We start from the raw sequence: 144,179 nt of genomic DNA, 5'->3' as shown, positions 1-144,179 counted from the left end.
TGAAAAATCAATATTAAGAAGGTCCTCATTTGCAAACCAAAGAAATGATGTACTGTCTTTTATAGCCATACTAATTTGTGTGATATTCTGACTCATCATAGGCATCAATATCTTGCAAGACCAAGGAATGACTATAATGCACAGTTGTCTAATAAGATACATAATGCCTAATCAGTGGTGAGATACAGATGGAATCTTCAAAGACCTTGCCTGTTAAAGGGTCTTTCTGTGATGTAGATGCCTCTTGCCCTATTAAGAAAGAGGAAAGGCCGGGCGCGGTGGCTCAAGCCTGTAATCCCAGCACTTTGGGAGGCCGAGGTGGGTGGATCACGAGGTCAAGATATTGAGACCATCCTGGTCAACATGGTGAAACCTCATCTCTACTAAAGATACAAAAAAAAAATTAGCAGGGCATGGTGGCGCGTGCCTGTAATCCCAGCTACTCAGGAGGCTGAGGCAGGAGAATTGCCTGAACCCAGGAGACTGAAATTGCAGTGAGCCAAGATCGCACCATTGCACTCCAGCCTGAGTAACAAGAGCGAAACTCCGTCTCAAAAAAAAAAAAAAAGAAAGAAAGAAAGAAAGAAAGAAAAGCCCCAAGAGTTTGCCCTTGGTTGACCAAACCTCAAAGAAAGGACAAGCAGCTGCTGAAATCTGGCCTTTGCCTTATGTTGTATATACTTCTCTATGTGAAGATAAGCTCAAATGTATCATTCATGCTCTTGATGACAAAATACACCTTGTTTATCACAGCAGGCCAGCTGGTCACTGATCAAGCTCAAATGTCTAGTACTTAATACCCATGTTCTGTTCATCCTATTTCCATGCTGCCTCAAAATGCAGAGGAAGGAACAGCCAAACTCAACTACTCACAGTGTGCAGCATGAAGTCACAGGAAGACCTTGACCCTTCTGAAATGCAGGAGTAAAACATAAGGATCATGTTTATCCCACATCAGTTTCCTGTCTACGCTGTTTATTTTTAAAAGCAGTAAACATACTTAGAGAACAGTGATATATCCTCTAGAAGAATTACTAAGAAAGAAGATACAATTTCTTCTTTGAATCTTTAGAGGAGTATTCATGTAAAATTTCAAAGGCAACGTGGACATAATTTTTTCCTTGTGCCATAGGTTTATAGGCTTGTGTATGAGAAGTTCCAGTGACAGATTTGTGGTCTTGTTCAACATAAGCAGAGCCAAAATAAAAAGACTGCTAATTTTGACTAACCTCACATCTTCAGTTATTTTAAGGAAAGATTTTGTAAAGTCCTTTCTTAGTCATAACCAATCATTTGTGTTTTTAGAATAATTTCGTATTTCTCCCATGAATCTTTTGTGATAGCTCTACTTTCTATTGGATGTTCTTATGTGCCAATGTAAAATGGCACCAACTGGGGCTTTCCCAGAAACTACAAAACAGTCCAGAAGTTTGGCAACCTGCAATTGTTTCTGGCGCCACAAGATTTCTCAATGTATCTCCAGTATACCCAGTTGTGAACTGAGCTTACGCCCAGCCTTTGTCGAAAAGGCCACCGGATTCAAAATGGACTAGGAGCCTTGATCTACATCAGCTACCCTTCGATCTTCACCAAACCTTATGTGACTTTTATTAGGGCTTAGATGGTAAAAACCTTTATTTCTCCATCTGTAAAATAATTTACTCACATAGATGTAAGACAGACATAATGAAAAATTAAATACCGAAGAGCTCTGAAAAAAGCAAGTGAACTATGTACACACAAAAAGGTATGATAATTATTCCAAAGTCACTAATTACCATGACACTGGTCATGCCGCTTCACTTTGCTAAGCCTCGGTCTTCTTACCAGTAAAATCATCATAATGATACCATACATCCCATTGGTACACATAGGATTGACTGAAACTCTGTACACAAAGCTCTTTGTTCAGTGCCTGGCACATCGTAAGCCTCAAAAACTGTTAGCAATCATTATTATAAGCAATAGAATGGATGACTCATATTTATTGACACCTAATATGTGCAAACCACTTGTATACATACAAATGAATATTAGACATAGCTCCTTGCCTTGAGAAACATACAAATATTTAAAGATAATTATGTGTGCATAAACGTCTAATAGTTGAGTGTAGTGTATTCTTGGTGAGGAAGATGACACTACATGAAGAATTTCATAGCCTCCAGGAGGGTGCAAAGGGACTGTAGAGCACCTGAGCCAAGATTGGAGTTGTTGAGTTGGAGAAAGGGACAGGGCCTTCCTGCCTGTATTTCAGTATTGGACATGGGTCATCTGGGAAGGGGGCATGACCTTGAATAAGGCCATTCTCCTCAGTCAGGGCAATTCCTAAAGAATCCTGTCTGCTGTTGGCATTCTTAAGGCAACACTTTCAGCTGATGTGGGTATAAGTGCTTTGTCCATGAAGGTGGATCTAAGAGGCTCAGCACAGCATCTGCACATGAACCCCAGGAATTATTCAAAGTAACTGTGACTGATTCAGGAGTTCCCCTGGCTGGGACATGGCTGGCCTTCAAAGTCTTTCCAAGGCAGCCCAAAATTGGATCAGCAATGATCCGTTTAGAATATCCAGAACATTACACTCAGGGCACCCCAAGGCCTGTTTTCCAGAAATCCCCCACCTACCCTAGGATGGAGATATTTAGAGGTTACATGTCCCCAGATAGGCCAGTGTGTGTCAGCTCTCTGAGGGTGAGAGGATCAGGAAACCTCTGTTCAAATCCCCACATCCTTAAAAAAAAAACAATCCCAAAATGACTCTAAATCACTTCATTGAAATTCATTTCATCACAAGCAAATCCTCTGATTGCCAAGTCACCAAGTGAGAAACTCTGAGTCTACCTGTTTTTATATCTAGTTATAGTTGATAAATTTCCATGCTTTCTTCATATTAGTTTAAAGGATATTCCATTTCTCTGCTCCATCTCTCCACGACTATAGTTGGGGGCTAAAATGCAAAGAGAAGGAGAAGACTAGGGGACCAGCAATGGGGCAGAAAGAAGGCTCCTGAGACATAAGAATTTGTAATATATTCTTGAACATATTTTTGAATATGTAAAATTACTGCAACTGTATTCTTCTTATAGCTCCTCCCAGTTATACAGAAAGTGGGCTTTAATGGACTTTCAGCAAATTGTCCTGCCCTCTTCCCCACAAATCCATGCACTGCCAACGATGAGTCCTGGAATCCTAGGAATTAGGGTTGGGAAGGATGTCAGAATCCTCTCATCCAATGAAGTCACTGCAGCATGAGTCATTGAGTCCCTCCATGGACACCCGTGAGAGCTCTTGAGGCTGCCTCTCCTGTGGTTGAGCAGCAACTCTCTTTAGAAGCACCCTTGGGCCCAGCACCCTCATCCCTGGAACCCTGAAGAATACCTCCCACCACATCTGGATACTGCTCCCTCAAGTAGTGAAAAAGTTTTCATATGCACCTGAGTATCCTCATTCCCCAGTTGAAACATCCCAGGCTCCTCCCAAGAGCCTATTTTGCGTGATTTCCTGTCCCTTTACCTTCCCTAATGTTCACCTCTGAATCCCTTCCAGTGCACTAGCTCCCTCTTAACGGTGTTGCTGCTCTGCTATCTTTTTTTCTTACTATTAAAAGAACAAATGTTAAAAGGTTTATTATAACATATATAAAAATATATACCTTATATATAAAAATATATAAATATTTCTTAAATATTTTTTGTATTTTGGTGGTAGCAAAAAAAATAGAAACCACAGACACAAAAGAAAAGTACTCCTGGTTCATGGTGGTCATCTATATTTTGCCTTTGCAGTTCTCCTCTCCCTATCTTTGGTAACAGCACAGATTTCCGATTAGTCAAAGAGTCCTGCCCTCCCCTTGCCAAGGCTGGTCATCTAAACATGCTAGGTCAATCAGAAGCTCCTCCCCTAGGACTCTGAATCTTTAAGGGAGAGGTGTAAAGATGAGAACACACTTGGAACTGGTGACCCCCTGCACCGAGGGCTCTCCTTTCTCACTACCCACATCTGAGAGATCTCTTTAACACCAACTTTCTGATGTCCAGGTCTCAGGCTTTTCCTCAACTCCGTGCCCTACCCCACAGCTCCCAGGACATTCCATATTTATTTAAGTTACTCGGAATTGTTATGCCTCATGTTTGAGGCATAATCCCAACATCCGGAGATAACCAGCAGTTAACATATTGTGGATAGCACTCAGTTTTTTTTTCTCTCTCTATTTTGATTAAAAGAGAAAGAGAAGCTAGAGTAAAAGGCAGGCAGGAAGCAGATAATACGGAGATATATTTTTTCCAAAAACAGATGGAACAGTATAAACTGCTTGGCGCATTCCTTTCTGATTGAACAAAATGTGGTGATCATCTTGCAATTTTCTCCCTCTCACATTTTTTTCAATCATGGCCTTAGAGTAAAGGCACAACCCAGCACTTCACAGACACAAAGACCAAAACACACTCTCAACTCTCAGGAGCTCGTGGACACAAATAATACTAGGAGAAAGAGGTACAGAGTTTTCCCCCAGAAAATCAAGACTTCAGGCACTCAGAGCTTCCACCATAGACTTCATCACTTGAGAAGGCAGGGACGAGGTGCTTCCTCCACAGGCTGTGCAGGCTTAAGCTAATCAGTCACCTCTCAGCCCCTCCAGCAGCAGCCATGTTGTCGCATCTGGTCCTCCTCTGATCTGTCAGCACCAGGAATCGTGGAACTCGCACATTCTGAAGTTCCCAGTGTAACAGGGAGTGGTGGGAACTGAACTTTGGTCCTTAAGAGTCCCTGACCCAGGAGGCTATCTCTAAAACAAGAAAGATTTCTGGGAGAATCAAGTCGCACCTTGTCCTGACACTCAACTCACAAAGTGCTGGAGTGCTGGCTCATATCCAGTCTGAAGAGAAAACTTCAGTGCCCACAGACATTCGAAAGGGAGGAGGCAGGAAGTGGGACAGTGAGGGCGATGACTGAAACTGTGCAAGAGAAAGATTGGTTCCCACTAGTGGAAGTGGAAGTTAGTACAGCCATTATAAAGAACAGTATGGAGGTTCCTCAAAAAATTAAAAATGGAAGTACCATATGATCGAGCAATCCCACTTCTGGGTATATATCAAAGGAAATTAAATCAGTAGGTCAAAGAGCTATCAGCACTCTTACGTTCACTGCAGCACTGTTCACAATGGCCAAGACATGAAATCAACCCAAGTGTCCCTCAACAGACAAATAAAGAAAATGCAGTCCACATACACAACGGAATACTACCTAGCCTTAAAAAGAATGAAGTCTTACATTTTTAACAACATAGATGAACCTAGAGGACATTATGCTAAATGAAACAAGCCAAGCACAGAAAGACAAGTATTATATGATCTTGTTTGTATGTGGAATCCTAAAAAGCCAAACTCACGAAAGCAGAGTGAAATGGTGGTTGTCAAGGGGCTGGGTGAGGGGGATAGAATTGGGAGATGTCAGTCAAATGGTACAAAGTGTCAGCTATGCAGGATAAATAAGTTCTGGAGACTTACTGTACAGCCTAGTGACTGCAGTAACAATAACGTATTGTATGCTTAAAAACTGCTAAGAGAATAGAGCTTAAATGTTCTCACCACCAAAAATGATAAGTATGTGAGATGATACACATTATCTAATACTTAGCTTGTACATCATATATATATATATTTTTTATTTGCCAAATATCTTACTAAAGTGAGGGCAAGAGAAGAGAGAACAACTGGTTATAGGAGCAGCTCCTGCAGACTTAATTTGGATCCCTCTATAGAACCTCCATGGGGACTCCCAATTCCTCCCTTCCTTTCAGTGCCCCTGTGCCCTCTCTATGTGACCACTCAAAGCACATCTCTACACATAAGGGTATTGGTGGTAGCTGCAGTCATGCTTTCTGAGGCATGAGTTTCCAAGCTTTTTGTTTTTTGTTTTGTTTTGTTCTGAGACAGATTCTTGCTCTATTGCCCAGGTGGGAGTGCAGTGGCACGATTTCAGCTCACTGTAACGATCTCAACTTCTGCCTCCTGAGTCCAAGTGATTCTCCTGCCTCAGCCTCCTGAATAGCTGGGATTAATGGCATCTGCCACCATGCACAGCTAATAGCATATTTTTAGAAGAGACGGATCCACCATGTTAACTAGGCTAGTCTCCAATTCCTGACCTCAAATGATCCACCCGCCTCAGCTTCCCAAAATGTTGGGAATCAAGTTAATTCTTAAATTGGAAAAATGTGGAGACCCTCTGCACTCACCCCTCGCCCCCACTTCAAGATGACATTCAATGAACTCCTTGCTTTTGTCTATTCAAAGGGCCAGAAAACTGAAATTAAAGAGGTTTACAAACTTAAGTCTTCCATGTACCGCTGGACCTGGGATTACACAACCCAATGTCTCACACCAGATCAGAGCAGTCTTCCAGCTTCACACTCTCACTGCAAGGGACCTGCAGGGTGTCAGCAATTCCCAAAGCACTCTGGAGTTTCAGAGCGGCAGCCCAGACAGCGGCCTCTTCACAGCAGTGGTAGCAGTGAGGCAGGGAGGAATACAAAAGAGGCCCCAAATCTAGCTGTATGATCTTGAGAAAACTGCTCAGATTTTCTTATTCTCATCTGCAAAATAGGCGGAATGATAATCTCCACTTCAAGGCTTATTCTGAGATTTCAGCATGCCCAAAATCTTCTCAGTGCATTGCTTGGCCCATAATAAAAGCTCAGAAACTGTCAGCTACCCTTATTATTTTTTTCCATGCTCAGACTAGCAAAAAGTCCCAAATACGAAGCAGGGAGGTCATTATTTCCCTACCTCAGCCTTTCCTAGTGTTAATATCATGAATTAGCTTTGCCCAGTGGAAGAACCTTTTGTGATGACAGAAATGTTCCATGTCTGCCTTATCCAGTGCAGGAGCCACTAGCCACATGTGGCTACTGAGCACTTGACATGTGGTTAGTGTGACTGAGAAGTTTTGTTTCTTACTTTGTTTTTTAAACTTAAGTTTAAATAGCCACATGTGGCTAGTGGCTCCCTTATGGGTTAGTGCAGCCCTCAATGACCAAATAGAGGTGGCAAGGCTTTGAAGGCACAATGATAAGGATTAAATTCCAAAGTTAAGTTGAAAGAGACAACACAATGGCTTAAGCAATTACTGGACTTTTTCAGGGGCAAGGAAGGATCGAGGATAGAACTAGGTGTTTGAAAGATGGTGCAAAAATAGGAAATGACCTGAGGGAGCAGCTGGGGCACCCATCACCACGTCCACTCCACAGAGGGCCAGGTTTACAGACAGCGGCACTGCATGGCTGGTGCAGAAAGGATGGGGTCTCTGTGTTTCCACATGCAGTTAATCTCTTGGGGCCAAGGTGACTGCTCTTGCTATCAGACAGATTAACTGTGTATTTATGGCCTTGCCTGGAGAGTCCAAAATAAGTCATAAACAGTTCCAAACAGCACACTCAGATCCTGTTGAGGGCCTGCTTTTTCTGTATACAAGAGAGCAACTTGTTATAAACTGCTAAAAGGTTGGGAGGGAGAGAGGCGCAGCAGAGGCAGGAGGATGGGGGAAAGAAACAGAAAGGCCTCCCTCTTGGTGGGATGCAGTGCTGAAGAGATAAGGTGAGCAGGTCTCAAGCTTCAGACCAGATGCCCTCTTGGCTCTGCACTTTGGACAAAACGAGACACACGAGATGATACAGAGAAAGGAGTGATAGCCGGCAAGGAGGCAGCTGCCATCAGGAAGGCACTTGGAACTGTTCCTCTTTTATCAAGAGCAGCTGTAAGTGATGGATTCAGCCTCCAATTCACATGTCTGCTTGTCTTACTCTGACTTGGGAACTGAAAAGCAAATCATAAAAAGAAACGAAAACACAAAACCAATAATCTCTGGTTTGACTGAGGACTTTGTTTCTGAACTAATTTCCAACAGCTTTAAGAATGGTATCATTGAGGTACACTCTCATTAAGAAATTGTGTAAGAACCTACTCTAATATTCCTGGTAACAAGACAACACTCTCACCTACACAACTATCAAATGCCACTTTAGGGCTAATTTTGTATAAATTCAAATCCCCCTTTTTCATCTTCCTGGAGATCAAGCTTCTCACCTTCAAGGTTATACCTTTAACCAAGAAGTTCCCCTTTTATGAGTTTATCCTAAGGGAAAAATATCTGAGGTACACACAAACATCGGTGCACGCAGATGTATATTATGGCAATATTAATAACACAAGAAACGATGTAAATATCCAAATAGGGGTTGCTATATTCATACCATGAAACCTTACACAGCCATTAAAAAGTCATTATTTCAGAGGTATTTAGTAACATAGGCAAATGCATACTTTTATAATGTTAAGTGAAAAAAGCAGGACTCTGAATTGCTTTATAGCACGTGATCCCAATTTTCTTAGATATATGGCTTTGGCTGTGGGTATGGCTTATTAAAGGAAACAGAAAATATTCCAAGGTATTTGTAGAGGTAATCTTGGGACACTGAAAGTAGGAATCATTTTCACCTTCCTCTTTTATACTTTTCTGAAGTTTCTGAAATTAGTGTAGTACAACAGAAAATCAAAAGCATCTCACATTCTATGGTCCCCAGTATCCAGGTGAATAAAAAGGCCCTAAGGTCACCTAGATTGATAGGAATAGTCATCTATACTGGAGATTCAGAAAAGGGGAGGGTGGAAGGGGAACGAAGGATAAAGATTCAGCTGTTGGGTATGCTGCATACTACTCCAGCAGTGGAGACATAAAAGGCCCATACTTCACCACTACACAATTTACCCATGTAACCAGAAACCATTTGTACCCCTAAAGCTATTGAAAATTTTTAAAAGATTTAAAAGATTAAAAATTAATGGAGTTGAAAAATACGAGAACTTCATGAAGTATGCACAAGTTTTAACAGCCAAATTGATCAAGCAGAAGAAATGATATTAGAGGTTGAAGACCAACTTAATTAAATAAAATGAGAAGACAAGAATAGAATAAAAAGGATAAAAAGAAATGAGCAAAGTCTCCAAGAAATATGGACTATGTGAAAAGACCTGATCTACGTTTGATAGGTGTACCTGAATGTGACAAAGAGAATGAATCCAAGCTGGAAAATACTCTTCATGATATTATTCAGGAAAACTTTCCCAACCTAGCAAGACAGGACAATACTGAACTCCAGGTAACACAGAGAACACCACAAAGATATTCCTCTAGAAGAGCAACCCCAAGGCACATAATTGTTAGATTCACCAGGGTTGAAATGAAGGAGAAAATACTAAGGGCAGCCAGAGAGAAAGGTCAGGTTACCCACAAAGGAAAGCCTAACAGACTCACAGCAGTTCTCTCTGCAGAAATCCTACAAGCCAGAATAGAGTGGGGGCCAATATTTAATATCCTTAAAGAAAAGAACTTTCAACCCAGAATTTCATATCCAGCCAAACTAAGTTTTACAATCGAAGGAAAAATAAAATCTTTTGTGAATAAGCAAGTACTCAGAGATTTCATTACCACCAGGCCTGCTTTACAAGAGCTTTGAAAGAAGCATTACACATAGAAAGGAACAACCAGTATTAGCCTTTGTAAAAATATACAAAAAAAGTCAAGAGTATCAACATAATGAAGAATTTATATCAACTAATGGGCAAAATAGCCAGCTAACATCAAATGGCAATAATTTTAAATTTAAATTGACTAAGTTCCCCAATCAAAAGATACAGCCAAAACCTATCAGTATGCTGCATTCAGACCCATCTTGTATGCAAGGATACATAAAGAGTCAAAACAAAGGGATGGAGAAAGATTTGTCAACCAAATGGAGAGCAAAAATAAATAAATAAAAAGAAGAGGTTGCAATTCTCACCTCTAATAGAATGGATTTTAAAGCAACAAAGATCAAAAGAGGACATAATGGTAAAAGGATCAATGCAACAAGAAGAGCTGATGATCCTGGATGTGTACACACCCAATACAGGATACATAAGACTTGTAAAGAGACTTGGACTCCCACACAGTAGTAGTGGGAGATTTCAACATCAATATTAGATAGATCAATGAGACAGCAAATTAATAAGGATATCCTGGACTTGAACTCAGATCTGGAACAAGTAAACTTAATAAACATTTAAAGAACTCTCCACTTTAAACACACAAGATATGCACTATTATCAGTACCACATCACACCTACTCACAGGTTTAAATGAAATATTGGTTGGCCATTATTAAGCACAATTGATGGTATAAGGGAGGTTTCCAATATCCATTTTTAGACTGCATTCTAGCCTGGGAAATTAAGCAACACTCCCATACTCTCTCCCTCCTCCTCTTCCTCTTTTTTCCTCTTCTTCATTCCTTTTCTTTCTTTCTTTAAAAAAAAAAACACATTTGATTGAAGTGGAACGAGATGTAGAAAGCTGATTTAAGGCTGGGCGTGGTATCCCAGCACTTTGGGAGGGCTGCTTGAGGCTAGGAGTTTGAGAGGAGTCTAGGCAATATAGCCAGACCTGCCCCTTCCCACTCCTGCCCCCCTCAACATAATCAATTAATAAACTGGGCATGGTGGTGCCTGTCTGTGATTCCTGCTACTGGGGAGGCTGAGGTGGGAGGATCTCTTGAGCCCAGGAGTTCAAGACCAGCTTGGGCAACATGATGAAACTCCCTCTCTACAAAAGTTTAAAATAAGAAATACTCAAATTTATTGTAAATTATGCAAGTTAACTATACAATGTGCAAATGTATATTGTTTAAAATTCACTTTAAGGCATTACATAAAAACAATATACTTGTTAAATAGTGTTAGAATTACTGGTTAATCACAAATTACAACCCTGTGCTGTCTGGAGTGGGAAGCTGCGATTAATCCATAATAAATAATTTGTTTCTTTTTGACTGAGAATTGTAGATTCTTGCTGGGAAATTATTTTCTTGGGTCTTATCCTTATGATGGCTAGAAGTTCCTAAGGCTATGAGCTTCAATTGGCCTATCTGACTTATTCAATACAAGAAATATTGCACAGAATTTACCCACATGTAAAATGTATATACCCTGTCCTGGAAACTATAGAAACTATTGAAATGAACAAACAAAAATAGTCACCTAGCCTCATAAGAACAACTTTCTCATCTGTGTTTTCTCTTTTCTGATCCAATGAACACAGTAATTTCATTTACAGCCTCTTGGTAAAATTTAAAGTCACTCCAGGCTTCCAGAAGAGTTTTTCTGAGCATTCACCAATAGATTTTATTTTCCCCACATGTACAAAAAGAAACAGGCTTCCCCTAATGTGTTTATGTGCTGGTTAAGAGGGAAATATTTCTGCTCATACCATTAGAGTCTTATAGACATTCTTTTTCTACTCCCAATTCTCATTAGTCATAACTGTCACTTTGCCTCATTCTGAGCTACTTTCCAATCCAGAAATATGGACAATGTTAATTCCATAAGACTGGGGACTTTGTGCACTAGATGATGCTATAACTACAGCAGCTGAAATGGTGTCTGGTACATGCAAGACACTAAATAAATACCAAATCAATGGATGAAGGAAGGGATGGATGCATGGATGGTTGGATGGATGGATAAAAACTTCCTTCTTGTCAAAACTAAACAAAATAAGCAAAAGTTTTAGGTAAATCATTGAGTCAAACTCTGCAGCTTGGAACCCTAAAATGAAGTAGGTTTTTCAGACAAAACATATCAGATACCCAATCAATAAATAAGCTAAAGATACACAATTAGATCAGACTAAAAATAAAGAACTAAGCAGCCCTAGTTCCTTTAAGTTAGCAAATTGTCTCATCACTTGGAGTCATACTTTGTCTGGAGACACTGATGCTATATTTAAGTCACAGTTTTTCTTCTTTTCTACTTTGTAACTTTCCTGTTACCTAAAATGGTAGATTTTATTTTCCAGAAGTACCCACAACAATGTTTCCTATTCCATACGCTCTTTTGAAATGAAGTCTTGCCCTTCCCCCACCAAAAGGTAGAGTATTTCTCCATCCCCTTGAACCTGGGTACACACTGTGACTGCATGAGCTAGTACACCTTGGAAGTGATGAATCGCTATGTGTCTATGCGGTCTGTTGGAGAGACCTGAGGACATGCCCCTGAGGCCATGTGGAAACAGAAAGACCCAGCTGAGCCGAGTCTTTCAGACATGCCCACAAAGGCACAGGCACTTGAGCAAAGTAATCTTGGACCCTCCAAGATTACTTCAGCTAGTGGCAAACCCAGCCACTAGCTGAAGATCAGAGTGATTCCAGTCAACACTACATGGAGAGCAAGAGCATTGCTCTGCTGAGCCTGCCCAAATTCCTGACCCACAAAATTATAAGATAGAACAAAACTGATATTATTTTAAGCCACTAAGTTTTTGTGCAGTTTGTGACACTGCAATAGATAACTGAAACATTTACCTTTAATCGTATCACTCCACTAAACCAAGAGATGATTTTAATTCATTTAGTCAGCATGCCAGGAAAATTTACTGGAGACTAACATTTGTATAGGTTTACGAGAGTGAGAGATAAGTGGTATTTTCCCTTCTCAAATCCCTCCATTCCACTCTGAAAACAGAAGCATGATGTGGTGGAGCAAGCCGAGCATTGAGTCCTGATAGTCTGTGATATCCTTTTCCTGCAGATTAAAGAGGGTTTTGTTTACATCAAAATGTGGAGACTATGTCCCCTTCCCTGAACCCAGGTGAGCTTTTGTAATTGCATCAGCCAATAGAACATGGCAAGAGTGATGCTATGTGCCTGTCAAGGCTGGATCATAACAGGTGGTACTGCTTCTGCCTGTTTCTCTCTCTTGAGAAACCTGCTCTTAGAACCCAACTGCTATGCTTAGACAAAGGCTAGATTATGTGAAGAAAGTAAACGTAGGTATTCCAAACAAAAGCCCCAACTAAGGCCTGAGACCACAACAAGCATCACACACCACACCTGTGAGCAACAAAGCCTTTGAGATAATCCCAACTGGAGCCTACTTCCAACTGCAACCTCATGTGATACCCTGAGTGAAAGAGAATTGCCCCACTAAACTTAGTCAAACACCAGAACCATAAAAATCATCACAATTAACTGTTTTATAACACTAGGTTTGGAGTGGTTTGTTACACAGCAATAGATAACCAGAATACAAAGTCTTAGTGTCCCAAGTCAAAATAATCTATTAGACATTGAGCACAGTATGGGGGGCAGGAAGAGGAAGATGACAAGAGAGCAGTGTTCCCCACCCTGACATCCTGTAGAAAAAGAAAGGAGATGGTGACAAAAACATCTGGGGAGCAATGTGTGACTCTAGAACCTTTTTAAGACATCTGTGGGACAGATAACACAATAGCAATTCATCAGAGTGGAAAAGCAACATTTCTCCAAATGTCTCACCCTCCTGACTCTCAAACACTCCAACATTTTAGTCATACTGTACCATGGTTTGGGCTTTACCAGCTATTAGGTTTTCTACAGCTCAGAATCCCAATCACTCTACATAGAAATAGAAATTAGAACAGTCCATTTCTTTGATTATTTGTTATGGACTCCTCAAGAAGTAAACACAAATTTAAAGAAAGATAATTTGAATTTTGAGAACTAGGTTCTATCTATATGATCCAGTCTCCAATTATCTCACTTCAGTGTGTCTACAGAATGTAAAATGTCCAATCAAAAACCAAGGTATCCAGATAAAAGATTGTATATATATCAGAACATCCACAAACACTGCTGCTAAGGCCATAATCCACTCTCATTTTTCCAACAGAGCTATAAATTCCTTTTTTTTTTAAACCAACAGACTCTCTTATTGTCCTCCATGGATCCCACTGCTTGAAATATTTCATTAATGGTCTATATTTCAGGCATTAATTATTAATGTCCTACTTTTTACTAAAGATATAAAATAGCAAATCAAAGATTAACTGAGTTTCTCCAATTCTGATCATAGCAATAGACACACATGTGTATATATGTTGCGTGTATGAAAATAATTGTGTCGTTATTCCTGTTGTCACTAGCAACACGTTTGAACTCCACTCAGATAAAGATGCATTTCCTTTCCATTGTTGTAAAAGTCACTCTTGCCTACCATCTCCTTTACCTGTCCCACCACGCCCCCAGTATCCCCTTGGGGAAGCAGCATTAGATCGTGCTCTGGAAAGGAGTTGACCCTGGACCAAGGCCACCAGTCCACATTACATAATTTATGGTGTTACCTGAAATAAGGAGATTTGCCAGCATCTCCTTCTCATATTTCAACTAGAAATAGAGCAAATTTGCTAGGGAGAGGCAAAGGAGATAAAAAAGACGACAAAGAGAGTGAATGATCATCTTACAGCAAAGCCTCCTGCCTGGACCCTGATGTAGGTTGGTGCAAAAGTAATTGTGTTTTTTGCCATTCTTTTTGATAGCAAAAACTGCAATTACTTTTGCACCAACCTAATAGTTCTGCTCCTTTGCATTCTGGTTTTGCTAGATCCTGCACTGCCCAGATGGGGTTGTACCTGTGCATCTGCCTACTTACAGCAAAGCTCCCACTACTGAAGCCAAGTTGAGTAAAGTCTCTTATTTATTAATCAAAAATCCTAATCAGAACAACCCCACATTAAACCACCATGGTTTTCTGCTGTACACTTAGCTGAACGGCTAAAAGGCCTGAAAAAGAAAAACAGAAAATAACAAGTGTTGAAGATGTGGAGCAACTGGAACTCTCATAATGGCTGGTAAGAGTGTAAATTGGGACAATTAGAAAACTCTTTAGCTATAACTAGTAAAGCTTGTCATACACTTACACAATGATTCAGCAATTCCACTGCTGAGCACATTGGCTCATGCCTATAATCCCATCACTTTGGGAGGCCAAGGCAGGCAAATCACTTGAGCCCAGAAGTTTAAGTCCAGTCCAGACAACATAGTGAGACCACATCTCCTAAAAATACACACACACATATATATATATAGAAATAAAATTTTTTTAAAAAATAAATGAAAATTAAACTTCTGTGCCTTAGGGTAAGTAAAAAGCACATAAAAGCTACCTCTTAACAAAATTTTAACTGTACAGTACAATATTAACTATAACAATACAGTAGACATCTCCCTTAACAAATGTTTAAGTGTACAGCATAGTATAAACATGGTGTTGTAATGCAGATGTCCAGAACATTTTCATCTTGCATGAATGAAACTATCGTCAGTGAACAGCAACTCCTCCTTTCCTCCCTCTCCAAACTGCTAGAAACCAGAATTCTACTGTTTCTATGAGTTGTGCTACGTTAGAGATATCATCTTAAATGGAATCATGTAATATTTGTCCTTCTGTGACTGGCTTATTTCACTTAGCAAAATCTCCTCAAGTTTCAACCATGTTATAGTATATGACAGGACCTCCTACTTCGTATAGCTTATCTTCCATTTAGGTATATGCCACTTTTATTTATCCATCCATCAATTAGCATTTAGCTTGTTTCTCTTGGCTATTGTAATTGATGCTATAAACATAGCATTGCAGGTATCTCTTTGAAATCCTGATTTAATCTATTTTGAAATCATATGGAATTCCATTTTTAATTTTTTGTAGAACCTTTCTCTTTTCCATAGTGGCTGCACCATTTTACATTCCCATCAACAGTGCTCAAGGGTTCTAATTTCTTACCAGCCCTTATTGCTTTCTGTTTTAATAATGCCCGTCCTAAAAGGTGTGAGGTAATGCTTTATTGTGCTTTTGATTTGCATTTGCACACTGAGCACTTTTTCATATACCTCTTGGTAATTGATATGTCTTCTTTGAAGAAATATCTATTCAAATCATTTGCCCATTTATTACTCAGGCTATTTTGGGGTGTTCTTACTATTGAATTGTAAGAGTTTCTTACATATTTTGGATACTACACACTTATCATAAATATTACTTGCAAATATTTTCTTCCATTCCATAAATTGCCTTTTCATTTTGACTGTGTCCTTTGCTGTACAGATGATTTTTAATTTAATGTGTTAGCATCTGTCTATTTTTGCTTTTGTTGCCTGTGGTTTTTATATAAAATCCAATAAATCATTGCCAGGGCCAATGTTATGTTTTCCCAATTTTTTTTCTACAAGTTTTATAGTTTCAGGTCCTACATTTAAGTCTCTAATCCATTTTGAGCTGATTTTTGTGTGTGGTACAAGATTAAGAGTCTAATTTCATTCTTTTGCATGTGGATATTGTTTTCCCAGCACCACTTGTCAAAAAGATCATCCTTTCCCCAATCGTGTAGTCTTGACACCCTCATTGAAGATGATTTGACCATATATATGTGATTATCTCTGGGCTTTCTATTCTGTTCCATTGGTCTATGTACCTGTCTTTACATCCATGTCATACTGTTCTGACTGTTGTAGCTTTGTAATATGTTTTGAAATCAGGAAGTGTGACACCACTAACTTTGCTCTTTCTCAAGACTATTTTGGCTACTTGGGGTCTTTGTGGTTCCATATGAATTTTCAGATTATTTTTTCTACTTTTGTAAAAAGAAAAATGCCATTGGGATTTTTATGGGGATTGCATTAAATTTTTAGAGTGCTTTATGTAGTATGAACATTACAATAATTTTAAATCTTTCAATACATGAATACAGAGTGTCCTTCCATTTATTTATGTCTAATTTCTTTCAAAATTGTTTTCAGTTTTCAGTGTATAAATCTTATACCTCCTTGGTTAAGTTTTTTTCCTAGATGTTTTATTCTTTTTCATGTTACTGTAAGTGGAGTTTTTTTAATTTCCTTTTCAGATTGTCCATTGTTCATTATAAAAATGTAACTAGTTTTTATATGTTGATTTTTGTATTCTGCAATTTGGCTGAATTTGTTTATTAGTTGCAAGAGGTTTTTTTGTGGAATTAATATTTTCTATATATAAGACAGTATCATCTGCAAACAAGTAATTTTACTTTTCCTTTCCAATATAGATGCATTTTTTTTTCTTACCTAACTACTCTCACATAGGACTGCCAATACCATGTTGAATAGAAATGGCAATCATGGGCATGTTTGTCTTGCTCTTGATCTTAGAGGAAAAGCTTCCCATTTTTAATCATTGTGTGTGATGTTAGATTTAGGCTTTTTCTATATTGGCCTCTTTAAGTTATCTGTGATTTCCTTGCATTTTCCCCTTGTGGGCATCTGGAATTATCAAGAGTGTTAGAGTTTGATTTATGCTTAAATTCAGTTATACTCACAGGACTCAATTCCAAGACCTTTTTAGTTTTCCAGTTTGGATCTTTTCTCAGAAAACATTGATATGAAAGAAGAGTTTCAATACCCTTATTCTCTCTTAAAAATTTCTTGAAAAGTACATTTAAGAGGGCCACATTATTTTATGGTCCTATCTTACCACAAACACACAACAGGACACATTAATTGAGATTCCACCTAAATTGACATAAATTTTTCATGGCACTGTTTGCTTCCTGGAAGCTAGTATATTGGTTTTGCAGCTCAAAGGACTGTGCTAACTGTTGACCTAACAATACCACAGCGACAAGCTGAAAAAACACCAGGTCCCCACAGGACACCTTAAAAAATACAAAAGTGCATCACTTGTAGTAGGCAAAGTGACCAAATTCAGCCCCACAGGCAAAATCAAGTATTTGGCCCATTTTTTTCCTTATGGCTGGACTGTCTGCAGGTTTAATGAACAAATGTGATTAATATGGTTCCTGAAAATAGTGACACTACCAAATAAAAAAGGAAACTGGTTGATTAATTCTGTGGCAAAGACCCATCTTTGTCTACACACCCATGACTTGGGATCTGCATTACCTAGAAAAGCACTGTTCAATGCAACATGTGGCTATTAAGCCTTGAAATATGGCTATTATGTCAGTGAAACTGAGCTTTTAGTTTTATTTCATTTTATTTAAATTAAAATTTAAAAACATAACTCAACTGTTGGAAAAAATTTAAGTATATTTAAAACAATCTGGTGTGAAATTTACTTTTAAAGCAAAAATTTTACAAACTCAAACTACAGATTATATACTTCTGACATAAATTTAGGACCCAAATTGAAATGTGCTCTAAGTGGAAAATTCACAATTTCAAAATTTTAATACTATAAAAAATATAAAATATTAATAATTATTAATGTCTATTTTGAAATAATGATTGGGATATAAGTTAAATAAAATATATTGTTCAGATTAATTTTATCTATTTCTTTGGACTTTTTAGTGAGGATTCTAGAAAATTTTAAGTTACACGTATGGCATACATTTTATTTCTACTGAAGAGCCTTGACCTAGAGAATAGCTTTAATTCTCTAGTTCACTTTTGGAATGAGAATCTAGTGAATGAATGAAAGATTCCATGTCCTGTTTTTATTCACTCTACGTTGTCAAAACAGCTATCAATCAATTTTTTACTCTTTTATCCCAACTTTTATCTATGCCTGACATGCTCAAGTGCTGTATGCATTGCTGAGGGTATAGATTAAAAATCCCAGCACCAGCCTTCCAGGATCTTAGAAACTAGCGAAGCAGTGCTCAAGTAAACACAAAAATTAAAACAGTGTGAGTTAGGAAAAGATACGCATAGGGGACACAGAAATGCAAAGAATAATCATTTAATTTGGCCATTAGGAGAGGGAGGGAACATCTGGAAGCAGGGACAGTTGAACAGTGAATGGTTCGTGATGTTTGCTTAACGCTTCCTTTTTGATTGATAGTCTATACGCAGACCTCATGTTGCATACACGTTATAGAGACATCTTCTGTTGATTACTCCTCTCCGAATGGAATCACATCTCCTTGGGCTTATGGTTTTTTCAAATATAGTGAGAGGAGATGGAAGCTTGCATTAGTGCAGCCTAAAGTTGTTTTTTTTTTAATTTCTGTATTGATACATAATCAATGTATATATTTTGGGGGTTGAATTTTATTTCAGGTTTATTGTCTCAAAAACTCAATATGCCCTCCTCCCTTAGGGAAGCACCTCTCCTCAGATTCAGGATCCCCGGCTTTAGGGATAAGCAGATCACCCAAGTGGGAGTTTTGGCAGGACATGGAGTTGAGCCCTGAGTCTTTGATTTGTGGATTAGTGTTTGTTCATCTCCGCTCAGCTGCCTCTGGTCAAAGCTACAAAGCAGTGGCTCTTTCTTCTTCTTCACCCTCTTAGCTCCAGACTGGTTCTCTTGATAAGGAAGTTGGAAAGAATAAAAATGATGTCCCTTAACTCCTCTTTTTTGTTCTCATTAAAGGACACCCCAAAACCCTAACATTTTTTTTTAGAAAAATGTGCACCCTACTCTTGACCTAGAGTGCTATATTGGCCTTATCAGCTATTGACATCCTTTTTCAACTTCATCCAAATTTCATTTTACTTGACTTTGTTAAAAGACAAACCTTAGACCAATTAAATTTAACATTTTAATTGAGCAAAGAACAATTCATAAATCAGCCCCTGAACTAGAATATGTTCAGAGAGACTCCAGCGTAGCCATGTGGTTGAAGATTTATGAACAGAAAATGGAAAGTGACATGCAGAAAACACAAGTGAGGTTCAGAAACAGCTGGATTGGTTAAAACTCAGCATTAGCCTTATTTGAATATTGTTGGCTGCTGTGATTGGCTGAAAGTCAGTGATTGGAACAAGCGTAGGTTAGTCTGTTTACATATCCAGTTAGGTTACAGTTCACTATGTGAAAGTTTACAGAGAAACCTTGAAATTGAAGTTAAAATATATAAGGAGGCAACTTTAGGCTAAACAGCTTAACAATTTATAATCAGAATCCATGGTTGCCTGTTTTGCACCCACACCTCACACCCCAAATGCCTCTTCCCATCCTCACTCTATTTGACTTTGCTTTATTCTTCATTGAGCAATTGCAATGGTGAGAAGAGAACTTCTGCAGACTCCCACTGCAGAGCCACCGAATGGCCACATCATGCTTTGCCCGGTAGTTCTGCTTTTTTATGCTAGAGGTGTTCTTAACAACCTGTAACAGATTAGTACTTTAGCCTTCCCTTTTCTGTGCTACTGTTGTATATTTTAATTCTAAATATATTCTAAGTTGTGATATTGTAAAACATATATTTGGTCTTTGTTCCCATTTCCTGTCATACAAAGCCTAAAATTCTTGGAATCTCCAAAGTGATGTTATTTCATGTGCTAATGAGTTGACTGAAGGCTGGAAACCTCTAAGTAGCTTCAGGATGGGGCCTGGTCACAGGAAAGACCAAGGCAACATAGAGGATTGGGACTTTCAGTTTATGCATCTTCTGGGGAGGGGAGGAGGCTGAAGTTTGAGTTGATCATCAATGGCCTATGATTTAATCAACCATGCCTATGTAATGGAGCTTTCAAAAGAAACCAAAAGGACAGGGTCCTGGGGGCTTCCAAGATAGCTGAATAGATGGAGGTTCCTGGAAGGTGGCTCATATAAGGGGGCAGGGAAGCCCCACATGACCTTACCCTATGCATCTCTTCATCTGTATTTTTTGTAATATCTCCTATAATAACCCAGTAAATGTAAGTAAAGTATTTTCCTGAGTTTTGGGAGCTTCCTGGCAAATTAGTTGAACCCAAGAAGGGAGTCGTGAGAAATCCTCTTTATAGCTGTTGGGTCAGAAGCCCTTGGGGCTTTCATTTGGCATGGAAGTGGGGGCAATCTCATGGGACTGAGACCTTAACATGTGGGATCTGATGCTCTCTCCAGGAAGATGGCATCAGAATTGAATTGGAGGACACCAGCTGCTGTTTACTGTAAAACTGATCACTTGGTTAGTGTGCAGAGAAAACCTCCACATATTTGGTTACAGAAGTCTTCTGTGTTGACCACTGAGTGAGGGAGTAGAAAAATACTTTGGCTTTAATCAGCTAGATCATACAGTGTATTATTGTTGTTGCTTTATGCAGTTAATATTCATTTAGAATTATTTTCATGTTTTTTTCAGCCTTCCTATCTCTCTGCATCTCCAAACTTCCACCTGACACAATCTTCCTACTGTCTGATAAATACCCTTGAGTATTCCCTTTAGTCAAGTCTACCAGTGACAAATTGTGTTTATCAGAAAAGATATGTACCTTTATTGTTGAAAGATAGTTCACTGGATTCTATTTTAGAACTTTGAGGCCAGGCGTGGTAACCCCTGTAATCCTAACACTTTGGGAGGCCAAGGCAGGCAGATCACTTGAAGTCAGGAATTCGAGTCCAGGCTGGCCAACATGGTGAAACCCCGTCTCTACTAAAAATAAAGCCAGGCGTGGTGGTGGGCACCTGTAATCCCAGCTGCTCAGGAGGCTGAGGCAGGAGAATTGCTTGAGCCTGGGAAGCAGGGGTTGCAGTGAGTCATGATTACACCACTGCTCTCTAACCTGGGCAAGCTTCATCTCAAAAAAAGAATAAAACTGTGAAGATATTATTTCAATCCATCTTCTAGCTTCCACTGTTTCTACCTGTTTCTACTGAGATGTCAGGGACAATCTAATTGATTCTCCTTGAAGGTAATCCTTTTTCCTCCAGCTGATTTTACATATTCTTTTTGTGGTTTTTTAAACAACTTTACAATAATGAAACTAAGCATACTCTTCATTTTTTTCCATCTTGCTTATGGTCTGTGGGGTTTCTTCAATTTGTGGCATTGCAATTTTTATAATTTTGACAAACTCAGTATTTCTCCAAATATGCATCCATCCTCTCCTTTGTTCCCCTTTTTAGACCTCAATAACACATACTGCCTTTGTGTCTAACCCTGAATTCTATACTACTTCTTTTCGTGTCCTCATGCTTCTTTCTATTTTCTACTGACTACCTTCCACTTCACTCATTCTCTCTTCAGTTCTGTCTAGTATGCTATTAAATGTATCCATTAAACTTTTATTTATGTTTTTTTGTTCTCAAATTCCCATTTGGTTATTTATATATATTTTTCAGTTCTCTACTCCAAGTTTCAATCCTGACTCTCGGAAACCTGAGCATCATTTAAAAGTCAATCTGACAACTCAGTTATCTGCATTCCCTATATTAAATTATTAATATTGGTATAAACGAAATTTTCTGAAAATTTGTATTAGCACATATAGGATCCTGTTATACACTTTTAACAAACCTTGAAATTATTAGCAAACCTTATCTAAATAGATGTGATTTTTAAAAAGACAGGCTATACTACCTATCAACATTTTGAAACATTCCCACTTTTTTTCAAATAAATAAGCATCTATATTGTGAAGTAATGCGCCAACTAGGAGAAAAACCTTTATTTCATATCAAAGACTGCCAGTGAATTAGAAATTAGATGATCCATTGATGCTTTATCCCTGATCTGTGTCAAAATACTACACAGTAGGTGACCATAAAACTGTCGTAAAACTAATTGAGATACAATTAATACAGTTTTTGTCTAAACTCCAAGTTATAAGGCACTTAGCATTTTAAGTCACCCTTTGTTTAGAAACACATATTGCAATGTGTAATGATTATATTCACCACAGAAGAGATAATGGCATAATCAAGATTATATTTTTCGAGGTATTTAACATTTATTACACCACGGTATTTTGTTGATAATGTTAGATTCCAGAATTTATTTCAGTTGTCGAAATTCAAATCTGTGTTTAAAGTATTCAGTTCACAAATACTAAACCTTAGAATTCCATTTGCAAACACCAAAGAATATGATTTTCAACTATAATAAACGTATTTTGTTTATTAAGTATAATAAGGTATTTATCATAAATTAAAGGACAAAAAAGTGCCTGAATATCTTCTTGACTGAATTTAATATCATATAATTAGTTAAGATGAATTACTAAACTTTGCCCAAAAGAGTGAAAAAAATTAGCACTTTTCCAGCAAGTTTCAAAACTCAGAAAACACAATATTCACAAGTACAGAGAACTGAAGTTTTTTTCTTTGGAGTCATTATAAATTGACTGATGAACCAATGTTAACAGAGATCTTAATAGCAAACAAGTTCAAACCAACATTTTGGCTTCCCTTGAATACATACCACTAAACCCTGGCCAAACTAATACACAAGTGAACGTAATAGACTTACTCATTTTCAGTAGTTTTTAATACATGTGCATTTTGAACATGAAGTTTCAAGCTCTGCACTGGACAAATCTAGTTTGGTATAATAAAATTAAATACTTGCTTCTGAACACATTCTTATATTTTCAATTGACAAAAAAATGTGTACATTTATTTTGTACAACATGCTGTTTTAAATATGTGTACATTGTGGGATGACTAAATCCAGTCTTGCTTTCTGACTGCTAGCACTGTCAACTATTTGTACTCCTGTCTTCAGCCTAGCCTTCATTTTGCTCATGGTAAATCCCATTTAGCAGTGATGATTTACAAAACCTAAGAGATGGTTTATAAAACCTAAGAGCCAAGACAAGAGACAAACAAACATAAACCAACCTGGTTTTCTCATTAGCCCCATTTTACAGATGTGGATCCAAAGGTATCGTTGCCCATCATAACCCAGCTATGAAGTGCTGGGGTAAGGACAAAAGTCCAGGTGTGCTTAATACCAAAAATGCACACTTTCCACTAAGAGCGGTCCTCAGACTATTTGCATCAGAATTACCTGAGATACTAATCTTAAATGCATCCAGAGAGGGAGAGAGAGACAGACATGGGCTTTGAAATGTCTCCAGGTCTTACCAGACAGGTTGAAAGAAGAAACTTACAGTGAAGAAAGTGGAAGGAAGCGTTATCCTGCGTGTGAGAAAAAACCCTCGAAATAAATGAAAGCATGAGGAGGGAAAACACACATACACATGCACACACACATACACACACACACACACACACACACACCTTACCATGGGTATAGCCCCAATGAGGGGATCAAAGAAGTAATAGGGAGAAACTCTGGGGCCCCTGTGGTGACAGAGTCAGCCCAGAAGAGTCTAACAGCTGTGTCGATGGTAGGAAGGTTTAGGAAGTGGGGGCTTGCATTTTCCACTGATTGATTTGTTCATAATTTGAGTGAAACCTAATGGGAAGAGGGTTTGCATTGACGTTGCCCACTTTTATCTACAGCTGCCTTTGTCCTTTAATTTGCCTTTGCCTTTCATAAAGTATCTCTGAAATGAATGGAGAATTGTGCTCTCGTCAAATATTCCGATTAATGTAAAAATCACTGTACAACTGGTTAACCTATTATAAGAAATAGACTGTGATTAAATATATATGTAATACACATATATGTGCATATATACTATTACCCATGGTTAAACTGGCCATAATTTAATCATTGGTGTTCACTTTGTAGGCATTTTGTGAGTGAGCCTTTAACATGTGCTTACTGATTATATGGGGAAAAAACCTCACAGTTGCCTATCTAAATGGAGAATTTCATAGGGGAAGCAATTAATCACACTGTGATCCTAGGCAGAAAATCAGATAATAACAGAATTAGAAAACAGAATGGTGATTGTCAGGGGCTGGGGTGCCAGGGAAATGGGGAGATATTGGTCAGAGTTCACCCATAAGATAAATAACTCTTAGGAATCTAATGTACAGCATGATAACTATAGTTAATGATAACTCAAATTGCTAAGAGTTCTCATCACACAAAAACAGGTAGCTGCATCAGGTTAATTAGCTTGATTACGGGATTCATTATACAAGGTATATATACAACAAAACACCATCTTGTTTACCTTAAATTTATGTAATTTTTACTGTTAATCATACTTCAGTAAAGCTGGAAAATAAACAATAAAAAATATTTAAAAGAAAATTTTATTTGGTATGTAACATATACAGCTCGCCAGTATAAAAACACTTCCAAACGGAGAAATTAGAAAAAAAAAAAAAAAAAAAAAAGAAGGAAAAAAATAATTTTGGATGAGTTTTAACAGAGCAATTAAGCCTGGTAATTACTGGGGCTACCAAATATCAAACTACCTGTATGAGGGGTATTTAAGCAAAAGAGTACAAGGTTTTAAAAAAAAAAAACTGAAACAGGAATTAAAGACACAGACTCTGCCAAGGTTGGCTGATAATCGGCCAACTCCCCAGTGGGGAGGAACCATGGGTCTCTCTAAACAGTCAACAGCAAGGATGGGGGTGGAATGCATATATATATATATACACACACACACACACACACACACACATCATTTATGTATGTATGTATGTATGTATGTATGTATGTATGTATGTATATATAAATAAAATGTTAGTGTCTCACTCTGTTACCCAGACTGAAATGCAAAAGCAATCACAGGTCACTGTAACCTCAACCTCCCCGGGCTCAGGTGATTCTCCCACCTCAGCCTCCAGAGTAGCTGGGACTACAGACACATGCCACCACACCCAACTAATTTTTGTAATTTGAGTAGAGTTGGGGTTCTGCCATGTTACCCAGGCTGGTCTCAAACTCCTGGGCTCAAAAGCCTCTGCATCCCAAAGTGCTGGGATTACAAGTATGAGCCACCCTGCCTGGGTGATTTCATCTTTTTCTTATTTTTGTGGCAGAAACATGTTACATAAAATTTACCACATTAGCCATTTCTAACAATACAATTCAGTAGTGTTAGTCACATCACTGTGCAACCCATAACCAGAACTTTTTCATCTTGCAAAACTGAAACTCTATACTTATTAAACAACTCCCTATTGTCCCTGGCAACCACCTCCCTCCAGCCCCTGGCAACCACCATTCTTTGTTTCTATCAGTTTGACTGCTCTTGGTACCTCATATAAGTGGAATGATACAGTACGTGTCTTTTTGTGACTGGCCTATCTCACTGAGCATAGTATCCCCAAGGTTCCTCTACGTTGTAGCATGTGTCAGAATGTTCTTCCTTTTTAAGGCTGAATTATTTCATTGTATGTATATGTCACTGCATCTTGTTATCTGCATCCATTGATGGACACTTGGGTTGCTTCCACTTTTTCTTCCTCATAATTTTTTTCTTGACTGCTTTGGTTGTGGTTACTTCACACTGGCCCAACTGGTCATGAAGGTTATAGCTGAATGCAGCCCGGAGTCTGGAAATATGATGTTTATACAAGAGATAAGAGGACTCCAACCTCTCTCTCATAGAGTTTTATCTTCCCATCTATTTTCAAATACGGGTGGGCTGTATGTCACATAAGCAGAAAGAAGCTAAAATAGTTGATGCACTACCTTGATTTAGAATCACACACTTCAGTTGTCAGACCCTCTTAACCTGAAGTGGCAACAGTAGTGGCATTTATCAATCAGCTATTACTACCTAAAACTAACCAAAAACTCTCATTGGATTGTTGTAAAGTAAAAGTTGGTAGTCATGATAATAGTGTTAGAAAAGGCCAGCTATGACTGCCTAGACAAACAGAAAATTTCAGAGGCATGCAACCGTAATCACTTAATTCTTGTTCATGCATCTTCAGGTTGGTTTGGGTTTCACAGTACTTAGGTTCGGTTTAGCTGGGCTTTGCTTCAGGCTGAAGTTAGTTTCAGGTCTACTTCATGTTTCTCATCTTCCTGGGACCAACAGACTATGGGGTGGTGGCTATAGGGTGTTCTTCCCACAGCTTTGGTAGAATTCAAAAAGGCGGCCAACAGCCCAAGCACATCTTAGGCTTCAAACGAGCTAACATCCGATTAAACTCAACAAGTCAAACGGCCAAGTCCAAAGTCAAGACACCCAGTCATCTACTCTGCCCACCATGACACCATGGCAGGGATGGGATGGAAAGTATTACTACAATGGAGTGAAGAATTGGGACGCAGAGCCTTTGTGATGACCTAAATAATTATGACTAACAGAGGCAGGAGGAAGAGACAAACATCAGATAATTATTTATTCTACCTTCATCTTCAGAAGCTATTTTCTAACATGAGGTCGCTCATCTTATTTTACCCTGTAAGTTTCCTCAAAATGTTCAGTCTGTATCTCACAAATACATTACTAACAGGTCTACTATTACACTTGGCACTGTCTTTTTTAAAAGCCACATCCCAAATCTGAAAGAATGCAAGGATGTAAATGCCAGGAGAGTAAACACATTCACCACCTTGTGCACTTCCACAGTCTGCCCACGGCCCAGGAGAGGCGAAAACTCACTGTGTACATATTGTTGTTCTTATTGAAATACACAAAGGAGACTAGAAGAGTATGTAGATTTCAACTGTCCTCTGGCTGGTTGTCCAAGTTAAAGGTCTGGGCTACATCAGGATATGCCAACACAGGGCCTCAAGAGATTAGAGGAGGGGCACTGTGGTTTACACCTGTAATTCCAACACTGTGGGAGGCCAAGGCAGGAGAATCACTTGAGCTCAGGAGTTTGAGACCAGTCTGGGCTACACAGTGAGACCTCATGTCTACAAAAAATAAAAAATAAATTAGCTGGGCATGGTGGTTTGCATCTGCAGTCCCAGCTACTTGGGAGGCTGAGGCAGGAAGATCTCTTAAGTCCAGAAGATCAAAGCTGAAGTGACCCTTCACTTCACTCTAGTCTGGGTGACAGAACAAGACTATCTCTAAAAAACAAAAAAGTAGAGAAAGACTCGGGACAAAAGAAGAACATATACCTCACAGTGAAATCTGAATGAATCTTTGACGTTTCTAGAGAACTCTGTGGTTTACTTCTGTTCTCCCTTTCCTCCATCAGGGAGGAAAACTTTCCTAGCAAATACACTCACAGACAGAGACATACACCCTTCAGGCTAACACCAGGAAAACTGCAAAGACAAGACTTTGTTGACACCAGAGGCTGTGATGTAGTGAGCCAAAATCACTGCCTGCTCGGCCCAGACAACAAGGCAGTGTTAAGGGGCTGTATTTAGACAAGCACTTGAGCCCACCAAGGGCAAAAAAACCTACCACTGTCAACCAACCCAGTGGATGCACCCGACTTCCCAAACAACAGTATCCCCCAACACAGCCCAAAAGAAATGTTGATTTAAATTTCGTGCTAATGTGAGTGCGGAATAAGGCAATGTGATTCTTGGCTTGTTGACAGCAAGCTATGAATGATGTGGTAATGGTATATATATATCCCAGCCTGGATGCCCGAGAAGAAAGGCAGAACTGTGAAATCACGGCAGGATCCTGCCATTCGCTGCCCTGCTGAGTGCGACAGACACACGCAGGGCTGTGTCCAGGTCTGTCAGAAGAGGTAGCCAGGCAAGCCCCAGAAGTCCAAAAAAGTTCACAAGTTCCTTGCAAAAGATTGTGTGGAGAATACCAAGCAGGAAAAAAAAAATCAACTCTTCATATTTTAATGCCAAGTGATTAAAAAAAAAACCACTAGATACATCAATCAAATTATTTTTGTCAGGGCCCAGGGAAAAGTTTAAGAAATGGCCACAATACGTGGGTTCCTGACATTGCCATTGACTTCTTGTGTGACCTGGCTTCAGAGTTCCCATCTTTACAATAGAATGGGTGATTCTGAGAAACAAAATAACTTACTTTCTTATTTCCAAAAAGGAAATAAATTGTACTTTGAGTTTTATAAAAAGATAATGACTCAAAAATTATGATCCTTAATCTCAAAATGGTTATGAGCGCACTTGGAAAAAATACATAGTTTGGAAACTACAGTACAACTGCCTCCTTCAAACGGCTGTAATTTCTATCATGACATCTGTAGTTTACCACAGATAAGGAAATTCATTTATGATGGAAGACACTATCTTTAAAATCACATCTACTTGGCATATGACAGCATAAATGACATTTTTCTCTTTTTTTTCCATCACGTGGTCCTTTGGCCATAGATCCTCCCTTCAGTGTTACCAAATTATAACATTTGAAGCAATGGGATTAAGCAACCAAAGGCTTGATTTCTATTTAAGAAACATCGTCTGATACTAAACCTACTCATAGTCACAACATGAAATTTTAAGCAGCTCAAAATAACACAAGGAGATGTGTCACTCCATCCCAATGCACGCTATGAGAACATCTTGGTAAGACATCCGCTGCTACATCCCAGACCCCTCCCACTGAGCCAGCACAAGGATGGAAGGCATCTGATGAACACTGAGATAAATCAATGTTACTCATTCCACTGGTAGCATTAGACATTTTCCATGTGGTTCTGCTGGGAATCCCATATGCAGCCTTATGTTTTGGAGGCAGCCCCCTGGCCTTCCTATTCCTGGACTTGGTCTGGTGAGGCAAGGAAAAGGGCCTTGTCACACAACACAGGAATAACTCAAATTCTGTTTTTGACACCCAATCCTCAGCACTTTTTCACTAAGTATGCTTCTTTCCATTTCTTCTGCAACCTCACAGCTGGTCTCAACCCCAACAGTAATTCAGTAGGTGCAAGACCTGCTAAAGAAATGATCCCTTAAACTTGACTTCTAGAGAAGGGGGAAAAAACATCATTCTGGTTTGCAGAGATTTCTTAAACTCTTTAAATGCCGTGAAAACCCTCCCTTCCGTTTCCCACACCAAGGGTCCCAGAAAGTCTATACAAGAAATGTGGCAAAAGCACAAGCTATAACCCTGGTGTTTTCTTAAAGTATACACTTAGTCTGGGCATTAGTCGGGGAAAAAGACTGGATGAAACTGAATCAGATTTTATAGCAAGGTGGTAAAGACCAAATCCCTTGGGACTGAATTAACTCTGGCAAATTACAGAAGAAGAAAAAAATCAGGTGAGTCATTTTAAATTTATACCCGAGCAAACAAATTAATTTTGCTGTGATTCCAGACCACTTTTTGCCCTCATCTGAGGGGAAGAAGTAGCTCATTTTGACAGCCTGGGATGTAACAACTGCTGGTCTTTATGCTCTCGATAACTCCTTGAGGTTGCTTTGCTTTTGTTTTTGTTTTTGTTTTTTTTAACTCTAAAAATGTTTGAAATGGAACTACACCCTCATTAGCTGGAAACCTTAAATTGGTAGCAAGACCCAACTTCTCTCCTAGAAACTTTTTTTTAATTCGAGCATCTGACCTGGACTCCTCCCCACTGCCAGCCTCATTGGATCCCATAAAGACAGACATCCACAGCTGAATTTGAGTCCAGACACCATATTTTGGGGAATGACTAAAAATACCAGCCCACCTATTTTTAGCATGGAGAATAAACATTATCTGTGTGTTTCTTTGGCTCCCAGGAGATTGCTTTTAGTCACAGAATTGAATACCCCTCCTTCCCGCCATGGATTATTTTTAAAATGTGGGCTCAGAAATAGCCCACATACAGAACAGTGAAGGCCTGACTGCTCTCCGAACTAGAAATGTGCACTGTCCAGAATCAAAGCTGATGCATTAAATATGCCATCAACAGAAGTTAGAGGCCGAGAGAATCAATACATTTGTATTGAGGACTTGCCACCCTCCAACATTGTGCTGAGATCAACACTTTTGGCTGTAAGAAGCAGTCACTCATAAGCTATCAAATGAACTGGGTGAGAAGCTGCGATGGGAATTAGGGGTGAAGAGAGAATGAATTGATAGGATGGACTAGACTGGAAAGACTATTCAGAGGGTGGGGAAGATCCTTAATTAATTTAGCCAAATGGGGAAATTCAGAAGAAGTTGAAGTTAATTTCCATTTCATTTCTGTTGCTATTGCTGTTTAAACTATGGAGTCACCCACGTCAAAGACTGCAGTGATACTGATGATAAAGAATTTATTCCCAGCATAGTCCTTAGAGGGGTCCCTGTCACAGGCCTCAAGTTTTATAGAGCTTCATTCTGGACTTCATCCAGCCACAACCTCCTCTAAGAATTGGATGTTCATGAGACCAAGAGAATGGGCCCTCGGGGAGTCCATGCTTACTTATCATCTGCTATCAGTTGATCTGTGTCTTCCAAATTTATACATTGAAGTCCTACCCTCCATACCTCACAATATGATTCTTTATAGAAACAGGGTCTTGGCAGATGTAATCAAGTTAAGATACAGTCATTATAGTGGACCTTAGCCCCATACGACCAGTGCCCTTATAAGAAGGAAAAATGATGCCACAGACTCACACACGGGGAGAATGCCATGTGAAAATGAAGTCGGAGATCAGAGTCCCATGTCTATAAGAAAAAAAAAAGAATCAAAGATCACCAGCAAATCACCAGAAGCCAGAGGAAAAGCCCAGGAAGGGTTCTTCCTCACAACTGTCAGAAGTAATCAACGCTACTCACACCTCGATACTGGACTTTTAGCCTACAGAACTGTGAGACAGTAAATTTCTGTTGCTTAAGCCACCCAGTTTATGGTACTGTCATAACAGACTTAGCAAACTCATATAGCCTTCTTCTAGAACACACCTCACTCCTTACGGCCATCCAATACCTTGGGTCCCTTCTAGGGCCTGCTGAAGGCAGAAAGTATCTCTAGTTTACGCCCCTGTAAGCCCAAGGGGTGACCAAGGGACAGCTGTTCATGTGGTTTCGACATACCAGCTTGCACACGAGAAAGGCCTCTGCTGGTACAGGAGGGAGGTGGAGGGAGAAAGAAAGGAGCTGCAGGCCTGGGCTGAGGTCAGTTCCTCCTCCAGTAGAGAATCCAAGGATTGTAAGAACTCCAAATCTGAACCCTGCCTTTTAGATAAAGACGATGGTCTGTTTATCAAGATAGGAGGCTAAATCATGTTGTTTCTCATGATTTGTTAGCTTATCTTTTAACTTTTACATAGTCCGATCTGGGATACGAGGACTCCTTCTGTTCTCTAGCCTCAGTCTCATGAAGGTTTGGGGAGGGTGGGCCTGTTTTTTTAAACCAAGATGCCACAGCCCATGCCCACGATGTGAAATAAATCTCCACCAGCATCATCTTTACATTTGGAAATGCAGCCATCACACATCCAAGGCTAAACTCTCTGTTCTCCTGCATAATGAAATTTTATTTACTTTGTGGAAAAAAAGACATGTTAAAGACAAAAACCTAAAAATATACATTCTTTAGCCAAAGTTTCCCACCAGAGCTGATTATTTTTTAAGAACTTGTATGTTCTAAAGGAAAAAAATAATAAAAGGCTTTGAGAAGGCCCAATTTTAGACAGCAAAGCCACCTGGGTCCACTTAGTTTCACTGAAGCTCAGTGTTTTAGAATTGCATGAGTATCAGTCGAAGAACACTTACCCTTCATTTCAGTGGCCCACCCTCAGCCACACTTAGAGATCTGCCCAGACAAAACAACTGGAAAACTATGTTAGAGGATATTGTATAAATGTGTATTCACTGATACTGTGGCTTAATATCCTGAAGTTCAGAGAAGAGTGAATACAAATCTACACACTTAATGGTGCCAATTGATTCATAATTTCAGATGACTGGAACCTCATTTCAGGAGATTTATGACTAAAACAATCTTTTCCAAAAGGAAATTCTTTTGTTTTTTTAATGGTACTTTGGACTCTGGGGTACATGTGCACATCCTGCATCCTGCAGGACTGCTGCATAAGTACATACATGCCACATCCCCCACCTCCCCGTTGCCTACATCAGGCATTCTCCCAGTGTTATCCCTCCCCATCTGCCCTGCACCCTGCTGTCCCTCCCTTCCCCTCCCCTCCACCTCCCCACCTAGCCCAGTGAGTGTTATTTCCTTCCCTGTGCCCAAGTGTTCTCAGTGTTCATCACCTGCCTATGAGTGAAAACATGCGGTGTTTGGTTTTCTGTTCTTGTGTCAGTTTGCTGAGAATGATGGTTTCAAGAAAAATGTGGGTATAAGGACGGTTAAGCCAAAGCCTAAATCAGGTCATAGAGTGACCCCCAAGGATATGCATTAAAGGAAAATTACACAACAGCATTAACGTGATGGCCACAGTAATGGTCTTTTTGTAGGTCACATGTTTAGACAACATTTCAAGAGTAGTAATTGAGAATGTTCTGGATACAAAACAGGGAAAAAGTGGCTTTATAGACCTGTTTGGGGACTTTCCTGTGAGACCCCAATTAGTGTTTCAACAAGAGGCCAGGCTCCATTGGCATGCCCATAAAATAATCCAAGTTCAAGACAAAATTATGTAAAAATAGTTGCTAAAATTATGTTAAAATAGATGCTATTAATTTGCTTCTTCTAAATTTTTAATTATAAAAAAGAAAACTTGTTTTCTGACTTCTTATTTGACCTACAAAGGGTCTGTCCAATTGCCGTGGAAGGCAGGAAATAGTTAATAATGAAAAAGAAAAAAGCAAGCAGGCCAGTTCATAAAAGTGAGCAACAGACTCCAACACCTCATATTCTCACTGCTTTCCCTTATAAAATAATAGAAAAAGCATCATAAAATCAATATTAACTTGTTTAAGTAGCTGTAAAAGAGCTCTCTGGTCATTTGCTCCAACTATAAAATTATCTCATCATCTCAGTAAACTGCCAGTCCTTTGAGAACTATCTACTACAGCTGTCTTAACGATAAATAGTTTTATAACTACTGGCATATCTTTCTTAAGGTTGGAGAGGAGTTTTTAAAAGCAAACATATCAGGTGGTGCAGTGGAAATATTTCAAAGTTACCAAAAGTACTCTATACATTTCATGCAAACACACAGTGAAACAGTAATAAAACTTTCATACCTCTTTCCCAAACAAAACACCACAAAGTGTTGCATAGCCAATGCAATCTCTAGAAACGAACCTTTTCTTGTACTTTTCATGATTCACTAGAAATATTAAATCATAGGACCCCTGACGTGCATTGTTTAGGTCAAAGAATAACGCATGTACATTATTTCCCAGCTTTTCTCTTTCATTTTTCTTTGGAGAAATAACTCTCAGAGCCTCTTAACTGGCTTATACGACCTAAGATCTTGTTTCCTACTATGTGAAGTCCCTAGATTGCTCTTCACTAATTTTGCAGACACAAGTTAGAAATTTCCATCAGACCTCATATCCGAGAATGGCTCTGCTTTTCTTCAGAAATAGTCTGTTTCTTATGTTATGAACATGGTAATTCTTAATGACTAATGATGTTTCTCTTTGCCTTGGCCACCAGGCCACATGTTAGTTCCTCTTTTCCCTGCCAGATAATTTTTCTACCTTCATTTTTTTCTCTTATTTTAATTATTTTGCATCAATCATTTTATCTCCTAGTTGCACAATTTTTTGCCTTAATTTTTTCTTTTTTGTTATTCTTTAAGTTCTGGGGTGCAGGTGCAGAGTGTGCAGGTTTGTTACATAGGTATACACATGCCATGGTGGTTTGCTGCATCCATCCCCTATCCCCCCGACCTCCCATCATCTATAGTAGGTATTTCTCCAATGTAAACCCTCCCCAATGCCCCCACCTATCTTAATATTTTTATATAAAAATATAGTCACTTTTTTCATCTTCTCTTATCTTAAAACTGTCATAAGGAATAGCATTAAGAAAAATGCCTAATGTAGATGATGAGGTGATGGATGTAGCCAACCACCATAGCACGTGTATAGCTATGTAACAAACCTGCATGTTCTGCACATGTACCCCAGAACAAAGTACAATTAAAAAAAGAAAGCCAAAAAAGGTATTTTAAGTTCCATCCCTTCCCATCAACTTAGAGCAGATGTTTCTAGGAAGCCCTTCTAAGTAACATGACTCAAGTGTTTCTAAGAATATACCCACCTTTACCTTAACTTCTTCACACCCTCATGTTAAATCAGTACTTATAAGCACATATCCCCACGTGTAGCTAGATCTCCAGATTGTTAGGAATGGTTGCATGCAGTTTATCTCCTTCTTCCACCATGTAGCTGTAGTGTTTACCTTTTCTGGGGCAAGTAAAGCTACTTGAGATTGAAGAATATTCCCACACAACCATCGCTTGCTGGTTAGTGACTTCGCAATTCATGGACAGCTCACATTGCCTAGCAGGCTATTAATACACCATAGCTTTTGCTATTAATAGTCAGGACAAGATGGGTTATGCAGCAGTAACAAAAGAGCAAATATCAGTCGTTTCACACAACAAAGTTTGTCACTCATAAAAATACACTGCAAGTTCAAGCAACTTCCCAGGGCAACCATTCTCCATATAGTGCCTCAGTAATCCATACTACTTTGGTTTATGAGACAAAGTCATCACAACACAAAGGTATATTTATGATCAGAAAGACAGAGGGAGAAACAGGAGATTTGCAGAGGCACTGGAAGCAATATACTTCTCTTATGCTTTTATTAGCCACAACAATTCACATGACCCTCTAATTGCAATAGGACTAGGAAACAGACTCCTCTATGCCCCGGGAGAACAGGAGAGAGAGATGTTAGCAAGCCCCACTCACATCTGGCTCTCCTGTCAGATCTGGCTCTGCTGTGGTTTTAACTACTTGAAAAAAAGAAAAAAAAAATTCAATTTGCTAGCTTATCACAAAGAACTAGTAATACATTCAAGTTGTCACCAGATGAAATTATTTGAAATTACTTAACCCGGTAATAAGAATATATTTACACTCTGGTAAATTTAACCCTCTTCTCCAAAACCACTCCAGCTTCCCGCTGGTTCGAGAGTCTATCTCTCACCTATGCAAGCAAGGCCTTCAGGCTCAGCTTCTCTTTCCAGTTTCATCTCCAAGAACTTACTCAACGAGCATTTTGCTCTAACCATATGCAACAACTCATGGCTTGTACTAAATTGTACATTTTCCCAAAATATACTTTGAGTTTCCTATTTTAATACTCTAAAAGTTTATTTAAAGCTTTGACAAAAAAGCTTGCTCCCCATTTCAATCACAAATCTTATTAACTTGTAGAAAACAACCAACTTCACTTTTTCTTTAACTTACTACCTCTAATATTTTAAATAATTGCTCAGAACTATTTCCTCTTCAACATGAGGAGTTAAGATGGTAAGTGCTCTCCTCTAGAATGAAAAATTTGAAAAACAAATTTAAAACAAGCCTGAATTGAACAATCTAAACTTTACTTTTGAATGTTCTAATCTAATTTTTAGGATTATAAAAATAACATATACTTGTTTCAAAAATTTAAACCACTGCAGAAATATTTAAAATGAATAGCTGATATTCCTGTTAGTCAGGTAATGTGCTAAGTGCTTTATGTGAATGTCATTAAATCCTTACAACAATCTTATAAGAATTATTATTTGCATTTTATAGATGAAGAAACTGAGGCATAAGGGAGTTAAGTATCTTTTTATCACAAAGATAAAAAGTAGTAAAGCTTGTATTTGATGAAGCACAATGCCAGGAATGAAAAGTCTCTTAAAATATCACCCTCCCTAAGATCCTACTCCCAGTTAGAAATTTCAACTTGGGCTTATAAAGAGGGTAAATAAAATATAGCGAACTTTTCCAGTGATAACACAGACCTCTAACAGACAGAACTTGCATAGCCCCTGATTCATTCAACTCTCTACAGAAGCAGAGGTTTTGAGAAGCATTTCTTTCCTTTTTAAGAAAAGCAGTGGAATCAGCTCATGGTTCTGCAAGGTGGTGCCAGCATCTGTTTCTGGTGAGGGCCTTAGGACACTTCCAATGATAGCGAAAGGTGAAAGGAGAGCACATGGTGTCATATGGTGAGATGGTGAGAGTGACAGCAAGAGAGCTAGGAAGGGCAGTCCCAGACATGTAAACAACAGATCTCTCATAAAATAGCTGAATGAGAGGTCACATGTCACCAAGGGGATGGTGCTAAATCATTCCTGAGGGATCCATTCTTACATATAGATCCAATCACCCCCCACCATGTCCCACCTACAACATTGAGGATCACAAAATGAGATTTGGAGGGGACAGACATCCAAACCACAGAAAGGGAAAGAGCTGAGGAAGAGTAAGGTCTCAGCCTGATCCTTGGAAAGGAACAACCCTGTATGCCAGAGGCTCAACTTCACTTTCTGATGACCCCAAGACCCCTGTTTCAATTCCACCTCCCCTCAGCTTCACCAGCTTTACTGAGTGCTGGTTGTGGACAGCTCCCTGTCTTCAGGGGCTCTCAATGGCCGTCCATGCATTCAGGTAGCATCTATGCTAGAGTGCATGGCTCCATCACTGGGCTACTTCTGTACCTTGCACTGGGAAGTAAGTTAGTTCATGTCACTTAGTCTCTACTCCAGCATAGCAGCTTACAAATACATTTCAAACCTAGTTTTCTAAAGGTGCTGAAATGACATTCCCCCAAAATTTTTATTTTGGACTAAAATGATGGCTTGTTATTTCTAAAAACAAAGAGGCAAACTTTTTCCTTTTAGAAAAATAAATTTAAGTTCAAGGTACACGTGCAGGTTTGTTATATAGGTAAACTCATGTCATGGGGTTTGTTGTACAGATTATTTCATCACCCAAGTAGTCAGCCTAGTGCCCATTATTTATTTTTCCTGATCCCCTCCATATTCTGGTAGGCCCCAGTATCAGTTGTTTTCCTTTTTGTGTCCATGAGTTGAGAAGCACTTCTAGTACTATCTGCCCAATATCTTCTCTCTCACGTTGACTCTCCCACCTGGTGTCCTTTCGGTTTAAGGTGCCAATCTACCTCTCAGGTGAGAGTACTTTCCAATGTCATTTGTTTATATTATTAATAAAAAGAAGCTTGCTGTCTAGAATGGATAACACAAATAACCACTAAAACACCATGCAGACTGTCAACTGCAGAGCAGCAGAATGGGACCCAGAGATGCATCTTTAGTTGAGAAGAAAGGAAAATCTCACTGAAATCAGAGCGTTCTCAGAGAAGGCACAAGGGGAAGAGCATTACTATGAGCCTCCAACAGACCACCCGTGGCTAGAGTGAGAGGAAGTCATGAAAAGAAATTTCAGGAGGACCAAATGAACACAGCCTGCTGGTCACACCCAGCCAGCTTCTAAATGACTTTCCAAATAGTTTAAAGAATATTCTTTCTGATGCAAGATGGAAAGAGTGCCTTCGCCACCCCTTTTACACTTGAGGGAATCCTGAAAGTAAGAAGTTCTTTATCTGGGGAAAGGTTACTCTGAGAATCTGTTGAAAGCAATCGATCCTAACCCCAGGAAAACAGAACCTATGAACAACATTTCCCAAGTAATTTCAGGAGGCTGCCAAACACCAAGTGAAAAGCTGGTATAGGAGAAAAAAAAAAAAGACAGTGCCCTATATGGTATGCTCCTCATGACTTCACATTGCTGAGGGGAGGGAAAATCCATAAAGTCACTTTCTATTATCCTAAGTGTTTCTGTGGATTTGGAAAGAAACAGGGAAGTTGATGAGGAGATGTGCCACCACATCTAGCTGATAGGCCTGCTTTACACAGTGCAGAGGAAGCATGTCCTTCAGACTCTTTTCTACCCCACACGGATAAATTATCACTGTGATTATCAGTGGCACATCTGCAATGAGAATGATGCTATTATGAAGTTGTCAGGAAAAAGAGAATGATGCCCTCTGCGGTTGTCTCAAGGACCATATGTACAACCTATGTGACGTCTGAAAGATCATTAAACAATCAGAAGATGACCCAGAACAATAGGCTAATCAAGGAAACGTGACATATTCATCTAAGAGAGAAGTATGTCAAAGCATCGCTTTTTTTTTTTTTTCTTTTTTGAGATGGAGTTTTCACTCTCATTGCCCAGGCTGGAATGCAATGCTGCAATCTCCACTCACTGCAACTTCCACCCCGCAGGTTCAAGCAGTTCTTCAGCCTCAGCCTCAGCCTCAGCCTCAGCCTCACGAGTAGCTGGGACTACAGGCATGCGCCTCCACACCTGGCTAATCTCGTATTTTTAGTGGAGACTGTCAAGCATCTCTTATACAAAGGGCAACAACCAGAAGTTCTTCCAGTGAACCAAGAACAAGGTGAAAGGAAGAAGGTTGCAGGTACAGCATGAAACATTCCGGCTACAGAGAAGGGAGAACTGAGTAACAGGAGTGTTTGAAATACTCCGGCTGGGATTCCTTAAGATGGCCTAGCATTTCCTTTCTTGAGATTCAGGCACAAACATTCATTCGCAACATACCTACCAGCCTTTGCTTAGCCATTCACAATTCTCTCTCAGATTTGAAATGAAATACCAGATCTTTTTTTTTTCTCATATTACTTATAAGCTAGTAGACAGTTGTGGGATAAAGATTATAGATGAGTCAAATCAACAGCAACAAAATGTCCTCCCAGCTTCAATTCTTACTTATGAGTGGAAGGTTTAGCCAAGTCCATTAGGTCCATTTACATCTCAGATTAAATGTTACCACCCATAGCAGCCTCCCTTATGGCACACCAAAAGTGGGTTTCCCACCACATCCCAAGTAAACTCTATCTCAGCCCACTTACCGATTTTCTTCCTATCACTTGACAGAACCTGTACTTTTTAACTTGTTTATTTACCTATTTTGTTTTCTGTCATCTGCATTAGTATGTTAGAGCCATAAGAGAAAGGAATGTGTGTGTTCTTATCACACTTCTGTGTATTCCCAGCACCCAGAGCTGTGGCCAGGGTATGGCAACTACTTAGTGTTTGAAGAATCCATGAACCTTTCTGAGCTTTCCTCTCGCCTGTAAATAAGAGGTTGGTTGTGAGGACTGAATGTGAAGGGAAGGGCTTCTATAGCAGCCAGGTCTATCCCAGCCAGCTCTGCTTTCAGGAGGCATCTTGGCTGCTGTTCTGCCAACTAGAAGTCATCATAAACAGGAGTGTCTAGATGAGCCAAAGGCAGAGAAATCTGATGTCTGCAGCATTTATCCATCAAATCCTAGCAATGGCTCCCTTTTTGTCTCTTTGTTGGTTTTATGTCAGAATTTGCTGTCCCCAGGAGAGGTTGGGGCAAACAAGTGGGAGAGAGAGGCTTAGTAACAGGGTAGGGGGTGGTTGACCTCTTCCACTGCAGCCATGTGTGTCCCTCAAGGTATTCTTCAGCACTTCTCTGAGCTTCTCTGAGCCCAGATCATAGCAATGAGACCTGTGGTAGTTAATTTTAGATGTCAACTTGATCAGCCTATGGTGCCCAGTTGTTTGGTCAAACACAAGTCTAGATATTGTTGTGAAGGCATTTTGTAGATGTGATTACGATTTACACTCAGTAACACAGGATGGCCCTTCATCATGTGGGTGGGTCACATCCAATCTGTTCAAGGTCTCAACAGTAAGGATAGAAGCTTCCCAGGAAGAACAAATTCTGCCCCAAGACTGTAATATAAAAATTCTGCCTGAGTTGCCAGCCAGCCACCTTTCCCATGGATTTCAGAATTGCCAGCCCCCACAATTATATGAGCCAATTTCTAAAACAAATCTCTTTCTTCCCTACCTCCCAACTTCTGCTCTCTCTATATATGATCCAGATATATATATATATATATATATGGATCTCTCTCTCTCTCTCTCTCTCTCTATATATATATATATATATATATATATGCACTCTCACTCACTCTCTCTACATATATATGGGCTAGGATATATACACATATATCATTTATTTGAGGGGCCTTTTTTGAGACCAGATCATAGCAGTGAGACCCGTGATGGTTAATTTTACATGTCAGCTTGGCTTGGCGAGGAATGGTCCTCAGGAGTGGTCTGTTGTAAGCGCCTTCTGGCCTCCTCAGAATCACTCAACCTAGGCTACCCCTCTGTGATTCAGAGAAAATCGAAACCACAGTTTAGAGCCTCGAAAAAGTTCATCGAGTGGGGAAATGAAGAGCTCCTCAGAGTTCTGACGCAAATGGAAAAGATTTTTTTCCACCCCTGGTTACCCCTCTGGGCCCTTTCACCACCTGGGGGAAAAAAAAAAAGTGGTACATGATTGAGCAGTGTAAATGTCTCTCCCTCCCTCTTGAATTCCATTTTTTAAAAATCTCTTTTCTAAAAATACAGGGAAGTCTATGAATCTTTTTCTCCTTCTGAAATATTTTCTAGTACTTGCAAAGAATCTAGTACTTGCAAAGCGGTGATTATGAATGACTAAACAGTCTTGCATATATTTCTGGAATACTTGGAAATGCCTCTGTTATTTTTGGAATGTGTGCTTGTTCAGGTTATTCCGGCAATGGGCAGCTACTGAAAACATTCTTCCGTGATAAAAAGCCTGTAGCTCCACCTACTGCTTCCTCAAAGATGACAACAAGGATTCCTGCACTAAAAAATGAAAACTAAGATCCTGTTAAACAGCTTCATTTTCAAATTAAAGCTCATAGTTAGTTGCTTTCAGTAGAAGTAATTTGTCTCTAACACCGGCAAAACAAACATACATAGCCCATACATTATGCATCACTAGCAAAAAGGGGGAAAAAACAGGCAAGGAATGAATTGAGTATTTTGAAACATCTATCAATGTCTTTGCCAATATCTGCTGAAAAGCAAGAGGGATCAGAGAAATCTTTGGAGAATACACAACTTCAGAGAAAGAATTGAATTTAAAACATAAGCAAAATAATTATAAACAGGAGGCCTGATGGTATCAGTGAATCTTATTTTGCCTGGATTTGAAGAAAATGGTGAAATGGGAACCGTAGGCAAGAAAGAAGCAAACGAATCCAAGTCTTTAAATGTTCTTTTTAAAATGGTCCAGTTCTCCACTTCCTTGTCTTTTCTCATGGCTCACTCACACAGGATCTGGTCCAAGAAACAATTTTTACTGAAATTAATTCTTTTGTTTTTACTATTTCCATTGCTACCAAACCTCCAAATCAATGCCCCTCCATTACAGCAAACTTTCCTGTCTAGTTTCTAGAACCTCAACCACAAGAGATCATGCTTCTCTCAATGTAAGATCAAGAAATGCCAGAGAAACTTTTTTTTCCATCCTTTTATTCTTCCTGTGAGTCTAAAATGCTTTTCAGATAAAATCTAGTTTCTTTCTACCACAGCTAATAAAATAGAGCAATACCTTTCTCCTATTCTCAATTTTAAACTGTGAGGCATAGCTGACCTACAATAGGAAACGGGAGAGAACACTGACAGCTACAGTGTCAGTGTCGTCCGGGGGTACAGCCTGTTTGCTGCTAAGTCTAAAGGGCATTGTTTCTGTTTTCACTAATCGGACTTAACTGTTTAAAAGTATATACAGCTTTCATTTCATGGTACAGCAACAACACGTTGTAGTTATATCACATCAAAATTTTTATTTTTCCAACTTTAAATATTGGAATCGGTTTTTTTTGTACAACTTTTTAATGTGAGTTAATGTTAACCCTCCAGAGAAGTTGCCAGAATAAGACCAACACCTCCAAGCTACTTTTTATCCAGGTCCGAAGTGGGGCAAACAAAATTCTGTCCCAATCGTTTTCTCCTTTTTCTCTAAAAGTAATTTTTTGTAACCCATTTGAGAATAAGTGGTAGACATCATGCTCCTTTACTCCTAAGTATGTCAGTGTATATTTCTTACAAGATGTTTTCCTACATAACCATAACACAATTATTAAAATATAGATTTACTGTTGATGTGATTCTACTCTCTAACCCACAGTCCATATTCAAAGTTCACCTATTATCCCAACAACATCCTCCACAGACATATTTTTTTTATCCTACTCCAGGATTCAATCCATACTCACATTTTCCATTTCATTACCATGTATCTTTGGTCTCCTTTATTTTGGAGTTCTTCAGCCTTTGTTTTCCATGACCATGACATTTTTTTTAGAGATTCTTTCATAGACTCTCCCCCATATGGGGTTATACATCCTTTGGTATAATTGTCACAGAAATGATGTGTTCTTCTCAGCAAATTACATCAAGAGAGATAAGATGCTGGCAACAATTACTTGGATCACTTGGCATGAGGTGGTGCCTGTCCATTTTTTCTATTATAAAACTATTATTTTTTCCTTGGCAATTAATAGTTTGTGAGAGGATACCTTAAGACTATGAATAAATCCAGTTCCTCATTCAGCTTTTTCTACTAGTTTTTGCATGCACTCACAATTTTCTTCCTGAACTACTGATGATGGTCTCAAAATAGTAATATTCTAACTCTATCGTCCCTTCTACATCTACTAGTCAGCAAACTGTCTTTAGCCTACTTTATTTTAATATCATCCTCCAGCTAGTAATCGCAAATCAGAAACATATTTACAGAGATCTAAGGTCCTTCTTGATTTGAAACAGAATTCGGAAAAGATTTTGAGTATGAAATCCTAAGGAAAAATACACCAGGGCGAGCATTTTCGAGAAGTGATGAAGCGAATCCAGAGCCTGCTGGACATCCAGGAGAAGAAGTTCGAGAAGTTTAAATTTGCAATTGTAATGATGGGCTGACACCAGTACATAAATGAAGACGAGTATGAAGTAAATTTGAAAGACTGAGCCACAGCCGGGTAACATGTCTCATCCTTGGCATTGGCTAGGGCTCAACCACTTCAACAAAGCCCCAAAGAGGAGTCGCTACACACCTTGAAAAGGCCATTAAAATCCATAACTGATTTCCAAGCTGGTGTGTTCAAGGTGAGGATGGTGCGTTGTGTGGCCCCTTAACAGCCTAGAACTTTGGTGCACGTGCCCTCTAGCGGAAGTCTTCAGCAAGAGGATCGTTCCTGCTGTTAATTTTATTTTATTGAGGCTGTTCAGTTTGGCTTCTCTGTATCTATTGACTGCCCTTTTGGGGCAAAATGAAGGTGTTTTTATAAAGCTTGGATGCCAATGAGAGTTGTTTTATGGTAACCACAGTGCAAGGCAACTGTCAGCGCAATGGGGGAGAAGAGGTTAGTGGATTGCGGGTCCCTGGCTCAAGGTCTCTGGGCTGTCCATGGTAGGCAGGAGTGGCCCGGCTGCCTTCCTGGGGTCCCATGCACCAGCCCCGCAGCTACAAAGTCTTGTGTTTAGGCTCGTCTGACCTACTTCCTTCAGTTATACTTCCAATGACCTTTTGTGCATCTGTAAAGGCAAAACAGAGAAACTCACAACCTAATAAATAGCGCTCGTCCCTTCATTGTGTGCATTGTCGGCCCTGCCTTGGGTTCTCCTCCTCCAGCTGCCTGGGGGCTTTTTAATAAACTCCTCTCACTTTGTCAGCCACTACTGTCTGCAGCCCCTTTGCAAAGTGGATGTACTGAATACAGTCCGGACAGACATTGTGGGGTCTTTTTATTAAATCGAGAACATTGTTAAATATAATTAAGGTTTACTATGCTGCCTCGGCAGACTTAATGATCTCAACAGTTCATATGAACAGGTGAAAGAATTATAAATAGAATTTCGTTAAAGTGGAACCGACAACAAAGCCTTTTAGCAAGAGGGCATGCTCACTAGTGGTTAGTAAGCTGTTGACTTTGTACAAAAGTTAAAAATGAAAAAAAGGAAAAATAAAATTGTATATTTAATGAATGAACATGTACAATTTGCCACTGGGAGGAGGTTCCTTTTCGTTGGGTGAGTCTGCAAGTGGATTTCACTGATGTTGATACTCATTGTGTGTAGTTTTATTTCAGTCCCAGCCCCCTTTCCTTTTATTTTGGAGCTAATGCCAGCTGCGTGTCTAGTTTTGAGTGCAGTAAAACAGAATCAGCAAATCACTCTTATTTTTCATCCTTTTCCGGTATTTTTTGGGTTGTTTCTTTGGGAGCAGTGTACACCAACTCTTCCTGTATATTGCCTTTTTGCTGGAAAATGTTGTATGTTGAATAAAATTTTCTATAAAAATTAAAAAAAAAAAGAGAGCGAGAGAAAGCCCTCCAAAGCTTTAAGCAAATTCTTCCAAAAACTTGAAATTATCAAACCAAAAAAGAAAAAGAAAAAGAACCTCAAGCCTGAACGTGGTGGCTCAAGCCTGTAATCCCAGCACTTTGGGAGGCCAAGGCGGGTGGATCACGAGGTCAAGAGATCGAGACCATCCTGGTCAACATGATGAAACCCCATCTCTACTAAAAATACAAAAAATTAGCTGGGCATGATGATGCCTGCCTGTTATCCCAGCTACTCAGGAGGCTGAGGCAGGAGAATTGCCTGAACCCAGGAGGCAGAGGTTGCGGTGAGCCGACATCACGCCATTGCACTCCAGCCTGGGTAACAAGAGCGAAACTCTGTCTTGGAAAAAAAAAAAAAAAAGAAACCTCAAGTATCCTGAGAGATCATCTGATGAAGGCCAGGAGAAGATATCCCTCTGTAGTCTGAGAATCAGGGGAAGTATTCATCATGAGCAGTTGTTACCTTAGGCCACTGTTCAATCTCTATAGTTCTGTGACTTGAAGAAAACTGGAACAATCTTTGAATTTACTTCCAACCTCAATCTCAGGCCACCTGATTCTTGGTTCAATACCCCATGCTGTCTTCTCTTGGTATATTTTCCAACAAGATATTAGTCATATTCCCCTACTGATCCATGAATGAAGTAACCCATCTTTTTTGTGCTTGTCCAAATAATGAGGAGAGAGCAATAAAGCTGTGTCCCTCCTAGGGATGCTAAGATACGGAATTTCAGATCTGAGTGGGCTCTTAGAGGTTTATTCCAACTCTTCATTTCACTCAAGAGAAAGAAAAAAAAAGACAGGAAAATAAAGAGGCTTATCCTGAGCTACATAATCGGTTACCACGTGTGCCAGGTCTCGAGTCAATGCTAATTCCACTGATCACATTGCCTTGTCATTAGAGGCAAAAATCCAGATTAACATGCTTTGCCACTGCAAATAAATGTGATTGGTTCCTTAACGGCTGCCATTGGACTGAGTAGAAGGACAGCCCAAAGTACAGGTGTCATCTAAGCACTGGATTGCTCAGATGCAGGGTGGAGAGGCCCACATATCTCCTCCCTGCTTCACACACACTTTCTCTGCTTATAAAAATATATCTGAGCCAGGTGCGGTGGCTCACGCCTATAATCCCAGTACTTTGGGAGGCCGAGGCGGGTGGATCACGAGGTCAAGAGATCGAGATCATCCTGGTTAATATGGTGAAACCCTGTCTCTACTAAAAATACAAATAATTAGCTGGGCATGGTGGCGTGTGCCTGTAATCCCAGCTACTCAGGAGGCTGAGGCAGGAGAATTGCCTGAACCCAGGAGGCGGAGGTTGCGGTGAGCCGAGATCGCGCCATTGCATTCCAGCCTGGGTAACAAGAGTGAAACTCCATCTCAAAAAAAAAAAAAAAAAAAAAAAAAGTACATCTGAAACTTGGTGACATACAGTTTCTCCATACTTAAAAACTGTCCGTAAGGGAAAAGTTCATATTAACAAAAGCTGAAAGGGGATTCCGTAATTACCTCCAAATATGCAATGGGTGTTATTCAGAAACTAACTTAACTATTGCCTCTTTTCCAGAAGCTGTGAAGTAGAAGGAGTACATTGTTCCAACTCCAGCCTGCAGGATCCAAGGTAGACACCAAGGAGAAGAGACGAATCAGACACAGAGTGGGAGGCTGGAAACTTATTTCCGGTAATATGAACTCTTCAGAAAATATTAAGTTAAAATTGCATAAGCCAACAAAGGGTTAAGCAAACAAAGGAATATTTCAAGTGGCCTAATCGGCAACTTTGGAAACACCTTAAAAGAAAAGTATATGTGTTCATCTCTGGAATTTATTCCCACAAAAAATTTGGGATTAAAGTTGCTGATAAATCTGGGAAGAATTTAACAGGGGCCAGTGCTCTGGGTCAGATGATGCCTCCTTCCTCCTAGTCCCTACTTGCAGGGATGTATCGTGTGAAATAGAATAAAGACAACTGAGCCAAGGACCCAAATATTCGGTTGAAACGCATCCTCCCTCTGCATCTTTGTGCCTGTATCTGAAATACGGCAATCAGGAAAAAGCAAAGGCTTTGATTACAGTACAAACCAATTCAAATACCAACTCAATCACTTCCCAGCAATGCCATTTAACATGTCTTAAGTTCACTTTCCTCTTCTCTGAAATGAAAAATATATCCTCTACCTAATGAGGATTTTCTAAGAATTCACATTACTTTTAAAAGCCTCAGCAGTCTCCATTGTACTCAATTTAAATTGAAGGAAGATAGATTCCCATGTTTTCCTACACAGTTTCTCAGAGTAAATCCCACAATATACATGTCTGACACGTAATCATCACATAATAAATGTTAGTTTTCTTTTCCTTCCCTTCCCACACCACCATCACAATAATAGGGTTTTGTAATAACTAATCCCGAAATTCCTTCTAATTCCATAATTCTACTAATAAAGTCTCTGCTTTACCACTTTGATTTATTGGTATATCCTTGGAACCACTACAATAGCAAGTTAGCACAATTATATGCCTTAATTAGTATTTGTAGCATTAAATTACATTTCCCCAATATAAATAAGGTTTGAGAAAAGGTGTATGCTCTCGGCATTTCTAATACTATACACTAAAAAAAAATGACTCTGCCTACTAGCTTATATGAGACTACAGGAGATAAGTCATAGTCTTGCAGAATACAGCATTGACAGGACACACTGCCATGGAAAAGAAGCCACGTCACATTCACACCCAAGCTTCACATGTACAAGTGTCTTTGGAAATCAGATTGCTGCCTTCTAGAATTCAGCAGCAATCTCTGGCCATTAGTTGCTTTTCAAAGGTATCATATCAGTATACTATTTTTAAACAGCACCCACAGCTGAAAGGGAATCATCAGGAATCTCCTTTTGAATCCATATTTGATCGCTGGGCAAATTTTCCATACCCTGTTCTAGGCAGCTTCAAAGACATCTGTTTTGATTAAAGAATGATCAAGAAAACACTCTCACATTATAGAGGAAATGCGCTTGGTTTAATATGAATTGCTGGCGCTATAAAACCTTGCTTCGAAGTTGAGGAGTGATCATCAGCATCTGGGCCAGCTCCAGTGAGACAGGCAAGGCCAGGATGACTGGGTGCCATAGTGACTCCATTTCTATAAAGATTTCCCTACATGTGGTACTGATGACACCACAGGAGGAAAATCTCTGTTACTCAAGTGTGACATATATCACTCCAACTAGATATGAGAGAAGAAAACGAAAGTCATGGAGAAGCCATGCTGGGGCCCTCTTGATTAGAACTGATTGACATTAAGACAATTCTCAGATCTATTTCTCATGATTTCTCTTCTTCCTCTGCCTCTTCTGCAGATAGTAAACACTGAATTTGAGTCACTTCAAAAAAATTATTTACTATCTTCCTTCCTGTCCAATTTCCAACATTATTATGCATCATCCCGTATCATCTTGATTGTCTGACATGTTCACATTTATGTTAACAGCACGAAGAGCATTTACTTTGTACCTATGGTATACACAGCAACCAAGAGGCTCAATGTGTGATCTTGATGTTAGAGAGCCGGCAGGTCTAGAGAGGAACTATGACAGATACAGGAATAACTACCACACAAGGAGGCAAAAGTAAGTGTCCTCAGAGGGGTAGCCACAAAGTGCTACCAGAACTCAGAGAAGAAAAAAGTTATTTCCAACTGGGCCAGTCAGTAAAGGAATGGCCCATGAACAGGTCTTTGAGGGATTTAAATGACGGATGACTGTCAGGGAAAGTAATTTTGCAGATTACAAGAACGGGGTAAGAAGTGTTCTAGAAACCAAAAACAAAACATAAACCCAACCATCAAAAAAATTCCAATCTAACCCTTTCTGTAGTGAGTTGGAATACAAATAAATACATAAAACTAGTTGAAAAAGCAACGTTTCTATGTTTCACAGATTCCTTTGTGTTGAATGTCAATGTGTATGATGAATTGGCATGGGGATGCCTGGCAGTGGTGGGTGATGAGCAGGACACAAAAGAAGGGGAAAAGATTGGTGCAGACAGCAAAGATTAGATTTGAGTTAAGTAAAACAATCAGTGTAAGATGCTACCCCAATGAGCACCTTCCTCCATTTTCCTATTCACATGCATACATGTTCATTCATCAACAGTTATTGAGCACCTACTGTGTGCCAGGTATTAGAGATACAGAAGTGCTTTTACAGTATTGTGGAGGAGATGATACTAAGTAACTACAGAAATACTTACAATTTAGTTGCAGTTGTGGATAAATACAGTGAAGAAAACGTACAGGGTGTTTTAACAGTCTGTAATTGTAATACAGAACTTGCCTGTCTCTTAAGAGGTTGCATTTCAACAGTTCAAAAAGGGGTCACCACATCCCACTGTCCCCAAAGCAAGTCCCTCATCCATGCCGCTTTCTTCAGAAGGCTATGGCTCTGTGGTTCTCCTATGTAGGTTTCATAGTCCTCTTGCCTTGGAATCATCAGACATGGCGTTACCAATTTACTTTCAATACCTGCTACACCAGTGGTGTGACTGCCTACAGAAAGTATTGGTGCTTCCATGCAGACACCCTTTGCTAGCTAGTGCCCCACCAGCTGTTGGTGTTGACTGCGAACAGCTCCCAGCTGCTACTTTCTCAGGAAAAGTGCCCTTAGCTTACAGAATCTGCCCCTACAAGGAATGCCTAGAGGTCACCAGCACGAGCATCCTCTCATGTACATGCACACACAGGTAGAGTCCCACCAGTGACTGATGGACACAGGGGTACTTAAAACCAACCCTCTTGCCTTCAGGTGAAACAACTGTGTTGCAATTCACTCTCTAGAGGTCCCTGTGGCATCAGGCTGAGAGGCTGGACTCCTCCCAAGCCTACCTCTTTGCCTAGCTTCTTCCTGGGCTCTGTCCTTCCTCTTTCCTTCCCTCCCAGGTTCATCTGAGGGCCCTCCATCTGTACCTCACTTGCTCAAGAATCCCCATCCTAGCTCTGTTTCTAGAAAACCCACTTTCGACATTGTCCTTTTCTGAATATTATAACCCTTTGGATTTCTCCTCCAATGTTCTGCTTAAGGTGCCAATAAGCAGTGAGATTAGCCGACCAGGAGCCAAACAAGGAAGTAAATGGAACCAAAAGTCCTTAGATAATCAGCCCTGGAAATAAATCCTAGTTAACAATACAGCAAGACACCCTATATGGAGTTATTAAAGTCTTTTCATTTGATAAAATATTTTCAAATGGTCTTTTTCATCTCCCTCATAACTATTTTTACTTTTTTAATTTTTTACATATTTAGGTGGCAGAAGTATAGACTTCTTACCTGCCTATACTGTGTCGTGATGAAGTCTGGGCTTTTAGTGTACCCATCACCCAAAGAGTGAATACAGTGCCTGAAAGGTAATTTATCAACCTCATCCCCCTCCCACCCTTCCATGTGTTGTAGCCTCCAATGTCTATTACTCCACTCCGTATGCTCATGTGTACTCGTTGTTAGGCTCTCATTTATAGGTGAGAACATGTGGTATTTGAGTTATTTCACTTAGAATAGTGGTTTCCAGTTAAGTCCATATCGCTGTAGAAGACATGGTTTCATTATGTTTATGGCTGAGTAGTAGTCTCTGGTATACATATACCACATTTTCTCTATCCAGTATTCCCTTGATGGATACTTAAGTTGATTCCATATCTTTACTGTTGTGAATAGTTATGATAAACATATGAGTGCAGGTATCTTTTTGATATAATGATTTATTTTCCTTTGGGTATGTGCCCAACAGTAGGACTGCTGGATCAAACAGTAACTCTTTCAGTTCTGAGAATTCTCCATACTGTTTTCCATATAGGTTGTACTAATTTACATTCCCACCAACAGTGACAACAGACAGATAACCTTCAAAATGGGAAAAAATATTTGCAAACCACACATCAGACAAAAGGCTAATATCCAGAAGCTACAATAAACTCAAACAGCTCAGAAAGAAAAACAAAGTTGGCAAAGAACATGAACAGACATTTTTCTGTTTTTTTTCTTAGACAATGATTGTTAAATGAAGCATTCACAAGCAAAATGGAGTGGGGCAGATGTCAAAAGTAAATTGAAAACAGTTTTTGTCAAATACTATTCTGGATTTCCTCAGGTATGAAACAGGAAAAGTGTCAAATGAAATGGAACTACCTCAGATTAAGTTTTCATACACACACACAAACACACACACAAAATTGAACTTTAGGTTCTGGGATACATGTGCAGAACATGTAGGATTGTTGCATAGGTACATACATGGCAATGTGGTTTGCTCCCTCCATCCCCCATCACCTATATCTGGCATTTCTCCCCATGTTATCCCTCCCCAACCTCCCTACTCCCTGCTGTCCCTGCCCTATTTCCCCCCAACAGACCCCAGTGTGTGATGCTCCCCTCCCTGTGTCCATGTGTTCTCATTGTTCAACACCTGCCTATGAGTAAGAACATGCGGTGTTTGATTTTCTGTTCTTCAGTTTTCTGAGAATGATGGTTTCCAGATTCATCCATGTCCCTACAAAGAACATGAACTCATCATTTTTTATGGCTGCATAATATTCCATGGTGTATATGTGCCACATTTTCCTTGTCTGGCCTATCATCAGTAGGCATTTGGGTTGGTTCCAGGTCTTTACTATTGTTAACAGTGCTGCAATGAACATACATGTGTATGTGTCTTTAAATTAGAACGATTTATAATCCTTTGTAAATAAAAATTTACAAAGTAATCGGATTGCTGGATCAATGGAATTTTTATTTCTAGGTCCTTAAGGAATTGCCACACTGTCTTCCACAATGGTTGAACTAATTTACACTCCCACCAACAGTGTAAAAGTGTTCCTATTTCTCCACATCCTCTCCAGCATCTGCTGTCTCTAGATTTTTTTAATGATTGCAATTCTCACTAGCGTGAGATGGCATCTCAATGTGGTTTTGATTTGCATTTTTCTAATGACCAGTGATAATGAGCATTTTTTCATAAGTTTGTTGGCCTCACAAATGTCTTCTTTTGAAAAGTGTCTGTTCATATTTTTCACCACTTTTGAATGGGCTTGTTTTTTTTCTTATAAATCTGTTAAGTTCTTTGTAGATTATGGATATTAGCCCTTTATCAGATGGGTAGATTGCAAAAATTTTTACCCATTCTGTTGGTTGCCAGTTCACTCTAATGATTGTTTCTTTTGCTGGACAGAAGCTCTGGGGTTTAATTAGATCCCATTTATCTATTTTGGCTTTTGTTGCCAATGCTTTCGGTGTTTTAGTTACAAAGTCCTTGCCTATGCCTATGTCCTCAATGGTTTTGCCTAGGTTTTCTTCTAGGGTTTTTATGGTGTTAGGTCTTATGTTTAAGTCTTTAATCCATCCGGAGTTAATTTTAGTGTAAGGTGTCAGGAAGGGGTCCAGTTTCTGTTTCTGCACATGGCTAGCCAGTTTTCCCAACACTACTTATTAAACAGGGAATCCTTTCCTTCCCCATTGCTTGTTTTTGTCAGGTTTGTCAAAGATCAGATGTTTGCAGATGTGTGGCGTTGCCTCTGAGGCCTCTGTTCTGTTCCATTGGTCTGTATCTCTGTTTTGGTACCAGTACCATGCTGTTTTGATTACTATAGCCTTGTACTATAGTTTGAAGTCAGGTAGCGTGATTCCTCCAGCTTTGTTCTTTTTGCTTAGAATTGTCTCTGCTATGCAGGCTCTCTTTTGGTATCATATGAAGTTTAAGGTGTTTTTTTCCAGTTCTGTGAAGAGGGTCATAGGCACCTTGATGGGGATAGCATTGAATCTATAAATTACTTTGGGTGGTATGGCCATTTACACAATATTGATTCTTCCTAACCATGAGCATGGAATGTTTTTCCATCTGTTCATGTCCTCTCTTATTACCTTGAGCAGGGGTTTGTAGTTCTCTTTGAAGAGGTCCCTCATATCCTTTGTTAGTTTTATTCCTAGGTATTTTATTCTCTTTGTAGCAATTGTGAATGGGAGTTCACTCATGATTTGGCTCTCTGTTATTAGTGTATAGGTTGTTTTGCCTGTTAGTTGACACAGTTTCTTCATTGTGTTGATGCTCTTTACCATTTGGTACGTTTTTGGAGTGGCTGGTACTGGTTGTTCCTTTCTATGTTTAGTGCTTCTTTCAGAAGCTCATGTAAGGCAGGCCTGGTGGTGACTAAATCTCTCAGCAATTGCTTGTTCATAAAGGATTTTATTTCTCCTTTGCTTACAAAGCTTAGTTGGGCTGGATATGAAATTCTAGGTTGAAAGCTCTTTTCTTTACAGATGTTGAATATTGGCCCCCACTCTATTCTGGCTTGTAGGGTTTCTGCTGAGAGATCTGCTGTGAGTCTGATGGGCTTCCCTTTGTGGGTAAACCTAGCCTTTCCTCTCTAGCTGCCCTTAGCATTTTTTCCTTCATTTCAACCCTGGAGAATCTGAGGATTATGTGCCTTGGGGTTGCTCTTCTTGAGGAATATCTTTGTGGTGTTCTCTGTATTTCCTGGACTTGAATATTGGCCTGCCTTGCTAGGTTGGGGAAGTTCTCCTGGATAATACCCTGAAGAGTGTTTTCCGGCTTGGATTCACTCTCTCCATCACATTCAGGTACACCTATCAAACGTAGATTGGTCTTTTCACATAATCCCGTATTTCTTGGAGGCTTTGTTCATTTCTTTTCACTCTTTTTTCTCTAATCTTACCTTCTCATTTTACTTCATTGAGTTGATCTTCAATCTCTGATATCCTTCCTTTCACTTGGTCAATTCAGCTATTGAAACATGCGTATGCTTCGCCAAGTTCTCGTGTTGTGTTTTTCAGCTCCATCAGGTCATTTATATTCTTCTCTAAGCTGTTTATTCTTGGTAGCATTTCATCAAACCTTTTTTCAAGGTTCTTAGTTTCTTTGCATTGGGTTAGAACATTTTTTTTTTAAGTTCAGAGTAGTTTGTTATTACCCACCTTCTGAAGCCTGTTTCTGTCAATTCATCAGCCTTATTCTCCATCTAGCTTTGTTCCCTTACTGGTGATGGGTTGTGATCCCTTGGAGGAAGAGAAGCGTTCTGGTTTTGGGTGTTTTCACCCTTTTTGCACTCATTTCTTCCCATCTTTGTGAATTTATGTACCTGTGGTCTTTGTAGTTGGTGACTTTCAGATGGGTTCTCTCAGTGGATGTCCTTTTTGTTGATGATGAAGTTATTTCTTTCTTTTAGTTTTCCTTCTAACAGGCCTCTCTGCTGCAGGACTGCTGGAGGTCCACTCCAGGCCCTGCTTGCCTGGGGATCATCTGTGGCAGCTGATAAACAGTAAGGTTTGCTGCCAGTTTCTTCTTCTATTATCTTCATCCTACAAGGATACCCAGCAGACGTCAGCCTGAGCTCTCCTTTATGAGGTGTCTCTTTGGAAATACAGGGGTCAGGGAGCTGCTTGAGGAGACAGTCTGGCCCTTATAGGAGCTCAAGTGCTGAGCTGTGAGCTCCATTGTTCCATTCAGAGCTGCTGGGCCAGTATGTTTAAGTCTGCTGCAGTGGAACTCATAACCACCTTTTCTTCAAGGTGCTCTGTCCTGGGAAGGTAGGGCTTTATTTATAAGTTCCTGACATACTGCTGCCTTTTTTCAGAGATTCCTTGCCCAGCTAGGAGGTAGCCTAATCACAGTCTGTCAGCAGAGGGGCTGCTGAGCTGCCATGGGCTCTGCCCAGCTGCTGTGTCAACTTCCTTGTGGTTTTTGTTTATAGAGGTATCATTAGAACTGCCTCGGTCATGGCGGACTGCCTGTCATGGCGGACTGCCTGTCATAGCGGAATGCCTCTGTCATGGTGGACGCCCTTCCCCCCCCGCCAGAGCTGCACTGTCCTGGTTCCAGCTGTACTTGCTGTAAAACTCTCAATCCAGAGCATTTCAGATTGCTGGTTTTTGTGGGGGTGGGATCCGCCAAGCCAGATCACCTGGTTCCCTATTTCAGCCTCCTTTTTTTCAGTTGAATGGGTGGCTCTGTCTCCCAAGTGTTCCAGGCACCAGTTGAAACAGCCACCCAGATTTGTGTTCATTTTTATGCATAGACCCACTGTGCCGGCTGAAACAGCCATGCTGAAAACTCTCGTGGTGCTTTTCAGCCTGAGAATCTCCTGGTCTGTGGGCAGTAATAACTTGTTTGGAAATGCAGTGATCACTCACCCTCTGTTGTTCTTGCTGGGAACTGCACCCCAGAGCTGTTCCTATTCTGCCATCTTGGATCCACCAACCAAACTAAGTCTTTCTTAGAGGTTGAAGAGACATTTTTCAAAAGACATACAAGTAGCCAGTGAAAACATGAAAAAATGCACAGCATTGCTAATCATTAGGGAAATACAAATTAAAACCACAATGAGATACCATCTCATACTAGTCAGATGCTATTTTTAATGGATCATTTTATTGATTCATCATAAATTTACATATTTCAGGGTACATGGGATATTTTGATACATGCATGCAATGTGCAACAATCAAATCAAGGTATTTAAGATACCCATCACTTCAAGTGTTTATTATTTCTTGTGTTGGGGACATTTCACATTTTTTCATCTAACTATTTTGAAATAGACAATAAATTATGTTTAACCATGCTTTTCTTTCTAGTCAGTGCAATATAGAATTATTTGATACTTTACTTATTTCTTCATGCTTACAAGTTTAAATTCACTTAAAATGTTATGACCTAGAAAGTTCTACACAGCTTCATTTTGACAGAATAGCACATCATCATTAAGTCTTTTTTTTCTGGTGGCTTCTCCCTGTCTCCTCATTTTTAGTAATTGAACCCACTTTGCTCTTGATTATTGTAAGCATTAAGTAACATAAGTCTTTCAGCTTCTGCATGAATAATTTATGATATCATAAACAAATATAAAATAAACAACTCATTTTTCTTTTAATGTCATTTTGAAATCTGTTTTTCATCACAGATTCTTTTGCCAATTTAGAAATGCAAGTACAGATAGAAATTGAGTCAGTCTTAATGACTCTCACTCAATTCTTCAAACTGAAAAATTGCTAGATACGTGATTCACTAAGGAACTGTCTTTACCATTAGAAATGCTCTTCAGCTGTACTCAGTAAAATTCTTTTTATAAAACAGTTAATATTTGCCTGGCATGATGCTCATCGAGAAAGAGCGCTTCACCTTAAGACTGTTCATAATTGGTTATAGGTTTTACATAGATTTCCCAAGATTTAAACACTGAGATTTGACCTCTGAAAAGAAGAGTTACATACATTTGGCTCCACAAAAGTGCTTGATTATTTTTGCCCTAGCTGTAGGTAGGTCTCTAAGAAGACCAAAGGTAAGAATAAATGTAATGTACTTTGGAAGGATCAGCCCTGAGAAAAATCGAGCATGAAGTGAAGTTTATCTTTAACCACCTTCTTCCCCTTTCTGTATCTTTTAGCCTCTGAGATCCCTGCTATCTGTCAAAAGCTTGTTCAGTGTTTCATTCCAAACCAGTCACCCCCTCACTAAAGCTTTACACCATAATGGGTCTGTGTTGAGAGCTTGGTGCCAAGGGATCTTGAAAACTGAGAGGCCTTTGAACTCAAAGCTAATATTCCCTAACGGGGAGATTGCAGGCATTGCTGCAAGTTAAAAATTTTAGGGTAGAAAAGCATTTATTCTCTATGATTCGCCAAGCATTTTTATAGCTGGAGGCAAAAGAGACCTATGATCACTTCTGTATGAAACTTTGACACAAAGGACTTAAAATTGTCCTGTTATATCTTAGTAGCTGATAGTGATTATCTGGTGGTTTTCTCATTTTCCTATACCATACAGCTTTTTGAGGATTGCATGAGTTTTACAGTGTGTCTTTAAGAATATCCTCTTATTCAGAATATAATCTTGGCAAGAAGCTCCATTCCTATTTCCCTTGACTTGCTCAGACCAAACACAAGAGGTCAAAATAAATTTAAAACATAGAAATGAGGATTCATCTGAGGTATTTATTTTATTTGGTTGAGGAGGGCTTTTTTTCTTTCGACTTTTATTTTAGATTCAGTGAGTGCATGTACAGTTTTGCTACCTGGTTATATTGCATAATGCTGAGGTTTAGGGTATAAATTATTCTGTCACCCAGGTACTGAGCATCATACATAACAGCTAGGCTTTCAACTCTTGCCCCCATCCTGCTCTTCCCTCTCTAGAAGCCCCCAGTTTCCATTGTGCCCCAGAATGGCTATTATTAAAAAGTCAAAAAACAACAGATGTTGGTGAGGATACAGAAAAAGGAGAGCAGCTTTTCCCGTCAGAAATGTTTTTGGCATGCTAACAGTACTGCATTGAGGTATGACTTACATACAGTAACATACACAAACCTTTAGACTATAGTTCGATGAATGTAACCGTTTAACTCATGCAAACATCATCCACATTAAGGCACAGCACTTTTCCTTCACCTTTCCTCTAAATCATCCCCTGAAGAGCCAACTTCTGTTCTGATTTCTGTCACTGTAACCAACTTTCATATAAATGGGTTCCCACAGTACATATTATTTTCTGTCTGGCTCTTTTGGTTCAACAATAAGCTTTTTAATTTCCATCCATGTTGTTGCGTATATTGGTTTGTTCCTTTCTATTGCTGAGTAGCATCTTACTGGATGGATACAGCACAATTGTTTTATCCATTCTCCTGTTGATGGCTATTTGGATTGTCTCTAGGGTTTGGTAATTATGAATAAGGCTTATAAGAAACTTCTTGCATATCCCATTAGAAATGTTTATAATTCGTTGTAGAAATTCTGCTTATTGAATCCTCCTTTCCCATTGCCCAATTAAAAAGCAATAAACCCATTCCACTGTGGGAAAAAGTCAGGGATAGTAAGTCTGCACACCCAGGTTATGGTAAGGAGACTAGGCCTAAGTCAATGGACAGCTTGAAGACACCCAGGCATCAGGAGAGAAGATCCAGGAAGGCAACATAGAGTGGGTATCCATCACAATGCTCCCTCACGCTCAGGCACCCTAGTCCATGAAATATTGCTCTCAGGTACTCAGCCTCAGTATGGGATTGACAGCTATCTGCATTAACCCACTTACATTGAATAGACTATCAAAATTTGAGGCTTCCTCTAGAACAGCAAGGGGACAGGAGACTCAGTGAACAGCAGAATCAGGGATTCACATGCATACTCCATGAACTACATCCAACATGAAATGCTGATATGCTTCTCTAGGGAGCAGGGGAAAGCATCCTCTTAGGGATATTTTGTTTTGTTTTCTTCAGGGGGAAAGTTCTCAAAATCCCCTATGAGTTTTTATGTAGCCTGTACTAAAGTCACTCCTTGTTTTACAGTTCCTTTAAAGCAAGTTTTAACTATCACATATTCATCTCGACTTATTGACTCTACAAAGATTCGGTTATTTAACCTTCATAGCTACCCTAGGAGATAGGTCCCATTTTTTTCCGATTTTATAATTAAGGAAACAGGCACAGAAAGATTAAGTAACTTGCCCAAGTTAGTCAGCAATCAGAATCATGCGGCTATGCTCATTGGCTTGTTTTGTGTCATTTTTTGCACTGAGCCATGTGAAAATAGGTGCACCATAAAAGAATGACTGTATTTATCCAGAAGCTACAGCCTCAAAAATATAGTATACATTTAAGACAAAGGAAAAAAGAAACAATGCAAGAGCTTTCCAGGATCCTTAAAACCTAGAGGTGGACATATTATTCTAAGACGCTGGAGATCCCACAGATGGGGATGTGGTCTCGTTGTTGCTAAGGTTGGCTCAAGAATAAGAAAGGCCTTGAATATCCCGAGCTTTTCTACTTGGGGCACAGTTTGTTTGCAGCAAGTTTTCCCTGAGCAACAATGCAGGCCGTACAACTGGGTGCTGAAAACAAAGCACTTGGCCCACGGCAGGTTTTAAGCTTGGTATGGAGACAGGCAACAGTAACTTAGGGTAGCTGCAAAGCTACACTACATGAACTCCTGCACCGACTGGCCCCTTGACTTCTAATGAGATTCCATGTCCTCAGATAAAATTTACCTTACAGTGGTAAGGGGTGATCACTTTTTTAAAAAAAACTAATATTCTACCAGAAATGCCATAATGAGCACTAACAGAGGAGCAAACACCTGAGGCCAAGTTAGAGCCTATTTACTCTTAGTTTATATCTATTTTAAGTCTAGCAAATTTAAAAGAGAAAGAAGAAAACAGGCCAGATGCAAACCCATGCAGAGCAAGAGAAAGGATCCCTGACAGCCTGAGAAGCAGAGAGCAGAACTCAAAGATCATAGAAATTTCAGCTAACAGAAACAGGGTCTTACCTAACTTCATGAAGACTTCATATGTATTAATCATGCCTTTTTATTTTCCATATTTCTGATTAGACATCTGAGGTCTTGCTAACCCTGGAAAAACTGCTTCTCCCGGGGCTAACCAGTTCCTAGAGATAGCAAATAATTTGCCTAGGAGCACGTTTCATATGCAAACCAAACAATCCAGAGCCCCCACTCCAACCACCTCTTAATGGGGCTCTCACAGGTGAGCCACTACTTCCCTGCCCTAATCACCCTGGGGCCAGGGACCAGATAACCAGGGACAATCCATATGCCCCAGAGCTCATTGAAAGTATTCAAACTAGCCAATCTGAAACCTGCCTACCTATCTTGCCTGTTCCTTCCCACAGAAACCGCAATAAACGCTCTTGCCCACGATTTCCTCTTGCTGCTTCCTTTGCTCCCTCATCAGCCCTGGTGCTTCCCATGTGGCCTTGGCATGGCATGCTGTGCCTCCTGTTTCTAGGGATCTGTGACTATAAAAACCTCTTATTTTACAACAGTCATTTCATGGCTGGGTGTCTTACCATGTCTGATTAAAACAGATACCAAGAAAATGACTAAATCCTGCTCAGCGGAATCTAAATAACAAAGGCCAAAGATCTATGTGTTCATCTCTTCTTGCACTGCTACAAGGAAATACCCGAGATAGGGTAATTTATAAAGAAAAGAGCTTGCATTGGCTTACCGTTCTATAGGCTGTATGGGAAGCATAGCAGCTTCTGCTTCTGGGGAGGCCTCAGGAAGCTTCCAGTCATGGTGGAAGGCAAAGGACAAAGAAGGCATTGTCATAATGGGGGCAGGAGCAAGACCGGGGAATGCTACACACTTTTAAACAATTAGGTCTTGCAAGAACTCACTCTTGTGAGGACAGTACCAAAGGGATGGCACTAAACCATTCATGAAAACCACCTCCATGACCCAATCGCCTCCCACTAGGCCCTACCTCCAACACTGGGAATTACAATTTGACACGAGCTTTGGGCAGTGACGCAGATCCAAACCATAGCAGTATATAATTCCATAAATTAATGTCAGATACTAAATCCAAGATCCAGCCAGCTCAGAACACCAAGCGAGATAAATATCCAATACACAAATAAATACATAAACAATAAAAACTACATCCAGGCATATTAAATTCAAAGTAGAGAAAATTGAAGATTTTTAAAAGATATCCTGAAGGAAGCCAGTGGGAAAATAAACCTTAGCTACAGAGGAGCAAGTAAGAATTATATCCAGCTTCTCCTCAGAAATCATGCAAGGAAGAAGACAGTGAAGCTAAATATTTAGAGAGTGTAGAAAGGCCGGGCGCGGTGGCTCAAGGGAGGCCGAGGCAGGTGGATCACGAGGTCAAGAGATTGAGACCATCCTGGTCAACATGGTGAAACCCAATCTCTACTAAAAATACAAAAAATTAGCTGGGCACAGTGGCACGTGCCTGTAATCTCAGCTACTCAGGAGGCTGAGGCAGGAGAATTGCCTGAACCCAGGAGGCAGAGGTTGCAGTGAGCCGAGATTGCGCCATTGCACTCCAGCCTGCGTAACAAGAGCGAAACTCCATCTCAAAAAAAAAAAAAACAGTTGAGAGAAAAAAATTCCAACTTAAAATTCTGCACCCTGTAAAGGTATGCTTCAAAAGCAAAGGAGAAATAAATTTTTTGCTAGTCGACCTGCCCTGCAGGAAATATTAAAAGAAGTTCTCTGGAAAGAAGGAAAACAATATAGGCCAAAAATGTAGAATTACATAAAGAGGAGCATTGGAGAAGGAATAAGTAAAAGAAAAATTTTTCTTAATTTTAATGATCTGACAGATAATACTTTGTAAAGATAATAGCAATATACAGTATTTGATATATGTATATGGGTATATGTGTATAAATACACACACAGTTGACCCTTAAACAATTTGGGGATTAGGGGTGCTCACTCCCCATGCAGTGGGAAATCCATGTATAACTTTGTTTTTTTTTTTTTGGAGATGAAGGCTTTCTCTATCACCCTGGCTAGAGTGCAGTGGCGTAATCTCAGCTCACTGCAAATCAGTTTCGCAGATTCAAGTGATTCTCCAGCCTCAGCCTCCCAAGTAGCTGAGATTACAGGCACCTGCCACCACACCAAGCTAAATTTTTGTTTTTAGTACAAACAGGGTTTCACTATATTGATCAGACTGGTCTAGAACTCCTGACCTCAAGTGATCTGCCTGCCTCCGCCTCCCAAAGTACTGGGATGACAGGTTTGAGCCACTGCACCCAGCCTCCATTTATAACTTTTGATTTTTGAAATGCTTAACTACTAATAGCCTACTATTGACTAAAAGCCACACCAATAGTATAAACAGTCAATTAATGTGTATTTTGTATGTTATATGTATTATGTACTATATTCTTAAAGCCAGAGAGAAGAAAATCATAAGAGAAAATATATTTACAATTCATTAAGTAGAAGTGGATCATCAGAAAGGTCTTCACCCTCATCATCTTCACTTTGAGTAGGCTGAAAAAGAGGAGGAGGAAGAAGGGTTGGCCCTGCTGTCCCAGGGGTTGCAGAGGCAGAGGAAAATCTGTCTAAGTAGACCTCCACAGTTCAAACCTCTTTGCTCAAGGGTCAACTCTGTCTATTTATGTATGCTTAGGTGTAAGTGAAATGAATGACGGCAGTGATACAAGGGACTGGAGGGAGGGATTAAGGATATTTTGTTCTTATAAGGCACTCACACTACCCGTCAAGTGGTATGGTGTCATTTGAAAGTGGCCTTGGATTAGCTGTGTGTATTGCAAACTCTAGGACAACCACTAAAAAAGGTTTGTTTTTTTTTTAAAAAAAAGGCAGTTTAAGTGATCTGCTAAGAAACGAGAGAGACCAACTCAGGATTGCAGCTCCCAATGAAAGCGCAGAGGTTGAGTGGATGCCACATTTCCAGATGGATCTTTATTGCCCACAGACCAGGAGATTCCCAGGTGTAGGAGCCCCATGGGCCACCAGCGCGGCAGTTTGGGCCGGCACTGCAGTGCAGCAGCACTCCATACAAAATACACTGGTTTGGGTGCCCTGTTAAACTGGCAGTTGGAGATTCTGGAAGGCAGATTAGCACATACATCTGATTAAATGGGACTTAAACAGAAAGCCAGTCCAGGAGATTCCCGGGCAGCAACGTTGTTTCAGCCGGCGCAGTGGGTCACTGCACGGGAAATCACACAGATCCTGGCACCCTTTCAGCAGGCGACTGGAACACCTGGGAGAGAGTCAACCGTTCAACTTAAAAAAAAAAAAAAAAAAAGAAAGAAAAGAAAAAATGCTCTGAGGCAGGGAGCCAGGTGATCAGGCTCAGCAGGTCCCACCCCCACAAAAAAAAACAAAACAGCAATTAGAAATGCTCAGGGTTGAGAGTTTCACGGCAAGCACAGCTGAACCCAGGACAGTGCAGCTCAGTGGGGGAGGGGCGTCCGCCATTACCGAGGCACTCGACCCCTACAGAGGTACTCTACCATTGCTGATGCAGCCTGCCGTTGCCGAGGCAACCTGCCATAACAGAGAGTCTGCCATTACAGAGGCGTGCCACCATCGCCACGGCAGTTCTAACCACACCCATATAAACAGGACTACAGGGAAATACACACAGCAGGAGGGCAGAGCCCACAGCAGCAGGGCGGAGCCCATGGCAGCTCAGCATAACCACTACAGGCAGGCAGTGACTAAACTGCTTCCTCGCTGGGCAGGGCAGTGCAACAGATACTCATAAATAAAGCCCTAACTCCCCGGGACAGAGCACCTGAGGAAAAAAAGGGGGCTTTATGAGTTCTGCTGCAGCAGACTTAAGTGTACCTGCCTAGCAGCCCTGAATGAACAACGGAGCTCACAGCTAAGCACTTGAGCTCCTATAAAGAACAGCCTGTCTCCTCAAGCAACTCCCTAACCCCCATATATCCAGAGTCACCTAACAAACGACTGACCAGACTGACATTTGGCAGGCATCATTCAGGGACAAAGATAGCAGAAGAAGAATCTGGTAGCAACCTTCATGGTTCCGCAGCTGCTACAGGAGTTCCCCAGGCAAGCAGGGCCTGGAGTGGACCTCAGCAGTCCCACAGCAGAGGGGCCAGACTGTTAGAAGGAAAACTAAGAAACAGAAATACTTCATCATCAACAATCTGGATATCCACTCAGAGACCCAAACAGAAAATCAGCAACTACTCAGATGACAGGTGGATAAATCCAAAAAGATGGGAAGAAACCAGCACAAAAAGGAGGAAAATACCCGAAACCAGAACACCTCGCCTCCTACAAGGGAACACAACTCCTCACCAGCAAGAGAACAAAGCTGGACAGAGAATGAGTGTGATGAAATGACAGAATCAGACTTCAGAAGGTGGGTAATGAGAAACTTCCATGAGCTAAAAGAACACGTTCTAACTCAATGCAAAGAAACTAAGAACCTTGAAAAAAGATTTGAGAAAATGATAACAAGAATGGACAACTTAGAGAGGAATTGAGTGAATTGAAGGAGCTGAAAAACACAAACAACACGAGAACTTCGCAAAGCATGCACAAGTTTCAACAGCCGAATTGACCAAGCAAAAGAAAGGATATCAGAAGTCGAAGACCAACTCAATGAAATAAAACGAGAAGGTAAGATTAGAGAAAAAAAGCACAAAAAGGAATGAACAAAGTCTCCAAGAAATGTGGGACTATGTGAAGAGACTAATCTACGTTTGATAGGTATATGTGAATGTGACGAAGAGAATGAATCCAAGCTGGAAAATACTCTTCAGAATATTATCCAGGAAAATTTCCACAACCTAGCAAGGCAGGCCAATATCCAAGTCCAGGAAATACAGAGAACACCACAAAGATATTCCGCAAGAAGAGCAACCCCAAGGCACATAATCATCAGCTTCACCAGGGTTGAAATGAAGGAGAAAATGCTAAGGGAAGCCAGAGAGAAAGATTGAGTCACCCACAAAGGGAAGCCCATCAGACTCACAGCAGATCTCTTGACAGAAACCCTACAAGCCAGAAGAGAGTGGGGGCCAATCTTCAACATCCTTAAGGAAAAGAACTTTCAACCAAGAATTTCACATCCAGCCAAACTGAGCTTCATAAGTGAAGGAAAAATAAAATCCTTTGCGAACAAGCAAGTACTCAGAGATTTTGTCACCACCAGGCCTGCTTTACAAGAATTCCTGAAAGAGGCACTACACATAGAAAGGAACAACCAGTACCAGCCATTCCAAATGCTAAAGAGCATCAACAAAAATGAAGAATCTGCATCAACTAACAGGTAAAACAGCCAGCTACCATCAAAATGGCAGAATCAAATTCACACATAACAATATTAACCCTAAATGTAAATGGGCTAAATGCACCAATCAAAAGACACAGACTGGCAAATTGGATAAAAAGCCAAAACCCGTCTCACATGCAAGGATACACAAAGGCTCAAAATAAAGGGATGGAGAAAGATTTACCAAGCAAATGGAGAGCAAAACAAACGCAGGAGTTGCAATTCTCACCTCTGATAAAATAGACTTTAAAGCAACAAAGATCAAAGAGACAAAGAAGGACATTACATAATGGTAAAAGGATTGATACAACAAGAAGAGCTAACGATCCTAAACATATATGGACCCAATACAGGAGCACCCAGATATATAAGGCAAGTTCTTAATGACTTACAAAGAGACTTAGACTCCCACACAATAATAGTGGGAGACTTTAACACTCCACTGTCAATATTAGATCAACCAGACAAAAAATTAGCAAGGATATCCAGGACTTGAACTCAGACCTGGAACAAGCAAACCTGATAGACATTTACAGAACTCTCCACCCCAAATCCACAGAATATACATTCTTCTCAGCACCACATCACACCTACTCGAAAATTGACCACATAATTGGAAGTAAAGCACTCCTTAGCAAATGCAAAACAACTGAAATCATAACAGTCTCTCAGACCATAGTGCAATCAAGTTAGAACTCAGAATTCAGAAACTAACTCAGAACCGCACAGCTTCATGGAAAATGAACAACTGGCTCTTGAATGTTGACTGGATAAACCATGAAATGAAGGCAGAAATAAAGAAGTTCTTCAAAACCAACGAGAACAAAGACACAACATACCAGAATCTCTGGGACACATTTAAAGCAGTCTCTAGAGGAAAATATATAGCAATAAGTGCCCACATGAGAAGAGTGGAGAGATCCAAAATTGACACCCTATCATCAAAATTGAAAGAGCTAGAGGAGTAAGATCAAAAAAACTCAAAATCTAGCAGAAGACAAATAACTAAGATCAGAGCAGAACTGAAGGAAATAGAGACACAAAAAACCCTTCAAAAAAAAAAATCAATAAATCCAAGTGCTGGTTCTTTGAAAAGATCAACAAAATAGACCACTAGCCAGACTGATAAAAAAGAAAAGAGAATAACCAAATAGATGCAACAAAAAACGATAAAGGGGAAATCACCACAGATTCCACAGAAATTCAAACCATCATCAGAGAATATTATAAACTCTATGCACATAAACTAGTAAACCTGGAAGAAATGGATAAATTCCTGGACACTTGTGTCCTCCCAAGCCTAAACCAGGAGGAAGCCAAAACTATGAATAGACCAATAACAAGGTCTGAAGTTGAGGCAGCAATTGAGAGCCTACCACACTAAAAAAGCCAAAGTCCAGATGGGTTCACAGCCGAATTCTATCAGATACACAAAGAGGAGCTGGTGCCATTCCTTCTGAAACTATTCCAAATAATCCAAAAAGAGGGAATCCTTCCCAAATCATTTTATGAGACCAACATCATCCTGATACCAAAACCCGGCAGAGATTCAACAAGAAAAGAAAACTTCAGGCCAATATCCCATGATGAACACAGATGCAAAAATCTTCAATAAAATACTGGCAAGCCGATTGCAACAGCACATCAAAAAGCTTACCCACCACGATCAAGTAGGATTCATCCCGGGGATGCAAGGCTGGTTCAACATATGCAAGTCCATAAACGTAATTCACCACATAAACAGAACCAAAAACAAAAACCACATGATTATCTCAACTGACACAGAGAAGGCCTTTGACAAAATTCAACAGCCCTTTATGCTAAAAACCCTCAATAAACTCGGTATTGATGGAACATATCTTAAAATAATAAAAGCTATTTATGACAAACCAACAGCCAGTATCATACTGAATGGGCAAAAACTGGAAGCATTCCCTTTGAAATCTGGCACTAGAAAAGGATGCCCACTCTCACCACTCCTATTCAATATAGTACTGGAAGTCCTAGCCAGAGCAATCAGGCAAGAAAAATAAAGGGTATTCAAATAGGAAAGGAGGAAGCCAAATTGTCTCTATTTGCAGAAGACATGATAGTGTATCTAGAAGACCCCATGGTCTCAGCCCAAAAACTCCTGAAACTGATAAGCAACTTCAGCAAAGTCTCAGGATATAAAATCAATGTGCAAAAAATCACGAACATTCCTATACACCAATAACAGACTTAAAGAGAGCCAAATCAAAACAAACTGCCATTCACAATTGCTACAAAGAGAATAAAATACCTACGAATACAACTTACAAAGAACGTAAGGGACCTCTTCAAGGAGAACTACAAACCACTGCTCAGTGAAATAAGAGAGGACACAAACAGATGGAGAAACATTCCATGTTCATGGTAAGGAAGAATCAATATCGTGAAAATGGCTATACTGCCCAAAGTAATTTACAGACTCAATGCTATCCCCATCAAGCTACCATTGACTTTCTTCACAGAACTGGAAAAAACTACCTTGAACTTCATATGGAACCAAAAGAGAGCCTGCATAGCCAATCAATTCTAAGCAAAAAGAACACAGCAGGAGGCATTACACTACCAGACTTTAAACAATACAAGGCTACAGTAATCAAAACAGCATGGTACTGGTACCAAAACAGAGATACAGACCAATGGAACAGAACAGAGGCATCAGAGGCAACACAACATAGCTACAACCATACAATCTTTGATAAACCTGACAAAAACAAGCAATGGGGAAAGGATTCCCTGTTTAATAAATGGTGTTGGGAAAACTGGCTAGCCATGTGCAGAAAGCAGAAACTGGACCCCTTCCTGACACCTTACACTAAAATTAACTCCAGATAGATTAAAGACTTAAACATAAGACCTGGCATCATAAAAACCCGAGAAGAAAATCTAGGCAAAACCATTCAGGACATAGGAGTAGGCAAGGACTTCATGACCATAACACCAAAAGCATTGGCAACAAAAGCCAAAATAGACAAACGCGACCTAATCAAACTCCACAGCTTCTGCACGGCAGAAGAAACAGTCACTAGAGTGAATCGGCAACCAACAGAATGGGAAAAAAAATTTGCAGTTTACCCATCTGACAAAGGGCTGATATCCAGAATTTACAAAGAACTCAAACAGATTTACAAGAAAACAACAAACAAGCCCATTCAAAATGGGCAAAGGATATGAACAGACACTTTACAAAAGAAGATATATATGAGGCCAGCAATCATATGAAAAAATGCTCATCATCACTGGTCAGTAGAGAAATGCAAATCAAAACTACATTGAGATACCATCTCACGCCAGTTAGAATGGCGATCATTTAAAAATCTGGAGACAACAGATGCTGGAGAGGATGTGGAGAAATTGGAACACTTTTACACTGTTGGTGGGAGTGTAAATTAGTTCGACCATTGTGGAAGACAGTCTGGCGATTCCTCAAGGACCTAGAAATAGAAATTCCATTTGACCCAGCAATCCCATTACTGGGTATATATCCAAAGGACTGTAAATCAGTCTACTATAAGGACATATGCACACAAATGTTCATTGCAGCACTGTTTACAATAGCAAAGACCTGGAACAAACCCAAATGCCCATCGATGATAGAATGGACTGGGAAAATGTGGCACGTATACACCATGGATATTATGCAGCCATCAAAAACGATGAGTTCGTGTCCTTTGTAGGGACATGGATGAATCTGGAGAACATCATTCTCAGCAAACTGACACAAGAACAGAAAATGAAATACCACATATTCTCACTCATAGGCGGGTGATGAACAATGAGAACAAATGGACAAGGGGAGGGGAGCACTACACACTGGGGTATATATTGGGGGGAATAGGGGAGGGACAATGGGGGAGGCAGAGCTGGGGAGGGATAGCATGGGGAGAAATGCCAGATGTGGGTGAAGGGGTGGAAAGCAGCAAATCACACTGCCACATATGTATCTATGCAACTATCTTGCATGTTCTGCACATGTACCCCAAAACCTAAAATGCAATTTAAAAAAAGAAACGAGAGAAAACAGAATCATAAAATGCTCAAACACAAAAGGAAGAAAAAGTGGAGACAAAAATAGGAAAAGAACAAGGGCAACAAACAGAAAATAGTAATAAATGTAGATGTGAGTCTAACTGTACCGGTAATCACTTTGAACATCAATGGTCTAAACGCAGTAACTGAAAAACAGATGGTCAGAGAAAATCGAAAAACAAGATCCAACTCTATGTTGCTACAGGAATCCCTCTTTAAATATAAAGACATATAGGTTTTAAAGTGAATGGATAAAGGTATACAATAGTAGAAGTGATACCTGCCCATGGAAAAATACACACCCACGTGTGCACGTGTGTGTGTGTGTGAGTGTGTGTATCTAAACAGAGATAGAAAATTAAGTGAAAATAATAGTTCTCCTCCTCCTCCCTGCTGTGGTCATTCCCACCATTAATAGTGTTTGTGTATCCCTTTAGACGTTTTCACATGAGGACTCACATTTTTGCTTAGTTTCATTTTCACCGGATCAGATGGTACTATATGTATCATTCTGTAACTTGCTTTAATTTACTTAATTATTCTTGCTAATCTTTCTTCTTCTTTGTAATCTCAGCCCTTGTAGATCTATACTGTAGAAACAGATTTAAAAGTTTTGAAAGTCATGAAGCTTCTATGCAGATAGCAAGACTGTGCTGGACCACACAGAACACAGAATACTTCTCTTTATTTTGATGCCAATCTCAGAATCTATTCCTAGACTTCAGTGGCTGTATATTAGGCAGACGCTAAGCCTGCAATATCCTATTTAGTAGGCACTAGCCACATATGGCTATTTCAGTTTAATTTTATTTAAATTAAAGTTAAAATTCAGGTTCTCAGCTGCACTGGCCACATTTTAACTGCTCAATGGTCATATGCAGCCAGTGGGTACTGTATTGGACACCTCGGATAGGGAAAATGTCCATGATGATGGAGAGTTCTCGTGAACATCAAAGGTCTAACCTTTATATATTTACCCCAGAAATGAACTGTGTATATGATACTGATCATAAAGGAGTTAAGAAGCCAAACAAAGCCTGAGAAGCACCCAGGCACTGTGAACAGCAGTAAGCCGCTTCTACCCTAGTATAGCAGTGACCTCCAGAGGAGGTGGTGTTTCCAGTGCCCATGGCTGGAGTGATCTGGTGGAAGCTGAAAACATAGGTCTGTGGGATGGAAGCTGAAGCCATGTAGGAAACACAGCTGCTACTACTACACATGCTGCTCAAAGCAGAGAGAATAAATAATTATACCTGCTTTCTCCCTCCTACTGCCTTCCCGTATCCTACCAGTACCTTCTATTGGTTCAACCCAGCTTGAAACCAGCTGCACAAGAGCCTGGGAAAGGCAGTCCGCAAGGAAAGAAGAGAAGGGTGCAGCAGGCAGGACTCTGAGAGCTGAGGCAGAGCCTGGTCCACTGGGAGAACTGCAGGTTCTATGCACCAAGCAAAGGCCTCAATGATGGAGCTGGGCTGTACATAGGTAACAGACTGTGAAGGCCCTTGGGTGGGGCCCTGAGGAGCCCAGACTTCATCCAAAAAACTCAGAGAAGCAATTGGCTCATTTAGGAAGAGAATGTCAAGGTTAGATTTGTGTTTTAGGAAGATCATTAGGCTATACCAGCGTTCCTCAGAGTATGGGCTCTGGAACAGAGGCATCAGCATCACCTGGAAGCTTGCTGGAAATGCAAGTTCTTGGTCCCCATCTGGAACCTAATAAGTCAGACACTCTGGGGATGGGGCCCAGCAATCTGTATTAACAAATCCTCCAGGTGACTCAGAATCATGCTAGAGTTTAAAAAGCTAGCTAGCCTGGAGGTGGGAGGACTAGCTAGGGTCTCCATTAAAGATGAGGAAGGCTCTGGTTGAGACATGAGACGTGGAGGGTATCCTGCTTGGAGAGTAATTAATGAGGTAGGCTGGCAGAACTGGTGACAGGGCAGTTGTGGCAACAGGAAAGGAGGTGTCTGTTTGAAACAAGCAGGGGAAGCAAGGGTCCATGTGATGAAGTTGATAGACTGCCAGACAGAAAACCTCTCTGACCCAAATCACTAATCACTGAATAGCCCCTGACTGCTCTCTATTGGACTCTAAGCACAATACCCAGCAACTGCAAAGAAGCTGTGGCCTCCAGGAGCTGACAGCTGACATTGATCTCTCCAACAGGTCATTGACCAGAACTCCCATTGCTAGGTTAAAGCATTTGACTCTGTTAAAATGCAGATACTTCCCACAGGGAAAACCACAGGCCTCGCATCCTTCACAGCAAAGGCTAAAGAAGCAGGCTGAGCGCAGCGGCTCATGGCTATAATCCCAATGCTTTGGGAAGCAAAGGCAGGAGGATTTCTTGAAGCCAAGACTTTGAGACCAGCCTGGGCAACATAGCAAGATACTGTCTCAAAAACAAAACAAAAACTAAGCCATGCACCCCACAAACTTGGAGTTTCCCTCAGGGCAGTGGCCAGGCCTCTCCTTTCTTCAACCAAGGCATCAAGCACAGGGTTTAGAGAAGAGCTGTCCAATGTAAGCCACGTGTGCAACTTTAAACTGTCTAGTAGCCACATTAGAAAAAGGTAAAGAGAAATAGGCAAAATTAATTTCAGTGATGTATTTTATCTATGCCATTATGTCAAGCTGTGGTCAATTTTTTACAAATTATCAATGAGATATTTTACGTTCTTCCCAACTTCCCATACTAAGCCTTAAGAGTCAGGTATATAGTTTATACTCAGAGCCCATCTCAATTCCAATTTTCATGATTTCAAGGGCTCACAAGCCATATGGGGCTGGTGGCTCCCATATTGGGAAGTGCAGGTTTACAAGACAGCAAAAGCTTATTTGAGCTTTCCTAAATAGATTATTTCTTCCCATGGAATGGACAACCAAAAATTTGCTACAGGTATTGATACCATTGTAATATAGTTCTGTGGGAGAGGAAATAGAGGCCAAGTGGACGTGAGAGAGAGAGAAAGGCAACAATTGGACAGAGGGACATGCAAACAATTTTCCTGGAAATCTGAGGTGGCAGGGAATGAACCCAAGAGTGCTCCAGGGAGACAGATGCATGTGGGTAGGAAGTAACAGGCCAATAAAAATACGGGCACATGCCAGTTGCAGTGGTTCATACCTGTAATCCCAGCACTTTGGAGGTTAAGACAGGAGGACTGCTTGAGGCCAGGAGCTCAAGGCCAGCCTGGGCAACACAGTGAGACCCTGTCTCTAAAATAAAACTAAAAACCATTAGCCGAGTGTGGTGGTACCACCTTGTAATCCTCGCTACTCGGGACACCAAGGTGGGAGGATCTCTTGATCCCAGGAGTCTGAGGCTATGGTGAGTTTTCTGGTGGTTTTTTTTTTTTTTTTCCCTTCAGACGGAGTTTTGCTCTTGTTACCCAGGCTGGATTGCAATGGCACGATCTCGGCTCACTGCAACCTCCGCCTCCTGGGTTCAGGCAATTCTCCTGCCTCAGCCTCCTGAGTAGCTGGGATTACAGGTATGTGCCACCGTGCCCAGCTAATTTTTCATATTTTTAGTAGAGACGAGGTTTCACCATGTTGACCAGGCTGGTCTCGATCTGTTGATCTCATGATCCACCTGCCTCGGCCTCCCAAAGTGCTGGGATTACAGGCTTGAGCCACCGTGCCAGGCCTATGGTGAGTTTTGATCTTGCAGCTGCACTCCAGCCTGAGCAACACAGTAAGACCTTGCCTCTAATAAATAAATATGGAGACCTGTGTTCACTTTCCTTTGCAACAAGGAAAGCGTGTCCTCTTAGCAGTGCTGCTGCATCACTGCATGTCTCCTTGGGACACAAAATGTCTGTGTCCATGTCATTTTTTTTAATTTTGAGTCTTTTATATTTGAGCTTTTTGCTTTTTCTTTCCCATCTACATTATTTACATGTACTTCAGCAAGGAGTGAATGATAGGAAGTATTTATAATGCTTCAGTGAAGCTGCCAGCCCAGCTTTTCCACTGCCGGTGTGACCTTGGACAATTTGTTGACTTTCTCTGTTCCTGTGTTTCCTTGTCTATAAAATGGAATGAATGGTACCACCTTCCTTAGAGGAGTGTCATGAGGATTGAACAAAATGACAAAAACCAAGTGCTTCACACAGGACTGAGCCCCACGAAAACTATTTTTTAATATAAGCTATTACAGCTATTTTTCTTGAAATGGCATTATCTGATCCTTCGATACTTCTCAAAATGAAGCCAAATAATCAGGAGTGTTGAGATCACTGATGGAACAATTTTTTTTTATCTTTGCCTTTTGTGTTTAATAAATAGACCTCGTCTGAGAGTACAGATGGATGGCAGAGGTGGCGACTCACCACCATCCAAGCTGCAAAGTGAGAACATGAAAGGACACAGCACACGGGCTCCCCGTGGAAAGAGTGAGGAAACCAATACCAGGAGGGTGAAACCCCAGGCCAGGTCAGAGAGGGCTGCTTTGCCGGGAACTCAGGCAGGAAACAAGGCCGCTCAGTGTGTGTGGGAACTGGACCCCCACACCTTAAGTATGGGAAGTGGCTTCCCTGCCTCATCCTGGCCAGTGTCTCCTGTCTCCATTCCTCAGGGTAGACCCACACCTGTGGCTTTATTTGTATTGCAGGGTACGCCTATATCTCATCACAAAGGCCTCAGGGCTCTACTCAATTAAAAAGAATTTCCCAGCCCCTTGTAAGGCTGGGAACAACTCACTTCCCATCCTGCCTGGAGACATATCCCAGCCACCACAAGTGTGACTGTGTTTTAATGCAGCTAGGAGGTAGCTCTGATGAACACAGTTGATCTCAACCCTGCTTGGTGACTCTGCCCCTTAGCCCCTTATTCACACATGTGGAGTTTCCATGGAGACCTCCACCCAGTGCCACACTTTTTCTGTTACACCAGATCACCCTGACACTAGGAAGTTACAGGGGATGATACTGAAGTTATGGAGAGTAGCATCACAGAACTAGAATTGACTCCCCATTCTAGACCATATATAAACTATGATGAATGTCTGCCCCACCCCTTCCCTGGGACGGGAGATTGGAATCTGGTTTGCAGAATGGAGAATTTCCATAGGGAAAGGAGCCAAAGACCATAACCAAGTCATAGCACTAAGAAAACAGAATCCTCCCCACAAGTCCTCCCTTGGAAGGAAGAGAGATGGATATTTTGGCTAGTCTATATACTGTTCACCATAGAGGTGCAACTGGCAAACAGAAATCAAAACCAAGATTGTAAAGATCTGAACGCTGTCATATTTTATAAGTTTTATTTAACTTGATCTCAGTGACTCACTAGGCCCTAACAAAACAAATCTGGTGATGGAAGCAAACTCTACCCCCAGAGAACTAGAGTTTTCTGCAAATTTACCTCTATTCCCTCCTACCTATTCAGCAAGCGCTTAGAAGTATAAGCATCCAAGAGAAATTAAACATGGCAGAATAGGTAGGTCTAACCAGTAAGCACTGAAGATGTAAAATATTTAGTGAGGATTTTAATCACCTTCTGCCACTAAATCTCTAGGTTATGCAACTATCATCATTAATTTGACTCTTAATTAAACCATTCTATGTGTTAGCAGAATAGAGAGCCTCCTCCCAACCCTTAGTGCTACCATAGTTTCCAGAGCAAACTTCTTAAGCACGAACCAAATGGTCAACTCTTCTTCACGGATCAAGTACTGATTTCATGTCTGGTACTGCACTAGGAGCTGGGAATCGCATGTGGTTACTGCTCTCAAGGAACTCAGAGTTGAGTGGTAATGGCCTACATACTCACACACCCACAAATAAGAATAAAGCCACATGTGGAGATGGGTACAAGGTCAGTCAAAATCTGAGCACACGGCTGGGGGCAGTGTGACTGAGGAAGCCACTGCTAGGGTATGGTCAGCAAAGAATAGTTCCAGATATAAGGTGAAGTTCGTGTTGTCTCTAAAATTATGCTGCTCAAAACTCAATAGCAAGAAAACAACCCAATTTTAAAATAGGCAAAGAACCTGAGTAGGCATTTTTTAAAGGAAGATTTCTAAATGACCAACAGGTATATGAAGAAAATGTTAAACTTCATGAATTATCATGGAAATGCTCATCAGAACCACAACAAGATGTCACCTGTTAAATGGTTATCATCAAAAGGACAAAAGATATCAAGTGTTGGCAAGGATGAAGAGAAAAGGGAACCCTTGTACACTGTTGGTAGAAATGTAGGTTAGTGTAGCCACTATAGAAAATAGTATAGAGGATCCTCAAAAACTTAAAAATAGAACTACCATACAATCCAGCAATCCCCATTCTGCGAATATTCTTTTGTGCAAAAGACATGAAATCGGTATGTTGAAGAGATATCTGCACTCCCGTGTTTACCACAGCCAAACTATTGGCTATTGTCCCATGTTTGACAATAGCCAAAACATGGAAGGAGTCTGTGTCCATCGATGGATGAATTTTTTTTTAATGTGGCATATATACACAATGGAATACTATTCTGCCTTAAAAAAGAAGGAAACCTGTCATTTTCAACAATATAGATGAACCTGGAGGACATTATGTTAAGTGAAATAAGGTAAGCACAGAAAGCAAAATATCTCATCATCCCACCGACATGTGGAATCTAAAAACGTCAAACTTTTAGTCAGAGAGTAGGATGGTTACCGGGGCCTAGGGATTAGGGGCAATGGAGCAGACGCCAAAACATTTCAGTTAGACAGAATAAATTCAAGAGACCTACTATACAACATTGTAACTATAGTTAATAATGATACACTGTAAACTTGAAAAAAATAAAGAAAAATCAGGCTGAAGTTCACAGAGGGGCAAAAGCAGCATGGAACCCCCACATGCTACAGCCATGGAGGTAAACAACATTGTAGCGCTCAGGAAAGGCACATCTGGGTAGAAAAGGGCCAGATGATGAAAGACCCGAGCCATGAAAGGTTTGAAGCTGCGAAGTAACAGGATAGGGCTTGCCTTTTGGAAAAGAATCTCTGGCAGCATCATAGAAGACCCATTATGGGAAAGTAAACTGAAAAGGAGAGACCCACGGGAATGCCATTGTAATCAACTAAGAGAGAAAGTAAAGATCTGAACTAAACTAAGCTCTGGAAGTAGAGGGGAAGGTAATTGGAGGGTTATTTAGGAAGCAGAGGCAAAGCACTTAGTAATTCACTGAATGCAGGATGCGAAGCGAGGCTGCTGAGTGGGCTACCAGAGTTGTTGCCTTGGTTTGAGTCACCCCAGCAATGGATCCTGAGACACGAATTGGGAGGTGACAACAGGAAGCATAAGGGAGGAGTGGAACAGGTCAGAGAAGGAATTAGGAAAGGGAATGTTGTGAGCAGAACATCCCTGTGGGCATGAGGGCTTAATCCCACTGGACCTTCTCAGATACTCTGTAGAATACAGAACTGACCCAGGGATGAGGAAGCCTGGTACATATCCACCAACTCTCATCCTTCAACAGTTGAGGGTCACTCCTGACAGCGTTGATTCCCCAGCACTTGTGACCTGCCCCAAGCCAGGCTGAGCAAGCCCTCAGACCAATGAAAGTCCTCAAAGGGACACAAGTGCCTGAGGTGGGAAGCTGTTGGTGTGCCTGAAAGTATCCATCAATGTTACAGGTGACCTCCAAAATAGATAGAGGGGTAACAGCAGGGCTTAGCACATTCCATTAGGTATCTAGGAGGTAACAGACATATTGTCTAGCAAGATAATAATAAATAAATTCTTGTACCAAATGTGAGCATAGTGGCTCACATTTGTAATCCCAGCACTTTAGGAGGCCAAGGCAGTTGGATGGCTTGAGCCCAGGAGTTTGAGACCAGCCTGGGCAACATGACAAGACCCTGTCTCTACAAAAAAATACAAAAATTAGCCAGGGGTGATGGCACATGCCTGTAGTACTCGGGAGGTTAGGAGGATCACCTGAGCCTGGTGAGGTTGAGGTTGCAGTGAACCACTGTACTCCAGCCTGAATAATAGAGAGACTCTGTCTCAAAAAAAATAAATAATTAATAAACAACTTCTGAGGCATCGTGTTAATTTTACCCATCAACGTATTAAGTGAGATATAATATACACTAATTATACACATTAAGGAAAGCCCATAGCTTCTAGGTGAGTTCCACCAGTCATCTCGTAGCTATTAAAGTGTTGTGCCACAGCACCCCTGAGAAACAGAGCCAGGATGATCAACTGATAATAGAAGCATCAAGACCACAATCATAATACTATATGTAACTACTCATTATTAGGAGAGTGGATGAAAAATTTGGTACAAGATCTGAGATTGCTGGTAACACAAGAAGCTTCCAAATTAGGAACTGATTGGGGGTACATGTGGATGTCTCATGCCTGGAGAGAGGGAAGCCAAGTATAGTTCGATACTCGTCTTTTGAGCCTTGGAACTGTTGGATTGGGTCTATAGATCAACCACACTCTGGTAATCGTCTGAGGACATTTTGATTTCTCCTTCTCGGCATTCTTACAGATCCCAATCTCTTCCCATGTTCAAGAAGGTAGCTGCCAAGAGACCTCAAGGGACTGTCTTGAAAGAAATACATATGAATGTGAACAGGATCTGTAGCCCCAGAGAAACCGCCACACACTTTTAAACTTATCTTGGGATAGATCAGACGTTTCCTACCCACAGATTGGAATCAGCCTAAACCTAAAGTATTTAATTTCCATATTTAGAGCAGTAGTTGCCATTGGTATATAATACAAACCATCCCACGCAGCTGTGATTCAGACATATACTGATTACTGCTAAACTACCCAGAATTCGAGCTCAATTTCAAGACAGAAATATGACTTTTTTTTCCCTTTTGGTCATGGAAGATCACCCAAGGAAGTAGCATGACAAAATGTTTCCTGATGCTGTTACAGGCGTATGGCTGAAACTCAACCTCACACACATCTGTACAGAAACGTACAGAGCAACCCACAAATATCCGAGCTTGCTGGCAAGATTAACACCCGAGACGCAGCAAGCTTTCTGCCACTAATTATTTAAGACATCTCCTGCTTTGCTTTTATAACATCCTGGGCTGTTTATCAAAGAGGTCATAACATGAGAAAGTATTCATGCCATCTTTAATAAAGAAAAAAAAAATCTGTCTGGACGAGGAGAGAAGGAAAAACTGTTGCAATAGAGCAACAATCACATTATGTCTATAATGGGCTTTAAATCTTTGAAGAAAAGATCTACAGTATAGCAGCACAAAGCAGTATTATTCCTGTTGTTATTAAAAAGTGCCCTCTAATCCTTCACACATATGTAATACATCTCATCCAAGGATCTCCAAGTCCATTATAAATAAACAAGAAGCTACACTTTACAAATCTGGCCAACACCACAAACGAGATGGAACTCACTGGTTCTGAGTAAGCCAACACTTTTAGACGAACTCAGTAGCTAAATATATAAAGTCTGTTGTCTCACCAACATTTGGGGAAATAACTGGTTCTTGGTACACAAAAGCTGCTTAATAAATGCTTATAGAGACAAAGACTCTAGAAGATCCCATATAGGAACATTGTAGAGATTAGTTAATTCATATAAGTTTTTTAAATAAACGTATTTTATGTATAAGCATTACCATTAAATATATAATCCCTTATAAATTCACTTATCCAGCAGGTCTGGAAATCTCAGTATCCAAGCAGAGAAATATTAATTATTGCCCTGCTGTCTGTAGCTTCATTACTCTTCCCACACCTCTGTAGAGTTTAACTCCTCATAATTAGAAGCCTAAGTCCCAGTGAAGGAGGAGCAAAGCTCTCAAAAACTAAGGCAAGAACACCTAGAAAGCTCACCGTGTTTAAGTAGCATAAATACCGCAATTAGCTGTTAAGTTTAATCCCTTTGTTCATTCAACAGATGTTCACTGACAAGCATGTATTTATTCAAGGAAGAAACATTTGAATAATAATATATGCTAGGCCTTGTGTGTCATACTGGTTTAGAGAAGGGTAGAAGACTGTAATACGTCAAAGATGTGGGGTAAGAATAAAAGGTACACTTAAACTAATTAATGCAATCCAGGGTGACTATCAACAGGACTTCTATCCCTATAGAAAGGTTTCTCAACCTCGACACTACTGACATTTTGGGTCAGATAATTCTTCGTTGTGAGTAGATGTGCACTGTAGGATGTTTACCTGCATCCCTGGCCTTTTCCCACTAGACAACAGTAGCACTTGACTGCCCCATTCTGTTGTGACAACTAAAAATATCTCCAAACCATTGCCAAATGCCCCTTGGAGGGAATAACTGTCCCTCAGTTGAGAATCTCAGATCTCAGATGCCCTAGAGATCTCAGAAAATAACTTTCCTTCCCTGTTAACTGAACAGTACTCATTAAAACATTTAATTGCATTTTTTGTTTTTGAGACAGAGTCTTGCTCTGTCACTCAGGCTGGAGTGCAATGGCTCGATCTTAGCTCACTGCAACCTCCACCTCCTGGGTTCAAGCAATTCTCCTGCCTCAGCCTCCTGAGTAGCTGGGATTACAGGCACGTGCCACCATGTCCAGCTAATTTTTTGTATTTTTAGTAGAGACGGGGTTTCACCATGTTAGCCAGATGGTCTCGAACTCCTGACATTGCGATCCATCCACCTCAGCCTCCCAAAATGCTAGGATTACAGATGTGAGCCACGGCACCCGGCCCATTTAATTGTATCTTTAGCCAAAGCATCTGCAAGTAATTTTTGTATCTGTGCATCCAGATCAAAAAGTCTTCAAGGGCCACTTGTGTAATGAGCCATCCTATTTCAACAAGGCAACTTTTTTCATTTATTATAAACCTAGGCTCCAAAAATAAAATTTATATCTAAAAAAAAAATCAAAACCGATCATTCACTGATCACCTAAAGGACTGCATGTAAGATGACAGTGAATCTCCATGATGTCATATGGCAAAGAATGACACAGATATGCAGTTAATTACCTGCATGCCAAAAATTTTACTTGTATATAAAGGAGATGCTTATTATACTGTCATCAACGAACAAAGGTAAAAACAGGATTTGTTTTAAGGGAGAAAAAAAAAGAAACAGTGAGAACAATGAGCATTATTTTGCATTTTTGGAGGTCAATTAATTACCTGGCAGCCAGCAAAAAGGTCTGTCTGGGCATTCTGCCCTTTAACTGACTGTCTAAGGTATCAAACAAAGCAATTTCAGTTGATGATGGATTCTCCAAAAAGGTTGATGGTTTAGTTGTGGAGGTTGCATGAGAGGCTGCCCAAGACACATGCTGGATCCTTTATCAGCATCTCCAAGGTAGTTAAACTGAGTCTCTGCCAGTTCTCTATTCAGAGTAACTCTCATTGGAAGGCTAGTTTGTGATATAACCACCTGATTTTTCGCTCTATAAATGGACAGAAAGGAATTGCTATATAAAGCAAGCCTCAAACGTTCAAGAGCTAGAAATCTTCGGCCTGGAGGTTTCTTTTCAGACGTCAGTTTCTCTGTGCTGCTGCTGCTGCTTTCTGAGACAGTGTCTCTTTCTGCTGCCCAGGCTAGAGTACAGTGGCACCATCTCAGCTCACTGCAGCCTCGACTTCCTGGGCTCAAGCAGTCCTCCCACCTTAACCACTCAAGTAGCTGGGACTACAGGCATGCACCACCCACATCCAGTTAATTTCTATTTTTATTTTTCTAGAGACAGTGTCTTGCTGTGTTGCCCAGGCTGGTCTTGAACTTCTGAACTCAGGCTGTCATCTGACCCCAGCCTCCCAAAGTGCTAGGATTACAGGTGTGAGCCATTTGCTGCTGGCCTGGTTTCTCTGCTCGTCTAAGTGACAGCTGAGCATTTACCACACTTTTCTTACCTATTCACCCAATTGCAGAATCAGCAAATCTGCGTTTTACCTGCTCTTTCCTCCAATCTTACATTGGAGAAGATGCTAGCTATTGAAAAGTGACACTGAAAAATGATAGGAGGGAGATCCTAGAAGTGACATTCAACCTTGTTGATGTTTCAGGAAAGGCTACTCCTCCTTTCTTGCCGCATGTTGAACTACCTTCATAAAGAAACACTCATTATTTGGCATCCATCTTATCACTGAATACAGCTCCCACAGAAGTGGTCAGTGAACAAGTGGCAGATATTGTTGGAAGGTTGATTGTGATAGCTACCCCTTACTGAACACTGTGTTCCAGGCACTGGTCTGAGCACTATGTATATTTCATTTATTCCTTACATCAACTTTAAATGATCATCAGGACTTTTATCCCCCACTTTACAGATGAAGTACCAATTAGATATTTCTGTTGCTGGAGTTCATATAAGTATTTTTAATATTTCAGTAATCTCAGTATTTTTCTTTAGAAATCACTTTCCCTTTCTAGGCTAAAAATCTTTCTCTTCCCACTTATCCTCAACCCCACCCAAGGCCTTTTAGTCATCAGCTCTCCTTAAAATGTACTTCAAATTTTTTGATTTCCATATTGAGTTGTGGAGCCCAGAATTAGAATTAATTGATTCCATTTTTGAGTGGGTTTGTCTGCTCTAGGCCGTGGTTGTATTTCTGAGTATACTACCTGCCAGAATCTGGAAGTCATTCAAAGATATTGCTAAGATGTCATTTTTGCATTTTGAGATCCTCCCAAAGAGAAACCAACAAATGTCCAACACAACGAGACATGAGCAAAATACTAAGGGAGCCAAGAGGACAGAGTAACTAACTCTGCATGGGCCAGGGAGGAAACGGCATTTAAACTGAGTTTTGAGAAGGAATGAGAGCGTTTAGGGAAAGAGAAGAAAGTACTCCAGTGGAAATAGTCTCATACAAAAGCTGTATGCTTTTACTCTGGCACTATATATTTAGTCATTTTTGCAATACTTTCACAGATAGCATGTATCAAATACAGCAACAGGCACTGGAGATCCAGTGGGGAACAGAGGAGACAAGGTTAGGGCCTTCGTGGACCTAATGTTTTAATAAGGGCTGGGATGTTGGCTGATTTCCAGAGATAGCCACTGTCAATCCCATCCTTTCCTGTGTACACATGCCATTCCTTGTTCCTCCTATCAGAAGGTAGAGCTTATGGTTCCTTACCTGGAATCTGGACAAACTGACATTCCAGGATGTAAAAGTTCAGGCATCAAAAAGTGCTGAAGTTCTCACTGCCTTTTTTTTTTTTTTTTTTTTTTTTTAAGTTTGGAGCTGCCACAAGAAGTGAGCAGGCTCCTATTCTGGAGTATTAAGGCATCCTATATCCAACTGCACATCACCTTCTGACTGCAACTGCCTAAGACAATCTATCCTACTATCCTACTGCTGCATAACAAACTATCCCAGAACACAGTGACTCAAAACAATAACATTATTTTGCTTATGAATCTTCGATTTGGGCAGAGCCTGGCATCTCCATGTGATGCTGCACATGGCATCAGCTGGAGCAAACCTGACTGAGAAATGAAGTATTCACATCCAAGCTGGCTCGCTTATTTGGGTATCAAGTTGGTGCTGGCTATCAGCTGGAATCTCAGCCAAGTCTGAGGGTTCCTCTGGCCTGGGTTTCTTCAAGGTATGGTGTCTGGGTTCCAAATGAAAAGGTACCAAACGAGAGCCAGGGATAGTGGATCATCTTTTGTAAACTACTGTCAAATTCACATAGCATCTCTTCTGCCATACTCTATTAGTTTGAGCCATTCATAATGGCCTACCCAGCTCAAGAGAAGAATTCAACCATTTGATCCAGGCATGGCAAGACTCTCAATGAGTACACAGAATAGAGAACACTGTTGTAGACATTTTTGTCCATGAAGTCTAACCAAGGCCAGTAGAAGAACCGACCTCCTACTTCTCAGCCAACCCATAGAACCATGAAATATAAGCAAATAAATGTTTTAAGCCATACAGTTTGGTGTTGTTTGTAAAAGAGCAAAAAGACCACTAGATAGCAAAGACGCACATACACAAATCATGCACATATACATGTACAGGCAAGAAAAATCAAGTTCTAAAAAATACACTTGAATAGAAATCTAACAGAGTGATGAGAAAGAAAGGGATTGAGGTCTACTCTAGATTGGTCAAAGAAGGCCTTTCTTATAATTTTCTATGGTTTGAAATTTTAACAAGAAGAATGGATTAATAGGCAGTTTCAAAAACAAGAATTATTTTAATGTAGGCAGATGAAATTCAATAATGTAAAAGCCGAGGAGTTCAAGACCAGCCTGAGCAACATAGCAAGACTCCATCTCTACTAAAAATAAAAAATTAACTCCACTGGTGGCATGTGTCTGTGGTCCCAGCTACTCGGGAGGCTGAGTTGAGAGGATTGCTTGAGCCCAGGAGGCGAGGCTACAGTAAGCCATGATGGTGCCATTGCACTCCAGCCTGGGCAGCAGAGCAAGACATTGTCAAAAAAAGGAAAAAAAGACAAAGAATAGACTAACATGGAAAACAGAACAGAGAAAAATCCCACCCTAAAGTAGACCTTGCGTAGGAGTTTATATAGGTAAAATAACTTCCTCAAACAGCCCCAAAGACTCTCCAAGCTCTCAGTTAACAAGGCAAAGAATACAAATGGAATGGAGCAAGCCTGCAGGCACTTAAAAAACGGCCACCTCCACGTGGTCAGACAGGCCCCCAAGGAGGTTGCCACAAAGGTTATTAGGCAAGGCAAAAACTGACTGGCATCATCACTGACTTTAAAAATGCCTTCAATTGCCAGAGACTATAGAGATGCTGCCTCTTGAGACAGCTTTCTCTCCAGCATCGGAAAAAGATCTTAGTTTTTCACTTGAGCACCAAATAAAGTTCTTGACTTGCATTGAGAGTGAACAAGGTACAGAAAATAACAAATCTTTAAATGTTATAATCACCTTCAGCCTGATGAGATGCTCAACTCTGAGTGATACATCGCAAATTCATGATGCTCATTCTTGCTGTCTGCCAATGAGTAGACCAGAGGGTTCATTGCTGTGCTGCTATTCGTTTTGTGCCCTTTCTCTTATCCCTCCTTTGTTAAAAATCCTGCCTTGTTCTGATTATAGGTTATAAATATTGATTAATATTTGATGTTATATCTACATAAATGCTTGGAAATTACTTTAATAGAAGAATAAAAATAAAAATTTTCTTCAGTATCTATTGCTGCAACCTAAAACAACAAGAATTGCTTTCTCATCGTTCATGGTTTGGGGGATGACTGGGCACAACTAAGCATAAAGCCTCCACTTACATATCCAGCAACTGGTGCTGACTTTCCACTGGCAGCTCAGCAGAAGCCGTTACCCAGAACACCTAGACATGGCCTTTCCATGCAGCTTGGGCTTCCTGAAAGCATGGTGGCTGGGTTCCAATGGAAAGTATCTCAAAAGAGAGAGGGAGAGGGAGAGAAGGAAAGGTGGGGGGAAAGGGAAAGAGAGAGAGAGAGGACACCAGGCAAGATTACATAATGTCTTTAGTGAACCCGCTTTGGAAGCTATTTGTATCACTTCCATTACATTCTCTGTGTTAGAAGCAAGTCATTAAGGTTGGCCAGTGTTCAAGAGGAAAGAATTTAGACTCCACCTCTTACTGGGAAATGTCAAAGAACTTGCAGACAAGTTTTTAAATTATTTCATATATATTATTTCCAAAAAATAACTAGCAGTTTAAAGAGAGAGCACACACACACAAAAATAAAGTCTGGCTAAAAATCAGAGAAAAATAAAACAATTCAAACATAGTAAAGAAAAATAAGGTAGCAATTTTAACATTTCAGAAAACAGTTAACATGAATGGCTCATTTCTGGTGTTAAAAACACAGACTTACAAATTGTATTAAAAATTAACAAAGCTAAAAGATATCTACTATCTGTTATTTTTAGATACACAGTTAAGGTGTAAAAGGAAATATGAAAAGGGATATGTTAAGCAAATTAAATATCACATAAAAGAGAATCAATGGAAAAAACAACATTAGTGTAGAATAATATAAGCTAATAAAGTACACTTATGCCAATGAAATTATCCAGAAAATTTAACAGTTATAAATTTTAATTTAAGGGCATAGTTTTGAAATACACCAAACAAAGGTTTTGGAAAGTCAAAGAACAATTGTTAAATCACAAAGTTGTGAAGTCTTTCATTTCTGCATAGTCAGAAATAGATCAAGCACACAATAAATAACTGAATCTGCAAGCCTGAATTAATAGATACAAATACACATACTCAAAAAGGATACACACTCTTCAGAAACCTATGAAACACCAGGTGTGGTGGTTGATGCCTGTAATGCCACCACTTTGAGAGGCCAAAGTGGGTGGATCACTTGAGGCCAGGAGTTCAAGACCAGCCTGGCCAACATGGTAAAACCGTATCGCTACAAAAAATAAAATAAAATTAGGCAGGCATGGTGGTACATACCTGTAATCCCAGCTACTCCAGTGGCTGAGGCATGAGAATCGCTTGAACCCGGGAGGCAGAGGGTTGCAGTGAGCAGAGAGTGCACCACTACACTCCAGCCTAGGCAACGGAGCAAGAGACTCTGCCTCAAAAAAGAAAAAAAAAAACCTATGAAACGTTGTGAAATTAGTCTAGATGGCCCCAAGGAAATGTTCAGTTAAACCCAAAAACTAAAGATCACTTGTGTTATGTTATCTAAATGCAATATAAGAAAAACTAGAAATCAACAGAAAGTTATCCAGCCTGGAATTTTAGAACATATATCCATATTAATCTTAGATTAAAATTGAAAATACATATTTTGATAAATGAAAATGCATAGAAATTCCTATAGGAAACTGTAAAACAATATTTGGAGAAATATTTATAGCCTCAAACTTGATTAGGCATCAGAATCACCTGGAGATCTTATTTTAGAATACAGACATCTGAGATCCACCTCTAGAGTTTCCCATTCAGAAATGCTGAGGTAGGGCCTGAGAATTTGCATTTTGGCCAAGTTTCCAGGTGATGTTGAGGCTGCTGGTCCTGGGGCCGCCGTTTGAGAACCACCGTGGGGACTGCACTTTGAGAACCATTGTGTTGTATTTCTACTTAAATGTCCCCTCTAGAGAAGACCTTCTCTGACCACCTAACTCAGCACCTGGTACATTTCATTCATTTTTACATTTTAACATCTAATTACAAGTTGTTTATTTTAACTATTTACCATTTTTCCTCCAAGAGCATAAGAGATGATCATAATGATATGATGGTGATGATGATGAACCGACAAAGTTTTTAAAATATAGAGTAGATGCCAAATATAACATGGTAAATTGGTAAGAAACAAATGCCATGGATGACAGAGTCAGTAGGTATTCCCGAGTATACAGGCAGAATTTCCTGTGTTGATCTAGTGGTTCTCACATCTGGCTGCATATTGGCAGCACCTGGGGAGTTCTGATAACAACTGATGCCCGAGTTCCCACCCTAAAGATAATTTAATTGGTCTTGGGTATGGCCTTGGCATTGGAAGTTCTAAAAATTTCCAATGTGCAGCCAAGATGGAGAACCACTGACCTATAACAGGAAAATTGAGGTGTAGATGACTATACATTTTCTCTACTCTTAAAGGAATTAAACATAAGTTTGGCTACTAATTTCTGCCTTCTCATAGATTCAGTGGGAGTTATGTCTGCTGAGGAAAAGCAGATACAGCTCCTTCAGCCCCTTCCAACCAGTTTCCACTGAACAGACACTGCTTTATGGTACACTGCCTGCCCATCCCCGACATATTTCATAGCAATTGCAACAAAGGTATGGATTACAAGTGAGATGCTTTGAATGTTATTTCCATTTCCCCATATCTTGACATTTGAGATGTAACCACAGACTTTGCATCCCTTGGACTGTTTGAGGGGGAGATTCTGATTAATGTCCTTTCAACTCCCATATGAAACACATGGCTCGTATTAGAGACAAGATGAATGAATTGATACATTGGGAACAGGCTTCACATTAGACGAACACGACTTACTAAAGCCAGGAATGTCCCAGTGATTAAATCTATCCATGTATGTGAATCAACATGTCTCCTTTGGGGAAAATCTCTTTTAAATGGGCCATGTTCACCAGCAAAGTGGGTCCAGCAGCAAGGCAAAAATCTTCCTCATCACTGAACAGAAATCATCATTGACTTACTGTGAATGTTAGAAATTTAATAGGCCGACAGTGCAAAAATAAATTCACCTCGTTCTCTGCTTGGATCACTTAAATTCATTCTCTGTCAAATATTTAGTTCAGAAATACAAAATTCATTACCAAAATTTGTGTTTTCATATGTGCTAAGGTTGCCAGGTGAAATACTGAATACCCAGTTATATTTGAGTTTCAGGTAAGCAACAAATACATTCTTAGTATAAGTATGTCTCATGTCATATTTGGTACACACTTATACTAAAAAAGTATTCATTGCTTATCTAAAATTTAAATTCAACTGAGTGTCCTGTATTTTTTATTTGCTAAATCTGGAAATGCTAACTACTGTGGACTTCCACATGTTACAGTCACATTCTTCAGTTTTAGAGAACTTTCTTTGGTGGGTGATTGGTCAGAAGATATGGTCTTATCACTAAATCAATGTATTAAATTTCCCTGCTGGTAAAAAAGAATCTTTCTATAGACAGACAGTACCAACAAGTTAACCTCAATCTGACATGAATGAAAACCGTTTCTAAGTGGTTATAGTTTCTAAAACAGAAATCCTTCTACAATAAATGTAATTATTTCACTAAAATTGTTTGCATGTGTTTCTTTTCTGCACCAGGCCTTGTTCCTGTACCATCTGACTTGCCTTCATCTGTTACTTTGCAGACCTTTCTTTGCCTGTATCTTTGATTTAAATTTGTCATGACACATTTTTCAACAATAGCAGGAAACCTCACTTATGACTTTAATTATAAAATGGTGTTATAAAATTATATCCACATTTTACTTTTGGCAGGCAGCAGTCCTCATTTAATAAGAATATCTCAAGTTGGCCTCTGCAGTTCTCTTTGGTTGATTTCAGTGCTTACTGTATGTAATTGATATAAAAACACAAGGTTTAGGAAGCAGTTATTGGAACTTGTTAAAAGAAGTAGCCACATTCATAAATACTTTCATTTTGCTGCGTAACTTGCCAAGAGAATTAATAACACACTTTGGGGAATATGGAAGAAATTCTGACTTTTTAAGAAAAACTGATATATTCTGCCCACATGTTAATTGTTTGACTAGAATGTCTATATTTCTCTTCAAATTCTGTGTCTAAGAAAAACAAAGTGGACTAGACAGACACGCATGCATCTCTATAAATACCTGTTAGCACTTAAATAATACTATTGTCCTGCATTTGTGAGGAAAAGTAGAAATATGTCAGTTCTCTAATAGGTATATTTAAAAAGACCACAATAAAAATCAGAAAAAAAGCCATCATTGAAAACATCATATTTAAAGCTGTCTGAGATAATCTCAATAAATTCTGAAGTAGAAACTTTAAAATATAAAAACTAGCAATACTTTTCTATTAATGTAGGCAAATTATCTCATTCCTCTGGCTTGAGGGAAAATGTAGTTTATAATTTAAAAGAGCTGCTGTGTTTGCATTTATCTTTTACATACTACCAAAAATATATTTTGCTTAGCAAAGAATAAACAAGGAGAAAAGAAGACCAAATTCAGTAAATTATATTTCTAGTCCTAATAAGGAGGGAAAGAATATTCATAGCCCTCCACCATTTATTTTTAAAATACCTAGATTGTCCTTTGACAATTGATATGAACTAAAAAAGAATATGCTTAGGAGCCTAAGAAATGTGTCTCAGAAAAGAGAAGTATCCATGACTCACAATATCATGAATTAGATTGATCTGAACTACAAAATTTCCCAAGATATGACCGCAAATTTTAAATCATTCACCATAACTTGAGCAATACAAGCAGCAAATAATGAAGTGTTAAATGATGTGTTACTAACTCTAAGAACGATGAACACCAGAAAGAGGAGAGAACAGTGTAACTCAGAGTTCTGAGGCTTAAATAATATTTAGAGAAATTTAGATGAGATGAGATACCACACATGGAGACTAGCCATCGGAGATAATACATTACTGATGATTACCAAAATAGCAAAGAACAAAAAGGTAAAACTGATATTAAAAATGAAGTCAGTCATATACAGTACAGGCACGGCATCTTCAGAGAAAGAACAATTTCAAGGAGAAGGGAATATAAACCAGAAAAACTCAAAGGAATCACATCAATTACTGACTTTCAGAAATGAAATGACCTTTAAAAAGGACAATTTTGTCTTGGAACCACTAAAGAATATATCAAAGGAGCTATTATCCCCTAAAAGACCCTCAAGATGCACTAGTCTTGCTTCTCTCTCTAGTCCCCCTTTACCACCTCTTGAGAATCAGTGATCAGAAAGACCGTCTGCAAGATGAATCCACAGAGGACACACAGCAGTTAATGCTAAGCAGCTTCCCTAACAAAATTTTTACTTACACTGATAATAGTAGCTGCTGTGTTCAAAATTTAAATAATCAGTGTTTTGGCCTAGGGATGTATCAAGGAAGTTTATCTGTTCCCAAAATGTTGGGTGAAATAAAATAGAATTTTCTCATAAAAAATTAAAATGTCAAGCGTGAGCAATTCTAGAGTTACACTATCAATTGATGCCATAGTTCCAGGCTGACTGAATAGCCTAAGAATCCCAAGGGCATTAGGCAGAGGCAAAATAAAACTGTAGTTTAGGCTGCTCACAACACATATACACACATGCAAAGCATTTTTAAACACTGATGAAAATAAACTCACATTCAAAAATTATACAACACATGAGGAAAAAAATCCACTACTAGAGGAAGTCAGCAAATACAACAAACTGGAATCATACAATCAAATTCTTGTATCATACCAAGAATTTGAGATAGTAAAATAATCTGAGAAAGATTAGGAAAAATATGTTTTTAATAAAGAGCTAAGAAAAAAACATGGAAACTATAATGAAAGAACAGAATACTCTCAGGAAAAAAAATAGCTGAAAGGTTTGCATAAAGAACCAGTCAAGTTGAAATTAAATCTCAACAGATGGGTTAAAACACAGATTGGTTAAATTTAAAGAATTAGTATTATAGAAAATAGAGCAGAGAGAATTATCCAGAGAAAAGTTTTTATTTTAAATTAGACATGTAGAAATGTGGCAGAATGAGAAGATTTAACATACAAAAAACTACAGGTAACCCTGCCAAAAAAAAAAAAATGCAGAGATTATATTTGAGAAGATAATGGCTAGGAATTTCCAAGAATTGCAAAATATACATCCCAGATTAAAGAAGCACAAAACATGTAAGCATAAAAAACAGAAATAAATTCACACCAAAAATGTTTTGTTTTCATCTCAAAACATAAAACTAGGCCAGGCATAGTGGCTTACACCTGTAATCCCAATACTTTGGGAGACCATAGCAGGATGATCACATGAGCCCAGGAGTTTGAAACCAGTCTGGACAACATAGAGACCCTTTGTCTCTATGGGAAAAAAAATTAATTAACTGGATGTGGTGGTGTGCACCTGTGGTCCCTATTATTCAGAAGGCTGAGGTGGGAGGATCACTTGAGTCTGAGAAGTTAAGGCTGCAGTGAGCCATGAGTGTAGCACTACACTTCAGCCTAGGCAACAGAGTGAGACTCTGCCTCAAATACAGAAAATAAGTAAATAAATAAATCCAGGCTTGGATATATTTTAACAAATCGGGAAAACAAAAAAGACAGTCTTACAGAAAAAAAAAAATAAGGGGAAAGTAACTATAAAGAACAAGCAGAATACTTTTCCAAAGCACTAACAGGTATCAGAGACAATGGAAAATATCTTCAATGTATAGAAAGAGCTCACTATGGCCTTAAAACTCTGTACCCAGCTAACCATGATGTCAGAATGAAAAGTGAGAAAAATACGTTTTTAGTTGTCTAAAGGGAATGTATTACCCAATACCTTTTATTGAAAGAATTACTAAATCATATTCTTCAGTAATATATTAACTGAGCCCAGAAGAAAAATGTTAAATGCAAGAAGAAATTGTGAGCAAATAAATTGTTAAAAACAGTTACAATAATAATAATCAATGATGACTCATTTGGATATATAGAAAAATATATCACTAAACATAAGGCAAAAGAATCCTGAAAGATGGAAGAAAATGGCAATTTTTTATTTAGATTATTAGATTTGATTATTAGATTATTTAGATTTGATTTAGAATTATTGATTCTAAGGAGCTTGTGTTGATCAGGATAAGAGTAGAGGCATTGGTTAAGTTTAAATTTGGTTAAATCAAGTATACAAATTTTTTAATTTTTACATAAGTTATTGGGGTACACATGGCAATTGGTTACATGAGTAAATTGTTTAGTGGTGATATGTGAGACGTTGCACCTACCACCGAGCAGTATACACCGCACCATATTTGTAGTCTTTTATCCCTCACACAGCCTTCTACTCTTTCCCCAAAGTCCCCAAAGTCCATTCTATCATTCTTATGCCTTTGCATCCTCATAGCTTAGCTCCCACATATCAGTGAGAACATACGATGTTTGGTTTTCCATTCCTGAGTTACTTCACTTGGAATAATAGTCTCTGGTCTCATCCTGGTCACTGCAAATGCTATTAAACTCATTCCTTTTTATGGATACATACTATTCCATCATATATATATATATATATATACACACACACACACACACACCCCACAATTTCCTTATCCACTCATTGACTGATGGGCATTTAGGTTGGTTCAACAATTTTTTCAATTGTGAATTGTGCTGCTATAAACATGCATATGCCAGTATCTTTTTTAAATAATGACTCATTTTCCTCTGAGTAGACACCCAGTAGTGGGATTGCTGGATCAAATGGTAGTTCTACTTTCAGTTTTGTAAGGAATCACCACACTGTTTTCCATAGTGGCCATACTAGTTTACATTCCCACCAGCAGTGTAGAAGTGTTCCCTGTTCACCACATCCACGTCAACATCTACTGTTTGATTTTTTGATTGTGGCCATTCTTCAGGAGCAAGATGGTATCACATTGTGGTTTTGACTTATATTTCCCTGATCATTAGTGATGTTGAGCATTTTTTCATGTTTATTGGCCATTTGTATGCTCCATTTGAGAATGTCTATTCATGTCCTTAGCCCATTTTTTAATGGGATTGTCTTTTTCTTACTGATTTGTTTAACATTTAAATGTAATCCCTAAAACCACAGAAATAGAAGCTATGATTTCTAAACTAATAGAGAGGAGAACACAGGGAATACAAAAAAATTCAATAAAATAGACACCAGAAAAAGAGAAGAGTAAGAAAAAGCTATGTATATAAAAAATATGGGCCAGGCACAGTGGCTCACGCTTGTAATCCCAGCACTTTGGGAGGCCGAGGCAGGTGGATCATGAGGTCAAGAGATTGAGACCATCCTGGCCAACATGGTGAAACCCTGTCTCTACTAAAAATACAAAAATTAGCTGGGCATCATGGCACATGCCTGTAGTCCAAGTTGCTTGGGAGGCTGAGGAAGGAGAATTGCTTGAACCCAAGAGGCAGAGGTTGCAGTGAGCCAAGATCATGCCACTGCACTCTAGCCTGGGGACAGAGCAAGACTGTCTCAAAAAAAAAAAAAAAAAAAAATGAAGTAACGTAATGTAAATAAATTCAAGTGTAACCATACTCTCAAATAAAATTAAACTCACTAATTAAAAAAACAAAGATTCTAAGATTGCAATTTTAATCAATTTTTATTCAGCTATATGCTATTTGTGGTAGATATGACATAGATGAATAGAAATTATGAAAGAAAGCGATGAGAAGATGAATCAGGACTTCCAGTTAAACATAGAATCTCAGTCCAATTATTTATCCTTACTTCCTGCTAAAGCCCCAAAAAGGAATTTTAAAAAGGAATAAATATACAAACACAAAGTAATAGAAGAAATGAGAAATGTCAATAAAGTTTTGGAAAAAGGAACACAGATGGATGAGTGCCAACTGGCTCAACAGAGCAGAAAAATCTGAAAATTAGCAGCCAGTCTGTGGGGTTAAGATGGTAATATGAATCATCTGACTCATGTAGCAGAAACCCAGAAATACCCGAAATGGAGGCATCAGGTACCTGTGGAAGCCAAAGGATGAAAAGCATTGAATGATGAAAGTTTGTTTTAAATTCTAAGAAACTTGTTCCCTCTCATGGAGGACTTCTCAAGACTAACAAAAGATAAATCTACTCCCAGGAAGGGTGGGATCAGATAGGCTCATATCTATGAGAAGAAGCACAGTGAAAGCAGCAGGGAAGAGGAGCCAAAATGAAAACAGAGTGATAATTTCATGATAAGATTACAAGTGCCTTTCTTGTCTTGGCAGTGAGAATATTTGATGGCCAGGCCTCACCTGCAGGCAGAGGATTAAATGTTCCACTCTAGGGATCCTGAACAGTCCAGAAGAAATCATACCAACATTTAGACCTGGATGTCAAAGACCTTAGTAATAGAGTACCTACCAAATAATCTACAGTAAGAATCATTCTAAATTGAAATGGATTGATGCATTACTTTAGTATTCGGGGGGAAGGAAGGATTTCAGCTATTATTGCTTCAACATTGGTCTAGATTTCTGAGTTGTATGATAAATTAAGATGACAAAAGAAATAAAAGATGTAAGATGTAAAATCATGTCACATGATTGCCTAAACATAAAACACAAGAAAATACCTAAACTACTAAAAGTTTTTAAGTTCAACGAAGTTGGTAGACAAAGGTCAACATGCAGAAATTAAAAGTTTCCTTAAACATCAGAAAAAAAATCCTTAAATATCAGGAAAAAAATCTTAATCAGGGAAAAAAATACAAAGCACAGTAGCAACAAAAACACATCTAAATATTTAGGAATAGAAAAAAATCGAATAAAAGACATGAGAGTCCTTAATGGGGAAAACTAACAAACATAATCAAAAGCTGGAGACGGTGACCTAAATGAAAGGGATTAGGTTGCATGGAAAGACAGCAGCAAAAAGAAGTTAGCTGCCCTCCAAATTAGTCTATAATTCCAAACAAAATTGCTAACAGTGTTTTTCTGTTTTTTCTTTCAGGCCACATTCACTGCTTTATTCATAATTACTAAATCCTTGAAGCAACCAAGACGGTCTTCAACAAGGGAATTAATAAAGAAATGGTGATACAACCATAAACAACTCAGTGAAAAAAGAGAAGACACCACTGAATCTGTACTAATATGAATGAAGCTTAGGTGCATTTCACTAAGTGAAAGAAGCCAAAGCATGATTCCAATTCATAGGCCATCCTGGAAAAGGCCAAACCCAAACCATAGAGACTAAGAACAAATCAGTGATTGCCAGGGGCTAACAGAGTGGAGAAAGTTTGATAACAAAGGGGACACACTGGGGACCTTAGGGATGAAGAAGCTGCTCCCTGAGGTGCTGGAGTATACAGGAGACACTACACATTGGTTCAGACCCAAGGAACTGCACATCCCAAAGACTGAACTTTCTTGAGTACAAACTGGACCTGACCACCGCTTATCAGAACAAGAAAGAATGCCTTCCTCCTGCAGTTGCCCCAAACCCCACAAGCTTGTCAGATGCTACTTCAGCACTGTGACAAGAGTACCTTCAGAGCCCACTTTGCTGCCTTTCACCTCTACATGCTAAGTCTCTGTACACCTTGCAGTGAAACTCCACCTCACCGTCCAGCAGCACCCTCTGGCTGGCTGGCAGTCTCCAACAGGTATAGCATGTACATCTGTTGGATGCTACAAAACTTGTTCTCCACCATGCATGTGGAATGGCCACTGTCCAAGGGAACCACACTCTCCATGATCAGGCTCCACTGCTGGTGTCACAGCTTGATACCCAATCTGATGCTTCCCATGGAACTCCTCAAACCTTCTCAACCAGGATTGGGGGAAGTAGAGTTGCCAGTGGCCAGGCAGTGAATGCCAAAAAGTTGGGTGGCTGGTGCAGCCAGCAGCTTCTTGGCCATCCACTGGGGCCAAGTCCAGAAGTCCAATAACGGGTCTCCAGGAGCTGAGGTTCCATGTAGCCCCTTGGGGTGTGTGTGTGGGGGTGGGTGTATATGGCATGCTCTCTGTCTGTCTCTCTCTCTCTCACTCTCTCTCTCTCTCTCCCCTCCCCCCATCCTTCCTTCTCTCTCTCTCTCTTTCTCTATATATATAATTCTGGCTTCCATCCAAGTCACTAAAGAGACATGTTCCTCCCAGTTCTGGCCCAGGGTCTGCTGCAGGGCCTCTATCTGGTTGGCCTCATGAACAGTCCTGTATGAGTCCTACAAGCTTGTCAACATCTGTAAACACTGGTGTAAGCTCTTCTTTAAATGGATAACCTGGAAGTCCAGTTTCTTCCTATGTGTCTTTATCCAGTGATGAAATTAATTTCCCATTCGGTAGGAGGGCAACAGTACTATTTTCATCAATATTTCTATCATATATTAGTGCAGAGCACAAACCCAGTATTTGTGACAGTATGTCTCCTTTAGATATTACGGCATCACTTGTAGCCAAAGTTAAATATCTCGCTAACCAGCAAACGGCCAGAAGCCTCTCACAGCCTGCACAAAGTTTCCATGGGCATACCAGCCCTCTGTAAGCTCTCCTAACAGGGTTTTTCAAGCTACTGGGCAATATGATTGTAAAATTTATTCAGGAGGCTCAAAAGACAAGAGTAGCCTAGACAGTTTGAAGAAAAAGGAACTCAACATTAAAGTGGCTTAGAGTTATTAAACAACCAGAATAATTAAAACATCTGTATTAGCACAGGGATAGAAAAAACATCTATTTTCAATTAATCTCACTTTTAAGCATCTCACTTTTATCCACAATCTATCTTTCCAGCTCACCTCTCTAGTACCCTCAACTAGAACAATCCATGAAACCTGCTGAGACCTTGAACCTGTTGATTTTCCAACATTTTCACCACCTTTGCATTTTTTCTTATCTTTTTCACCACCTTCAACCCTCAAGTTTTTTGACCCACTTGCTCCCCTTCCTTTTCTTATTAATGAATTTATTTAGCAGATGTGGAGACAAAGTTGGTTCCATCGTGGGCGCTAATCCACCATGTTGACTTCTAGTTAGCCACAGTCCTGTGACTGTCTCCTGATTCTCACTTTATTTACTGTCCTTAGTGTAAGAACATGTCATCTTGATGTTATCACACAAATTATAGGCTGTGACACACACGGTATTCTTGTCTGTTCAGGGGTTGCTTTTGCTTGTCTTGCTAGAGCATATATACCTTTTCCCCATAGCATATAAACCTTAGGTCTGGGAGTAACAGATGTGGAGATCTGTTGCAGTGGCCAAGACCATCCTTCTGTCTGTAAGTTCCTCCAATAAAACATCCTTCACTGATAAACTGGACTTGTCTGCCTTGTTCTGTGGTTTCTTGGCACCTTCGGCATTTGTAGGTCATTCGGACTATACAGCCCTTTTACAGAACAGCAGAACCTCAGCCCTTGCTAAATCTAATTTTTCACCTTCTGTAAACCTATCCTTGGGTTGCTCAACATGGACAGCAAAAAAATATACAACCATGCCGACTGGTCTCTTTTTAAGTGGATTGCTCATGTGCCAGGGATCTTACAATTCTCTTACTTATTTACAAGGCTCACTCTGCCAGATGACAATTTCTTATATTTTCTTTTTATTCAAACTACAGCTCTTCCTCTTCCATCTTCATTTGGGAAATGGCACACTTCCTGGTGTTCTGAGGACATTGAGGAATTAAAGAGTCACCTTGTTGTTAGTTATCTACATAGGTACAACAGATTGACAGAAATTGACATCTCAACCACTATGCAAATTAGAAGACATTAGTGTAATATCATCAAATACTAAGAAAAAAATAATTGTCAACCTGTTCTATACACGACTAAATAATCAAAACTGAGGGTAAAATTTAGACTCTTCAGAAAACCAAAACTGAAATAGATTACTGCTTAGATGCATTTACTAACGAAACATACTCCAGGAAAAAGAAAAATTATCCATAAAAGTCCATGATGTAGGAATGAATGGTGAGCAAATAAACTGTAAATATGTAACCTCTACAAATAGGAAGTACATAAAATAACCATAATAGTGTTAAACTAAGGATTAGAATAAAATACTGGAAAACAAAATTTACAGTGGTTGGGTGATTAAACTGTTCTAAGATCTTGAATTGCATGGAGGAGGACAGAAATATTAACTTTAGACTTTCGATATGCATATTAGCATTTTAATAATAACCATCAAAGAAAAAGTATAAAACTTTCAAAGGGTAGAGGGAAAATGTAACAAAGTTTACAAACCAAAAAAAGGGCAAGAAGGCAAAAACAAAGCAACATAGAAAATTGAGTTCAAAATACAAAATCAGTGAAATACAAAATATACTTGAAATAAATTAAGCATATCAGGTATCATAATGATGTTATTTGACTAAACTAGCCAGTTAAAAGGGAGGGTTTCTTAGGTCAGATCCATCTATCTGCTGTTAACCAAAACTATGTATCAGATAAGAGGAAACAGGAATACTGAGTTCAGTGACAAACAGCTCATTCCAAGTAAATATCAAAAGAAAGCTGGTACAATATTAACATCAGATGGCAAAAGCTTTGTTTTAAGGCACTTTTAGATGAAAGTTTTATATGTGCAGGTTTGCTATATGGATACATTGCATGACTCTGAGGTTTGAGCTTCAATTAAACCCATCATCCAGATAATGAACACAGTAAATGATATATAGTTTTTCAAACCCTGCCTCCCTCTTTTCTCTCTCTCCTTTTAAAGTCACAAGTGTCTATTGTCCCCATCTTTATGTTCATGAATATCCAATGTTTAGCTCCCACTTATGAGTTAACATAATTATTTTGTCTGTTTCTGTATTAATTTGTACAGCACAATGGCTTTCAGCTGCAACCATGTTGCTGCAAAAGACATGATTTGGGGGTTTTTTAATAGCTGCAGACTATTACATGGTATGTATGTACTACATTTTGGTTTTCCAATTTATCATTGATGGGCATCTATGTTAATTCCATGTCTTTGCTATGGTGAATAATGCTACAATTAACATGTAAGCTCAGGTGTCTTTTTGGTAGCATGATGTATTCTCCTTTGAGTATACACCCAGTAATGGGTTTGCTGGGTCAAATTGTAGTTCTATTTTTAGCTCTTTGAGAAATGCCCAAACTGCTTTCCACAGAGGTTGAACTAATTTACAATCTCATTAACAGTGTATAAGTGTTTCTTCTTCTCTGAAACCTCACCAATAGTGTACGAGTGTTCCTTTTTCACTGCAACCTCGCCAATATCTGTTATTTTGTGACTTTTTAATAACAGTCATTCTAACTAGTGTGAGATGGTATCTCATTTTGGTTTTGATTTGCACTTCTCTGATTAATGAGGTTCAACTTTTTTATATATTCATTGATTGCTTTTCTTTTGAGAAGTGTCTCTTCATGTCTTTTTTCTACTTTTTAATGTGTTTTTTTTTCCTTGTTAAGTTTCTGACAGATTCTCGATAATAGTCCTTTGTCAGATACATAGTTTGCAAATTTTTCTGCCATTATGTATGTTGTCTGTTTATTCTGTTGATAGCTTTTTCTGCTGTGCAGAAACCCTTAGTTTAATTTGGTCCCACTTATCAATTTTTGTTTTTGTTGTGATTGCTTGTGAAGACTTAGTCATAAAGTCTTTGCCTAGGCCAATGTCTAGAAGAGTATTTCATAGACTTTCTTCCAGGATTTTAATAGTTTGGAGTCTGACATGTAAGTCTTTAATCCACCTTGAGTTAATTTTTATATATGGTAAGAGGTAGGGATCCAGTTTCATTCTTCTGCATATGGCCAGCCAGCTATCTCAGCACTATTTATTGAATAGAAAGTCCTTTCCCTATTGTTTAATTTTGTCAACTTTGTCAAAAGTCAGTTGGTTATAGGTGTGCAGCTTTATTTCTGGGTTATCTCTTCTGTTCCATTGGTCTATGCCAGTATGATCCTGTTTTGGTTACTGTAGCCTTATAATATAGTTTGAAGTGAGCTAAGGTGATGCCTCTAGCTTTATTCTTTTTGCTAAGGATTGATTTGGAGATTTTTGGCCCTTTTTTGGTTCCATATAAATTTTAGGATAGTTTTTCCAAATTCTGTGAAAAATAATGTTGGCAATTTGATAAAAATAGCATTACATCTATAGAATTGCTTTAGGTAGCATGGCCATTTTAACAATATTGATCTTCGAATCCATAAGCATGAATGTTTTTCCATTTGTTTCTATCATCTATGATTTTCTTCAGCAATGTTTTATAGTTCTCCTTGTAGAAATTTTTTTTACCTCTTTGGCTAGATGCAATCTTAGAAATTTTATTCTTTAGTGGTTACTGTAAATGAGACTGAGCTCTTGAATTGGTTCTTAGCTTCAGCATTATTGGTGCATAGAAATGCTCCTGATTTTTATATGTCGATTTTGATTCTCATACTTTCCTGAAGTTGCTTATCAGGCCTACAAGTCTTTTGGCAGAATCTTTAGAGCATTCTAAGTATAGAATTATATCATCAGGAAAGAGATAATTTGACTTCTGCTCCTCCTATTTGGATGCCTTTTATTTCTATCTCTTATCTGGTTGCTCTGGTTAGGACTTCCCGTACTCTGCTGAATAGGAGCAGTGAGAATGAACATCCTTATCTTGTTTCTGCTCTTGGGGGAAATGCTTCCAGCTTTTGCCTGTTCAGTATGATATTGGCTGTGCATTTCTCACAGATGGCTCTTATTATTTTGAGGTATGTTACTTCAATTGCTAGTTTGTTAAGAATTTTTCTCATAAAGGGATGTTGGATTTTATCTGATGCTTTTTCTGTGCCTATTGAGATGATTATATCGTTTTTGTTTTTAATTCTCTTTAGGATAAGCTTTAAAATTATGAGTTATCAAAGATAAAGGGGTTATAAGTCATTTACCCAACCAGAAAGTTGTGTAAGTCTAAATTTATATGCACCTGAAAAACCAGAGCACTAGATTACATAAAGCCAAAAGCATGGAAGGAAAACAAAGAGAAATGAAGATTTAAATATGCCCTGTCAGTAATCAGTAAATTATGCAGGAAAAAAAATAGTATATAGAGCATGCTCAATTAACAAGCTTGGTCTAATAGACATATATAGAATCCTGTTAAATACAGATTTATCTCAAGTACATGTGGAACATTTATATAAATTGGCCACGTTTAGAGAGAGAAAAAGGTAATTGTCTTATTAGCAGACTGTATGACAATAATACTTAATAATATATTGTTACCAATTGCTATGTATCAAGTTACCCCAAAATTTAACAGTTTAAAATAACAAATCTTTGGAGGACATTAGCAGGATGTGGAGTAGGAGATCCTAGCCTTTAACATTCCCCAAAAATAACAATTAAGACATATATCCCTGAACAAAAATAGCTCTGGGAGAGTTCAAGAATGCAGTTAAAAATCTGCAGCAGCACACTGCAAAAAAAAAAAAATTGAATAACCACATAAAAAAGGTAAGAAGAACAGTTTTATTTTTCCTACATCAGCCCATGCCCCAAGGAAGGATAGCTAAGTGCCAAAGAGATCTCTTCAACCCATGAATTTCTCTCATGAGAAACAAGCAAGGTAAGGAATCAGCTTCCCAAGCCTTTCCAGGTACTTCCTGAAAAACTTACTTTGGTTTCACTCCACTCAGATTTCTGAGATCAGCGTACCAAGATATCCGGAGATGGCTAGAAACAAAGAAGGGTGGTACTATCAGTATTACCCACACACAGAACCCATGGTGGTCCCAGAGGCCTGTTGTGCAGATGCTACTGAAGAAACAAATAGCCATCATAGCTGCCACAGACACCCCACAGCTTTTGCTGATGAGGGCAGTGCAGTTTTTGCATTGAGGATCATGGCTGCTTCAGCTGCAGTTCCCCACTTCCCACCATTAGAGCCATTCAAGCCAGTGTGGCCATGGTCACCCCAGTCCCGATACTTAATGCAATCACCTTGTGTACATATGCAGCCAACCTCAATCACCACTGCCAGCCCCCACCACCACATGCGTGGTTGCAGCCAGCCTCCACAGCAGAACAAACACATGCCACTAGCCTCAGCCCCCAAAACCAGTAGTGTGCACACAACCACCAACACGGGCCCCTGCCACCACCTGCCCTGACCCTTCTAAGAAACAATGCCTGCCACTGGAACAAGAAGCACTACTGAGGACTCCACCAGACTTTACAGTCACTGTTGACTCCCTTGAAGCTTTTGAAGCCAAAGGCCACAAAGTTTCCCATATCAAAGACTCCTGCTACCTGAGACACCAATCATGAAGTTCCCTTGGACACAGAGCTTCTGCATGCCTCCAAATTGGAGCCCCATACACCACTGGATCTGGTGTACTATAGCACACTCCAGCATGCCTTCCCATGCCCAATTCCAGGAATCCCATGCTCCCCCCCCCCCCAAGTAAAATTCTTTCCTTACCAGTGCCAGGCTATAAAGTCTAGAAGAGGTGATTATTTCTTTAAATGCAAAAATACCAATACAAGCATGAAACAAGAAAAATCAAGAAAACATCACCAAAAATAATAGTAATACTAACTTCCAGTACCTGACCTGACAGACAGGAAGATCCATGAATTGTGAGACAAAGAATTCAAAATAATTGTTCTAAAGAAGCTCAGAGTGCCCAAAAGAACATGAACAAATTTAAGAAAAAAACAATCAGGAAAATACAATAACAAAATGAGAAATTCAACAAAAAAAAATAGAAACCATCGTTTAAAACCAGAAATTCTGGATCTTAAGAATACAATGGCTGAAATGAAAATGCAAGATAACACTGCAATAGCAGATTGAATCAAGCAGATGAAAGAATCCATGAACTGGAAGACAAATCATCTAAAATTATTCAATTAGGAGAGAAAATATTAAAACAATGAAAAACAGTGAAAAAGACTAAGAATTTTATGGAAGCAATATACATATTGTGAAGTGAACTAATATACATATTACAGGAGTCACCAAAAAAGAGATAGAAAGTGTAAGAAAGTATATTTAAAGAAATAATAGAAAACTTCATAAATCTGGAAAAGTAAACAGACATTCAGACTCAAGAAGTGTATAGGACACCAAATAGGTTTAATACAAAAATACCTACACCACAATTAGATGATTTTTCAATGTAAAACTTACAGACAAGAAGAAAGTAAAATTATATATTCAAAGTACAGAGAGAGTAAGCTGGAATATTGAACATTCTGTAAGAAGAAAAATATTCTGGAGCCATGTACACACCACAAATAACCTCATTCTTAAGTGAGGAACAATCAAGAAATAATGTATATTCCTCTTCTTTGTCAAAAATAAAAGGAAAAATAATTTCCAGCATAGAATATTTTTCTCTGTAAAGCTAATCTTTTAAAAATGAAGGAGACATTAAGTCTTTCCAGGACCCCCCCCAAAAAAAAACTGGATGGTTTGTTACCACTAAACCTGCTTTAAAAGAAATGCCAAAGGGAGTTCTTCAAATGGAATTAAAAACACACAAAACAATGTGAAATCACATGAAAGTACACATTTCACCAGTAAAAGTAAAAATAAAGTCAAATGTAGAATGATGTAACATTGTAATGGTGGTATGCAAAGTACCCATAAGCCTAACATAAAAGTTGAAAGACAAAAGTATTAAGAGTAACTATAAACAGAAAAATTTGGTAGCATGTATGTTCTCACTCTTATTTGGAAGCTAAAACTGTTGATCTCATGGAAGTGGAGAGTACAATAGTAGCTACTAGGGGCTGGGATGAATGAGAGGAATATGAGGATCTGTTAAATGATAAAAAATTTGCAGCTAGATAGCAGGAATAAGTTCCAGTGTTTTATAGCACTGTAGGATGACTACAGCTAACAGTAATTTATTATACATTTTCAAATATCTACAAGAGAGGATTTTGAATGTTCTCAACACAGATGATAAATGTTTGAGGTAATAAATATGCTAATTACCCTGATTTGATCACTATATATTGCATATATTAAAACATCACTATGTACTCCATAAATATGCACAATTTTGTGTTGATTAAAAAATACACTTTTTAAATATTGTTAGCAGACTCATAATAAAAAAGAAGTAAATTCTGACTTCAAGAACACAAAGCATATATGTGGGATGGGGTAAAGTTCAGAATTTTTATATGCAATTGAACTTGAGTTGTTATAAAATGTAAATAGATGCTTATAACTACAAGAATTATAGTATAAGCCCCAAGGTAACCACAAAAGAAAAGTCTACAATAGATACACAAAAAGACAAAGACAAAGGAACCCAACCAAACTGCCACAGGAAAAAAAAAATTAGACAACAAAAGGAGACAGCAAAAGTGCAGAAGGGACAAAAGAACCGAAAATAGACAGCAATTACCAAAACAGCAATAGTAAGTTCTTACATATCAGCAATCACTTTAAATGTGAATGGATTAAATTCTCCAATGTAAAGGCATAGAGTTGCTGAGTGGATTAAAAAACATGATACAGTGACTTAGTGTCTATAAAAGATTCACTTTAAATGTAAGGACACATATCGCCTGAAAGTGAAGGGATAGAAAGAGATAGTCTACGCAAATGGAAACCAAAAGAAAGCAGGAGCCAGGTGCAGGAGCGCACACCTGTAATCCCAGCACTTTGGGAGGCTGAGGTGGGTGGATCATGAGGTCAGGAGATTGAGACCCTCCTGTCTAACATGGTGAAACCCCATCTCTACTAAAAATACAAAAAACTAGCCAGGCACATCCCTGTAGTCCCAGCTACTTGGGAGGCTGAGGCAGGAGAATCACTTGAACCCAGGAGGCAGAGGGTGCAGTGAGCTGAGATCATGCCACTGCAATCCAGCCTGGGTGAAAGAGACTCCATCTCAAAAAAAAATGAAAGCAGAAAGAGCTATACTTGACAAAAGATTTTAAGTCAAAAATTGGCAAAGATCATTATATATATTTTGTATATTATATATGATAAAAAGTCAATTCAAGAGGAATAAAGGCACCTAACTTCAGAGCAACTAAATATATAAAACATTGATATATCTGAAGAAATAGACCACAATACAATAATAATTGAAGACTTCAATACCCCCCTTTCAAGAATGAATAGGACATCTAGGCAGAAAAATAAGGAAACCAACTTGAGCAACACTAAAAATCAAATGGACAATAGACATAGAGAGAATTTCCCACCCAATAGCAGCAGAATGCATATTATTTTCAGGGGCACACAGAATATTCTCCAGAATAGGCCATACGTTGGGTCATAAAACAAGTCTTTAAAATTTAAGAAGACTGAAATTATATTAAGTATCTTGCAGAACACAGTGGAATGAAACTAGAAATCAATAATATCAAGAAAACAAGAAAATTCACACAGGAACATAGAAACTAAACCTCACACCCTTGAACAACCATTGAATAAAAGAATTAAAAGGAAATTTTTTAATTACCTTGAGATAAATCAAGACAAAAACACATCTTACCAAAGTATATGGTATGCAGTAAAGGCAGCATTAAGACAAAATCTTACAGTGTTAAATATTGACCTTAAAAACAAGAAATATATCAAACAACTTAACTTTACAACTCAAGGAACTAAAAATAGAAAAACTATACTCAACATTAGCAGATGGAAGGAAATAAAGATTGGAGCAGAAATAAACAGAAAAAAGTAAAACTAATAATTATTTTTGAGGAGGTAAAATTATAAAACCCTTTGCTAGCCTAACACAAAACAGAAAGAGAAAACTCAAATAAATACAATCAGAATTTTTTTTAAAAGGAGACTTTACAATAGATGACACAAAACCAAAAAGAATCACAAGGACTACTATGAATAATTATATGCCAACACAGTGGATAACCTAGAAGAAATGGATTAATTCTTAAAAGCATGCAAGTTATCAAGACTGAATCAAGAACTAGAAAGACAAAGAGACCAATAACAAGCAAGGAGATTGAATCAGTCATCAAAACCTTTCCAACAAAGAAAACCCCAGGATGAGATGGCTTCATAAATGAGTGTATCAAACATTCAAAGAAGAGCTAATACTAACCATTCTTAAACTATTCCAAAAATAGAAGACGGAACACTCCCAAACTCATTTTATAAAGACAATATCACCCTGATTCCAAGGCCAGGAAAAAAAAACAAATATATACAAGAAAACTGTAAGCCACTCTCTCTGATGAACATACATGTAAAAATATTTAATAAATTGCTAGTAAACTGAACTGAACAGCACATTTAAAGGATCACACATTATAATCAAGTGGAATCTATTCCTGGGATGCAAAGCTGGTTTAAGACGAAAATCAATCAATGTGACACACTTAACAAAATAAAAGAGAAAACCCACCTAATTATCTCAATAGATGCACAAAAAGCATTTGACAAAATTCAACATCTTTTCATGGTAAACATTCTCAACCAAATAGGTATAGAAGGAGCTTTCCTTAGCACAATAAAAACTATACATAAAAAACCTATGTTTAAAGTCATAATCACTGGAAAAAACAAAGCTTTTCCTCTAAGATCCAGAGCAAGATAAGGATGCTCACTCTTGCCAGTGCTATTCAACATAGTATTGGAAGTCCTGGTTGGAGCAATCAGGCAAGAAAGTGAAATTAAAAAGCATACAAATCAGAAAGGAAGAAATAAAATTATCTCTATTTAAAGATGGCATGGTCATATACATAGAAAATTCTAAACACTCAAAAAAAAAAAAAAACTGTTGGAACCAATAAGCCAATTTAGTAAAGTTGCAGGATACAAAATCATCATACAAAAATTAGTGGCATTTCTATACACCAACAATGAAGTAGCCAAAAAGAAAATTAAGAAAAGTCTCATGTGTATTAGCAACAAAATGAAATATCTAAGACTTGTACACTGAAAATTATAAAACCTTGATGAAGGAAGTTTTAAAAGACACAAACAGAAAGATATCTCTTGTCATTGGATTAAAAGATTAATATTGCTAAAAATCTCGAGATCGATCCAAGATGGCCGACCACTAACAGCTCAGGATTGTAGCTCCCAGTGAAAGCCTAGAGAATGACACGACGCCACACTTTTAGACGAATTTTTGTCACTCACCGATCAGCCAATTCCCAGTGGAGGAGCCCCACGGGTCGCCAGTGCGACTCTTGTGGCTGCCGCAGTGGTTTTGCCGGCGTCTGGGCACAGCAGCTCTTCATGCAGAGCCAACGGGACTGCTTCCCCTACTGACCGGAGTTTGGAGCTCCAGGTAATCAGAGCCGCTTGTTGCAGACTCAAGAGGGAAGCCAGACCAGAGATTCCCGGGCAGAAGAGCACCATCAGTCTTATCGCTGCTATTTAGGCTGCCACAGTGGGTTGCTGGGATCCCAGCACTGGGAATCAATAAGTTGGACGTCGACTCAGAAACCTAATTAGAAAGGCGGTTCATCTACAATGAAGGGAAAAAAACAGCCTAAGAAAGCTGAGTATACTCAAAATCAGAACCCATCAGTAACGGAACAAGCCCTGATGGAAAAGGACTCATCAGCAACCAAACAAGCCCTGATGGAAAAGGACTGTGTTCCATTATCTGAAGTAGGCTTTAAAAGGTGGATGATAAGAAACTTCTGGGAGTTAAAGGAACTTGTTCTAACACAATGTAAAGAAACTAAGAACTTGGAAAAAAGGTTAGATGAAATGTTGAAAAGAATAGACAATATAGAGAGGAATACAAATGAACTTATGGAGTTGAAAAATACAACACGAGAACTTAGTGAAATATGTACAAGCTTAAACAGCCAAATGGATCAAGCAGAAGAAAGGGTATCAGAGGTCGAAGATCAACTTAATGAAACAAAACAAGACAAGAATAGAGAAAAAAGGATAAAAAGGAATGAGCAAAGTCTCCAAGCAATATGGGACTATGTGAAAAGACCTAATATACGCTTGATTGGTGTACCTGAATGTGACGGAGAGAATGAATTCAAGCTGGAAAATACTCTCCAGGACATTATCCAGGAAAATTTTCCTAATTTAGCAAAGCAGGACACTATTCAACCCCAGGCAATACAGAGAACACCACAAAGATATTCCTCAAGAAGACCAACCCCAAGGCACATAATCGTTAGATTCACCAAGATCGAAATGAAGGAGAAAATATTAAGGGCAGCCAGAGAGAAAGATCGAGTTACCCATAAAGGTAAGCCTATTAGGCTTACAGCAGATCTCTCAACGGAAACCCTACAAGCTAGAAGAGAGTGGGGGCCAATATTCAATATACTTAATCAACAGAACTTTCAGCCCAGAATTTCATATCCTGCCAATTTAAGCTTTACATTTGAAGGAAAAATAAAATTTTTTAGGAACAAGCAAGTACTCAGAGATTTTATTACCACCAGGCCTGCTTTACAAGAACTTCTAAAAGAAGCACTATACACAGAAAGGAACAACCAGTATGACCATTTCTAAAAATACACCAAAAAGTAAAGAGCATTAACATAAAGAAGAATTTTTATTAACGAAAGGACAAAATAGCCAGTTAATATCAAACGGCAGCAACCCTAAATTTAAATCGACCAAATCTCCCAATCAAAAGATACAGACAAAATCTAACGGTATATCCAAAGATATACATAGGCTCAAAATAAAGGGTTGGAAAAAAAAAAACGTACCAACCAAATGGAGAGCAAAAATAAATAAATAAAAAGGAGTTGCAATTTTCACATTTGACAAAATAGATTTCAAAGCTACAAGGATACAAGGGTAAAAGGATTAATGTAATAATAAGAGATCTTAACACCCAGGTACATAAGACCCATAATGAGATTTAGATTCAACGAGACAGAAAATTGATAACAATATCCGGGACTGGAACTAAGATCCAGAACAAATAAACTCAATAGAGCTCTCCATTTTAAACACACAAAATATACATTATCCACAAAATCTAACGATATGTCTAAAGATATACAAAGACTCAAAACAAGGGGATGGAAAAAAACTCACCAACCAAATGAAGAGCAAAAATAAATAAATAAAAAGCAGGAGTTGCAATTCTCACACTTAATAAAATAGATTTCAAAGCTACAAGGATGCAAGGGTAAAAGGATTAATGCAACAATAAGAGATCTTAACACCCAGATACATAAGACACATAATGAGATTTAGATTCAACGAGACAACAAATTGATAATGATATCCAGGTCTTGAACTCAGAGCCAGAACAAATAAACACAATAGAGGTCTCCATTTTAAACACATAAAATATGCATTAACCACTTTAAACACTCAAAATATTGATCGGCCATTATTGAAACCCATTTTAGGAATGAAGTAATATTACTTTTTCCCTCTTTTTCTTTTTTTCCCCTTCTTTTTCTCTTTTTCCCTCAAAAAAAAAAAAAAAAAGAAAAGAAAATGGTCGTACCATTTTACACTCCTCCCAACAGTGAATGAGAGTTTCGTTTCTCCACATTCTACCAGCATTGTCCATCTTTTCCATTTTTAACTATTCTGGAGGGAATATAATGTTATCTCACTATAGCTTAAAGCTGTATTTCTCGGGTGACCAGAGATGCTGAGCACATTTTCATATGCTTAAAAAAAAAAAAAATCTCCATATTACCCTAAGCTATCTACAGATTTAGGGCAATCTCGATCAAAATCCCAAGAGCATCTTTTACAAAAATAGAAAAAACAATTCTTAAATTTATATTGAATCACAAAGGACCCCAAATAGCCAAAGTGACATGGTTTGGACATTTGTTCCCTCCAAATCTCATGCTGAAATGTAATCCCCAATGCTGGAGGTGGAGCCTGTGGGAGATGTTTGTGTTGTGACCACAGATCCCTCATGAAGGGTTTTGGTGCCATCCTCATGGTAATTAGTGAGTTTGTGCTCTGAGTTTTCACAAAATCTGGTTGTTTAAAAGTGTGGCCAGTGGATACAGCATGTAGTGTTTTTCAAACACATTTAACCACAGGGCCCTTCTTGTGCACTAGCACTTCACATTACACACTTCTGTAAACACTGCACCTACCATCAATGAGCAATGTCCTGCCAGCTCTATGACGTACTGCTGTCTAAATTCCAGCATGGCTTCTCATGGATAGTGGGTTTAGGGGCTAAGGGTCAGAGCTCAGCCTCCTGAATTACAGCATCCTGAATCTTTCTTGTCCCTCCTCCAGAAAGGGCATTTACTATGTCATTGGAATATATTCTCCTCTCAGGTCATCACTGAAGACATAACAATTGCTTATGTGAAATGATGCAGATCAAGTAATCAACCATGATGATTACTGCTGACAAGCTAAACATCCAAAGGACCGTGGCTGGCAAGGACCAGGAGACAGCGCTTCCAAATGTTTGCATTACACACCCCCTTGTTACAGCTTATTTTCATGTTTGGCCATGAGTTAATATGAATTCCAGAAAGTCTTGAATGAGTCCCAGGAAGAACAATAAAAATGATTATCAAGGAGAATAAACTAAGCTGTGCTTGGATCTGTCACTGCTTTGGTGTCCCAGTTGGGCTTCCTAGCAGTAGCCTAGTGCAGAAATAAAAGATGTCTGAATACACTCAAGTAACTGAAGATGAGAATAAGGAACTCTTTGAAATATCAGAAGACAATGGGATGGTGCTGCTGTCCATGGTTACAGTCCAGTTTCCAGGGGCATGTGGGCTTCACTACAAGAATCCAGTGTCTCAATGTATGAGAGGTATCTAGTTGGCAGAAGGAATTCTGCATGCCCCTCATGCTGCCTGTGGAAATCTGGTCTATGTTGTCAACTATCCCAAAGCCAACAAAAGAAAAATGGATGAGACATCAGTGAAAATGAAGAGCAGCCCAGAAAACATCTTATTTAATAGTGTTGGTAATTAGCGAGTTTGTGCTGAATTTGCTTTTCCCCCTATAGAAACAATCTGAAAGAATATTTTAGTACCTTTGGAGATGTGCAAGTCAAGATAGATATTAAAACTGGTCAACAGGGTTTGGCTTTGTTCATTTTACAAAGTATGAAACACACATGAAATTACTGTCACAGTGACATATGACAGATGGGTGATGGTATGATTGTAAATTTCCCAATTCTAAGCAAGGTCCAGATGAATCTTTGAGAAGCAGAAAAGTGTCTGTGGGGCCCCATACAGAGGACATGACTCCAGATGAGCTATGGTAGTTCTTCTCTCAGTATGAAGAAGTTGGTGGATGTCTTCGTTCCCAAGCCATTCAGGGCCTTTGCCTTTGTTACATTTGCCCAATCTCTTTGTGGAGAGGAATTGATCATTAAAGGACTCAGCATACATATATCCAGTGCCAAAGCTAATCACGCAATAGCAATAGACAGAAGAGGAAGATTCGATAATCTGGGTGGATTTGGTAACAGCAGAGTGGTGGGGCTTGGAAAACAATTCGTACCTTGGAAAACAATCAAGGTACTAATAGGTGGTGGATGAACTTTGGTGTGTTCAGCATTAATCCAGCCATGATGGCTGCAGCCCAGGCAGCACTGCAGAGCAGTTAGGGTACAACGAACATGCGAGCCAGCAGAACCAGTCAGGCCCATCAGGTAATAACCAAAGTCAAGGCAACAGGCAGAGGGAGCCAAATCAGGTCTGTTGTCTAGAAATGACTCTTAAGTGGTTCTAATGCTGGTACAGCAATTGGTTGGGAATCAGCATCAAATGCAGGATCAAGCAATGGTTTTAATGTAGGCTTTGGCTCAAGCATGGATTCTAAATCTTCTGGCTGGGAAATGTAGACAGTGGGGTTATGGTTGTTATGGTTGGGTGGTACGGAATGGTGGGAATTCAAATTTTCCTAAACTCATAGTAAGTATATGGTAAGATACAAAAATTTTCAAAATTGATTTGTTCAGTGTGGAGTATATTCAGCAATATTTTTGACATTTTTCTTTAGAAAAAGGAAGAGAGAAAAGAATTGTGTAAGTTTTGTTACATAAAGAGTTACACAAAGAGTTGAATATATTAAGAGTTGAATACATCAAGAGTTGAAATATTGAGTGGTTGAAAGTGAATGGCTGTTTGTTGGAAAAATCAATATATTAATCAATATATTACAATTGATACTGGCAATATTTTATCCCTGGACTTGTCAAGTGAATTCTTTGCATATTCAAAATGGAAACCATTGATTAGAACTACATTCTTTTCTCCTTGTCTTAATTTGAATATCACCATATGATTTTCTTTCCTTAAGAAAAATCTTCTTTGGGACATCATGGTGTCGCAGTATTTGATTTTTTGGTTTTTGTTTTTAAACACTTGTTCCCCACATATACAAAAGTACAATATGAAGCCTTTATTTAATCTCTGCAGTGTATCTCATTTCCAATGTTTACCGAAGAAGCATTTCATTGAAAGTAGCACGGTAATTATCCTGCCCTAGAAATACTTCCGTCTACATGCTTTCTTATTCAAGAAGTCATCATCACGCTTCACAGGTGCGTCTTTGACAGTGGATTTTCCCATTTTGATCTGCTACTCTTTACTTCATGGCGTCATACTGTCATCAACACAGGGCTCTAAGGCTGTGTGGAACCAGAAGGCTGTCTGAACTTTTGAAACTTTGTGTGGGATTGGTGGTGGTGCCGAGGCAGGGAAGGCTAGTATGAGCAAGAGGAGGAGAGAGTGCGTGCAGAGAGTGGATGGTGCATCATTAATATTTTTTAGCTTCATGAGATCTGTCTCTCAATCCTGTGACCTTGGTGAAAGTATACAGAGAGCAATAATAGCAAATAATGTATAAATTTTATTTTGCATTCATAGGACATCCACGTTTTGTTCTTAGGTAACCCACATTAGTTGAATGTGTTAAGTGAAACAATACTTGTATACACCCCCTACCCTTTTGTCAGCTGCTGTGAATGCTGTACGGTGTGTGTTCTCTTCTGTTACTGATATGTAAGTGTGGTAGTATGAACTGAAGCTGATAGGTTGAGAACATAAACCAAGCTTGTGGTGTGCTTTGAAGGAGTACTTGGAAGCAGAGTTCACAGTGAGCTCAGGTGTCTCAAAGAAGGGTGGAAATTCTAATGTCTGTTATTTATCCATAAGAATGCTGTTTGCTACAGTTCTGAGTCCTGTGCTTGGATGCTTTTTATAAAGAGTTGTCAATGTTGAAAATTCTTAAATAAAGCCAACTTCGATTTTTTAAAAAGTGATTATCAGGATCAAAACAGGATATGTGATGAAAGGTTCAATGATTTGAGTTATTTTTGGCCATTAGGTGACACAATACTGACTATCACTCACTATATAAGCCTCCTGTCTTATGTATTAGATTTTGTGAAAATGATACTAATTAGCTTCTTGTATCTTCGGAGTACCACAAAAGTTAGAAAGGACTTAAAGGGGATTTTACTAATACATGAGAACACATTTATCATTAGGTTGATAAAAACTTGTTTTATTAAATCAATGCATTTGGAGATTCTGATTTTGACATCTAAGAGAGAACCGATGTATGCATTTTCCTCAACAGCCAGGTCTTTACTTTCACTTGTTTGGGGCTAGACCAGGTAATTGCCCAAACTTCTTTCTCTGCTTCTGTTTATCTTCAATCCCAACAAATCTCCCTCAAAATGTAATTCTATGGAGAAACCTATGCAGACTATCTCACCTGGCTCTAATGACCTCAGTTTTATCACCAACTCTTATGCCACATGTGTTTCCAGTGGTATAATCATGAAATGTCTGTATTTTGTTCATGTTTTATATGATCTTAATGATGCTTGTCCTTTACTAGAGACCACAGAACAAAGGTTGTGTGTTTTCACAAGTCTGACACATGAAGTGACAATAAATCAACAGTGTTTCTGAAAAAATTATAATAAGAGTGTGACACCTACAGCCTTCCTACTCCCTTCTCTCTTCCTCCCACTCTCACCATGTGATAACTGGCTCCCCCTTTGCCTTCTACCATGAATGTAGGATGGGATTCCTGAGGCCTCCACTAAGAGCAGATGCTGCTATGCTTCCTCTACAGCCTGCAGAACTGTGAGCCAATTAAACTTCTTTCATTATGAATTACCCAGTTTCAAGAATTCCTTAATAGCAACAAAAACAGACCAACACAGAAAGCAATCTTGAGGGGAAAGAAAAAAGCTGGAGGTATCACACTTCCTTACATCAATTATAGTACAAAGCTATAGTAATCAAAATAGTATGAGACTGGCATAGAGCAGATATATAGACTAATGAAACATAAGAGATAACCCAGAAATAAACCTACACATTTATGGTCAAATGATCTTCAACAAGGGTTCCAAGCGCACACAATGGGGAAAATACCAGTCTCTTCCAAAATGTTGGGAAAACTGGATATCCACACGCAAAAGAAGGACATTGGACCCTTATCTGACACTATACACAAAGATCAAATCAATGGATTAAAGACTTAAGAGTAAAGCTTGAAACCATAAAACCCTTTTCTAAAAAATGGGGGAAAACCATCTTGACATAAGTCTTGGCAATAATTTTTTAAATGTGATACCTAAAGCGCAGGCAACAAAAGCAAAAACAGACAAGAAGGACAACATCAAACCAAAAAGCTTCTGCGCAGCAAAGAAAACAACGAGCAGAGTGAAAAGGCAACCTACAGAATGAAAGGAAATATTTACAAATGATATATCTGATAAGGGGTTGATGTCCAAAATATATAAACTCCTACAACTCAATAGCAAACATACAAATAACCTGAGTAAACAACAGCCAAAGGACCTAAGTAGAATTTCTCAAAAAAAGAAATTCAAGTAGCCAACAGGGACATGAAAAGGTGCCGAGTATCTCTACTCACGGAAATGCAAATCAAAACCACAATGAGGTTATCGTATAACACCTATTAGGATATCTCTTTTCAAAAAAAAAAAAAAAAAAAAAGATAACAAGTGTTTGTAAGGATGTGGGGAGAAAGAACCCTTGTACAGTGTTGATAAGAATGTAAACTAGTACAGCCATTATGAAAAACAATGTGACTATCCCTCAAAAAATTAAAAGTAGAATTACCATACGATCTAGCAATCCCACTTCTGGGTATATATCTAAAGGAAATGAAATCAGTATGTCAAAGAGCTATCTGCACTCCAACGTTCACTGCAGCATTAGTCACAATAATTGTAACATAGAAACAACCTAAATTTCTTTGACAAATTAGTGGATAAGGAAAATGTGGTTTACATACACAATGAAACGTGATTCTACCTGAAAAAAAAAAAAGGAAATCCTACTATTTGCCAACAACAGAGATGGAAATGAAGGACATTATACCAAGCAAAATGAGTGAGATATAGAAAGAGAAATACTATCTGACCTCACTTAAATGTAGAAACTAAAATAAACTCATAGAAGCTGAAAGTAGGGTGGTGGTTGCCAGGGACTCAGAGGAGGGCAAAATGGGGTTATATTGCCCAAAGGGCACAAAGTTTCAGTTATGCCAGAGGAATAACTTCTGGATATCTAATGTACATCATGGTGACAATAGTAATACTGTATTGCATCCTTGAAATTTGCTAAACTGATAGATTTTAAAGTAAATCTTAACACACACACAAAACAAAAATAGTAACTGTAGAGATGACATAATTGGTTGAAAGGCGGTGATCAATTCACAATACATACGTATATTAATATATCAAATTGTACCGCTTAAGTACATAAAATGTTATGTCAATAATATTCCAATAAAACTATTAAAAGAGATAAACAAATGAGGAAAAAATACTTTCTTTGGTCAATAGTTTTTTTCAAGAATTATATCTCACTGAGTATAAAGTGAGCTTTCTATGAAGTTGAAAGAAAGTTAAAAGTTGTTACTGTGTTTGCAAATCTGAGACTTGGCCCGAGGATGGAGAGTAACTGAGACTTTAAACATGAAAGAATTGCTAAGAGGTTCAAAGAAAACAAGCAAATAAAACAGAAAAGAGGAAACAATTATTAGCTCTAGGAAAAGCAAAAGATTACATAGGAAAGTAAGTTTCTTCTTAGTACACTATGTGACTTGGCTGTAATATGTATATAGTTATAATAAAATATATGTTGAAGTTTTTCCTGCCCAAACAAAGATGTTTCTGAGAGTCAGGAATCTAGAAGCAGCTTAAAGGCTCCAGGACTCTCAGAAGGTTGTAGTTGCAGTGTCTGCTAAGGCTGCAGTCCCCTGAAAGGTTAACTGGGACTGGAGGATGTATTTTCAAGATGGTTCTCTCCCATGGCTATTGGCAGAACACCTCACTTCCTCCCACTGTTGGCAGGTGGCCTCAGTTCCTCACCACATGAGGCTTTCCACAAGGTGCCTGAGTGTCCTCATGACATGGTAGCTGGCTCCCCACTGAGAAAGCCATTAGAGAAAGAGATGGAGAGACAGAGGGCAAAATGGAAGCTACAGTGTCTTTTACAACCAAATCTCAGAAGTGACACCATCACTTCCATCTTTTTTTTTCTACTGGTTAAAATGTGTTCCTAAGTCTAGCCCACACTCAAGGAAGAGTGATTAGGTTGTACCTCTCGAACAGAGAAGTAGCAAAAAATTTGTGAACTTTTTAAAAATCAGTACAACTAATCAGGTAGAGACTCCAAAAGAATATGCATAGAATTTACCATTATTTAGAAAATTTAGTAAGGTTGCCAAAAACAGAATATGTAAAAATCAATTCTTTTTTATGCAGCCATAAGAGGTAGGAAATTGAATTTTTTAAACAAGATACAATATTAATAGGAAGATTTGAATTTTTAAAACTCAAATTAGTCTATAAATTTTTGTCATACTTGATACACTGATTCTAAATTTCATAGAAAAGGTAAAAAAAAAAACAAGGAAAATTTAAAGTAGAGAAACTTGCCTTTTTAAATATAAAGGTTTATTTTAAAGCTATAGAAATCTAGAAAGTGTATTTGATAGAGATGGATAAATTGACTATTGCTCAAAACAGAGGACCCAAAAATGGACCCAAACATACAGACACTTAAAATATTAGATAGAAAGGGCACTGCAGACATATAGAAACAGACCTATAGGCTATTCATTAATTCCTGTGATAATTAGTTGTCCATATTTTTTTAAACAGATTAGATTTTCACCTCATAGGAAATTAATTCCAGCTGAGTTAAAGACATAAATACAAAACTCAAAACTTAAAAATTAGAGTAAAATATGAACAAGAATGTCTTTATGACCTTGAGGTCGGGAAGGATCTCTTTAAATAAGATATACAAAAGCACAACACAGATAACAGATTGAAACATTTACTGCACTAATTTTTTAAATTCATCTCTCATGAAAATCAGCATAAAAGAAATGACATGACACAATTGAGAAAGAGTTCTTTTTCATATATAACACCAACAAGGATTAGTACCCGGAATATATGTAGTACTTCTACAGAAAGAGAAGCAATCCAATGGCAAATGGGCAAAAGGTATTACTAGACAATTCACAGAAGGAAAAAAAAATAAATGTACACTAAATACATGAAAGTATTCTCAGTCTCACTGAGAATAATTAGGGAAATTCAAAATAAAACCAAAATGAGTTATCTCCACACTCGTCAAATCAGAAAAAAATGTAAACCTAATATTTCAAATGTTCAACAGGATTTAGAAAAAACAGAAATTTGTATATACTGCTGATAGGAATATAAACTGGTAGAACTATCTTCGGGAAACAATTTGGCAAAATGTAGTACAACAAGGCTACTTCCTGTGTACCTCTATGATCACTTGGCAATTACGGAATCGGGGGGATGGGGCAGCTGAGAGCAGTTACAACTTCCTGTCAAAGAATGAGTAGAGGAAGTATGATGAGTGTAGCGTGGGACAGATGTTTCAGATAACTGTAGAACATTCAGCTGACGATACCAGCAGGCAGATGAACATGTTTCTGGAACTGAGGGAAGATGTCTGTACCATGAAGATTTGGGCTCTTTAGTGAGTAGGCTGAAGGAAATGTAAAATGGAGGCTCATCAACCTAAATGCCTGAAAATGCATTTGTTTCACATGTGCAATATCTTAAAGACAGGTGTTAAGCTACGTCACTGTTCAAGAAGTTTGGCTCCTGCTGATTTAAACACACTTGTTTCACCTGCTTGTGGTTAAGCTGGGAATTCTGATATGGGTAATATAAGAAACCATGTGTCTGTTTAGACCACCAGGTGACCTCAAGTGCTTGGACTTGAACATTTAACTTTATAATACTCTTGGCCAGGCACAGTGGCTCACCCCTGTAATCCCAGAACTTTGGGAAGCCAAGGTGGGTGGATTACCCGAGGTCAGGAGTTCAAGATCAGCCTGGCCAACATGGTGAAACCCAGTCTCTACTAAAAATACAAAAAGAGGCCCGGCGCGGTGGCTCACACCTATAATCTCAGCATTTTGGGAGGCCGAGGCGGGTGGATCACGAGGTCAAGAAATCGAGACCATTCTGGTCAACAAAGTGAAACCCCGTCTCTACTAAAAATACAAAAATTAGCTGGGCATGGTGGTGCACACCTGTAGTCCCAGCTATTCAGGAGGCTGAGGCAGGAGAATTGCTTGAACCCAGGAGGCGGAGGTTGCGGTGAGCCGAGATCATGCCATTGCATGCCAGCCTGGGTAACAAGAGCAAAAACTCCGTCTTAAAAAAAAAAAAAAGTAGTCAGGCATGGTGGTACGTGCTTATAGTCCCAGCTACTCAAGAGGCTGAGTCAGAAGAATCACTTGAACCCGGGAGGTGGAGGTTGCAGTAAGCCAAGATCAAAAAAAAAAGTATACTCCCATGCCCTGAGAAAATAGACTATAATGTATATTAATTATGCTCCTGTGCTTATTCAAAATCTCATACATTGGATACAATATATCAGATTTCCAAGAAACTTTTATGGACTTTTGCAAATAGCCGGTTATGCTACCTGCATGTTGCAGGGCGAATATAGGATTAAATCAGTAACTGACAAAGTATAGAAAGCTACGTCTTCCTACTTTGATGTCACTCTTATTAAGATTTTGGCCTCTGTTTAGTATACAATAAGGAAGAGAACTTGATTTGCATTCAGGATTGAGATTTAGTGAATGGGACATGCTTAATTTTGGAGCTGAGCAGGGCCGATATAAACTTTTCAGCAAATTCTAGCATTGGAGGGACAGTGCTTGCAGAACAAAAGGTAAAAAGGTATTTGGGGGCTAATTCATATGGACATTGGGGCCAATAAAGGATATTCTGTTCAAAAGCAGTGCACAACTTCCCTACCTTCGCCTGGTTTCTAAGACTTGGAAATAAATCTGCACTTTGAACTACGTATGTCAGCTTTCTCCTTTTACGGTCAAGCAAAAACAGAAGTAAACATCTCAACCAGCTGCCTCCTAAACAAGAGAAGATTCAGGATTTCACTCAAAAGGAAATTATTCAGTAAGAACAATGTGAGCCTTGGATAAGGTCCCAGTTTCTTGGCTGGCAGTTCAGGCCTCCTCAGTTCTCCAGCTTATGTCCCTGAGGCACAAGTATCACTAGTGTGCATTTTCTACATATGGAGAGTGGCAGGAAAAAGGAATTGGATGCTGCCATTCATCTGACAAAATGCAGCTCGGCCTTGACCTGGGAAATTTCATTGTTTCTTCAGTGACTCAATTCTATAGATTCTGAAGAACTGAGGGCTCATGCTTCAAAATGCCCCTGTCAGCCACCACTACGTCTGAGCATACAATACAGTTGAATGGTGTCAACAATTTAGGAAGAGACCAGGCCAACTTCTCACTTAGCGTGAGTATCCATAAATTTCTCTATAGATATAGACATGTATGGGATTGCAGATTTCTGCTTCAGTGTTAGGAAGTATGCAATATATTTACCATGATCAGTTTCTAAAATTCAAGGGTTTTGGATTAAAGAGGCATTATGCTAGATGCATACAACAATATACCCACATACACAAATAACTATATTACACCATAGAAATCTTGCAGAAGGCGTATAAAGTTCTCTAGGAATACCAGTGAGGGAGCAATCACTTCCTGAGTGAGATGAAGGGGAATGTCATGGAACAGGTGGTATTTTAGGCAGGTCTTGGAGGATGAGTAGGGTTTGCCAGGTTCAGACCCTCCAGCAATATGCAACAACTTAGACAAAGCCCTTATTTTAGGAGACATTGAATCGAATGTATGGGAAAGGGCACTAGAAAAGGACTTGGAACATGAGAAGCCCCAGGTTCTTAAGGGTCTTGCAATTTTAAGATTTTAGGCTAAAACTCAGTAGTTCTAAAACTTTAATGTGCATTAGAATCACTAGGGAATCTTGTTATGATTTGGATTCTAGAGTTCTGTGATATGGCCAGAGATTCTGCATTTCGAACTAGCTCCCAAGTGACACAGATGTTGCTGGTCTCAGCAGCACACTTTAGAAAACAAGTTACTAGAACTGAGCAACCACAGTAACCACTAGCCACATGTGCTAGTTAAATTTAAATTATTACTTAAAATTAAATACAAATTAAAGTCTAACGAGACTCAAACCTGGGAGGCAAAGGTTGCAGTGAGCCGAGATCACGCCACTTCACTGCAGCCTGGGTGACAGAGACTCTGTCTCAATAAATAAATACCTTGAGGCTTAGTTCCCCAATCATACTAAACACATTTCAAATGCTCAATAACCACACAAGGCTAGCTGCCATCCCGGACAACGCAGAAATAAGACATTTCATCATCACAGAAAGTTCCATTGGTTAGTGAAAGTTCCACTGATTCCAGAAGACAACACAGCACCATTAAGTGAATTCAGAAAAGGATATGATACCAGCTAATGAAAATAGCTAATATTTTAAAACACATTGCTTGGCATGAGCCAAAAAACACCTGTGGTAGTTTTAAGATTTGTCCACAAATTTTTTGATACTCATCTCTTTAAGAGATAGAGCCTCATTTCTAATGAATGTGTAAAATGTGACAGATGTGATGGTGTGACTCTCAAATCTCAGCCATAAAAAGTTATTTTGGCTTTCTCCTTGCTCTCTCTCTTCCTGGGATCATTCACTTTGAGGGAAGCCAGCGGCCATGTTGTGAAGACCTTTTAAGCAGCCCTGTGAAGGTGCCTCCGCCATGAGAAAGGCGGCTCCAGTGAACACTCATGTGATTGAGCTGTTTTAGACGCTAATCCTCCAGTTCCTGTCAAGATCAATGCATCCCCAACTAACATCTTGACTGCAACTTCGAGAGAGCCAAAGTTATTCCCAAATTCCTGATCTATAGAAATAATATCAAACAGAGTCAAAATAATTTTAAAAAAGAAATGGTAAGGTAATAAATGCTTGTGTTAAGCCATTACGTTTTTGAGTAATTCGTTACATGGCAATAGATGACTAATATACTATTCTAAGCACTTTGCATACTTAACTCACGATAACCCTTTAACGAGACCTACCTTCCTATCCCCATTTTATAGATGGGGAAACCAAGACAGAGAGGCTAATTAAGTTGTTTATGGTCGCACACCTAGTAAGCATAGAAATAGAGATTCAAACCCATTAGGCCAGGATCCAGAGTCTTGCTCTCATCCACTACCTTGCTCTCAAATCGGTTAGAACACATTTCTGGGGGTAGCGTGGAGGACAGCTCAGAGAGTCACTGAAGGAAAGAAGGCTGCTTCTTATTCTGGCTGCATTTTAGGGTCACCTAGAAAATTTACCAATGTGCAGCCTCACTTAAGATCAACTGAGGCACAGTCTATGAGATGCGACCCAAGCATTGTGGCCTTTAAACAATGTTCCCCCCACCCCAGCTTCCTGCCCAAATGATTCCAATGTGCAGTTAGGGTCAAAAGCCAACGATAGAGTTTAGCTACTCCAGGTGTGGGCCCAGGAACTTGTTAGAAGCATAATTTGTATTGCAACAAGAATTCCCAGGTGCCTTTTATAACATTAAAGTTTGAGAAGCACTACTGTACTCCCTACCTCAGGCTATACCTGGTAACGGGCAGAAACTGAGCATCAGACAGGTTGGTCCATATGGCATTTGCTGCAGGAACTGAAACTGAGTGCATAGAGAAAAACCTAAGCTTAGCATTTTATGCAGTGGTTCTTCAAAATGCCAAAAAGATAGGAGGAAAGAAAACTTGAAGAGACAGGTGATAAAAGCAGAAGAGAATAAATAACTTCTCTCTGTGTCACAGAAATAAAGAATTCCAGGGAGTGATCAGTAAAAATTGGCATGTCAGAAAAGGCTGGCCTTAAAAGACATACACACGAGAGAAAAAAAAAAAAAAAAGCAAGACAGCAAAATTGCTTCTCATCAGTTTGAGGCCAGGGGTAACTCTCTCCTCACTGTATGGCTTTGGAGGTTTTGGGAAAGGAATGTGAAAAACTGCTTTATTCTGGCCTTATCTGTCTACAGTAAATAACATGCCAGTAAAAGTTAACAACTTAAAAGGAAGGGAACAGAACTACTTTTGCCCTCTTATCAGTAGTGTAATTATAACTAATCCTCAGGTAAGGATGGCCAGCTTTATGACTTACCCACGGACTTCAAATTTTATCAACACCATATCTGTTATATTTAAAAAGCCAATCAGATATGACATTTCCTTTATCCTCCACAAAGCTTCAAGGAACGTGGGAAGAGAGTGTCATATCCATCTATACAGGAGAAAATGAAGTTCTAGGGAAACTACTTGTAGCATCTTCCTGTCTGAAAAGATAGTAGTAGAACCCATTACTCACTACACAGCTGCTAAGATAGGATAAGTTTCTACTACTTCCCAAAATGATGCGTAACTTAAAAGATAAATCCAAAACCACTTGCAACATAGACGCCAGTAAACAAGTACTGCCAAACCCTGGCATGCATCTGATTCCCGGAGGGCTTGTTTCAACACAGCTTGCTGGGCCCTATCCCCAGAATTGCTGATGTAGTCATTTGGGCTGTAGCCAGAGAATTTGCCTTCCTAAAAGGTCCCCAGGTGATGCTGATGCTGCTAGTCGCAGGACCACATGTTGAAACCACTTTAGCACAAAGAGCAACACTACAGCCTCGTGTTAAGGAGCTGGAATTCTGAGCCAGTGTCATGGTGGAAATCTCAACTCTGCTTCTTCCAAAACGTGTGACCTTAGACAAGTTACTTAACCTTTTTTTGTCTCAATGTCTTTCTTTGTAAAATGAGGGCAACATCAGGGCTATCTCTTAGAATTATCTTATTCAAAATGTTCATTTATCCAAATGGCACAGAAAAGTGCTTAGTAAATTAGAAAAGCTCCCAATGTCAGCTATTAACACCAGAGCATGTTAAAGACAAAAAATTTATTTTTGTACTAGCTTTACCCGGCATAATTAATATTGACTTATTTTTTCAATTATTTTATTATAAATGCAATTATCAATCTTGTTTGCAAATACTACATATAAAACAAGAATCCATCAAGCTGATCACAGGAGGTGGGCAGGGAAGGGCTGGGAGAGGGGCGGGGTCCCACCTTCAGGCCTGTGCCCACGGACCTAGGTGAGGAAAGGCACTCCTGCCTTCGTGCTCAAATGTTGCATTTTCCAAGACCATCCTGGCCCACTATGTCCCCATCCTATGCCTATTAAAAAATCCTTGAGGCCAGGCAGGTGGCTCATGCCTGTCATCTCAGCACATTGGGAGGCTGAGGCAGGCAGATCACCTGAGGTCGGGAGTTTGAGACCAGCCTGACAAACATGGAGAAACCCCATCTCTACCAAAAACACAAAATTAGCCAGACATGGTGGTGCAGGCCTGTAATCCCAGCTACTTGGGAGGCTGAGGCAGGAGAATCACTTGAACCTGAGAGGCGGAGGTTATGGTGAGCCGAGTTCACGCCATTGTACTCCCACCTGGGCAACAAGAAAGAAACTCCATCTCAAAAAAGACAAAAAAAAAAAAAAAAACAGACACAAGCAGCTGGATGTTGAGAGGAACACATTGGCAGAAGGGCACACAGGTGGCTGGACATCAAGAGGCACAGAGGAGCAGAAGGACACACTGACCAGCACCAGCAGACTCCAGCAGGCCATCGACCAGTGGAATGACATGAACACCGAGGGGCATGAAGCAGGGCAGTCAGAGGAGAGTCCAGCCAATGAGTGGCCCAACTCCAGGGGAAAACCACCTTCCCACTCCATCCCCCTTTCTGGGTCCCCATCCATCTGCTGAGAGCTACTTCCACTCAATAAAACCTTGCACTCACTCTCCAAGCCCACATGTGATCCAATCTTTCTGGTACACTAAGGCAAGAGAACCCCAGGATACAGAAAGCCCTCTGTGCTTAAGACAGAGGGTCTAATTGAACTGGTTGACATAAACCACCTACAGAGAGCAAAATGAAAACTGCACACTGTAACACACACCCACTGGGGCTTCAGGAACTGTAGATACCACCCCCAGATGCTGCCCTGGGGTCAGAATCCACACACCCCACAACCCATCTGTCTGCATGCTTCCCGTAAAGGTTTGAGCAACAGGGCAACAAAGAAGCGAGCCACACCCCCATGGCATGCCCTGCAAGGGGGATAAGGGAAATTTTCCTGTTTCAAAATGAGAGAGCATAATTTTCTGTGACTAAGAACAGACTCCAGAAGGTATAAGCAGACTTTGTCCTAAGTCTGTAGCTACCACAGTATCAACTGTTCTTTAAAAGCACTTACACAGTCATTATTAAACAAGAGTTTAAAACATGTTATGGCATAAAAAATAGTTGCATGACAGGAAAAGGAAGTGAGAATGCCAGGACAGAGCATTTTGGAGCAGGAAGAAGACAGAACACAAGTGTGGCTTAGAGACAATCGGACCCTTGGTCTGCCAGATCCAAGATGGCCACTGCTGGCTCCAACACGGTTAGATGAAACCAGCAAGAGATCAGCACCCAGAACACTGGACCTGGAATGAGCCAAGGGGGAATCCGCTAAACGAATTTAGAAAGAAATGTTCAGATAGAGGGACCAGAAAAGGCAAACCCAGAGCTCTAAGAGGAGGAAGTGGAGGAGACAAATAGCGGGAACTGGCATTGTCTGAAGGGTTCAGAGGCAAGAGTTTAAATCTACCTGCAAGTCTTACAAATGTACTTTCTATCACGAAAGTATCCAAATTAAACTCTTGGCTCTTCATCATCGGGCCCTATGTCCTTCCACTCAATTTTTCTACTCCATCTTAACTTTTTGTCCAGTCAAACCCACTACTTACAATTTTCCCAAAACCTAAATTGATGCTGCAGCAGCCAAGCCTTTACTAACACTAGTCCCCTGACCTGAAAGAAGCTTTTGCTGAATGAACCCTTTCCACCCTTTAAAGCCAAATCAAAATCCTCTGCTTTCTCAAAATAAAATTAATTTCTCCATGCTTCATGCTTATCATGTTGTTTCTTTCTAGTCATTCTATTCACACATAACATCCTGCCGTATGGTATGGTGAACAGGTACCTGCCTACCTGCCTCAATCTTAAGTTACTTGAGGCAAAGAACCAGCACTCTGAACGTGGGACATGGCTGGTAGTAGATGCCTCTGGGTTCTCTGAACATACTGTTCTTCAGATCCAAGCATCCTACTGTAAGCCCCTGTGGACCTGCCTCAGGGACTTTCTCCTGTAGCTAGATTGTGCTTGTCTGGGCAGAGAAAACACAAAAACTATGGAATAAATGCCCCTGGGAACAGCTCTCAGCCAATTATATTCATGGACTGGTGGATTAGTAACCGAACCTCCCTTGCCCGGTTAGCAGAACAACCCTGAGGTGCATGCTCTACACAGTCTCTCAGAGATCCCCACCAGATTTGAGCCCTAGTTGTCTTGAGCAATAACCTGCTCATTAATGAACCCTGTATGGGCTCCCTTCCCAGCTCATTCTTAATGCCCTACATCATTGCTGGCGTTTCCAAAATTCACCTCTCAAATAAACATCTGCTCTGGAATCCTTGTTTTGGAGTCTGTCTAGAGGAACTGTCAGTTTACTAAGATAATGCTGAATAAATATCACCATTGGTTAGATGACTTAAATTCATGGAAAAGGTGAGACCAAAAAGAAAGAGGAAACTCCAAGAAAGGAAGATCAATGAAACTCCAAGAAAGGAAGATAAATGTTAGGATAAATTTCAGAGGCAAAAAATCAACAGTGGAGCCTGAGCTTTTCTTGGTCTAGAGGTTATAGGCTGGTGAGAGGGACAGTCAAAGCTGAACAGGTAGACCACATGAGACCAGATTTTTATGATGATGATCTTCCCCCATGAAATCCTCAGAGGTTTTCTCATGGGATTTCTTTGTAGAACAGCTGAAAGAAATTAATTTATTAAAGTTATTTTAGCAGTATGAGATTAAAACATAGGTACTCTCAAGAAACATATAAAATTATTCAAAAAAAAAAAAAAAAAAAAAACACCCCTTCAGTTATAGGAGCAACAGCATGTTGAATGAGACTTTTTCCTCAGGTCTCAAAACTTCAGTGTAAATCCCTAAAGCAAAGAACAGTATCAGTCAAGATGGGCAAGGCAAATCTGTAGTAACAGACACTCAAAATCTCAATGGTTTAAAATGAAGATCTGGGCTTCTGCTTATACAGCATGTCTAAGGCAGGTTTGTGAAAGGCTTTCCGCCATATCACTCAGGAACTGTCATCTTATAACTCCAATATCTCAAAAGCAAGTCTTCACAGTTTGCCATTAAAATAAAGTGGCTGGGGAAATCAAGCGCTGGCAATTAAATACTTCCATCTAGAAGTGAAATGTGGTTTATTATTCATATTTCAGAAACAGTCGCATTGCCATGCCTAACTCAAAGAAGACAGAAATTTTAGCCACCCATGTGCCTTGCAGTGGAGCTAAAGGAGGGATTCCAGAAGGCCAAGCAAAGAGTGAATCAGCAGCCTCAGGAATGCAAAGTACCCAATGAACCCATAAATGTGTCCCACAAAAGAGTCAGCACTTGGACACCAACCATCACTGTGAAAATGGCGGCCAACAGGTAAGAAAACTACACTGAGCACCAGCTAAAAAAAAAAAAAAACAAAGACTCAGAAAATGGGATACAGGAATAGGATGGTAAAAAGAATAAACCGTCATTCCCTTTTCCAGACCCTGAGGTCTGAGCTATAGAAAAATAACATTTTTAACAGAATGCAAGATGGAATATATTGGCTTAGCTAAGACTATATTTTAGAATACCAAAATGAGACTGTTCTTACAGCTAAAAGTGAACAAAAAGCTGCCATTAGGAGGACAGGCAAGGCAAATGCAACAGAATTTTGAGGTCAGTATTGGATGGAAATAAACCTATTTCCTGTTTTGCTTCCATCAAGTTAAGCCCATTCAATAAACCAGCCACATAAGCCAAAAGAAAGTGTCATACAAATTCTTATCAGCCTGTACTTCTCTTTATGATAGAAAAATAGACTGGAGAATATAAATTACCTTTTTCTGTTCTATATTCTCAATAGTGCTTGGCCTTTAGAAAGTAACTCTTCTTGAGGCTAGCTTTGTAGATATCTAGTATGCTGTTACTTACAAATAGCAACAGACTCAACAAATTTGTTTAAACAAATACAACTATCATTATTTTACATAACTAAAAGTGGAGAAGCTGCAGGAAATTTAAGGCTCAATCACATCATAAACCTCAAAGTCTGAGATTATCTTGGATTTCCCTCATAACACAAAATGGCTGCTGAAGCTCTACTAACACATTCCCACTTGACAATATCCAGAGATAGGAATATAAGCATATCTTTTTCTCTGCTCTTCTTTTAAGATCAAAGGAAACACATCCAGATGCTCTCCAGCTGACTTCCCTTCAGTGCTACTGACAAGAATTCGGTCATAGTCTATTCTTAAATCACTCACTAGAAATGAGAATAAAACTAGCACAGTTGGCTTGAACGTAACAAGATTCGCCCCTGGGGACCACAACGGACTGAAGCCCATAGCCACCTGATACATGAATAAAGTGTGTTCTCTTTTAAGAGAGGAAGTGGCAGCTGCTGATAGGCAACAAACATTATGTAAAGTAAAGAGGACTATTTGTCCTACCAAGTGAAAAGAGGTGCTGTCTCGGGTAAGGTTTCTAGAAGCAGAGCCTGAGACAGGATCTGTTGCAGGCGTTCTCTCAGGGAAAGGGGAGTGGGAAAAGCAGGATGGAGTAGACATGGTGTTATGCAAGGAGGAGGTAGTCTCAGCCGGACTTCACCTTCAGCCTGATTTCATGGGGAGCCTTGAAGAATGCGTAATATCACAAGATTGGTTTCTACCTTTGGGCAAAGGACCAACATTGTGTATACCATTTTCAATTTGTCATTGTCTGTGAATTGCTGGATATCCCAATTTTGGTTTCTACCTGAAGAAAAGGCAAGGTGACTTTCTTCAATGCTGGACAATTCTCTGGAGAAAGAAGCTAATATGAGTCATTGGGCATCAATGCATACATCTGGGGATGTGTTCATCAGTCCAGTAGAGGGTACCTAGGTGGAGTACCAACAGTATCTGCCATAGATACTGTCACTGAAAACAGACCCAACGACTGTGGCCCAGTTTGAGACCTATGGCGTATCATTCAACTCATACACTTTTAACAAACTTTCCGCTGCCAGCATTCTGATAGGAAAAGGCTAAGCAAGTCTGCCACTTTCAAATTTCACTCCAGATTTCCTCTGGGTTGAAGAGGGCCAAGTTACAGTAATTCCTCCTTTTCACTAGAAATGGAAAGAGTTTAGAGAATACCAAGACAATGTACAAGTCTTTCCAAATAATCTATTTTTAAATTGAGGGTGAAATTGCAAGGTACAGATTAATTTCCTCTTGAAATACAGATGGATTTTGAAACTAGGGAGAAAGGAAGCCTAAACAAATCAATTTTGGCAGAAGTTAAAACACTGGAAAACAACTTGAATGTTCTAGTTGCCATCTAACAGGAAACGGAAAGAATGTGAAAGCCTACTAACAATTGATATTAGAGAAGTCAGTGCTTCTAACACACACACACACACACACACACACACACACGTCTTGTATTTTAATTCCCTGCATTTATGTCTTATCCCTTTTATATTGTAAGCTTTTCTCCAGGAAGATTTGGTTCAGGCTCACCTTCATATACCCACTCACACCCCTGTGCCTTGCACACAGAAGGCACTCAATCAGTATTTGTTGAATTTATGAATAAATAAAATCAGCAGAAATTTAGTTAAACCATTTTATGATCTGCTGCCATCATTAATGGTACAACTTATCACTACCCAACTTAAAAAATAATTTGGAACAAGTCTTCTTAACACTTTAGCACCTTATGTATAAATGACTTGCCAAAAACAAGCTGCACTGCAAGGCCTTTGAAAGCAGAATCTGTTCCCTAAAGCACTTCAGTATCTGCAAATAATTCTGAGCGGAAAGAGAAATTCATTACGTAAGGATGCCCTCTGCTGGAAAACACTTTTCTGTGAAGTACAAAGGACAAACTCTTTCTTCACAAATTCATCTACACGTCACAAATTCCTTACCAAAGGAGAAAAAGGCCCACAGAGCCTAAATCAGAGACCCTCATGTGTCAAAAGACTTGTAAACACTGAGGAGTAATCTTAGAATGCCATCGTTCTTGGTTTAGATTGAGTCATTTCAAACTAAGGCACAAAGGGAAAGAAATCATAAAAGATAAACTTCAGAAAGAAAGGTGTTCAGGTCCCAGCACTCCGAGAACATTTCATACATGCTCAATTTTATCCCATCAGTGCTGTCTTCTGAGACTGTTTTTCAGGACTCGTTTAGGATCAGAAGCACTAAGTCCAGTCTCTTGGTTGAATTTCATCTACAGGAATTATATCCTGTTATCTTCCTTACATTTCAACTGAAAAGGAGATTTCTCACTTCCTGGCCCAACCTGATCTTAGTAATGCTAAAGCAGACTAATTACTGGGTCTTAAAGTCTAGATATCCCCTTTATTTCTTGTTCTGTCTTCTCCATCCTCCCTCTGTGTCTCTGTACTTGAATGTTTTATGTCTCAATGTTTCTAGAAGGCTTCCTTTGGGGAAGCTGTTCATCTTTTACTGTTCTGCAAGGATACTCGGAAATTCTATCCTATTAAACTTTGACATCAGTAGCAGATGAAGGGTTAAAACCAGCAGCCCAGCAGCCACAGCACTAACCAGGGGCAGGAACCACAGGAAGTGCTGACATGGACATGTCAGAGTGGCTGGAATGGATAATTTCTTACTTGGAAACAGGTTCTGAGGTTCAGCAAAACTGTCATTGTCACCTTTGCAATTTGAATTGGAGCAAATAACTGAAGAATAGTCAGCTAGTCTTTAGGATAGGAATAGTGCTTCAGGACCACCCTTCTAGGGGAAAAAAGAGAGTCTCTAATCCAAGAGCTCAAGTGTGTGCTCTTTCTCCCATCTTGCTCATTGCCCATCCCCCTGAACTTTTCTCCTGCTGATGCTCTGACTCCAGCCCACCCACCAGTCCCCCTCAGTCCAGTTCCTTCAGAAAGTGAACCTCAGAGTTGCTTGCAAATCTCACACAGAAGGTGTCCAAAGTTTGGTTTAGCTAAGCTGGTGTGATGGTTAATACTGTCAACTTGATTGAAGGATGCAAAGTATTGATCCTGGGTGTGTCTGTGAGGGTGTTGCCAAAGGAGATGAACATTTGAGTCAGTGAGCTGGGAAAGGCAGACCTGCCCTCAATCTGGCTGGGCACCATCTAATCAGCTGCCAGCATGACTAGAATATAAAGCAGGCAGGAAAATGTGAGAAGACTAGACTGGCCTAGCCTCCCAGCCTACATCTTTCTCCCATGCTGGATGCTTCCTGCCCTCGAATACTGGTCTCCAAGTTCTTCAGTTTTGGGACTCAGACTGGTGCTCCTTGCTTCTCAGCTTACAGATGACCTATTGTGGGACCCTGTGATTGCATGAGTTAATACTTAATAAGCTCCCCTTTATATATATTTATATATATATATATATATATATATATATATATATATACACACACACACACACACATATATGTGCACTATATATACACACACATATGTATATATACATACACCTGTATATATGTTATTTTTCCTTACATTTCAACTGAAAAGGAGATTGCTCACTTCCTAGCCCAACCTGATCTTAGTAACATTAAAGGAGACTAATTGTTGAGTTTTATGTATGTGTGTGTGTGTGTGTGTGTGTGTGTGTGTGTGTGTATATATATATATATATATATATATGTATATACATAAAGGGTATATATATATATATATTTCATTAGTTCTGTCCCTCTAGAGAACCCTAATACAGCTGGTTTGGGTTAATATTGCATAAAATTGTACAGAGCCTTTCTGGGGACTAGTCAATAGGATTACCTGGGTAGTATGTTGTTCATCTCCAAAAAGCTGGATGTCCACCCAAAGGTTTCATAGGGACACATGGATTGCCTCTGTGAGTATACAAAGTTGAATCCTGGCCCTTACCCCCTTCAGTTTCAGTACTGGGTTTTGTCAGCAAACTGGGAATGGATCCACCTGGGAATCACTTGGGGAACTCCCAAAATTATGACATCTGAATCACACCATCAGAGATTCTCATTTAATTGGTCTGAAGGTGGTCTTCCATTGGGATGTTTAGAAGCTTTCCCAGTGATTCTAGTGGATTCTAATGGGATTCTCATTCTAATGGCCAATGAGATAGATTCACATTAATCATGCTCAAGACGTCTTCTCAATTGACAATGAGAAATCACTGTCACAGGAACCGAAAGGCATGAGTCCATAGGATCATTACATTCTTTGGCTGGCTGGATAGATGTGGGGAGCTGAATCATAATCAAAAGTGGTTTACTGGGGCTAAAGTCAGCATAAAGGGAGTTAACAGAATCAACTGTACTTACAGCCTGCTGTGTCCTCCCTGGAGAAAGGGTCTCGCAAATGGAATGAGAATACAAGTCAGTGAGCTGCAGCTGTGGTTCTCACACTGTGATGTGCCTCAGAATCACCTGGAGAGCTGACAAAGTGCACAGAGGCCCAGGCTGGTTGAAGTAGAAGAAGATTGGCCTTTGTACATTTACCGAGTTTCCCAGGTATCAACCCAGGGAAGTGAGTGAGACTTCAGAAAACCGTAGTTTATATATTGTTTTAATGTTTCCAAGGAGGATATATTACCCATAAAATTAACAAAAATAAAGCATTTTCCAGTGTAGAAAAAAATATTACATATATACAGAAAAATCATCAAATTACAGGGAAGGTGGTATTTGATTAGCCACCATAACTATCTGGCAAACATTTTCACATACATTACAGAGACAGCAAGCAATGAGCAGCTGAGGGGCTAAAATTTGGACTTTTTGGTTCTCATACTGCTCCAGAGCAGGTCTCAAAAATGAAGTAGCTAATTCTCATGCCTGGGTTCCACAGACTCTTACATGTGATATAGGGACTTTTGGGTTATAGAGAGTGAAACAGCTCTGTAGCATAAGACATAGCTATTCATGTGAGTTCCAATGTTTACAAGAAAAGAACCTGAAGATAAACACAATTTTGGAAAACACTAACTTGGTGTCCTGAGAATCTTAGTTGTTTGAGTAGGTAAAGATCACGCTGCCTAAGAACATTTGTCATCTATTTATTTCAGCAAAGGGTTGACTGCGGTGGGTTTTCCTCGACCCCAGGGTGAGTTCTAGTCACTACCTGAAGACGCCCAAACCACCTTCATTCTTGTTTTGGCATTAGTTTAGCAAGAGGCAGAAAGAATGAGGTACAGTTTGGCTAAACCTAAGTAGAAAGGGTTTCGCTAATTGATGCAGAAATGGAAATCCCAGCTTAAGATTTCCGAGAAACCAAGGTGGCCCTCCAGAAGAGCTGGTTACGTGAGGCCAAAATACGTACTAGCAGAAAAATGAGGCTGATGTTGAGGCTGCCAGCCAGAACCTCACTAAAACAGGAGTAACAGGATTTCTAAGGCATAAATCCAAAGGAACAAAGAAAACAGAAGAGATTACAGCAGATAATTAGTGGTTCAGTTCCTAAATAGCATAAAGTTGGTAGAGCCCAGGCACAGCCAATGGTGAGGAGCCACGTTGAAAACAGTCATTGAGCAAACAGTCTACAGAGAAGAGCACAAGTCCTGGCTCCCCTTCCCTTCTCACCAACAAGGATACAGGCAGGCCTGTCTATACCCTCTTCAGCAGGAGAACTGAAATTTGTTTACTGAAGAAACCAGATTTAAAAGTACTGATTTAAAAAATTAACACAATTTTTAGAAAGTAAACCAACTAATGAGGCAAAACAAACCTCGAGATGCTGAGATAGAGATTTTTCAGCAAAATAACCCAATCAGATCATCCCACAGTGAAGGCCACCAGTCAACAATCCTTACCATGCCCAGTCTCATGCTTAATACAACCACAAGTCACCTTTGAGGGAAGCTTCCACCATGAAAGTGATATTAAAATAAACTAACAAAATAAAAGAACACTGGAGGAAGCATGGACAAAGGAGGATGAGGATCAAGGGGAAAAAAAGTTTATTAACTATCTTGAACATTCTCATATGTGAGAGGATATTATAGCATCCATAATAGACAGGGGTCTATAAGAAGAAACACTTGGGAATAAAAGATCTTGGAAATTAAAACTAAGCAGAGGGCCTGGACATGGTGACTCATGCCTGTAATCCTAGCATTTTGGGAGGCCAACGCAGGTGGATTACCTGAGGTCAGGAGTTTGAAACCAGCCTGGCCAACATGGTGAAATCCCATCTCTACTAAAAAAAAAAAAAAAAAAAAAATTAGCTAGGTGTGGTGGCGGGTGCCTGTAATCCCAGCTACTCAGGCAGCTGAGGCAGGAGAATTGTTTGAACCCAGGAGGCAGAGGATGCAGTGAGCCGAGATCACACCACTGCCCACCAGCCCAGGCAACAAGAGTGAAACTCCTTCTAAAAAAAAAAAAAAAAGGCAGAAATTTTCAAAATCAATAAAACATTTGAAAAATAAAGATGAGGAAATCTCCCAAAAAAAAAAAACAAAAAGATAGAAAATGTAGACGAAAAATAAGAAAATTTATCTATTCAGAGGAAAGAAAATAATCAAATATTTCCTGAATAACTATTCAGAAAATTTCCCAGAACATAGAGATATGAGTTTCCGCACAGAAAAGGTTCCCTGAGTGTCCAGTAAAATGGAAGAAAATAGACCCACAATAAGGTGCATCACCACAAATTTTCAGAACTTTGTGGACAAAGAAATTTCCGAAAGCGAAAAAGATGGTCACATACGAAAGGTTAAAGTCAGCATGGCATTGGATTTATCAATAGCAACAATGAAATCTAGTTTTTCCATCTAGAATTTTATACTCAAGTGGTGGTGGGCATCCTCTGAAACGGCCTTTCTTATTCTTTGCCTCCTAGAATTCATGACCATGTATAATCTCTTTCCCTTGAAATATAGGCAGGATCCTGGTCCTATGGACTGACGTGTGTCATATTAAAGCTCTAACCCTCCAATGTGGCTATATTTGGAGTAAGAAGTATTACGTTTAGGCTGGGTACCATGGTTCATGCCTGCAATCCCAGCACCTCAGGAAGCTGAGGCGGGTGGATGACCTGAGGTCACTAGTTCAAGACCAGCCTGGCTAACACAGCAAAACCCCGTCTCTACTAAAAAAATACAAAAAGTAGCTGAGCGTGGTGGTGCACGCCTCCAGTCCCAGCTACTCAGGAGGCTGAGGCAGGAGAGTTGCTGGGAGCCTGGGAGGCAGAGGTTGCAGTGAGCCAAGATTGTACCACTGCACTCCAACCTGGGAGATAGGGCAAGACTCGGTTTCAAAAAAAAAAGTAAGTTTAAATGAAGTCATAAAGGACCCTGATCTGTTAGGATTAAGTCCCTTAAACACTAGAGAATTCTCTCCCTCTCTTCACCATGTGCGAACACAGCAAGAAGGCAGCTGTCTGCAAGCCAGGAAGACAGCCCAGACCAGAGCCCAACCATGCTGACACCCTGATCTCAGACTTCCAGCCTACAGAACCTTGAGTAAATAAAATCTGTTATTTAAGCCTCCCAGTATATGGTGTTTTGTCATGGCAGCCCAGGCTTATTGTGACATCTAGTGACTCACTTCTAAGAAACTGGGGACAGCAAAAGTGTTGGACTATGACTTCTGAGATTAGGCTACAAAAAGGCTCTGACTTCCTCTTGCTGATCCTCTCTTTCTCTCACTTGCTCACTTCGATAGAAGCTAGCTACCATGTTGTTCACTGCCCAGTGAAGAGGCCCATGTGGCAAGGAACTGAGAGTGACCTCCAACTAACAGCCAGTGAGAAACTACAGCCCTCACACCAACAACCTACGAAGAACTGAATCCTGAAAACTGCCACGAGTGAACTTGGAAGAAGATCCTCCCTCAACCCAGTCTTGAGATGACTGCAGCCCTTACTGACTCTTTGACCGCAGCCTGTGTGACACTCAGCCAGAGAGCACAGCCAGAATCCTGATCACAGAAAATAATAAATGCTTGTTACTTTTAGCTACTTCAAGTTTGGGGTAGGGGATGATTTATTATGCACAAAAAACAACTTTCGATCAAATGTATAGTTAAAATAAAGACAATTTCAAATATTCAAGGTTTCAAAGAATTTACCTCCCTTGCTCTAGTTTTTCTTAGAAACAAACACATGGAATTAGGAAAACATGGGAGCCAACACAAGAGAGGGAAAGGGAATCCCCAGGATGAGTTTAAAAGGGGAGACTTCAGGACATCAACTGAGTGACAGTTCTGGAAATCAACAAGGTCGAGGTAGAGCACAAAGACAGACGTATACATATACATAACCATATACATAACCATATACATATACATAACCATACACATATACATATACATAACCATATACATATACAATATACATATACATAACCATATACATATACATAACCATATACATATACATATATGTATACATATATACATGTACATAACCATATATGTATACGTATACATATACATAACTATATACATATACGTATACATATACATAACTGTATACATATACGTATACATATACATAACTGTATACATATACATATACACATATACATATATATAACCTTATACACACACACACACACACACACACACACACACACACACAGTTAAGGAAACGTGGACAGATATGCAAATATACTTTATGGCCCCAAAACTTTATTTCTCCAAAAAGTTTTATTCTAGAGAAATGCTGACCAACATGTTCAGGGGATAGCTCAGTGCAAGTCCTCTGAGAAGTAGGTGCCAAGGTAAGACTGGACACACAAATGATCTATTGTGATAAATATCTATGAATAAAGGGAAAGGGAGCAAAAGAAAGCAGGAAGACCCTTCAGACTGTAAAAAAGATGTAATATCTATGAGAGGGAAGGAATGATTAAGTAGGAAGTGCTTTAGAGCAGAGAGCAGTTCTGAGCAAACTTAAACCAGGTCGATGGGGAGTGGCCCAGTCAAAGTTGCCCTGGAATCACATATCAGGCCCAGTTACAGTACCCCTGCCATGCTGTCAGTGGCTGAGAACAGAATGGTAGAAGTGTGGCCTGGCTGTAATGGACCCAGAGGTGTGGCAGCTGGAACGTCAATCAGCTCTGATCCCACAGCAGGGTCTCTCCAAGGGCGATGGCCACCCCCGGAGGCATGCACAAAGAACTTCCTTTGCCCGTGAGAACACATGAACACAGGGAGGGGAACATCACACATCGGGGCCTGTCGAGGAGTTGGGGACAAGGGGAGGGAGAGCATTAGGACAAATACCTAATGCATGCAGGGCTTGAAACCTGGATGACAGGTGATGGGTGCAGCAAATCACTGTGGCACATGTATACTGATGTAACAAACCTGCACCTTCTGCACATGTATTCCAGAACTTAGTAAAATTAAAAAGAAAAAAAGAATGTTCTTTACAACATTAGTTGTACCAGCAAAAAAGTAAACAACCTCAATGGTCAAGTGGTAAAGAGGTAACAAAATAACCACATATCCGCATTGTAGAATATCAAAAAGCAGTTAAAAGGAACCAGCTACATCTGTAAGTACTAAACTGAACAGATGTCCACAGCCTCCCTAAGTGAAAAACAAAAGAAACTGCAGAATTCTTCTTTCTCCTGTGATGACAAACAAGCCTGGTTTAATTACAAAAACCATTTTCTTTACAATGACACACAATTCTGTCTGATAAACATTCTATTTTTTCCTCCTCTTCCGTTGTGTTTTCTAAATTGTTTAAATTTTAAGCAAGTTTACACACATGCATTCTGCTTTAGCGGTCTTTGGTAAACCCATGAATTGATGTGCTAATTGATTTGTTTGTCGTCATTACCTTTCATTTTCTCTTCTCAGCCACTGTTTGACTGAGGCCTTTGAAAATATATTTCAATAGAAGTTTCTATCTTTCAGGGGAAAAGAATCAGCCATTGACGTCAATGGCCCCTCACAGCTTTGTTCTCTCTCTTTTTTTTTTTTTTTTAAAGACAGTCTCACTCTGTCACCCAGGCTGGAGTGCAGTGGCACGATCTCAGCTCACTGCAGCCTCCACCTCCCAAGTTCAAGTGATTCTCCCACCTCAGCCTCCTTAGTAGCTGAGATTATAGACACCTGCCACCACTCCTGGCAAATTTTTATATTTTTAGTAGAAACGGGATTTCATCACATTGGCCAGGCTGGTCTTGAACTCCTGACCTCAAGTGATCTGCCCACCTTTGCCTCCCAAAGTGCTGGGATGATAGGCGTGAGCCACCGCACCAAGCCCACAGCTTTGTTCTTAGTCCACAGCCTGGCTTCCACCTCTGAAATCTTCTTTCCCTTTGTCTATTCTTCTTAGAAATGAGATATTCATATTATTTGGGGGTCTTTGCACCCCAAAAGTAATGTACTTTGTCTACAAAAAAGTATGCTGTGCCTTGGTGAGTTCACCCTGAATTTTTAGGTTGGTAGGTTGCTTGTTTGGTCTCCCAGTACCTTGGAAGAAGCTGCTGTGGGTCGCTCCCTTCTTCCCTCTGATGGTCTTTACCACATGTTCCCTCTCTGCTAATCATGGCCAGTTGTACACATCCCCCAGGTGGCTTCCTGGTGTAAGTGGCCAAGAACTAAAGTCATTTTAACTTAGAATGAATCATGGATAATAACACAAGTCCTGGCATCAGACCTCCCAGGCTTTATATCTTGGCTCTGTTGTTTACTAGCTGAATGACTTAAGCCAAGTTAGCTAACCAGCCTTCACCTGAAAATGGGATCAGTAATAGTAAGTATCTCCAAAGGGTATTTTGGGGATTAAATGAGAAAAATTCATATAAACTGCTTAGAGCTCAGCTGATCAGCCAGCCTCAGAACCAATCTTTAAAGTACTGGACATGAAACAACTAAATTTTCAGAAGCAGGACCCTGGTGGGAGACGAGAATGTGCTTTGCAGTTCTTTAAAGCAAAAAGCTTATAGTCAGTCTCCTAACTTAGCAAAAGGCACTGGGAACAGTTCCAGACACCTGCAAAGTGACCAAATTCTAGTTCTTAGATTTGTAGAGACCTGGACGCAGTTAAGAGGACCATGACTCAGCAGAGTGGCTCTCACTCTGCCAAGTCAGAATGTCACCATTACCAAATCTCAGCAGGAAACAAAATCCAGGGTTCCTTAAGTTCAGTGAATTCCAAGTAATTAGAATTGAGAGCAAAGGATTGGGCTTTTAACACAACATGTTTATAACATTTGTCACTGAAGTAGGTCAGCTGCTTACAGGGACCATAAATAGTTCTGTCACTTCCCAATTTCCACATCTCACATGTTTAAAAGTTTCTTTTTGAGATCAAAACAATAAAAACAGAGTGATCAGAAGATGATATATGACAAGATGTTAAGCAACTATGAATGACCTTTTAATACATGCGCTCGCTTAGTCATGGCTCTCAGATGGCCAGCCTTTCAAGTTGGAATTACAAATAATTCCCTCTGTCAGCAAGTCACAAACAACTCACTTATCAAAAATTGTCAAATAAATCTGTCACTCAATGGGGGTTACAAGGCATTTGTAAATGTGGCAGAATTCCCAACGTAACAAGCCCCCCAGCACCCTTGACTGTCTCTTCGGAGGAGAAAAAGCAAATGATTGAACAGTTGCTGGAGACTCAGGCAGTCAAGGGGTCGACAGAAGCCAAGAAGGCCAGCTGCAGGCTGCAGGCTCAGCACTTGGCCAGCGCACACAGACACTGTTCATTCTCAGGGCCCACCTGTCAGCCAGGCTGTGCAGGTGTTAGCTGAACAGTGCTCTGCCTCTCTAGCCCTTCCATGGTTCCTAAAGAGAAAGGACTGTGGAAGTGAGACAAGAACAGCCATCTGGAGTCATAGACTTTCTGAACTTTTAACCCAGAAGCCGCCTTAAAGATCATCTACCTTACCTCCCCGACCTTCATTTCAGAAGAAAACAGTGCCCTGCAAAGATCATACAATTTGCCTGGGTTTAGTAAAGGCAGAAGTCAGAATTTTTCCTGGACCTCTCAACTCCAGCCATTTATTGAGCACGGCAGGAGGGTCAAGCGAGGGAGGAGACCCAATCTCTCTTCAAAGATGTCCTTGCATGGCTCAGTGTGAAGGGCCCGGCATACCATGCATGCTCACAAAATGGCAGTGCCCACCCTTCCCCTAAGTAAGCAAACTGAATTCTAGCTGGTAAAGTACCACTTAACAAATGCAGTGTCAAATTTGAAATAAACTGTTAACCCACATTTTTAGTCAAAAAAAAAAAAGTCATTGAAATAAACTATCAAATCTTTATATCTACTTATAGAACTTTTTCAAAATTCCAATGATTGCCAAAAGACAAAGTTTCTAACTCTGATTTGCCAAAATAAACATGAATGTGAGCAGTCTGACCAAAAGTGTTTCAGAGCAGGTCCTTGCCATTTGAAATGGTCTTCCAGAAAGTTCTCACCTGAAATACGTTTTTAAGCCCTCCTTTTTCCTGGCCCTTCAGGCATGTTTTGTCTTTCTCTTCCTGTTGAGTTCTCATATGATTATATGTTGTGTTCATTTTCTGTCTCACTCCCTCGCCTAGCATGAGGATTTATAGGGTGTCCACTGAAAACTCGGGCTTAAGAATCAAACTCTCAGATCTAGATTTCCAGTTGGGGGGCTTGGATTAGTTGTATAAAGTCTTAACTTCTTCATCTCTACGATGGGAATAGTGATAGAGCTATTCCCTAGTCTCTAGTCTAGAGACTACAGTCATCTAGTCTCTACTAAATTATGTAAGGATTAAATTAAAACAATGCCACTGGGTATTCAGGAGTTTACTATGTACTGGGAAGAATACTAGACCCCAAAGATACAGTAATGATTAGTGATCGATGCCCCTGTGAGTGCCTAATCCAAGAGAATAATAAGCCCTAAGCCCTAAACAAATAATCACAAACAAATACACAAAAGCAACTCATCTCCACAAGAGGCAAAGGGACTGAAAAAGAAGATGCCAATGGGAGCATCCAGAACCTGTGCATAAAGCAGAGGGAGCAAAAGAACCACACTTTCTTCCCTGGAGGCTTTATCTGGGACAAGCACCGAGCTGGTAAGACCTACAATTGCAGATGGATTATATTGGCATCCCTAGGATCTATTCTTATCCAAACACTTCCCAGGAAACTGGGCAAGGGTTCCCTAAAAGTGGAAAAGGAGTCCACACCTTGTTCCAGAACCACTCAAGGGAGCCATCCCATGTTCTCACCTGGACACAAAGGGAGGCTGCTGCTCACCTGAATGACACCCATGAGTTCATCCCACAGCCCTTTTCCTGCCTTAAGGAGAAGTAAGTGGGATAATGACACAGATCAGGAGAATGAAGAGGGTAGGGGCGACTGGGTCACCTGAGGGCCTAAAAGGCTATTGCTTTGGGGAAGGTGGCCCAAGCAGAGTCATGAAAATCTCTAAGGGCTTCAAAGAGCAGTCTCACCAGGAGGGCCTGCAGGAAAAGCAAACACCACAGCGAAGTTTTCTGTTGTTGTTTGTTATTGCTGTTTTTTATAAATCTCTGAACTATTCTACTTTGTTGTTACAAACAACTAAATTAAGCTTTTAAAAATAAAATATACCCAAATGAAAAGGAACTGTTATTCAACTGCTGGGGAAGAGAGGGGGACTTTCTTTTGGGCAGAGCATCTTTCCATGCCTCTTTCTGCTTCTCATTTCTCTGCTTCAGGACCAGGAAATGTGTCCATCCCTTGGATGGCCCTGTTGAAGAGAATTCCCTGGCAACCCACTCTCAGGAGCTGACTTTGGAAGTTACCCAGTCCTCTGCAGCTGCTCTCCAAGGTCCACAGGCATGGAGTGGGGAAAGGTCAGGCAAAGTGGGGCTGCCTGTGGCCTTGCCTTACTTTAGCATCACTCCAGGTCCAAGGAACATCCAGCAGGAGCAAATTCCATGAGCCCAGATTCCAGAACAAGTGTGTTTTCATAATGATTCCTGTCAACTCCCCTTTAAACTGACAAAATGCATGTTTCTGATGGCCAGAGGCCAGTCAATGCTGAACTGTGTGTGTGTGTGTGTGTGTGTGTGTGTGTGTGTGTGTGTGTGTGTTAAAGAGAGAGAGAGCCTGAAAGAATCCCAATACAAGGCTACAGCCTTTTTTTTTTTTTTTTTTTTTGAGACGGAGTTTTGCTCTTTTCACCCAGGCTGGAGTGCAATGGCGCCATCTCGGCTCACCGCAACCTCCGCCTCCTGGGCTCAGCCAATTCTCCTGCCTCAGCCTCCTGAATAGCTGGGATTACAGGCACACACCACCATGCCCAGCTAATTTTTTGTATTTTTAGTAGAGACGGGGTTTCACCATGTTGACCAGAATGGTCTCGATCTCTTGACCTCATGATCCACCCACCTTGGCCTCCCAAAGTGCTGGGATTACAGGCTTGAGCCACCGCACCCAGCCGGCTACTGCTTTTTTTAATAAATGTAGGGCTGACTACATGACAAGAAAGCAAGTCAGAAGAGGCAGGAAGGGTAGCCAAGAAAGCAAATGCCACAGAAAGCTGAAGCCTTCTTTCTGCCACACCAGAGGCATCGGTTCCAGGGAAGTGAAGTGTGGCTGTCTTAACGCTGACAGAAAGACCTTGGGACACCTCTCACTGTCACATTTGTTCTTTCACGACACTCTGTTGGATTCAGTAACTCCCATCTAACAAATAAGGATGTCTCCCGCGTCAGTGACAGCTCCCTCAAGCCAGGCCCAAATCTAACATCATGCCCACACCATCCACTAGACCGTCCTCATCCTAGGACCTAAACATCTTGCCTGTTGTGCTTCGCAAACCTAAATGTGGTTCCAGTTTCAGCCCTGATATGTGAAGAGTTTAGAATATATCATTTCCTCCCTTATAAGTCAAAGCTGGACAAACTAAAAATCAACGCTTTTCTTAGACTCATCAGAATACAGGTCACAGAGAAAACCACCCCCTCAAAATAAGAACAGACTGAGGTATCCAGAGGCATACAGATCTCTGGAAATTAAAATCTTAGAAACTAAGATTTATTTACCTGAAGCAGAAGTCACAGGAGGCAGAAACTAAGAGGAATATTTAAATGGTAATTTGAATGAACTGCTGAAGACAGTGTGGGCTAGCACGCGGGGTCAGAAACTTCTGGGGCCGTACCTATGATGGGCCTCACTCTTTCAGGAGCTTGCCCTCCAGGAACTCTACCATGTTCTCCTACTGAGAATCTGAGAAAGACTTTTTGTGGCCCTGGTTAAGGCGTCGGGGAAAGAGACCCCTGAGTGATGGTGAAATATACTCAGAGCCTTCTGCATAACAAGCACCCACTCTCCAGGAATAAAGGACTTCGCAGCAGCCTCATCCCAGCTGAGAGAAGAAAATTCCTCCCACTCTGGCCCTCTATAGCTCCTGTATCACCTAAGGGGGAAGAAAACATGGTCAAAAGGGGTCAGGGCTCTAAGAACGTAGATCATTAATGCTGCAGCTATGGGGTAGGTAGTGGGGAACTATACACCATAGGAGAGATGGAAACACCTGCAAAGGTCGCAGCCCAAAGACACAGACCCACTTAGAGAGACTTAAAACGTTATAGAAAACTTTGCCTCCCACAACCTACCACAAGGTTCCCGTATAAAAAGAGTGGATTACAGAGAAAAGAGTTTAAGACACAGACTCTCTGAATAAACAGATGCTCCAAAGCCAAGAGGAGACAAGCGGACACCAGAAGAACTTGAAGCTTCTTATACCTGTAGTTACAACAAACACTAAGCATAGTCCAACTCCTACCCAGACTGACATGAAATCTCACACCAAAGGCGATTTACTTCAGTTCCTATTACCAAACACAACATACCCAGCTTTCAACAAAAAATTACAATGCATGCAAAGGCAAGGAAAAACAGTCTAAAGAGACACAGCCGTCATGAGAATTACACTCACATAAAACAGAGGTTGGGATTATCAGATAAAGAATTTTAAATAACTACAATCGTGATGTTAAGAACTCTAATGGAAAAAGCAAACAACCTGCAAGATGAATAATGTAAGCAGAAAGATGGAAACTAAAGTCAAAAGAAAATGCTAAAAATCAAAAACACAGTGATCAAATTGAAGGATCCCTTTGATAGTACTATCAGGAGACTCAGAGCCAAAGAAAACAATGAGTGAACTTGAAGACGAGTCAATACAAATTTCTCAAGCTGAAATGCAAAGAGAAAAAAGAAAAAAGTTATATATATATATATTTTTTTGAGACGGAGTCTTGCTTTGTTGCCTAGGCTTGAGGGCAGTGGTATGATCTCAGCTCACTGCCACCCCTACCTCCAGGGTTCAAGCAATTCTCCTGTCTCGGCTTCCTAAATAGCTGAGACTACAGGCGCATACCACCATGCCCAGATAATTTTTGCATTTTTAGTAGAGACAGGGTTTCACCATGTTAGCCAATCTGGTCTCAAACTCCTGACCTGAAGTGATCTGCCCGGCTTAGCCTCTCTAATTGATGGTATTACAGGTGAGAGCCAATGCACCTGGCCTAAAAATAAATTAACAATAAAAATACAAGGCATCCAAGGACTATGAGACAATTTCAAAAGTATAACATGTATGCAAGTGGAATACCCAAAGGAAAATAAAGAATAGAGCAGGAGAAATTCAAATTAATAATGGCTAAGAACTTTCTAAAACTAATGTCAGACCCCAAACCACGGATCTAAGAAGCTCAGAGAATACCACATAAAATGTAAACACACACGTACATATAGGTGCCCCTCTACTCACAATAGTCTTCTCGCAATATATTCAACTTAGGAGTTCACTGGAAGTCAAAAATGCATCTAATACACCTAACCCACCAAACATCACAGTTTAACTTAGCCTACCTTAAATGTACCCAGAACATTTACATCAGCCTAAAATTAAGCATAAAATGCCTACTTTACAATAAAATATTGAGTATCTAATGTAACTGGTTGAATACTAAAAGTAAAAAACAAAATGGTCTCCAGGCTTTTCTACAAAAACCTCTTTAAGTGGCAGATCTGTTCTACTGGAAGGTGATCCTGAAGCATTATCTTTCGCCAACACTTAACTGCCACTTTAGACATCATTTCTACGGTCAAATCCATCTCATATTTTCAGTTGCACATCTCCGAACAAGAGCTGTGTGGGGAGGGCTGGGTAAACAAAGACCCTGGGTATGTACTTACTGGGATAAATTGATATGTTCATCATTTTCAAAGAGAGTACACTTCAATATACCTGATCAGATATCTCTGAGTCAAACTCTGTAGATCAGTCAGTGTTTTAGAGTGGTGCCATGAACTGAAACCACTCTCTATTTTAATACCACCTTGCCATCCACGAATACAGTGCATGATGTAAGTCAGGGACTATCCCTACCAAAGTCCTGCAACAACCATGGTTTAAAAAGCTATCCAACAGATTCCTAAATCTCACCTTCCCGTGGGCAGCCAGGGTGACTGCTCTCCCCTGTAACAGTGACACCACATCCCCACAAAATGTTGGCTTCCTAACTTGGCTGCCCAAAGTTTGATTTCTCACAGACCAGCAAGTTTTCCAGATTAACTCAATACCCTACTACTACATGCTTCTGAAACTGGAGTAGGCACAGACTCAATTCTGTGCAGGGAGGATTCAAAGAAAATATCCTTGGTACATCTTTCTGGAGTGTCAATTTCACCAGAAGACTCTAAACAAAAATATGTAGGTAATTTTCAAGGGCGCAGGACAAGATGGCTCGACACAGCCAAGAAGTGCTACTCAAGAGAGACCAAAATATGGAGTAAACCAACATATTTCAAATACAACTTCAGAGAAAAAACACTAAGTTGATAGAGAGACAATGCAGATACCAAGGCTGAAGAGGAGGGAAGCTGAGAACCCTGCACGAGGTTGCTGAGCATGACAGCTACTTCCTGGCCTTGAACAGCTTCTAGGGAAGGGGTGAGTGAAGTGATGGCAGGGCAGCCTGCTCTTGCTGTGGACCTCTGGGATCCTAACTAAAAGAGACCCCACAACCTCACTGACATTCAAATTGGCAAGGGGATCTTCCAAGAGACCAGGCAGAGACAGAGCTCCAGCATTAAGCCGGGGGAGGGGCATGCATACAGGGAAGCTGTAGTTGAATTATGGCCATAGATGTCCATCCCCTAGGGCTATCTTACTCTGAGTACTCTAACTCCAGCTGACTGGTCCAGGAGACAGCAATACCATCTTTCCCACAGGACAGAGGCACATCTATTGTGCAGGCCTCCTGCCTGCCAGCCCCTCCCAAGGTCCCTGCCTGGCTGCTCCCACTGGAGCATGTGCATAGCACAGCCTCCACTGTCCAGCCTGAGTGCTCTGTCAGTGGCCCCACCTGAGTGCTTTTACAGTGGTCTGGGAGCACTTTTGATACCTCAGAGCAGCCAATGCTAGACCCCAAGGGGCTGGAGGATGGAGCTGAGGGCCCAGTGCCAACATCCCAGGGTTGCAGCACACAGCTCAGGAATGCCAAGTTGAGACCTGTGAGACAAGTGAGATGCAGATTTATGGGCCAGCATGGGAGTGGAG

At 39.7% G+C, this 144,179-nt stretch overlaps 1 long non-coding RNA gene and 1 pseudogene across 4 annotated transcripts; both read left to right on the top strand.

The window, feature by feature from the left end:
- The first annotated feature begins 43,301 nt into the window (after positions 1-43,301).
- Positions 43,302-95,523, top strand: LOC144582848 (uncharacterized). 4 transcript variants are annotated; one of them, XR_013536313.1, is made up of 5 exons: positions 43,302-43,473; positions 46,025-46,139; positions 47,948-48,086; positions 49,758-49,858; positions 93,198-95,523. It is a non-coding gene; the product is annotated as an uncharacterized LOC144582848 (long non-coding RNA). The 4 variants fall into 4 exon arrangements; XR_013536312.1 differs by lacking the exon at positions 93,198-95,523 and adding an exon at positions 50,495-53,334; XR_013536315.1 differs by lacking the exon at positions 47,948-48,086.
- A 13,169-nt stretch (positions 95,524-108,692) lies between these two features.
- LOC100388439 (TAR DNA-binding protein 43-like) lies at positions 108,693-109,917 on the top strand (annotated as a pseudogene).
- Positions 109,918-144,179: the final 34,262 nt, after the last annotated feature.

This window comes from Callithrix jacchus, chromosome 5 (genome assembly GCF_049354715.1).
Source record: "Callithrix jacchus isolate 240 chromosome 5, calJac240_pri, whole genome shotgun sequence".
Classification (NCBI taxonomy): Eukaryota; Metazoa; Chordata; class Mammalia; order Primates; family Cebidae; genus Callithrix; species Callithrix jacchus.
This window is presented reverse-complemented; position numbering and strand designations above follow the sequence as displayed.